At 43.0% G+C, this 115,382-nt stretch overlaps 1 protein-coding gene across 1 annotated transcript; it reads right to left on the reverse strand.

The window, feature by feature from the left end:
* Positions 1–12,330: 12,330 nt before the first annotated feature.
* On the reverse strand, positions 12,331–67,529 carry LOC124622459 (probable cytochrome P450 6a13). The gene is made up of 6 exons (XM_047148163.1): positions 67,187–67,529; positions 58,840–59,190; positions 36,714–36,939; positions 23,454–23,675; positions 20,387–20,638; positions 12,331–12,705 (listed from the first exon to the last, which is right to left on the reverse strand). The coding sequence occupies exons 1-6, from the start codon at positions 67,520–67,522 to the stop codon at positions 12,539–12,541; spliced, it is 1,554 nt and encodes a 517-aa protein (XP_047004119.1). The 5' UTR covers positions 67,523–67,529; the 3' UTR covers positions 12,331–12,538.
* Between the last annotated feature and the right edge of the window lie 47,853 nt (positions 67,530–115,382).

The raw sequence follows: 115,382 nt of genomic DNA on the forward strand, positions 1-115,382 counted from the left end.
TGTGACATGTTATGTCACGAATTCCACTCACGTACCAACTGAGGCGTGCTGCGGCTCTTGTGTGTGCCGTTGAGAGGTTGGCGTCGTGTATTCGGGATTGTGACCTCCCATTTTCTTAGTCCGTTCACTGGCGCCACTAGGTTTGCTCGCTTTGTGTGTTCGTAAGTGGCAGCAGCGGCGTTTATCGATAGCGAGTACTGTGGTACTACCTTTGGAGCGACCTCTGGTATTTCCGGGTCGTCGTGCGTCGGAGTTCAGTTGGGGGACGGACCAGCAGTGAGGTCCGCCAGCGCCAGGACTCGCAAAGGGAGCTGGCGATATATAGGCACTTGTAGCACTGTGCTTTTGGGCACACGATACTCATTAAAGCCTGTACTATGGTAAGTTGACGGGCTCCACCTTAAGAGAAAGGATTTTTGTATAGATGTTGAACGCGTGTACTTGAATGGAGGCAAATCAGACTTACACCCACTCAGTAATAACAATGATACGTCAAGCAAGTACGAAATGAAACTACACGTCAGGACAGACAAGAAACAACACAGAAGATGCTACCAAATTGTTAATAAAACGGTCGCCAGCCTAATTAGGCATTAACTGAGTTTCTTCCCTGTACAAGTTGATGTACGTTTATGCCAAACAACACGCAATAATACTGGATAATATGGTAAATGTTAGAACCAGAAACTTCGTACTGTCCATTGATCTGATTAAAATCGGGCATAGGTTACCCTAGAAATAGCACTTTCGAAACACACACACAATGTCAATTTTGAAATATGTAAAACAATGATAAATTTTGGTTCTTATATTGGCTTTAACTTGGCTGGTCTAATCAGTTTAGAACACTTCAGAATTCAAATGAATAAAAAAGAAAATGGGGAGGGGGGACCCTGAAACTGTTATGATCACTGTATTGAAAATTTTGGTTATTGAAATCAATAAGCACTCAAGATTTCCAATATATGAGTTACTACTCTTTTTAGCTTATTTCCTGCTCATTTAATTACCATTATATCTGCCTCAAAATAATTGAACTTCATTACTAAACCAATTTCAACATTATCTTCCAACTTTGCCAGACCTATATTATTCGTCTATTATTTCATTAACAACAAAGTTCTTTAAACATCCTTCTAACATAGCTATGTCTGCAGGTAATTGTTATTAACATAAATTTTAATTCTTCATCTCGGGACACTCGGATTGCACAACATGTGGAAAGGACACTGACTAGGTTAGTTGTGAGGATAATTAAATGACAGTACAGTTCTGGTAAAATTTAAGTTGTTATTGAACAGTATGGAACAAAAGTAACACTGGTCCACACGAATACAGTACTAAAAGTTTCAACCTGTTCGTATCGATGCGGCGGTCGGCAGGCGGCGAGATGGCGAGGCACAGAGCACACATACAATCACAGCAATGGCTCTTGATGTATCGGCACTTTGCTTCTTCTTAGCGTCACAATACTTTTCCGTTTAGTGCCTATGGAATATTGCCATGCTGTATAGGCGTCGGAAACAGCACATCCGAGGCTCAACGAAATCACGTTTTCCAGGAGAGCCTCCTCGATCCAGAACGTGTTTCTCAGACCGATGCCCAACTCCGACTACTACTGCTGAGCCCGTTATGCCGTGCAGCACCCGTGCGCATTTTCCCGCGCTCGCCTGCCATCCACCTTTTACCGCTCCCCTACAGACAGGGTATTCACCAGAGGTTTTGCATTCTACATATCCTAATACATTGCCTACGTGTGGACCAGACGCACAATTACAACTTTAACATCTTACAACAGTCTCGACATTTGTTACACTTCAATTCTATTACAATATTGCTTTAAATTTGACATAAACACTAATATTCACATCGAAAATTGTTTACAGTTTCTTTAACATAATGGCATGAAACAAAAAAGAAATGAAATCAGAACATCGATTACACTAATTTATCGAAAATCAGAAGAAAATATTATTATATGTACAATAGTATAGCGTTGGTGTTGTTATACACTGCCCGATGGAAGGATGCGGTCGCGAGAGTGCACAACCACGTCAAGGTCCGGATTCAGCGAGTTTAAGTTGAATGGATCGTTGTATTCGAGTAGTGCAACTTTCACCTGTGTGTGTGTGTGTGTGTCCGTCCGTCGAAGTGGTCTCGTGCCATCAAGCCCCCAGTTGGCGGTTTTATACTCCGACGTTTCCCTTGCCTGACTTGACTGGCAACGACCGATTGTTGGTCGTTCGGTCGGCCGTCTCAGTGGACGACTTCCATCTGGTCTTTCGACCGTTTCTGTGTCCTTAGCATTCATGTCTACGTGCAGTTCGTCTTCGTGCTGTATAGTGACTGTTTTAGCATTGTTTAAGTTGTTTGTGCAATTATCTTTTGGGGTTCTATGTGCATCTTGTCAGATTCTGAATAGGCAGTTTGGTCTTAACCCTGTCTGCGTACTAGGATTTAGTGGAGCCAACTTGTGTAATTAAATGCTTGTCATTTGACGATGTTAACTGTTATTCTATAGCGGCAGCCGGCTGCGTTGGTCTAGCGGTTCTAGGCGCGCAGTCCGGAACCGCGCGACTGCTACGGTCGCAGGTTCGAATCCTGCCTCGGGCATGGATGTGTGTGATGTCCTTAGGTTCGTTAGGTTTAAGTAGTTCTAAGTTCTAGGGGACTGATGACCAAAGTAGTTACGTCCCATTGTGCTCAGAGCCGTCTATAGCGGCATTGGTTATCCCATCTTAGATGGATTTTGCGAGTGTGTTGGTCGACGTTTAAGCTGTCCATAGGTTGAGTTGCCATCCCGTTAAGTGAGCATAACTCTTGGCTGCCTGTCTCACCGCCTACGCAGCTGTAGAGACTTTTCTCAGGTCGATCCTTGGAGCACTGTCTCTGGATCTCGTCCTTTTTTTTATTTGGTCTCATTGTGTCGATTGTTTAAAAATAATATTTCGTTTAAATTATTCCTATTGCTTGTGGCCTTCAGCCGACAAATAATTTGAATTCTTCTTAGTGAGGCCGTCAGCCATCAGCCGTCAGTGTAGCTTGTGTTAGTCAATTTTTTAAAAAAATTATTGTTTTAAAAAAATATTTTCGTAAATAAAGTGTATGTGTTTACTGTGCAGCCAACGGTAAACGATTAGGTTCCGGCCACACCTTTTCCTGCTTTCCCTAAGTACCACGTCTCTCCAACCTTTTCATTTCAAAATAGCAGTTGCAACCTACAACCTCAATTGTCTGCTTGATGTATTCCAATCTCTGTCTCCCTCTACAGTTTTTACTCTCTACTACCATGGAAGTTATTCTTTCATGTTTCAACAGATGTCTTATCATCCTGTCCCTTCTTCATGTCAGTGTCTTCTATATAATTATTCCTTTCTTCGCCGATTATACGGAGAATCTTCTCATTCCTTACCTTATCAGTCTATCAGATTTTCAAAATTCTCGTGTAGCACCACATCTCAAATACTTCTTTTCCGACGGCCTGAGCGGCCGAGTGGTTCTAGCCGCTTCAGTCTGGAGCCGCGCGACCGCTACGGTTGCAAGTTCGAATCTTGCCTCGGGCATGGATGTGGGATGTGTGTGATGTCCTTAGGTTAGTTAGGTTTAAGTAGTTCTAAGTTCAAGGGGACTGATGACCTCATAAGTTAAGTCCCATAGTGCTCAGAGCCATTTCAACCATTTTTGTCTTCTTTTCCGATTTTCCCAAAGTCCATTTTCCACTGCCAAACAATGCTGTGCTCCAAGTGTTCATTCTCAAAAATTTGTTCCTAAAATGAAGGCCCACGTACGACACAAGTAGACTTCTCCTGGTCAAGAAAGCCCTTTTTGCCACTGCTAGTCTGCTTTTGATACCCTCCTTGCTCCGTCCGTCATGGATTACTTTGCTGGGTAGCAGTATTTCTTAACTTCATCTACATCGTTACCATCAATTCTGATGTTAAGTTTCTCGCAGTTCTCATTTCTGCTACTTCACATTTCTTTCCTCTTCCTTCGACTTACCCTCAATCCATGTTCTGTACACACTAGACTGTTCATTCCATTCAACAGATCATGTAATTCTTCACTTTCATCGAGGATATCAATGTCATGAGCGAATATCACTGATATCCTTTCAACTTAAAATTTTCTTTTATTTCCATCATTGCTTCTATGATGTATAGACTGGAAAATAGGGGTGAAAGACTACATCACTGTCTTACACCCATTTTAATTCGAGCACTTTGTTCTTAGTCTTCCAGTCTTATTGTTCCTTCTTGTTTCTAGTACATGTTGTACATTACCCGTCTTTACCTATAGCTTATCACTATTTCTCCCAGAGTTCCGAACAATTCGCACCATCTTATTTCGTCGAACTCTTTTTCCCGGTTAACAAATTCTATGAACGTTGTTTTATTTCTCTTCGGTCTTGCCTTCATTATCAACTGCCACGTCAGAACCACCTCTCTGGTGTCTTCACCTTTCCTAAAGCCATCTAGCCAATCCTCAATTTTCTTTTCCATTCCTCTGTATATTATTCTTGTCAGAATGAAATTACAATGAAATGAACACCCCTAGCTGCTTACAGGCGGTGAGATACATCAACGGGGACAGATATATCTTGTCAGAATGTTGGATGCAAAAACTGTTAAACTCATAGTGCGATAATTCTCTCAGTTGTGGGTACTTGCAATTTTCCGAATTGTATACATGATGTTTTTACGAAAACCTGTTGGTGTATCGTCGGTCTCATACGTTGCACACAATACACTAAACAGATGTTTTGTTGTCATTGCCTCCAGTGATTTTGGAAATTCTTGTGGAATGTTAGCAACAGCTTCTGCCCTATTTGATATTAAGTCGTCCAAAGCTCTTTTGAATTCTGATTTAATACTGGATACTTTATCTCTTCCCTGTAGATTCCTGTCTCCTGTTATGTCATCAGACAAGCTCTCCCATTCACAGAAGCCATCAACATACCCTTTCCACCTATCCATTCTCTCCCCTGAATTTAACAGTGGAACTTTCCTTGCTCTCATACTGTTACTGCCCTTGCTTTTAATTTCAGAGAAGTTTGTTTCGACTTTTCTGTATCTCCGTCTGACAATCATTCCTTTTTTTCGATTCCTTCACATGTTTCATTAAACCATTTCGCCTTAACTTCCTTGTACTTTCTATTTATTTCGTTGCTAAGCGTTTTGTATTTTTGCACTCCTAAATTTCGCTGCACATTTTGTAGCTATATTTTGGGCCTATATTTGTGGTCATTTTATTTTTGTGTATTGTTAGTGTTACTCCATCTTATGCAAACTGTATGGAGATATTTATGAGAATATGTTTTAGTTTGTATTCAGAGTCTAGTCTTAAGGACTATGCAGAACCTCACGGAGACGAAGAGTGTAGTCTCGACAGCAATCTGTGATGCGCAGCTAGCCCATCGTAAAGGGGATACTGAGCGGCAGGGGCAGAACCTGATGGAAGACGGTGTAAGTCTCGGCGCGAGGGCACGGGGGATAGCGGCAGAGGCCATTCCAGCTGGTGGCAGCGCAGTCAAGATCAGACAGGCTGCAAACCCCTGGAAACTTTCGCCACAGCACTTACGTTAGTAGCGGCCCGATGGTGCTGGGCCACAATGACGATGTGCCAGCAAATGAGAGGAAGACGAATACATGTCACTTGCACAAGGCAGTCAAGGAACAGCGGTCTGTTACGATAGAGTGGCCCACTTGGACAAGAGATCCTCGAGCTCATGGGAACTATCAGGTCTACATCTACATCTATACTCCGCAAGCCACCCAACGGTGTGTGGCGGAGAGCACTTTACGTGCCACTGTCATTACCTCACTTTCCTGTTCCAGTCGCGTATGGTTCGCGGGAAGAACGACTGTCTGAAAGCCTCCGTGCGCGCTCAAATCGCTCTAATTTTACATTCGTGATCTCCTCGGGAGGTATAAGTAGGGGGAAGCAATATATTCGATACCTCATCCAGAAACGCACCCTCTCGAAACCTGGCGAGCAAGCTACACCGCGATGCAGAGCGCCTCTCTTGCAGAGTCTGCCACTTGAGTTTATTAAACATCTCCGTAATGCTATCACGGTTACCAAATAACCCTGTGACGAAACGCGGCGCTCTTCTTTGGATCTTCTCTACCTCCTCCGTCAACCCGATCTGGTACGGATCCCACACTGATGAGCAATACTCATGTATAGGTCGAACGAGTGTTTTGTAAGCCACCTCATTTGTTGATGGACTACATTTTCTAAGCACTCTCCCAATGAATCTCAACCTGGTACCCGCCTTACCAACAATTAATTTTATATGATCATTCCACTTCAAATCGTTCCGCACGCAAACTCCCAGATATTTTACAGAAGTAACTGCTACCAGTGTTTGTTCCGCTATAATATAATCATACAATAAAGGATCCTTCTTTCTATGAATTCGCAATACATTACATTTGTCAATGTTAAGGGACAGTTGCCACTCCCTGCACCAAGTGCCTATCCGCTGCAGATCTTCCTGCATTTCGCTACAATTTTCTAATGCTGCAACTTCTCTGTATACTACAGCATCATCCGCGAAAATCCGCATGGAACTTCCGACACTATCTACTAGGTCATTTATATATATTGTGAAAAGCAATGGTCCCATGACACTCCCCTGTGGCACGCCAGAGGTTACTTCAACGTCTGTAGACGTCTCTCCATTGATAACAACATGCTGTGTTCTGTTTGCTAAAAACTCTTCAATCCAGTCACACAGCTGGTCTGATATTCCGTAGGCTCTTACTTTATTTATCAGGCGACAGTGCGGAACTGTATCGAACGCCTTCCGGAAGTCAAGAAAAATAGCATCTACCTGGGAGCCTGTATCTAATATTTTCTGGGTCTCATGAACAAATAAAGCGAGTTGGGTCTCACACGATCGCTGTTTCCGGAATCCATGTTGATTCCTACATAGTAGATTCTGGGTTTCCAAAAACGACATGATACGCGAGCAAAGAACATGTTCTAAAATTCTACAACAGATCGACGTCAGAGATATAGGTCTATAGTTTTGCGCATCTGCTCGACGACCCTTCTTGAAGACTGGAACTATCTGTGCTCTTTTCCAATCATTTGGAACCTTCCGTTCCTCTAGAGACTTGCGGTACACGGCTGTTAGAAGGGGGGCAAGTTCTTTCGCGTACTCTGTGTAGAATCGAATTGGTATCCCGTCAGGTCCAGTGGACTTTCCTCTGTTGAGTGATTCCAGTTGCTTTTCTATTCCTTGGACACTTATTTCGATGTCAGCCATTTTTTCGTTTGTGCGAGGATTTAGAGAAGGAACTGCAGTGCGGTCTTCCTCTGTGAAACAGCTTTGGAAAAAGGTGTTTAGTATTTCAGCTTTACGGGTGTCATCCTCTGTTTCAATGCCATCATCATCCCGGAGTGTCTGGATATGCTGTTTCGAGCCACTTACTGATTTAACGTAAGACCAGAACTTCCTAGGATTTTCTGTCAAGTCGGTACATAGAATTTTACTTTCGAATTCACTGAACGCTTCACGCATAGCCCTCCTTACGCTAACTTTGACATTGTTTAGCTTCTGTTTGTCTGGGAGGTTTTGACTGCGTTTAAACTTGGAGTGAAGCTCTCTTTGCTTTCGCAGTAGTTTCCTAACTTTGTTGTTGTACCACGGTGGGTTTTTCCCGTCCCTCACAGTTTTACTCGGCACGTACCTGTCTAAAACGCAGGTCTGGTAAGGCTGGCGTTATGGCCACAGCAGATGAACTTTGGACTTAAGAGAATTCTTGACAGTATACCAACAATCCCGTAGCGTACTCTGACCTCTTTCTTCTACCTTAGAACAGTATCCCCGAACCATTCTGTACCACATTGTAGAACTATGCCATGGAACCACTGACATCCGCGACGAGAAGTTCCTGATGCAGTTCGGAATACTCTTTTCATTGTACTTTTTGAATAGTGTAAATTATTGACTATCCAAGCTACTCTCCAACGTATTTTTGTTCAGTTCCAGCTAGTGGTTTAGCGACACACCATCAAGGTACACTCGAGTTTACCACTTCAATCAGTACAAGTCACAGCGGCCTGAACTTTGGAGGTACGTCAGACTGCTTGTTCCTCAACACAGACTTGTGGCCAAGGAACCTCCACGATGGCAGATGACAGAATGCTCGCCACATTATCATCGAACGAAGTGATGTCACTCCCAGCGTTAGCGTCACATCCCCCTCTATGTTCCAAGGAAGATGGGAGTGAGGTCTACCTGCAGTCCAGTGTATTGACTGAATCTGCTAGAAGCGACACAGTAATTCTGCGAGGAATAGGAATGACGGATAGTTGCATCGAATTAATCTGCATGCCCACCCTCTGTATGTTATGTCTCAGTGAACCAGAAATACACCCATGTGACAGAAGTGAACCTCTGAGCCTGTGTGACGTTCCAGACGCGAGTAAAACTGAAAGATCATGTACATTTCAGTTTTGTGCATTATGTAGATCTTTATATTGATATCAATATATGGTTGAGTGTTTATTGTCATGTGCTTGTGTTTTTCTCTGTTATTTGATATTGCACATATTGTCAGTACATCATATAGATTTGACAAGCTACATACGTTTATGATTAAGGACTCCACAGTTGTATACAAGGTTTGTTTCCATGTATAACTGTCATTGTCATATTAATCCAAAACTCACACCACATTTTCAGAGACACAGTAATTTAGTAATTCCGAATACTTAGTCATTTTAAATTTAGCGTTTCATTGACCATATAATTGCTTAAGTGATTTGGAAAAAGATCGCTTGGCTTTTGAATTATTTCTACAAGAGAGTGATTGCCACACTACGCACTATGTGTTCACTAAAAATATTTAATATTTTATCTTTTTCTTTGTGTCACGTAGTTCTGCGTCGATCATACCTTACAATGACGATATTTGCAATACGTAATCGATATTCCATGTTACACTTAAAGTCTAAGAGCGCTTTTAAATAATATAAATATTGATAGGTATAAGGTATGAGTGTGCCTTCAGTCGCAACCATATAATAAGATGAGTGGATAAATGTTCAAATTTGTGTGAATTCCTAAGGGACCAAACTGCCTTCAGTCGCAACCATGTAATAAGATGAGTGGACAAATGTTCAAATTTGTGTGAATTCCTAAGGGACCAAACTGCCTTCAGTCGCAACCATGTAATAAGATGAGTGGACAAATGTTCAAATTTGTGTGAATTCCTAAGGGACCAAACTGCCTTCAGTCGCAACCATGTAATAAGATGAGTGGACATATGTTCAAATTTGTGTGGATTCCTAAGGGACCAAATTGCTGAGGTTATCGGTCCCTAGACTTACACACTACTTAAACTAACTTACGCTAAGCACAACACACACGCCCATGCCCGAGGGAGGACTCGAACCTCCGGCGGGAGAAGCCACGCAATCCGTGACATGGCCCCCTCAGACAGTGCGTCCACTCCGCGCGGTATGAGTGGACAAGAAGCCATATTAAATGTCAGGCAGAGGAAGAGATTCCAAGTGTGTAACATAATGCTCATTCTGACCTGAGAGATAAATTTCTTCTTCATATTGTTCAGCTGTTTCTGTAGTTGCCATTTGCTTTGTATAAACCATAATTCCTAAGGACTTGCCTTTTGAATCAAGTCCAGTAATGCAGTAGGTTAGGTTGTTTCCTTGGGTGTGTGTGGAATTGTATGTATGTCTCATTTAATTACCTTTTAGACATGGTAATTATCAGAGTTGCTTGGCATGATACTGATGATCGATAATAAGGCTTGGCATTAGGGACAAGGCAGATATTTATACAATTTCAGATGGTCCATGGGTAGCCAAATTTTGCTTGTCACTGCCCCTCTGACTAACTGAAGCAGGTCACCTACTGCATGAAATTTTCATACATAGGGTGATGCTATGAAATGCAACGAGTGATTTAGTATGCATTTCCCATTCAGTTCGAGACTGATTAGGTAATTAGAGGGAAATAATGACGCTGATTTCTTTGGAAATTTAAAGTATATGAAATGACAGTCACTTCATATAATGCGCCCTTTCTATGTTCATTTCTTTTCATTTAACATGGTGATGATTTTCATCTGTGTGGAAAAGCACAGTACGTTGGATTTCAGAGAATGCTACGAAAAGAAACTGTCCCTTCCCATCAGCACAGCCTGAACATCACAGAAGTTGAGTCGCCAGAAGCGAGTCAGGAGGATGCTGGCTATTGTGTTTTTATAACTCGGGTCCTGCCCAGCAGTTGAACTCCGGCCGCCACACTATCAGTTCGAGAGCGCCGCTCCCTAATGTTTCACTGAGGGCTTCCTGTATATAACCACCACCCGTTTTCTCAAAGAAACGTGGCTTTCAGGAAATAATGGCTTAGCCTTACGTGTTGCTTTCCAAATACAGACGATCTCTGATATGATGCTAATAAAAACCGCAAAAATGGGACATTTGTAAATTAGTCAGTGATGTAACAGACAGATCTGAAGTGTCTCTTTTGGGAGTGGGAAGGCGTTTTGTAGTGTGTTTGGCATTCTACTGCCACAAATTGTCTTAGGAGGGTTTTGTGTGCTGGAAGGATCGAAGCTATTGGGCTACCGCATGTGCATTTCTTGCTACTGGTGGGGATGCAGTGTTTGGTTGGAAATGATAGCAAGATGCAGGATTCAGTGAAAATTCGTGGAGTCAATGGTTACGTGCATAGGAGACTGGATCCGAAGAGATGTGGAGCTGTGCACATGTGGGGCACATCAGCTGCTAAAGTTGCGCATGGAGGTCAGCATGCATCCTAGGCCTGGATCTGTGGCAGCAACAATGCTCCGTCAGCTTGTCTACAGCAGAGCCATTCACATGACAGTGGTGTTCATCACAGGTGTCAGTGAATAATTACGGCGAGCCTAAGTAAACCACCGGCGTGTTGGGGCATTTATTGGTCCACACTTGCAGATGTGTGTTATAATCGCCTGCCTCATGTCCACCATTGCTGTACTGAATGTTTGAGCTTCTTGATTGAACAGCAAGTGCACAGTTACTGTTTTCGTTTGGGGCTAACTAACTTAGAGATTCAAGTTCAGATCGATTCATTCGTTACAAGGTCATACTTTTGTCATTCGGTGAGCTAAATGTGCGAATCAACAGAAAGCGACTAATTAGAATGTGAAACTAAGTCTATTTGCAGCTGCCACAGTTGTGTCTTTTGTTCACCAATGTATATTTCGAAGCACAACTTCATCTTCAACTACGGCAATTTTCCGTCAAGGGACGTCGACTGTAATGTCAACGAGACGGCATTTTGTTGCTTTAAGTTGTACATAACGCTGTAGTGAAATACAGGGTGATTCAAAAAGAATACCGCAACTTTAAAAATGTGTATTTAATGAAAGAAACATAATATAACCTTCTGTTATACATCATTACAAAGAGTATTTAAAAAGGTTTTTTTCACTCAAAAACAAGTTCAGAGATGTTCAATATGGCCCCCTCCAGACACTCGAGCAATATCAACCCGATACTCCAACTCGTTCCACACTCCCTGTAGCATATCAGGCGTAACAGATTGGATAGCTGCTGTTATTTCTCGTTTCAAATCATCAATGGTGCCTGGGAGAGGTGGCCGAAACACCATATCCTTAACATACCCCCATAAGAAAAAATCGCAGGGGGTAAGATCAGGGCTTCTTGGAGGCCAGTGATGAAGTGCTCTGTCACGGGCTGCCTGGCGGCCGATACATCGCCTCGGGATGTCTCTCCATACAGTCGACTCTCCATACAGTTGATTGTGGAATTTGCAGCTCTCTGCTAGCTCTGCGAGTCTATTTTCCTGAGCTGCGAACAAATGCTTGCTGGATGCGTGCTACATTTTCATCACTCGTTCTCGGCTGTCCAGAACTTTTCCCTTTGCAAAAACACCCATTCTCTGTAAACTGTTTATACCAACGTTTAATACACCACCTATCAGGAGGTTTAACACCATACTTCGTTCGAAATGCACGCTGAACAACTGTCGTCGATTCACTTCTGCCGTACTCAATAACACAAAAAGCTTTCTGTTGAGCGGTCCGCCATCTTAGCATCAACTGACGCTGACGCCTAGTCAACAGCGCCTCAAGCGAACAAATGTACAACTAAATGAAACTTTATAGCTCCCTTAATTCGCCGACGGATAGTGCTTAGCTCTGCCTTTTGTCGTTGCAGAGTTTTAAATTCCTAAAGTTGTGGTATTCTTTTTGAATCACCCTGTATATTCTCCATCCTACTAGGCCAGCCAAAGCAATGAGGTTGAAGCTGGTTTCTTAAACGTACATAGCGAATAAACCGCAACAATGAAAAAGCAATGGACAGACTTTATTATTAAATATTCCATTCCACAAGTTACTTAAAGACGATGTCGAGGTTCATGGCTCACATATGTTACTAAACAAAAATTTATGTATGATTGTTGTGGAAAGTATAGATGAAGGCTGAGTCAGATCATTCACTTCAAATCCACAAGTGTCCACTACTTCCTTAGAATGCGCTGCTCTCGATCTTGTCAGGTCCTCGTGGAGATACGCACGTTGATGCCTCCAATGGATGACGTAACAGCTGACTTGGGATCCATCTTCAGCTTGGCAGGTGTCTTGCTGGTGGCACTGAAGACGAACTTGGAGACCAGGGAAGCGATGCCCAGCTTGGCCTGCACCAGGCCGAAACGCATACCTGCAGAGAGGAAACACGTCTTGGTGAATGCCGTACGTGGTGTTTGTGTAATTCTCTTCTCAGCAACATATTACAGCATTAATGCTAGACATGTCTTTTGTTTGGATAAAAACGCAAACTTCCCTACGACAAGAAAACTCTATATACTTTCCGAATCACTAAGGCATGCGACACAGAGGGTTCTTTCTTTCGTGTCTATAATAATGGTTCTACTCGTTCCATCGGATTTTCACCTGCGTCGAGATGACTGGGTGTGTGTGTTGTCCTCATCATTTCATCACCATTCATGAAAGTGACGTGATTGGGCTGAGCAAAGATTGGGAAGTTGCATGGGCTCTGATAACCGCGCGATTGAGCGCCCCACAAACCAAAAATCATCATCATCATCATCATCGTCCCGTCGACAGGTGCAGTGCTGTAGAAACGGCTTTTTGTACGCACTTGCGTGATCTGTTTTTATCCATTTCTTTTGTGAACAGATGAGCCGGCCGAAGTGGCCGTGCGGTTAAAGGCGCTGCAGTCTGGAACCGCAAGACCGCTACGGTCGCAGGTTCGAATCCTGCCTCGGGCATGGATGTTTGTGATGTCCTTAGGTTAGTTAGGTTTAACTAGTTCTAAGTTCTAGGGGACTAATGACCTCAGCAGTTGAGTCCCATAGTGCTCAGAGCCATTTGAACCATTTTTTTATGAACAGATGATACGGGGTAGATACACTAATGAACCAAAACATTATGACCACCCGCCTAATAGCTTCTTTGTCCATCTTTGGAACGAAATACATCACTGATTCAGCCTATCAGAGATCCGGTAGTTTGTTGACAGGTTTTTGGAGATATGTGTCGGTAGATGTCAACGCAGAGGTCATGTAATTCGCGTATATAAGGGGCCGCTGTTTTGGTCACGTGGTGGTGGCACCCGATTGCGACCCAGATGGGTTTCACAGGCGAATTTGGTCGCTGAGACATCAACGTTGATTCTCTATAATACTCCTCAAACAACTTTAGCACGTTTCTGGCCCCTAGACACGGACAGTTGTACTACTGAAAGACGACATCGCCGTCGGGGATCGTACAAACATACCGCCGTTTGAGTCTCGTACAGATTCCCGAATGCAGGACATAGTGATAGACATCCCTGGGGTTGTGAAGCAGCTGAATGGGTTGAAAATAAATAAATCGCCATGTCCTGATGGGATTCCAATTCGGTTTTACAGAGAGTACTCCACTGCATTGGCTCCTTACTTAGCTTGCATTTATCACGAATCTCTTGCCCAACGTAAAGACCCGAGCGCGTGGAAAAAAGCGCAGGTGACGCCTGTATATAAGTAGGATAGAAGGACGGATCCTCAAAATTACAGACCAATGTCCTTAACATCGGTTTGTTGCAGGATTCTCGAACATATTCTCAGTTCGAATATAATGAATTTCCTTGAGACAGATAAGTTGCTGTCCATGCATCAGCATGGCTTTAGAAAGCATCACTCTTGCGAAACGCTACTAGCCCTTTTTTCACATGGTATCTTGCGAACCATGGATGAAGGGTATCAGAAGATGCCAAATTCCTTGACTTCCGGAAAGCGTTTGACTCGCTGCCCCACTGCAGACTCCTAACTAAGGTACGAGCATATGGGATTGGTTCCCAAGTATGTGAGTGGCTCGAAGACTTCTTAAGTAATAGAACCCAGTACGTTGTCCTCGATGGTGAGTGTTCATCGGAGGTGAGGGTATCATCTTGAGTGCCCCAGGGAAGTGTGGTAAGTCCGCTGTTGTTTTCTATCTACATAAACGATCTTTTGGATAGGGTGGATAGCAATGCGCGGCTGTTTCCTGATGATGCTGTGGTGTACGGGAAGGTGTCGTCGTTGAGTGACTGTAGGAGGATACAAGATTACTTGGACACGATTTGTGACTGGTGTAAAGAATGGCAGCTAACTCGAAATATAGATAAATGTAAATTAATGCAGATGAATAGGAAAATGAATTCTGTAATGTTTGAATACTGCATTAGTAGTGTAGCGCTTGACACAGTCACGTCGATTAAATATTTAGGCGTAACATTGCAGAGCGATAAGAAGTGGGACAAGCATATAATGGCAGTTGTGGGGAAGGCTGACAGTCGTCTTCGATCCGTTGGTAGAATTTTGGGAAGATGTGGTTCACCTGTAAAGGAGACCGCTTATGAAACACTAATTCGACCTATTCTTGAGTACTGTTCGAACATTTGGGATCCCTATCAGGTCTGATTGAGGCAGGACATAGAAGCAATTTAGAGGCGGGCTGCCAGATTTGTTACTGGTAGGTTTGATCATCACGCGAGTGTTGCGGAAATGCATCATGAACTCTGGTGGGAGTCCCTAGAGGAAAGGAGGCGTTCTTTTCGTGAATCGCTACTGAGGAAATTTAGAGAACCAGCATTTGTGGCTGACTGCAGTACAATTTCACTTCCGCCAACTTATATTTCACGGAAAGACCACAAGGATAAGATAAGAGAGATTAGGGCTCGTACAGAGGCATATAGGCAGTCATTTTTCCCTCGTTCTGTTTGGGAGTGGAACAGGGGAGCAGATGCTAGTTGTGGTACGAGGTAACCTCTGCCACGCACCGTATGGTGGATTGCGGAGTATGTATGTAGATGTAGATGCAGATGTAGATCAAATATGGAGGGATGCAGGTGGTTCACAGCTGTGAGCGTGTCTTCTAATACTGCCACAGTTCCAATGCAAGCGCAGGAGAATGCTTCACGCAGTATAGTGCTCCTCCCATTAGCCTGAGTCGGTGGCACACTGCACGTTTCGGGCCGCCGTTCACCTAAATGACTGCGTTTGTGGAGACGACCAGCGAACTACCGTAGCAAAAAGGTGATTCGCCCAAAGAATTGACAAATTTCCATTCATCGACTGCCAAATCCCGATGGTCCCGTGCCCACTACAATCGTAAGTGACGATGTCTCGGTTCAACATGTGAACACGTGGGGTGCTCTGCTCTGGAGCTCCATGTTCAACAATGTACGAAGAACGCTGTGCTCCAGAATACTTGCGAGTGCACCAACATTGCGCTCCTTCGGCACAAATCCCACAGATAACCATCCGTCCTACTTTATAGAGCATATAAGCCTCCGGACCCCACGTTCTGAGAAGAGTCGTGTACGTCCAACCATTCAGCGCCTACAGGTAGTTTCACTGTCCTCCTACCTCTTTCCGTAGATGCTCACGACAGTAGCACGTGAGCTTTCGACCACCTACACCGTTTCCGAGATACTCGTTCACAGGCTCTGTGTAATAATAATCTGCTCTTTGTCAAAGTCGCTTATCTCAATGGATTTCCCGTTTTGCAGCCCGTATCTTCGCTAGCGTGATCCGCCGCCCTTGTCTGCTCCGCTTACACACTTTTGTTACCGCGTCACGTGCCCGAAACGCCACCAGCGGCATCCAACGTCTCAGTGAGCAGTTGTCATGATGTTTTGCCTTATAAACGTACGTTGTGACTGAAGAATTTGAAACCCCTCCGTGGAGACTTCTCTTCATCTTTTGCTTGAATTCCCTGATAGTTATTATCGATAACATTACAGTATTACAATTACGGACTTCAGCTTACTATATTTCGCAGAGCTGGAGCGTACCCACGTGCCGTGAACTGGGGCTAGCGATGTAACAACTTCACTAGTTATCAGCCTTAGCAAAAATATGTTTTGGGTGAATTTTCGGGGGTTGGAGTTCACTGATGCATTCTCTTGGCCAGTATGTGGTATCCTTAGGGAGAGTGTGGAAAAATGGTTTGTGTTTCGAACCGTGACGTGCAAACTGAACCTTCATGCCACCTTCGCGGTGACCGGACGTGGAATATGGGAGATCGTTTGTAACTACTGCTACATTGCTCGCAAACTACTGCTTTCATTTACATATACCTTGCATTTCAGGTGCTCCGATACGTCGCGGCTTCGAGGGCTAATTCGGTGAACTAAAATACTGTGGGTTTGAGAAACTAACATACCACATTTCACGTAGACAAGAGGACCAGTCCTTTTTTTGTAGTGAGATAAATCAGTTATAACTATGCCCCACTTACTTTCCTCTATATTCACGATGTACTTCTTCTGAATTGTTTACCAATTAATTGACTTATCGTTCGTTGGTATACGCCATTTGGAAAGTCATGGGATCAAAATTACGGTTTCTTTCGCTGTAGGTACAGTAACGCGGTTCTGTAATCTTTGGCATTTTTAACTTGCATTAAGGGAGTTTGTCATTACGGGGAGCATCTTCAAATGAATGATATTGTTTTTGATGGATTTGAGTAATCAATATGTTCTCACAATATTTCAAGCAATTGAATATGTAAATTCAAACAGTGTAGAGAGGTTCTACATAACTCTCTTTGAGAGTGCATAGGTGCTCTAGTAAGTTAGGAAGAAGGTTGTGTTTTGATATTGGTACAAGGGCTTGTTTAAATATATTGTTATGCTAACACTCGTTGCTTCATGATGAAATACCAACTGGTACTAATGAGACAAAATTTCATTGAATTCCGATTTCGTTATCTGTTTTCGGAACATAGACGGGCACAGATTCAGATTGCATAAAAAATTACATAGTTTATGCATATAATTCATACAGCTGAAATTATAGTCATAATATTACAAATATTTATAATACGTGTAGTTAACGACTGTTATTGAGTTACTCCAGGCATTTTAACGCTATAGTGAAAGGCTTCTTTGTTTAGAGTGTCTCTCAGTTCAGATTTTATAACATTTTTGTTACTCTCCCATCAGTCAAAGACGCCTGTTACCATTCGACTGGCTCCTTTTTTTCATGCGGATTCCATCTCCCGACAGTCCGACTCATATGGGCCCATACGCTTTAACAGTTTTATTTTTATGTTCCATACAAAGTTTTGCAAGCAATCGCGTATGTAGAGAAACTGTACTTTCCCGTATCCCACCAGTGAATGACCATCTTTCACTTGCTTTAATTACACTCCATACATCTCGACATTATTGCTCACAACTAATTGATATAACGCAGTTTAAGTGTGGCTCATTAACTTGGAGGTCAAAGAGGACCATGCTTTTATGTGTAGAAAATTTGACATTACCAGCTGCCCGTGTGGGGAACGGTAATAACCCACACAATGAGACGTAATTGACATCGAAACATGTCATTTTCCCATGCACCAACTGGGTTCGCCATAAACTTAACAAGACGGTTACACAAAAACAACGAAATCCCTCACAATCTTGTTAGATCGGTTACTGCTGCTACAATGGCATGTTATCGAGATTTAAGTGAAACTGAACGTGGTGTTACAGTCGGCGCACGAGCGCTGGGACCAATGACGACTGAAGAGAATCGTTCAACGTGACGGAAGTGTAGTCCTTCCGTAAACTGCTGCAGATTTCAGTACTGGGCCATCAACAAGTGTGAGCGTGCGAACCATTCAACGAAACATCATCGATATGGGCTTTCGGAACCGAAGGCCCACTCGTGTATCGTTGATAACTGTATGACACAAAGCTTTACGTCTCGCCTGGGCCCTTCAACGCCGACATTAGACTGTCGATGGCTGGAAACATGTTGCCTGGTATGACAAGTCTCGTTTCAGTTTGTATAGAGCGGATGGACGTGTATGGATATGGGCACAACCTCATGAATCCATGGACCCTGCAAGTCAGCAGGAGACTGTTCAATCTGGTGGAGGCTCTGCAATGGTGTGAGACGTGTGCAGTTGGAGTGATATGGTACTCCTGAGACGTCTAGATACGACTCTGACAGGTGACACCTACGTAACCATCCTGTCTGATCACCTGCATCCGTTCATGTCCACTGTGCATTTCTACGGACTTGGGCAATTCTAGCAGGACAATGCGACACTCCACACGTTCAGAACTGGCACACAGTGGCCCCAGGAACAATCTTGTAAGTTTAAACACTTCCGCTGGCCAAAAAAACTCCGTAGACAACAACATTAGTGAGCATATCTGGGGTGCCTTGCAACGTGCCGTTCAGAAGAGCACTCCACGTCGTGTTGTGGCACCCCTGCGCGCTCGCGGGGCCCTACACGATATTAGGCAGGTTTACCAATTTCTCTGGCTCTTCCTGCACACCGCAACATCATCAGCTAACAGCCGCAGATTGCTGCCCACCCTGTGTGCAAGATCATTTATGTACATTGAAAATAACAAAGGTACTATCACAGTTGCATGGGGAGCTCATGATGTTACCCCTGTCTCCGATGAACACTCGACGTCGAGGACAACATACTGTTCTTTTATTTACGATGTCTTCCAGCCAGTCACGTATCTGGGAGCCTACTCATCTCGCACGTACCGTCGTTAACAGTCTGCAGTAGTGTACCATGTAAATGATTTTCGGGAATGTAGAAATATGAATCTACCTGTCGTCCTTCATCCTTAGTTCACAGTATATCGTGTGAGAAAAGAGCAAGCTGGGTTAGCATGAAGCCATTCAAACAACAGAAGGATGTATTGACTCTATTACAGGCGGCGGTGCGTAACACATTCTCTGAACCGCACACAACCAGATAAGATTAATAAGTATTGCACAACCGGACAAGGCAAATTATTGTTTAGGTGGGCGGTATTACTCTGTCGGTTAATTAGTTAAGACTTGTGACATCGTCATTACATCCTATGAACCACAGTGCAGATGCTTGTGTAAGTTTTTATTTAGTTATTTGTTTTTCGCGTGTGACGAGGTCTCAGTTCCATATGTAAGTGTCGATACTTTTACTATTTTGCCAAGTCTCGTGATTCTTTCTGTGCTTACTTTGTGTTTAAAGTTTTTAGAGATTGTGGCACATACTGCTTTCATTGAAAACTTCCGAGCATTTTCTGTACGTTTCTGTTTCGAAAGTGTGAGATATCACACCTCAAGTACCTAAAACTACAAGATGTTTAGCCGCACTGGTACCTCGTCACAGAATGACATTACTTTGTTTCTGTGTTACAGGTGTTGAAGAGAAATTATTTCACAAAGAAAAGAGATAGTGTACAAAAATATCTGGAGCTTGTATTCATTTTCATCTTAGAACATGAAGTCGTTCACATACACAACTTTTTAAGAAAACTGTTGCTGTTCTTCCTTTCACCCAGATGTGCTTCTATTATCTATTGTTTAAAGGGAGATACATTACGTATACCAAAAGGCGTCGATGATGAATTCTACCTCTGTGTCATTTCTCTACTTTTTTAATCGTATGTTGTTCCGTCTTTTAGTTTCATTGTAGTACCATTCCGTAACATTACAAACCCTTGAATAAAATAGTTTGCGATATCCTTTAGTTTCATTAATTTCCTTTCCACTTTGTTCATACAACAAAAAGTTTTTTTAAAGTCTTCGAATGGGATATGTCTAATTTACATTCGATACTCTTTTCAGTCATTTGCTGGAGAATCAAATGTTCAGATGTGCGTGAAATCTTATGGAACTTAACTGCTAACGTCATCAGTCCCTAAGCTTACACACTACTTAACCTAAATTATCCTAAGGACAAACACACACACCCATGCCCGAGGGAGGACTCGAACCTCCGCCGGGACCAGCCGCACAGTCCATGACATCAGCACCCTAGACCACTCGGCTAATCCCGCGCGGCTGGAGAGTCACCACATCTGTATATTTTTTTAAAAAATTTAACTCCCTAAGTATTGTGGGGTCACTTACCTATGCAGATGCGCGGTCCCTCTCCGAACGGCAGGTAAACAAAGTGGTGTCGTGACGCCTTGCCCTCTTCGGTAAACCGCTCAGGGTCGAACTTTTCCGGGTCCGGGTAGTAGTTGGGATCGTGGTGTATCGCGTATACCGGTATAAACACCTTCACGCCCTTCTCTATCCTGACCCTGGTGCCTGGTAGAGTGTAGGGCTCGGTGCACACTCGGGCCAGGTTAGCTACAGGCGGATACTTCCGAAGTGTCTCTGCAAATGAAAGAGAGAAACCAGTCAGCACTTGTAAATCCTTAATACCACCCGTACACAAAAACTGATGTAAAAACTGACAATAAAATCCGTCCACGGACTCTTATAGCGCTTTTAGTTCGTCAACGTACCTTTCTAAATCACAGTCTTATCACCAGGGCTTACGTTATTACGAAGGCAGCACCTCAGAAAAGCCAAGCTGCAAATTTGGCTGATTTCTTTTGCATGTGATAGCACCATGAAGCAACTCCCACAATTTCAGCACACACAGTTTTCAAATAATGGCGCCACATGGTTCCAATAACATGACAAATTACTGTCGCTATAAAAGACGGCAGATGGATTTTATTAATTATGATTTTCATGTATTTCATATTCTCGGTTTACCAATAGCAGCCTCAGTCGCTACCATTAAAAACAGTAACTTCAAAATTAACCATTTTATTTTACGTGTTCTGGCTTTTTCAGAGCAAGCTTCAGAGGCAAGCCTGCCACTTTGCTCTGTGTGAATTTGTTTAATTGTTCAAGTAATGGTCTAATCTGACTGTAATATACATAATTCTTAAATTCGTTCATTTATTCACATTCTATTAACTAGGTAACCCTTCAGGGATGTAGAACGAGTCAAATTATATATTAAATGGCGAAATTTCTGAATTGCATGTGAACAATCAGTTACGACTATTGCTGATGTACCAACATTATTCATTATGAGAATTATTTTATAAGCAGAAAATTAAATAGCTTCAGAAAAGACCACTGTTGTTCCTCTTACATTACTGATCTGCTGAATTTATCTAACACCTCATATCAAACATTTAAGTAATTTCCAATAAAGTACCGTCAACTGCGTATAATTTATTAGAATTGGAGGCTGCTTTATGTCGAAGTTAGTGTCAACAGTGGTACACATGGAGTGAAAATGTAGTGATACACATTTTCTAGAAGAGTGTCTAATAACGAATTCTCTTACTTTAGGTGTGACTGTTGGTGGAATTCTATTCTCCATCTCACGTCAATAGACAACCTGTAACAGACTTCTGCGCCGAAATTTAAAGCTCCTTTTGGAATACTAGCTAGGGAGTCCTAGTCTCGGCGATAAATTTATGAATGACTTCACCATCTCTTGCAGCAATAGGTTTCTTGATGTACTGGTACAATTCTACGATTTCGGCCTTAAAACGTTAGTATATTAGGTGGAATTTATGATGCAGTATCATCAAATCAACGGTGGGAAATATTACAATGTTTGGCCCTTGAACTGTCTGGCATGGAAATAAATGTCCTGATTGCAGTTTTTTCGAAAGGAATATCGTGTACGTTAGTAAAACTGTCAAATAGTACGACAATATGTCATTGGGTTAAATTCACAGTCTTTTCTACGTAAAATATGCTCAGGCGCAACGTTAAAAAAAAAAAATGGTTCAAATGGCTCTGAGCACTATGGGACTCAACTGCTGAGGTCATTAGTCCCCTAGAACTTAGAACTAGTTAAACCTAACTAACCTAAGGACATCACACACATCCATGCCTGAGGCAGGATTCGAACCTGCGACCGTAGCGGTCTCGCGGTTCCAGACTGCAGCGCCTAGAACAGCACGGCCACTTCGGCCGGCGCAACGTTCAATCAAAGGCTATAAAAGGGTGGCATGGAGTTAGATATCACAGTTATTCAGCTTGTAGAATGATGAATAAATGAAGAAAGAGGACTGAAAGTACAAGTTGGGCAAAACAAATCAGTAATAATGTTTGCAGACTACATAGCAGTATGGGGAGATTGTAATGAAGACATGGAAGTACATGTGAAGCATAAACAGGGCGATGAAGGATGTGATGAGCAGTAGTGGAAAGGACAATAGTGACTTATTTAAAATTAAAGAGCTGCGAACGATACATTAGCGGAAAAAGTCCGAGAATTTTGGCATCTAGCTGGCAAGATTCCTCAGGATGACTGAGGCAGAGAATGCATTAGAAGTTGAATATTTTCTGAATAAAGGAGCTGAAATATAGTCAGTTATTGATAAAGGAATGAGGAAGATGTTTCCGTTAACGTTCGATTCGCATACACCAGTCAAAGAAGTAAACCATGGACAGTCACAAATATAGACAAGCAGAATCTGGTAACAGTTGACATGTGGTGATATCGAAGAACTTTAAAAATTAATAATAAATGAAAAGCACCAGTTTGCTTTTGTTCTTAAAAATTATGTGGGAAAATGAAGTATGAAACAAAGAACTTCTAGAGAATAGGTGTGGAAAGAAGTCTACGGATGGCCCTTACCACAAGGTGTTACAGGTCAGTGAGACTTCTACTTCAGCGTACATGAAAAATTTCCTTGACACTGGGACTAGAATATACACAACAACTTGTAGAGAACGTTGCGTGTAGTAGTTATTGATAGGAAAATATAGAGGACAGCAGCGAACTTGTGGAGGGGCTTAATAACAATAATAATAATAATAACAAAAAAAGTAAACTGATCTCATATCTGTCAACAGCGCAGTGCTTTAAATCATTTCCTTAATCGTCGCTCGTTAGTTTCACGGCAAATATTGTGTTAACTGGTGTGAATGAAAATCTCGGTTTTCCAACAGGGTGAAATTGTTGAGATTCTGCGATGTTTTGACAAGTGTCGTATTCATCACCTTTTGTCGGAGTTCACTATCTCCACAGTGCCAGTCGGCTTACAAACCAGGTGCTTTTTATCATTGTGTTCACATGGCTCGTGTTTATAGGCGTAATTTTCTCACTTTCTACAGGTGTATTTAAACTCGGTGGTTGGAGAATTCCTTATAAGAATAGGGGCAGCCTCACCTGCGACCACCATGTCCAGATAAGTCATCTCCTGTACGGCTTCGTACGTCACCTTGCCCCCGTGTTTGCTCAGCACGCTGTCGACTTCAGCCCTGAGGCGATCCTGGATTTCCGGGTTGACTGCCAACTCATGGATGCAGAAGCTCATTGTCGTGGAAGACGTCTCGAAACCAGCCACGAAGAAAACGAAGCACTGCGCGGCGAATAGGTTGTCTGTGAACGCTGAAACAAGGTAGACCGACGTTAGTCTGGTAGAGCTCTACACGACGCTCAGTTAGTTTCTTTCACAAAATAAATTAGCAGTTCAGACATTCGTCCATCTATAGCAAAGTCTTGCTGAATCGTTGTTTGTATAAAATATTGTAATGGAGCTTAGCAGACTATCACGGTGGTGTACTCGTTTCCGTAAAGGTATGGTGAACACTGAGGACAACCGGAGAAGTGGAAGGCTATCAACTACGCCTCTCAGGTTGTTGTTAATGTTATTTTGAGAGACGTTCGGGGAAAAATATTTGAGGAAATTGAATATAAGGCCAGAACGCCTGTCGCTTCAGTTTTAAGAATCAAATTTGAAACGTTAAAAGACGAGAAAAATAGCCGCTCATTTTGCACGATAATGAAACACAGCATAATGCCCTACCAGTGAAATAGTCGACAAATGCGGGTGGGAAATACTACCCCATCCACTATATGGTCTGATATGGGGCCGTCACTCTTTGATTTGTTTCCCGAGAAAAAACTCCGTGGAAAAAGTTTTGGCAGAACGGAGGTGATCCTATTCGGAACACGAAAGTTACCATAGCGTTGGGAAGCTGTCAGATGAAAGAATGGAGATTATATTGAAGGCCTGTAGAGATATTTTGTAAAATAAATTATTTTCTTCAATTCTGACTTACAGTGGGCAGAATTTATGAAATGAGTCTCGTACACGCCGAACCTTTAATGATACCATAATTCTATTCTCACTCTGATTATAAGAAACTACGTCTAGTATATTGTTGCATGTAGTTGCATTATTTACAAGTTTTTTCAAGGTTTTTCAAGCTGAACTGTATTAAACTCTGCTGTGTGTCTTGTAAACCGCAAAGAGACAAAATAAATCTAGTTACTGTGTGCCAAGTTTCATGTGTCATTTCGGAGAAATTACGATATGTAGAACTTAGGACTTGCCTGCTTCTCCAAGTCTGAATTTTCGTATGAAAAAGCGAATTTGATAGCGATATTTCTGTAATTTATACACCTGTGTCGTGATATTCTACTTCCTTCTGTGAGGATTCCCTTACAATTAATCTCGGTGAAAACAGAATTACGTTAATTTAACGGTTCTAGAAATATTCGATGTGCACAGGTTAGCTAAGTCATCTCGTATATTCTCACCACCTCTCTAGAGATATTGGCCCAAAACCCTTATCGTACATCTACTACTATATGACTACTGTGCAGTCTGCAGTTGTTTGGCAAAGGATTCATCGAACCTACTTCAGCCTGGTTCTCTTACGTTCCACTCCCGAACAGCGCCGAGGAGAAACGAACACAAATCTTCCCTTGCGAGTTCCAGTTCTCTCATTTTTTTACGATGATAATTTCTCTCTACGTAGGGTGTTTCCGTAAGGCAAATGGTTCAAATTACTCTGAGCACTATGGGACTTAACTGCTGAGGTCATCAGTCCCCTAGAACTTAGAACTACTTAAACCTAACTAACCTAAGGACATCACACACATCCATGCCCGAGGCAGGATTCGAACCTGCGACCGTAGCAGTCTCGCGGTTCCGGACTGAAGCGCCTAGAGCCGCACGGCCACCGCGGCCGGCGTTTCCGTAAAAGCGTGCGAAAATCTAGCAGGAGATCGAGAATGCTCGGCTGAACAATTCGAGGTAGGAAACCTGGCGTCGGAGAAGCCAGCTTAATGAGATATGGAAATAAACTTTTCTACCGCTTTGTCTGGCGTTACTGTTTTCCAGCTTATTTATAACTAACATACGTACAAGTTTACCCGTTCTGTGTTGTTTATTTACGTGTACATTCTTTATTTCCTGGAAAGAAACGGGGAGGACGAGCCGGATTACCAGGAAGTTACGAGGTTGGTGCGAAGGGTTCTACCTGCGTTGCTGGCTGTTCATGAGGCCATGCGGATACAGCAAGGCGGTGCACCGACTCACTTCGGTGTGGATGTTCGCGACCATCCTAATGGTGTATCTCCAGGTCGCTGGACAGGACGAGGATATCCTATTCCATGGCATGCGTAGCTACCTGTACTGAGTCCCCTTGTTTATTTACTACGGAGATATCTAAAGTGTATGAGACTCCAATAGATATGGAGATGGAATTAGTGTCCCTTGATTATTTGCTACGGGGATATCTAAAGTGTATGAGACTCCAATAGTTATGGAGATTGAATTAGTGGCCCTTGATTATTTCCTACGGGGATATCTAAAGTATATGAGACTCCAATAGTTATGGAGATGGAATTAGTGGCCCTTGATTATTTCCTACGGGGATATCTAAAGTGTATGAGACTCCAATAGATATGGAGATGGAATCAGTTGCCATAATTGTACCTGCCTGTAATGTAATTCGAAACAAACGAGGGTTATTTGTCAGGGTGAGCCAAAATCTTGTTCGCCGATGTCATGTTTGCATTGAGGTGAATCTTGTTCGCTGATGTCATGCTTGCATTGAGGTGACGGCCGTTAGTTTCAGCACATTTTGTAAGATACAGTGCAAATCGTACGTTCATTGTGTCAACGATGGTATTTGTAGTTAACTGTAACTATTGTAAATAAAAAACACACAGTAATCTGATACTATTCCTATTATTTCCTTCTCCGACCCCAAGTTCCCTAACTCAAATTCTTCTGTGGAGCATCCTCTATGACCTGTTAAATGTTTTCACCCTGTCATGGAAACACTCTGTGTAGGTGAGGGCCTACAAATCGGAGAAGAACTTCAGTAATTGAAATTTCATTAGAAGATTTCATTAGAAACGCCTTTCTTTTAATGACTACTACCCCAATTCGAATATCATATCCATAGCATTCTCTCCCCTATATCGCGGTGATACAAAACGAGCTACCTCCGTCAATCCTATCTGAAGCGGATTCCAAACCGACCAGCAGTGCTACAAGTGAACATGGACAAGCATTCTGTAGGCTGTCTGTTTAGTAAACCTGTTTCATTTTGTAGATATTCTTCCAATAAATTGTAGTCTTTGGCTGATCTGCATGACTGCTCAAATGGTTCAAATGGCTCTGAGCACTATGGGACTAAACATCTGTGGTCATCAGTCCCCTAGAACTTAGAACTACTTAAACCTAACTAACCTAAAGACATCACACACATCCATGCCCGAGGCAGGATTCGAACCTGCGACCGTAGCAGTCGCGCGGTTCCGGACTGAGCGCCTCGAACCACTAGACCACCGCGGCCGGCTGCATGACTGTTCCCATTTAAGTTACTCGTAATCGTAATCCATAAGCACTTCGTCGAATTCACAACCTTCTGATTGGTGTGATTTGGCGGGCAACCGTAATTCTGCGGATTCGTTTTGGTAGTCATATGGATTGTAAGGAATCCACAACCACCTACAGAAATGTGGTTTTCCCTCACACAGATCAATATAGGCTAGATATTGACAGTCTGGTGCCAAGAGCGCCAGAGAGATACAGCAATTGTTAGTGAGAGAAGTGCAGACAATGTACAGTGTACAGTGGCAGAAGTCGCTAATAAAGCTCTACGCGAGCAGGATGAGTTATGTGGTGTGATGGCGGAAGGCCGTCCGTCATACGTATTGTCGCTTGATCGTGTCTTCGACGCCGCTGGTTGTCCTTCAGTAATTTACCAATCGTGACAAAAGAGTTTATTTTGGAGTGTTTTATTAAGTATCTACATCGCACCGTGACTACGCGTTTCGCGGCAACCGCGCTGGCCACCTACAACTGGACTGCAGTGAATACTGTGATGTCTTTATGCTATAATGGCCGCGCGGGGTAGCCGAAAGGTCTGAGGCGCCTTGTAGCTGTTCGCGCGCCTCCCGCCCCCCTCGCCCGTCGGAGGTTCGAGTCCTCCCTCGACCATTAATGTGTGTGTTATGCATATCGTAAGTTAGTTTAAGTTAGACTAAGTAGTGCATAAGCTTAGGGAACGATGACCTCAGCAGTTTCGTCCCATAGGATCGTGCCACAAATTTCCAAACTTACCGGATTTTATGCTAATTAATGCTATAGCCTGTAAAGATAGCAAAGAGCGACCTATGATGATGGTAACCATTATTAAATCGTTAGGCAAGAAAATGTAAATGAGCGTACGGCATAGTGGGCCGGGAGTCCTGCATTCGAGGAAGTTTGTCCGCCGAGGGCAAGCACTTATTGCATTCGACGCCACATTAGGCGACTTACACGTCGGAGATGTGGATGAAATGATGATGAGGACAACACATCACCCGATCCCTGAGCGGGGAAAATTTCCTACCCCAGTCAGGAATCGAACCCTGGCCCCTTGGCGTGGTATTCCACCGCACGGACCACTCAGCTAATGGGGACGGACGTTAGGTAAGGAAATTAACTGCCTCACATTTCTGTAAAATCAAGAATACAGCACGTAATTTACAGCAGAACACCATAGTGATTATTATTACAATACAGGCTTGTTGACAGTGTTAATGCATTATTCAGCAGCAGAAACTGCGATGCGAAACAACTCCCTCACGAGTATTAGCCGGTCAGCCCCTAATCTTTAGGACACCGAAAGTGTAGCTCATTTATTACACTGATATTCGGTGATAAATAATATCCAAACCAATTGGGAGCGTTTCAGGATGAATTCATACTTTTCATTATCTACACTAAGTGACAGCAACAGCTGCAAGAAATCGAAGGAAGCTGCTCAGATTGTGTCTTAGGGAGTTTATATGGATCAGGAACAGCAAGGAGCTTATAACATTTCCTTCTGCAACGCCAAATACAGGGTGATTCAAAAAGAATACCACAACTTTAGGAATTTAAAACTCTGCAACGACAAAAGGCAGAGCTAGGCACTATCTGTCGGCGAATTAAGGGAGCTATAAAGTTTCATTTAGTTGTACATTTGTTCGCTTAAGGCGCTGTTGACTAGGCGTCAGCGTTAGTTGATGCTAAGATGGCGACCGCTCAACAGAAAGCTTTTTGTGTTATTGAGTACGGCAGAAGTGAATCGACGACAGTTGTTCAGCGTGGGGCACTGAGAATCAGCGGGAAACAACTCAGTATGAACGTGACTCGCCTAAGGTGAACGTTTTCTGTGCCATTTCAGCCAATAAAGTTTTTGGTCCCTTTTTCTTCGAAGGTGCTACTGTAACTGGACTACAGTATCTGGAGATGTTAGAGAATTGGCTGTTCCCTCAGCTCGAACAAGAAGCACAACAATTCATATTTCAGCAGAATGGAGCGCCACCACATTGGCACTTATCTGTCCGTAACTACCTGAATGTCAACTACCCGAGGCGATGGATCGGCCGCCAGGCAGCCCGTGACAGAGCACTTCATCACTGGCCTCCAAGAAGCCCTGATCTTACCCCCTGCGATTTTTTCTTATGGGAGTATGTTAAGGATATGGTGTTTCGGCCACCTCTCCCAGCCACCATTGATGATTTGAAACGAGAAATAACAGCAGCTATCCAAACTGTTACGCCTGATATGCTACAGAGAGTGTGGAACGAGTTGGAGTATCGGGTTGATATTGCTCGAGTGTCTGGAGGGGGCCATATTGAACATCTCTGAACTTGTTTTTGAGTGAAAAAAAACCTTTTTAAATACTCTTTGTAATGATGTATAACAGAAGGCTATATTATGTTTCTTTCATTAAATACACATTTTTAAAGTTGTGGTATTCTTTTTGAATCACCCTGTATTACTTCTGTTTTAGTCTATGACTTTCCGTCATTTTTTACGACTGTGACCAGAAATCACAAAATCACGTATCCTGCCGCACAAATGAATCGACACTTCGAGCGCACCCAATTTCTTTCAAGTCGGTTGTGAGGAACGGTGTCGAAATCCTTCTGGAAATATAAATATAAGGAATCAGTCTAACAACCCTGTCGACTATAATCAGTTCGTGTGGATAATGAACTGGCTGTGTTTCACAAAAACAATATTTTCTGAAGATGTGTCGGCTGTTGGCGTTCTTTTCGAAGTAATTCACGATCTTCGACCGGTAGTGTATGTTACAAAATCGTCCTGCGTATCGACGTTAGTGATACGCACATGTAATTCACCGGATTACTCCTATTTCCTTTCTTGAGTATTGCTGTGACCTGGGCAAACTTCCATTCTTCAAGTACGGATCTTGCAACCAGCGAGCGATTGTGTCTGATTGCCACGTAGGAGCTATAGTATCGGCATACTCTGAAAGGAACTTAACTGATATATACTCTGGGCCGGAGGCCTCGCTTTTATTAACTGATTTAAGCTACTTCGCTACACCGACGATATCTGCGTCTAAATTATTTATGGTTGCAGCTGTTCTTGGTACTAATTCTATAAAATTTACTTCGACTTCTTTGGTGGAGGTATTTCGGATAGCCGTTTTTAGCAACTCTGTCTTACTGGCATTGTCATCAGTAACATTACCATTCCTATCGCCCAATAAAGCTGTTGACTAGGTCTTGCCGTTGGTTTGGTTCCAGTTTATTAGGTACAGCCAAGCACATCCCCACTTTTAACATGCACACATGCTGATCAGCCAGCCCTGCATACCCAGACCACAATTACAAACGAATCACTTCCATATACCACGGACTTGTACAGCAATATACTTGTTATATATGGCTCAAATGGCTCCGAGCACTATGGGACTTAACATCTGAGGTCACCAGTCTCCTAGAACGTAGAACTACTTAAACCTAACTAACCTAACGACATCACACACATCTATGCCCGAGGCAGGATTCGAACTTGCGACCGTAGCGGTCGCGCGGTTCCAGACTGAAGCCCCTACAACCGCTCGGCCATTTCGGGCGGCACGTGTTATATATACCTTGTGTTGGTTACCGTACCGGTCATTGTCACACATGTTTATGTGTATTGTACTGTCGCTCTTATTAGATTATCCAGACTTTCTTCACTATAATTTTTAGACTTCTTACATTCTCCGTTGGCCTGCGGTGCCTTACGGTCATTACAATTTGTGCTGACATTCATATGTAACGGATACAATTTATGCTTGTACTTCTCTTCTCCTATTTGAAACGTCTAGAATTGTTATTATACTTCATTCGAACAGCCTGTGCACGTTAATGTAATCTTTACTCATTCTGCATTGTTTTGTTACAATTTTCTCTGCAAGCTGTGATTTCATACTCTTATACCACCTCGGCTATCATCATAATACGTAATATATAGTTCTCTGTGTCATCATAATGCAGAAGAGAGAAAAGCGACAGTAATGAATCCGTGTCAGCTAGTGTGTTTCACGAGAAATCGCAGCCCACGTAATGTTTAAATGGTTATATTATAATTTATCTCTTGTACATTTACCTCTGTTTATATTGCAATTGGTACTCACTCCACTATTTCCCTGTACATTTGTGTCACATTAGTATAAGAAATACCCACAAACTTTAGTAACGCAGTTGGCTGATAATACGAGCGCTGGGCACCTAATTGGACGTTCCCTGCCTAATGTCGTGACAGTACTTTCTGTGTAGATTTTTAATACTTTTATTTTGAAAGGATATAATTTTTGAACCTTAATAACACCGGTAAAGTATTGTAATGGCACAACTTGACTTAAAGGACTGATCGGTTGACAGTTCGCATTCTGAGGCTTCAAGGGCTAATTAATTTTGAGAGCGGGGTTTAAGAATTGTAGAGGGATAACACGGTAAGCTTGTGCAACAGGCGGGCAACGGCCTTGCCGCAGTGGATACACCGGTTCCCGCGAGATCACCGACGTTAAGCGCTGTCGGGCATGGTCGGCACTTGGATGGGAGACCATCCTGGGCGCTGTGTACAGTTGTATTTTTAGGGGTGCACTCAGCCTCGTGATGCCAATTGAGAAGCTACTCGACCGAATAGCAGGGGCTTCGGTCAAGAATACCGTTATTACGACCGGGAGAGCGGTGTGTTGACCCTTCGCTCCTTTTATCTGCATCCTCCTCTGAGGATGACACGGCGGTCGGATGGACCCGATCAGCCACTTGTGGCCTGTAGACGGAGTGGTTATATACGTTCAACAGGCTGTAAGGTGCAGTAGTTACTCGGAGACGAAGAGGCTTCCGCAGGATAGAGTAGCACGGAGAGTTGTATCAAACCAGTCTCCGAAACCAAAAGCACAACAAACCAATATCGCTACCTTCTCGGATTATAGTCACGTGACACATGATTTCGCCCTAAAAAGGCGAAAGTCAATTGGAAATAAACAAATACCTGTATTTGTGGAACAAAACGTAATTTCTTTGTTTGCATTTCAATCTAGAATATGAAATTGTTCCATATAATAAAGCACACAACACTGGAGTAGCAGTTTACATTATTTATTGTTTTACAAACCGGTTTTCGGCTATTACATTATCTTCACGTACTAAGTTACAGATATATATCTTTATACCTGACGATAGCGTAACAACCACAAAACGGGTTTTAACATTATAAAAACTGTAGAATATTACACCACTGCTGTATGTTTTTATTAAAACTGGTTGTAATATTCTAGTAAGAACCAACGGAACAATCAGTTAAGGCCAAATGCTCTACGTCTAAACAACGGATGAGACCATTAACAAATCCCTGTTAGCGTTCTAATATGATAATTAAAAATTTACACTCCTTAGTGCAAGACAGTTTCAAGGGCGGGCATACTATATTTTGTAGGGAGGGGGTGACCTAGACCTCGAGGTGTGAAGTATTTTCATTATTCCCGAAAACAAACAGCAAATAAGTAGTCACAAAAATTTCCATTTCCGACATTGTTAAAACCGACGTAATACCGACTTTTTAAAATATTTTTGAAAGAAAAATATCTTTTCCTTGCCCTGAGGGGTAAGGAGGGAGGGGAGAGGGGCACGAGCCCAACTTTCCCCCGCGTATGAGAACCATTTCTCAGTATGACAGTCGACATAAAAACTGATATTGTTATTAAATAAGAACTTCCGTGTGAAGTGTTAAATCAGCGATTCGTGAAACCGTTCATCATTCGCTCACGTTGCCTCCCAGTCGTTCCCGTCATTATTCAATGCTACGTTTAAATTTTTAGTCTAGATGATTGGTGAAGGCTTTGTAGAATGATGCCCTGTTTGTTGAGGGTATTAAGGGAAAGAGGGGAGAGAATAAATTGTGTATCGGGACATGGGCTACCCCTCACGAATCATCCAAAGAGACCGTCGAACTTGAGGGCCCCATCAAAATAAAAATTTTGTCTTGTATTCTTCAACGCAATGACCGCCTTGATGGGGCTCTACACGCTAGACAACTTTGTGATTTTCTGTCAACTCTGCATAAGTTGTTGTTCTTGTGGTCTTCAGTTCGTGGCCTGCTCTGATGCCGCTCTCCATGCTACTCTGTCCTGTGCAAGCCTCTTCGTCTCCGAGTAGGTACTGCAACTAACATCCATTTGATTCTGCTTACTGTATTCATCTCTTGGCGTCCCTCTACGATTTCTACTCCCTCGCTCCCGTACCCCTCGTCCCCCCATACTACCCTCCAGCACTAAATTGGTAATCCATTAATGTCATAGAATGAGTGATGTCAGCTGATCCCTCTAGTCCTGCTGTGCCAGAAATTTCTTTTCTTCTCATTTCTACTCAGTACTTCCTCAATTAGTTACATGCCCTACCGATCAAACATTCAGCATTATTCGTTAGCAGCACATTTCAAACGCTTCTGTTCTCTTCTTGTCTGATCTGCCTATCGCCCTCGTTTTTCTCCCGTGTGAGGCCACAATCTGTACAGATAACTTCAGATAACACTTCCTAGCACTCAAATCTACATTATATTAGAAAAAAATGTCTTCTTCAGAAACGCTTTTGTGGCCATTGTCGGTCCACATTTTATATCCTCTGTACTTCGGCCACCATCAGCTACATTACCGCCCAGACTGCAAAATTCATCTACTACTATCAGAGTCTCATTTCCTAACTTAATTCTCTCCGTGTCGCATGATTTAGTTCAATTACATTCCAGTACCCTTGTTCTGCTTTTGTTGATGTCGATCTTATATCCTCCTTTCCTGACACGTCCATTCCGTTCAGCTGCTCTTCCATGTCCTTATCTGTCTCTTACAATTACTTTATTTCTTCTCTCTGAACTATAGTTCCTTCTCCAAATTTTCTTTGGTTTGCTTTACTGCTTGCTAAATGTACAGACTGAATAACGTCGGGGCTAGGCTACAATCCTGTCTCACTCCCTTCTCTACCAATACTTCCCTTTCATCACCCTCGAATTTTATAACTGCCGTTTTGTTTCTGTACAAATTGTAAATAACCATTCATTCCCTTTATTTAACGCAGCTACCGTCTGAATTTCAAAGAGTGTATTCCAGTAAATATTGTCAGAAGCTCTCTCTAAGCCTACGATTGCTATGAACGTAGGTTTGCCTTTATTTTAACTTTCTTCTGAGACATGTCGTAGGGTCAGTATTGCCTACATTTTTATGGAATTCAAACTGATTCTCCTCAGGGTCAGCTTTTACCACTTCTTCCGTTCTTCTGTAAATAATACTGCACATTACCTCCATTTGAAACTGCTTACTGTATTGCAGTCTTGATCTGATTTTTATCCTTTGCTCTTCCCACAGTTACAAAAATAACTGTCCCCTGATGCCATAGATTTATCCCACCATCCTCACAGATCTTTTTGTGAAGCTCTACCATAAATGTCCCTCCTCATCGATTCGAATCAGTGCCTCTTCACTGACTATCCGATCCACACAAATAATATCAATTTTTTTCTGTAACAATGAATTTAAAAACCTTCCATTACTTTCTTCTGTGTTCTTTTTACCACCCACTTTTCAGTCCCATACGAACAGTTTCAGGTAAAGCTTTTGAAAACAATTTGTGGTCTACATGAACAGATTTCCTTTTTTAGAACTCCGTGTCTCACTCTGTAAACACAGATCTCTTAAAGGGTCACTTTGTAGCCCATCTGCCTGTCTGTCTGTCTGTTAAGAAATCGTTTTTTCAGGATCGGGTAGACGTATCAAGGTCAGATTCATTACGTTCCATCGTCCCTTTGAGGTGTATCAATTTTAAGCTGCTATGTAGCTTCAATCAAAAAATATGGCCATTTGTGCCACGTATTTTGATATCTGAAAACTCCTTCATCAACATCCGTCGGGTGCTTCCCGTTGAATCAGAATCATGAACACACATGTCACAGTACAAATAAAGGAATTTTTAATTATACTACACTATCAGTTCGGCTGTTGAGACCCTTTTTCTACATCTACATCTACGTGATTACTCTGCTATTCACAATAAAGTGGCTGGCAGAGGGCTCAATTAACCACCGTCATGCTGTCTCTCTACCGTTCCACTCTCGAACGGTACGCGGGAAAACGAGCACTTCAATTTTTCCGTGCGAGCCCTGATTTCTCTTATTTTATAGTGATAATCATTTCTCCCTATGTAGGTGTGTGCCAACAGAATGTTTTCGCAATCGGAGGAGAAAACTGGTGATTGAAATTTCATGAGAAGATCCCGTCGCAACGAAAAACGCCTTTGTTTTAATGATTGTCACTCCAATTCACGTATCATGTCTGTGACACTATCTCCCCTATTTCGCGATAGTACAAAACGAGATGCCCTTCTTTTTACTTTTTCGATGTCATCCGTCAGTTCGACCTGATGCGGATCCCACACCGCACAGCAGTACTTCAGAATAAGGCGGACAAGCGTAGTGTAAGCAGTCTCTTTGGTAGACCTGTTGCACCTTCTAAGTGTTCTGCCAATCAACCGCAGTCTTTGGTTTGCTCTACCCGCAATATTATCTATGTGATCGTTCCAATTTAGGTTATTTGTAATTGTAATCCCTAAGTATTTAGCTGAATTTACAGCCTTTAGATTTGTTTGACTTACTGTGTAATCTAAATCTAGCTGATTTCTTTTAGTACTCATGTGAATAACTTCACACTTTTCTTTATTCAGGCTCAATTGCCAGTTTTCGCACCATACAGATATCTTATTTAAATCATTTTGTTAGTCGTTTTGCCCATATGATGACTTTACAAGACGGTAAATGACAGCATCATCTGCAAACAATCTAAGACGGCTCCTCTGATTGTCTCCTGTGTCGTTAGTATAGATCAGGAACAATAGAGGGCCTATACACTTCCTTGGGGAACGCCGGATGTTACTTCTGTTTTACTCGATGACTTTCCGTCTATTACTGCGAACTTTGACCCTTCTCACAGGAAATCAGGAATGCAGTCGCACGGTTGAGGCGATACTCCGTAGGCAGGCAGTTTGATTAGAAGACGCTTGTGAGGAACGGTGTCGAAAGCCTTCTGGAAATCTAAAAATATGGAATCAATTTGACATCCCCTGTCGATAGCACTTATTACTTCATGAGTATAAAGAGCTAGTTGTTTTTCACAAGAACAATATTTTCTGAATCCGTGCTGACTATATGTCAATAAATCGTTTTCTTCGAGGTACTTCATAACGTTCGAATACAGTATATATTCTAAAACCCTACTGCAAATCGAAGTTAGTGATATAGGCCTGTAATTCAGCGGATCACACCTACTTCCCTTTTTGGGTATTGATGTGACTTGAGTAATTTTCCAGTCTTTAGGTACGTATCTTTCTGTAAGCGAGTGGTTGTATATAAGTGCTAAATATGGAGCTATTTTCTCAGCACACTCTGAGAGGAACCTGACTGGTATACAATCTGGACCGGAGGCCTTGCCTTTATTAAGTGATTTAAGCTGCGTTGTTACACCGAGGATATATACTTCTATGTTTCTCATCTTGGCAGTTGTTCCTGATTGGAACAGTTTAGGGTATCGTGTTCAGATTTATGTTACATAGTAAAGTCTGTGGTGTAGAGTCAATAAGAATGAGTATGAGCTTGTAGCCTGTCTTACAGAATCCTCAACTACTAGTTCCCTCTCTTGTAATCGACTTTTACAACTGCAGCCTGAATTATGTGCAACTGGTAGACGGCCATAATCCTTGATAACTCAAGAATTTAAAGCAGAGTATTTCAATTAACCATTTTCGTAACAAAAAAAAAATCACCCTCCTGGAGGCAGTACGACTTGTTGATGACTTGTGCGTACTTACGGAAGTCGATGTCCGGGGAGTGAGCAGCTTTCTTGCCCTTGTCCGGACTGTCGTGGTCGAGGTCGACGTGTCCCTTCTCCTGCAGCTGCAGCAGCAGGTTGACGAAGTCGTTTCTCTTCACGCTGTTCTTCTTGCGGTAGTCCACTGTCTCGCGCACGACACCCATGAAGAAGCGCTCAGCCTCGGGACTCAGGAATTTTATGTGCAGGAGGTAACCTGTGCGCACCTGCAATACAACGTAAATTGTTATTGTGTCAGACTCTGAAGGAACGTTCACCAATTTCCCCTGTAGGGCACTCAGAGCGACCCACAGAGGTGCGTCGATAAAGAATGAGACTCCTATTACTTTATCCACGATGGATACAGAATAACGCGACTGTTTTACGAAATATCAATGAAGAAGATGTTTTGCATTGAGCCACACTATTAACACATGAGCAGTCTGGCTCGTGATTAAGTGGCATCTGTTTATGTAATATAAAGAGAACCGATTTGCCAATAGAAGCCTACAAAATTAGGGATATTACGAGTCATTAGACCTTGGCCACTTATTTATGCAAAGTGTAAAACGTTTATTACAGAAACTTACTTAGTATTTGTTGTGAATTGGCAGGAGCCAATTCACGGGGTTTTGAGGAAGCCTGGCAGGAGCCAATTCACGGGGTTTTGAGGAAGCCGAAAGGTACGCGTTTAATCTCACGCAGGCTGGCGTGAGGTCTGGAACAGGTAAAGTAATTATACTATCAAGAAAAGTACGTAGCTTCTGACATACTTAACTTTAATCCATAATTGGTGAACATCGGTCTGACGGTACATGCATCACAAGATATATAGCAAATGATAATGGCGCCTTGCTAGGTCGTAGCTAATGACGTAGCTGAAGGCTATGCTAACTATCGTCTCGGCAAATGAGACCGTAATTTGCCAGTGAACCATCTCTAGCAAAGTCGGCTGTACAACTGGGGCGAGTGCTAGGAAGTCTCTCTAGACATTCCGTGTGGCGGCGCTCGGCCTGCAATCACTGATAGTGGCGATACGCGGGTCCGACGTATACTAACGGACCGCGGCCGATTTAAAGGCTACCACCTAGCAAGTGTGGTGTCTGGCGGTGACACCACAGTATTGGTCTATAAGATGTCAAGACTGTTAAGAAAAACACTACATTCGTATTTCTACGTGACAATTCATATCAGCTAGTTAATTTGTTTAAGAAATACGACAAAACTGTGTCCTTTACCACCAAATAACGTCGCCAAGTAGCTCTATGTACATAATAAGAAAGCCACCACTGCCAAATTTCTCAGATCTGGTATACATAAAACATAAAGTGTATCCTAGTTTTTATACAGAACAGACCTCAAGGGCATTTAAGACCAGCTTGCTCAACAAAGACTGTGGGTATTCATATACAACTTTTGCAGAACATCTGAAAATCGAGAAAGAGCCTCTTCTTCCTCCATCGTTGCTTGGTTCGAAAATTTTGCCTATTGGTGTCAAGGGCTATAAAGTGAACCTTACAGGAGAATATTAAACATATAAATATTCCTACCTAAATTAAAAGGATTTGTTGAATGAACAGTTTTCACTGAAAAACAGACACTATTTTAATTGCATAGCATCTCTCATAAAATGTGAAACTTTTCCCTTTCCTTTTATACATTAGAACGACATACCTTGTTATATCTTTTTATATATGTATATTTCTGCTGATTCAACAGCTTGACATATACATAGATGTGATTCATTTACTGTAAATTATCGATCTGCCAGTCTGTGTTTACGATAATCACTTACAATACTATAATTTTGGACGTGTCATGGCACTATGCTTCTCAGAAGAAGATCTGATAAAAACATCTGATAAACCAGCACTCAATAAGCCCTTGAAATACACTTCTTATTCTTTACACAAAATAAATGGCCAAGGTCTAATGATTTATGATACGCCCAATTTGGTAGGCTTCTAAAGATGACAAAATAAACTGCTGAGACGGGTAAAGCGAAATAAAAATATATATGCGACTGACGACAGCATTTTATTTTCAAATATTTATTAAAGATGCTGAAAAAATACATCTATGAATAAAATAACAAAAATTATATATCTATGTACAAGGAATTCTCGGGACTAGAACTCAAACCAACTTATATTGTTACAAAAACAGTATGAATGATTCCTGTTTCCTTCCTCTAATGTTTCTTTTCTGTCGAAATGGTCCTGAGCAGTAACAAAACATTTACGTTAAATGCAGGTTGAATAATGATACCGGAAATCTGAGTAGTGAAGGAACGATGCGACGAAAGCCATGAACTGCTCATAATGAACAAGCGAGACTCTACTCCGATGAATTACATATCTTATGTAGAATTTGAAATTCCCACTCATCGTATTTAGCCTTCTCAACTGCTACAACTACTAACACCACAGGAAAGAAAGCGAGAAGAATAACGACACGAGTAACAGAACACAGAAACATGCGATTATCGATTTCAACCAACTTTACCATCCTAGTTGGGAACGCTCGAAAGTAACTCATGTTAAAGAGCTTCCGTTCACGAAAAAAGAAAGAAAAAAATCGAGGCTAGAAGTTGTGATGTGTGATTCGCTTAGGACCAGATCAGTTCTCGGAACACTCGATGATAAGGGAGTTTACTTTCTAAGTATCAGGCCCGAAACCTTACCGTTTCCGAGAAATCGATGAGTCAATGATTTGATACCTTTGCAAATACACCTGGGAGAAGAGCTTAGTTACCTAGAGAGTTGGGAAGGTTGAGCAAGCCGTGCGTTCGTGTCCCAGTCAACTTCCGTGTGAGTGGGTTTAGTCTGCACTTTTGTAAATACCATTTACTCTTTGTAGCTCGAGAAATAAAAATTTAAATTTTGGTTATGACACTAATTATAATGGCGTGAGACGAGGGCCTCCCGTCGGGTAGACCGCTCGCCTGGTGCAAGTCTTTCGATTTGACGCCACGTCGGCGACTTGCGCGTCGATGGGGATGACATGATGATGATTAGGACAACACAACAACCAGTCCCTGTGCGGAGAAAAATCTACGACCCAGCCGGGAATCGAACCCGGGCCCTTAGGATTCACAGTCCGTCGCGCTGATCACTTTTTTTTTTGTAATTTGTATTGAACAAACTAAAAGTACATATATATTCACTATGCAAGAGTTCTTAAAGGTACCATTTAAACATATACAAATGACTGTTAGTTAAACAAAAAAAATGTTAAAAAAACATTAAATACAACAAAATATAACATATTCTGTCTTCTTCCTTTTTTTATTTTTATTTTTATTTATTTATTTATTTATTTATTTTTTTTTTTTGGTCGATGCATGAGAACGTGGATAAGGGTGTTGCATCATGTGACGGGTAGGCACGGTACACCCCAACTTTGAGGGGGATCAAGGAAGACGCTGCGGAGATAACCGGCAAAAGTTTGCCGGTAAGACGGTTTTCGGGTGAGGGTGCTATGCGCGGTCACAACTTTGTACCAGAAGTCAACGACTGTATGCGGACCACTCTGAAAGAGGGGTATTCTAAAGCCTGTCCTCGAAACCAGATTAGGGCATGGTGCTTAGCAAGAGGGTAGTGAAATGTCTGGGGCAACAACAGGAAATCCGGGGTTACCGTCGTTGGCGGGGCACGGAGGTAAAAGCCCACGATTCGTTGGATGAGGAGCCATGCGTTTTGTTTCAGGGGGCACGTAAGACGGTGCTCGTCGGTGTCTTCGAGCTGACAGTCAGGGCAGAGTGGGGAGGTGGCCAGTCCTATGCGATAAAGTCGACTATTAGTCGGGAATTTTCCATAGACTAAAACATACCAGAGTGCAGACACAGACGACGGTAAAAAGGGTGCATGCACACACACCCCAACCGTGCGCCATTTAATATCAGGATCCTGTAGCACCATGGGGTCGCAAGGGTTGGACAGCATAAACAAACGATAATAATCTTTCGTACGGGGAGGACGGGTGACTGGAAGATCGGCCCGAACGTAGCTGAGTTCTATGAAACAATTGGCGACGTGGTACAATAATGGAGAAATAAGTGCCACATTGATCGGTGGATCGAGAGAAGCTGGTCGAAGGATATCTAAGAGACTGCGTGTTAAGGGCGGCACCGGCCCCTGCCAGTGCCGCAACAGAGTGTGGACAAAGAGTGCAGAAGATTGTGCCCGCACGTTGACGAGTCCGAGGCCACCTTTTGCAGGAGGCAGTGTTAGAGTGTTGTAGCGGACTTTGAAAAGTGCCCCTGCTGACACGAAATATCCAAAGGCTGATTGGATGCGGCGGCCAAGGAGTAACGGCATTGGGAGGATCTGGGCGACGTGTACCAGTTTAGGGGCGACATAGATGTTGACATAGGACACACGTTGGAGTTGGTTTAAGTTACGGTGCACTTGACCGCGGACATGGTGCCGAATCGACAGCAAAAGCCGCCGGTAAGCCAGGGCCACTGTGCGGTGTGTGGAGCTCGTAAATTCGATACCCAAGTAACGAAGGGTGGCACTGACTGGGAGTGGGGTCGGCACCATAGCCGGGAGGCCGCGCCCAATGTGCATCATAGTCGATTTACAGACATTAAGAATGCTACCAGAAAGACGTCCATACTGGTGGATCCATTGGATGGCGTCATTGAGTTCCGTGGAGGAGCAGGTGAGAAAGAGGAGATCGTCCGCATAAGCCCTACAGTGAAAGGTGTAGTCACGCAAAGTGAGGCCCTGCAGTCTAGAGGTAAGTCCAGTGATGAGGGGCTCAAGTGCAATGGCATATAGTAAAGTAGACATAGGGCATCCTTGACGCACAGAGCGGCGTATAGGAATCGGTCCGACAAGCCTCCCATTGACTTGTACCATCGAGACCGCGGGAAGTAGTAGCCGGCGACCTCTCAGCTACCGGGGGCGGACAGTTACGACACTGTAATCCTGTGGAAGATTGCAGTGGGCTTGAGAAGTCATATGAACAGAATGGATGGAATGGGTAGCGTCTTGAAAAGTAGTTGTAAGAAAAACATTGTCAGAAGTAGAAGAAGAGAAAAATAGGAAATGAGTATGTGTAATCTAATAAAATCAGGTAATACTGAAGGAATAAGATTAGGAAAAGAGTTGCTGAAAGTAGTAGACCAGTTTCGGTATGTGGGAAGCAAAAGAAATGCTAGGAGCTGAGATAAAGGAAACGGTAAATTGTAAACTTCCAAAGCAAGAGGAGCTTTTATGAAAAACAAAAAGATGCCTAACATTGAATATAACATAAAGTGATTCACAATCTTCAGTGAAAGTACTTGTTTGAAATGTAGAAAAATGGTCATAGGGCTAACATAGCAACTTGAAGGAGCGTTAAATGACCTGGTACGCCTTCTGGAACCGTCAAGTGTTGAAATACAAGTTTGGGGAAATGGACACTGGATAGTATCTATGTCTGGACACAATCTGGGAAATACACCCTGTGTCCAGAGATAATGCGACAGCTTTTTTGTTGCAGCCTCATACTGGTCTTGGAAAACCAGGAATTGCTTTGGCTGCAAAAGGAACGTATTCTAGAAGCGTTAGTCAGTGAAACGAAGCACAACGCGAAAAGGAACGTAAACTTAAGACAGACTGAAAATGAGTTTATCAGCTCTCACTCACACGCAGCACAGGAGGACGAAGCTGCTGGTCGCCGTGTCACGACGTCGTGTCACAACGTCCCACTCCGCTGTCACCTGGACCTCCACCTGCTGATGGGTCCCAGGGCAGAACACAGCTGCTGGCCATGACACAGTTGCTGCCCGTACTAGTAGCGTGCGGCGCATTGCTTTTTCGCTCTTGCGGTTTGCAGGTCATGCTTTCCACAGTAGCTTCATAGTATAGTGGGTACGACAGAGGATGCGAAACTTAATCCACACTACTTGTAAAAATGAATGTACGTGCATACCTGTGTCTGTACGTTCCACATGACCTCCTAGACCACTACACAGATTTCAACGAAATTTGGGATGCATCTCATTTACTGTCTGTAAATCATCGTTATGGGGGTAAGAACCACCTACCTATCAACGTGGTTGGGGAGGGTTGTGAAAAAACAGAGTAGCCTGTGGCTATAAAAATTGATTTACATTTATATGTATGTATGCATGTATGATCTCCATGTCTTTCTAAAACACTGGACGAATTTCAGCCAGACTTGGTACACATATCACTTACTGTCCGGAAAGAATCACTGTTAGGGTATAAACAACCCACCAGTCGAAGGTTCAAAAATGGTTCATATGGCTCTGAGCACTATGGGACTCAACTGCTGTGGTCATAAGTCCCCTAGAACTTAGAACTACTTAAACCTAACCAAGCTAAGGACATCACACGCATCCATGCCCGAGGCAGGATTCGAACCTGCGACCGTAGCGGTCGTGCGGTTCCAGACTGTAGCGCCTTTAACCGCTCGGCCACTCCGGCCGGCTCCTGTAGAAGGGATGGTGGTGCGAATGCCCACAATTTAGTCATCCGGTGTTTGAGTATGACAGTACTTAGAGACTTTCAACAAACTTTACACAAACAAAAAATGAAAATAGTTTATGGCTTATTACACTCCGGCAGTTCATGTAGTAAAACTGTAGCACGAAGCATGACGTTTTAATTTATTACTTCTTTATTGCTATTTGTATTCGCGACACATTTTGCAGATGGTATTTACGTATATCACTGGACGCAACTGAAAAATTGTAAAATTCTACGACACATAAAGAATGATATTCATTAAAAACTGTTACATCTTGCCAGACATTTAACTTTATTACTTCGTTGCTACTAACACTATTCGCAACACATATCGCCTACGGTCGCTGTATGTACCTACTCAGCCGGCAGCGGTGGCCGAGCGGTTCTAGCCGCTTCAGTCCGGAACGGCGCTGCTGCTAAGGTCGCAAGTTCGAATCCTGTCTCAGGCATGGATGTGTGTGATGTCCTTAAATTAGTTATGTTTAAGTTGCTCTAAGTTCTAGGGGACTGATGACCTCAGATGTTAAGTCCCACAGTGCTCAGAGCAATTTGAACCATTTTTGTACCTACTCAAATATATCACTGCGTGACACACAGCTTAAGAGATGTGAGGTTAAATACCGAGATGCATGAGAACGTGCCGCATCGTGTACAACATTTTAATTATTTCCTTCTTTACTTCTAACTCTATTACTTTTTGCAGACAGCACGACTGGGTGTACCCGAAAAATTATATCGCTGTAGAGCACATAGTTTAGGAGATACGATGTCATAAACATAGAGCTGAGCGGTAAAGAAATTCCAGGGCGAAATTCGAGTGAAATATGTTAAATACTTGCGAAATATATTTTCATGTGCGTACGTGGGCAAAGCCAAGGGTAAAAATGTCTCCTGAAACCCTGAAACGATTTCAAGCAAAGATTAGTTACAGTCTGGAAAGAAATAATGTAGGGGTAAACCATGTACCTATTATTGCGATAAGCGTGACAGCGTGAAGAGAGAAAGGATGAGGAGGAGATGGACAGATAGCGTGAGGGGAAGAGGAGATGGGCGAGGATAACAGGGAGCAGGAGATGGACAGACAGAGTAGATACTGTAGCTTGCCAAGTCAGTCAGCCGGTGCTTACACCTCTCTGTGTGTGGAGTGGCCTTAATATCTCTTACTACTGAATCAATTGTCTTCGTTACCGTAAGAAGTGTATTTCTGTAATGTTGACAGTGTTTTTGACAAGTACATTGTGATGACATTCCTGTTTTTCATCACAATCCACAAATTATTAGTTTGTAGCACGATACCGCCATGCTTGTACGAGGGGCGTTCAATAAGTAATCCAATACCTTGTTGATCTCACCAATTTCAGGTTTTTAAAAAAAGCGGGGGCGCGCCAAAGCAGAATATTCTCGCTTTAGCTATAGTTTCATGAAGTTCTGATAGGTGGCAACGCTGTAGGTAGCCTTCAAAGTTGCGACTGTAACAGAGGTGCTTTCCAAACAGAGAGCTGTCACTGAGTGTTTTCTTTTTTTTGGGGGGGGGGGGGGGGGGAATCCTAGTAGTGAACAAAAGCACTTCGAGTCGTCGGGTGAGGCGTCTGTCATCATCGCAACATAGTCGTGCAAACATATCCGGCCGCAGACAGCTGTGTTAAGAACAAACATCTTCAGCGTATTCGTCGCAAAAAAAAAAAGAAATGCAAACGAACTTGTCCTTCTCTATGACAATGCAGGGCCTCACACGAGACTGCGCACTCGAGAGGCGCTTACGAAACTTCACTGGTGTGTTCTTCGTCATTCACCTAACAACCCGGATCTTCCGGCTTCCATCTGTCTGGCCCAAAGGAGGATGCACTCCGCGGGATGCAGGGATGCACTACGTGGATGAAGAGGAGGGGATTAGTGTTTAATGTCCCGTCGACAACGAGGACACCGGCCGGAGTCGCCGAGCGGTTCTAGGCGCTATAGTCTGGAACTCCGCGACCGCTACGGTCGCAGGTTCGAATCCTGCCTCGGGCATGGATGTGCGTGATGTCCTTAGGTTACTTAGGTTTAAGTAGCTCTAAGTTCTAGGGGACTGATGACCTCAGAAGTCCCATTTGAACAACGAGGATGGAGCACCGGCTCGCATTAAGGATGGTTTGGGAAGGTAACCGGCCGTATCCTTTCAAAGGTACCATCCTGGCATGTGCCTGAAACGATTTATGGAAATCAGGAGAACCTAAATCAGGATGGCTGGTGACGGATTTGGAACCGTCGTCCTCCCGAAGGCGAGTCCAGTGTGCTAACCACTGCGCCACCTCGCTCGGTAAGTGATTAATGACGACGTTACAGATACAACACAATGTCGGCTCTGTCGGCGACCAGTAGTGCTACCATGTGGGCATATAGGCCCTCCCAGAAAAATGGCATAAGGCGTCGCACTAAACGGAGGTTACGAAGAGAAATGGTGCTGTAGCCGAAAGAGTGGGGATTTATATGGTGTATTGGTATGTGAATACAGCCAATACGCTTTCAGAAAAAAAAAATATGTTGCATTACTAATTGAACCCCCCCTCGTAATAGAGGAAGGTGGAAATGTTCTACTTCTTTTCGTACTATTCCTAATAACAATATACTTTTTATTGCTTTTACTTGATCCTGTTTTGTGGGAAAAAACATATATAACAACTGCACAAACTGCGAAATTCTTATATAAGCCGGGATTCATAAACCTTTGGTATTCACGGATCAATTCTTCGATTACTGATGATGATAAGTGTAGAGTAAGTTCTCCTTTAATATAAATTGTATAAAGAAATATCCCTAATTTAAGATGTTTAACAACAGCGGTGGGATATAAGTTCTAATGAAGAAACATGTTTGGTTGTAATTTATACAGCTCACTCAAAAGGTCTCATTCGCTTCTTATCAACAAACGTTTCACTTCTCCCAAAAATTCCATATTTTAAAAATTATTCATATTGAAAAGTCTCGTGTTCCAGAATACTCGAATATTAAATTGGTTATTTCCGAAATTCAGTGCAATAGCTTTATAGCTCTGATTTTTATGATTCCAGAAATATCTACTTCCACAGTGAGAAGTGATTCTTAAGCGGTTTTGTACGAGCAAGCTTATTTTGTTGCCTAGGTAGTAGAATCCCTTAACTTCATCTACTTCGTGACGATCAATCCTGATGTTAAGTTTCTCGTTGTTCCCATTTCTCCTACTTGTCATTACTTTCGTCTTTCTTCGGTTTACTGTTAGTGTGGTGTCGCCGCCAGACACTACACTTGCTAGGTGGTAGCCTTTAAATCGGCCGCGGTCCGTTAGTATACGTCGGACCCGCGTGTCGCCACTATCAGAGATTGCAGACCGGGCGCCGCCACACGGCAGGTCTAGAGAGACTTCCTAGCACTCGCCCCAGTTGTACAGCCGACTTTTCTAGCGATGGTTCACTGATAAAATACGCTCTCATTTGCCGAGACGATAGTTAGCATAGCCTTCAGCTACGTCATTTGCTACGACCTAGCAAGGCGCCATGTTCAGTTATTATTGATATTGTAAATAATGTACAGACAAGAGCTACGTTCAACATTAATGGATTAAAGTTAAGTATTCTCCCATCTGCGTCCGTTTTTCTAAGTTCTAATTTCCTTGTCCTGTTCCAGACCTCACGCCAGCCTGCGTGAGCTTAAACGCGTGCCTTTCGGCTTCCTCTATTCATACGGGTTGGCTCTCTTGCCAATCCACAACAGTTAGTCCATATTTTGTACTCTTTAGAATGTCCATTTCATTCAGTAGATCATGTAATACTTCTTCGATTTCACTCATGATGGCAATGTCATCAGCGAAATGTATCATTCATATCCTTTCACCTTGATTTGTAATTCCACTCCTGAACCTTTCTTTTATTTCCATCACTGCTTCTTTGATGTACATATTGAACCGTAGGGGCGGGAGACTACATCCCTGTCTCACGCCCTTTACGAACCAAGCACTTAGTTCTTGGTTGTTTACTCTTATTATTCCCTAAATGCTCTTGTACAGAGTGCGTATTACCCGTCTCTACCTATGGCTTACCCCTATTTAAGAATGGCGAAGAAAATTGAGGATGTGTTAGATAACGATCAGTTGGGCTTTAGGAAAGGTGAAGGGACCAGAGAGGCAATTCTGACGTTACGGTTGATAATGGAAGCAACACTGAAGAAAAAGCAAGACACGTCCATAGGATTTGTTGACCTGGAAAAAGCGTTCGACAGTGTAAAATGGTGCAAGGTGTTCAAACTTAACAGTGTGTTATCTGCTGTCTGGGTCACTCGCTATGTGCTCTTATGAAAGAGCTAAGTTTCTTGCAACATGCGTTGCGAGCAAGAAAATATCCCTGTCTCGTTTCCTTCCTCGTTTCCTTTCGCTCTCTGTCACAGTGTCCTTTTTGCTGAATGCATATCCTTACTCGGCAGAAAGTGTCATCAACCTGACCCACTTGCGAGATACTGACTTGCTTCCTACTTCCCCCTCTGTCTCTGGCATGACTTGAATTAGTGTGCGGCTATGTAGGTGCGACTTCGTAAAATTTTTCTGAAACATACCACCCCTTACTATTCTGTCCCGTAAAATACCGGACAAAACCGTTTCACTGAGGGAGGGGAGGTGGAATCAGTCCGTCATTCAATTTATTTATACGTCGTTAGACATTCTCTCGTCTGCCCCTGTCTCAATTCTTCCAGTGTCCATCACATCTGGAAGCGTCTAAGGATACAGATCTGGCTAGCAGTGCTGGTTCTTTTCATACCCAAGTCTCCTGCTATAATCTGATTTTGTTGCAATTATTTAAATGAAAAACACAACTCTGTATCTGTTAAGTTATAGTCTTTTCACATTCATTGACTCGAGTACTATAGCTACAATCAGATTGTATTCCCCAATGTAGTCAGTACATATATCACAGATCATCATTTACCCTACGAATGTTCAGGCATTGACAAAAACGCACATTTACTGTGCACTTATATTGCCAAGTTCTGATTAATAAACAACATGGATCTGACGTTGATTACATGGTCATTGCACATAGTAGATATTCAATTTGTGTAGCTATTTCAATACAGTAACTGTACACGCAAATGGTTGGACACGAAATTTGATACTGACTGAATGATGGTGACGACACAGATGTTATCTATCGACTCACATAAAGTAACTGCACATTTTGATAACTGTCCCAGGGCTGAATTACAAAGGCATAGAGACGGTAAGAATTTGGCTGTTTTTGAAGCTGATTGACTCAAGGGCTGCCTACATACCTGCTTGCTCGTACAAAACTGCTTAAGAAACAAAATTTGGTTTTACGTACACATACATTGTTAGCATAAGCGAGAGGAAAATCACACAACGCAAGGATTCACAGAGCTCACCGAAACTTGCTAAGCAGTATCTTTTTTTTTATCGAATTACAGGAAACTAACTCGTTCTCATTGTGGAAGTAGATATATCTGGAATCAGAAAAATCAGAGATAGAAAGATACTGCGCTCAATTTTTGAAATAACCACTATTTAAAATTCGAATATTCGGAAACACGATACTTTTCATTATGAATAAGCGAGGAGGATATCAAAGCAAACTAACAGTGGCCAAAGGGGCATTCCTGGCCAATAGAAGTGTACTAGTATCAAACGTAGGCTTTAACTTGTGGAACAAATTTCTGAGAACGTACGTTCGGAGGACAACATTGTATGGTAGCGAAACGTGGTCTATGGGACAACCGGAACAGAAGAGAATCGAAGCATTTGAGATGTGGTGCTACAGACGAATGTTGGAAACGAGGAGGACTGATAAGGTAAGGAATGAGGAGGTTCTGTGCAGAATCTGAGAGGAAAGGAATATGTGGAAAACACTGATAAGGAGAAGGGACAGGACGATAGGACACCTGTTATGACGTCATACAACGACTTCCATGGTGCAAGAGGGAGATGCAGTGGCAAAAATTGTAGAGGAACACAGAGATTGGAATAAGTGCAGCAAATAATTGAAGACGCAGGTTGCAAGTGCTACTCGGAGATAAAGTGGTTGGCACAGGAGAGGAATTCATGGCGGGCCGTATCAAACCAGTCACAAGACTGATGACTCAAAAAGAAAAAAAGAAAAAAAAAAGAAAGTCTAAATAAGGAGGGCACATTCGGTCTCTAAGAATGGAGCATAGCCTCACTTTCTCGCCCTAGCTCCATTTAAACACTGCAGCTCTCGCCATGAGTTGATGAGTGGGATCGTCGCCATTTGCAGTAATAGCACTCGATTGTATGATTCTGATACTGTTGTGGATTTACAGGGTGTTTCTAAAATGACCGGTATATTTGAAACGGCAATAAAAACTAAACGAGCAGCGATAGAAATACACCGTTTGTTGCAATATGCTTGGGACAACAGTACATTTTCAGGCAGACAAACTTTCGAAATTACAGTAGTTACAATTTTCAACAACAGGTGGCGCTGCGGTCTGGGAAACTCTATAGTACGATATATTCCACATATCCACCATTCGTAGCAATAATATGGCGTAGTCTCTGAATGAAATTACCCGAAACCTTTGACAACGTGTCTGGCGGAATGGCTTCACATGCAGATGAGATGTACTGCTTCAGCTGTTCAATTGTTTCTGGGTTCTGGCGGTACACCTGGTCTTTCAAGTGTCCCCACAGAAAGAAGTCACAGGGGTTCACGTCTGGCGAATAGGGAGGCCAATCCACGCCGCCTCCTGTATGTTTCGGATAGCCCAAAGCAATCACACGATCATCGAAATATTCATTCAGGAAATTAAAGACGTCGGCCGTGCGATGTGGCCGGGCACCATCTTGCATAACCCACGAGGTGTTCGCAGTGTCGTCTAAGGCAGTTTGTACCGCCACAAATTCACGAAGAATGTCCAGATAGCGTGATGCAGTAATCGTTTCGGATCTGAAAAATGGGCCAATGGTTCCTTTGGAAGAAATGGCGGCCCAGACCAGTACTTTTGAGGATGCAGGGACGATGGGACTGCAACATGGGGCTTTTCGGTTCCCCATATGCGCCAGTTCTGTTGATTGACGAAGCCGTCCAGGTAAAAATAAGCATCGTCAGTAAACCAAATGCTGCCCACATGCATATCGCCGTCATCAATCCTGTGCACTATATCGTTAGCGAATGTCTCTCGTGCAGCAGTGGTAGCGGCGCTGAGGGGTTGCCACGTTTGAGTTTTGTATGGATAGAGGTGTAAACTCTGGCGCATGAGACGATACGTGGACGTTGGCGTCATTTGGACCGCAGCTGCAACACAGCGAACGGAAACCCCAGGCCGCTGCTGGATCACCTGCTGCACTAGCTGCGCGTTGCCCTACATCTACATCTACATTGATACTCCGCAAGCCACCCAACGGTGTGTGGCGGAGGGCACTTTACGTGCCACTGTCATTACCTCCCTTTCCTGTTCCAGTCGCGTATGGTTCGCGGGAAGAACGACTGTCTGAAAGCCTCCGTGCGCGCTCTAATCTCTCTAATTTTACATTCGTGATCTCCTCGGGAGGTATAAGTAGGGGGAAGCAATATATTCGATACCTCATCCAGAAACGCACCCTCTCGGAACCTGGACAGCAAGCTACACCGCGATGCAGAGCGCCTCTCTTGCAGAGTCTGCCACTTGAGTTTATTAAACATCTCCGTAACGCTATCACGGTTACCAAATAACCCGGTGACGAAACGCGCCGCTCTTCTTTGGATCTTTTCTATCTCCTCCGTCAACCCGACCTGGTACGGATCCCATACTGATGAGCAATACTCAAGTATAGGTCGAACGAGTGTTTTGTAAGCCACCTCCTTTGTTGATGGACTACATTTTCTAAGCACTCTCCCAATGAATCTCAACCTGGTACCCGCCTTACCAACAATTAATTTTATATGATCATTCCACTTCAAATCGTTCCGTACGCATACTCCCAGATATTTTACAGAAGTAACTGCTAGCAGTGTTTGTTCCGCTATCATATAATCATACAATAAAGGATCCTTCTTTCTATGTATTCGCAATACATTACATTTGTCTATGTTAAGGGTCAGTTGCCACTCCCTGCACCAAGTGCCTATCCGCTGCAGATCTTCCTGTATTTCGCTACAATTTTCTAATGCAGCAACTTCTCTGTATACTACAGCATCATCCGCGAAAAGCCGCATGGAACTTCCGACACTATCTACTAAGTCATTTATATATATTGTGAAAAGCAATGGTCCCATAACACTCCCCTGTGGCACGCCAGAGGTTACTTTAACGTCTGTAGACGTCTCTCCATTGATAACAACATGCTGTGTTCTGTTTGCTAAAAACTCTTCAATCCAGCCACACAGCTGGTCTGATACTCCGTAGGCCCTGTGTGGTTGCCGTACGCGGTCGCCCTACCTTTCCAGCACGTTCATCCGTCACGTTCCCAGTCCATTGAAATTTTTCAAACAGATCCTTTATTGTATCGCTTTTCGGTCCTTTGGTTACATTAAACCTCCGTTGAAAACTTCGTCTTGTTGCAACAACACTGTGTTCTAGGCGGTGGAATTCCAACACCAGAAAAATCCTCTGTTCTAAGGAATAAACCATGTTGTCTACAGCACACTTGCACGTTGTGAACAGCACATGTTTACAGCAGAAATACGACGTACAGAATGGCGCACCCACAGACTTCGTTGTCTTCTATATCTTTCACATCACTTGCAGCGCCATCTGTTGTTGAAAATTGTATCTACTGTAATTTCGAAAGTTTGTCCGCCTGAAAATGTACTGTTGTCCCAAGCATATTGCAACAAACGGTGTATTTCTATCGCTGCTCGTTTAGTTTTTATTGCCATTTCAAATATACCGGTCATTTTTGAATCACCCTGTATATCCTAGATGCTCCAGCACAGTCTATGAAGCAGCCGAACATGATGGCCTTTACTTGATGAACTTCATGCTGCTCGCCGCCTACCGTCTACTCATCTACTGACGGAGGAACTGACTGTCTTCCGGCAACACCACATTGTAGAGTGCTTCCAGTACCAGACTTGAGCTTGGAATCCAGCAACAGGGCCTTTTGCGGCTCACATTCATGTTGAAAACTCAGGCGCCTTCGGGTGCTGAAACGAACCTTGGGTAGGGAGGACATCAACCGACCACATGACTGTCGACACCAGTTACATTGCTGATGGATCATCAACACTTATCGTAGAATTCGGAGTGGGATCATGGACACTCCAGCAGTCAGCCCGCAATGGTTGCGCTAGCTTTCCGGCTGTTGGCCGCGGCGCCAGATTCGCTGACATCTTCTCCTGGGCGCTCAACCTTTGTGCTGACTCGACGAACGTTACATTTTTATATTATACTACACTAATACTTGTTCCATAGATAATGAATACGACATTCCATAATGATGTGCAATGTGACAGTTTAACCTAAGCTTTTATTAGACATTGTTTTTTTCATCTGTTAAGTAGAAGGAGTTGTCATTCAAAAATTCTTTTAATTCGTTTTTAAATGTTGCTTGTCTCTCTGTCAGATTTTTAACTCTATTTGGCAAATGAACGAAGGGTTTTGCAGTAGCATAATTCACCCCTTTCACTGCCAAACTCAGATTTAACCCGTAACAGTGAAGAAATTTCTTTCCTCTAATGTTGTAGTTATACTCTTCGGTATTATTTTTGAGTTGGGACTGGTTATTAATAACAATTTTCATAAGTGAATATGTGTATTCCGAAGGCACTGTGAATACCCCGAGTTCCTTAAATAAGAATCTGCAAGGTGACCTCCAGCTATTATTCCGATTACGTGCTCTTGTGCAATCAATACATTTCTGTTAATGATGAATTACACCAGAATACCATGCCATATGAAAGCAGTGAATGAAAACAGGCATAGTAGATTAATTTGCTGATATTTTTAATCACTAAAATTTGCAATAACCCTAATAGCATAAATAACTGAACGTAACAGTTTCAGTAGATCATCAATGCATTTCTTCCAATTCAATTTCTCATAAGTGCACACACCTAGAAGTTTTGAATATTTTGCCGTAGCAACAGACTTCTGTTCATAGTCTATATTTATCAATGGTGTTATAACATTTACTCTACAGAATTACATGAACGGTGCTTTCTCAAAATTTGATGAGAGTCCATTTGCAGAGAACCACTCTATAATTTTCTGAAAGACATTATCTACAATTTCCTCGCCTGATTCTTGTTTGAGGGTTGTGATTACTATACTTGTATAATTAGCAAAAGGAACTAGCTTTGCATCTTCGTGAATACAGAGTGGAAAATCATTAATGCATATCAAGAGCAATAAGGGACCCAAGATTGAACCTGTGGTACGCCGTTCATGATACATCCCAAGTTAGAGGAATCTATTGATTTTTGGAGGCTACCTCTACTGTTACTTTCAACCTTATGTATCCTTCCAGTTGAATATGAATTAAATCATTATTGCACTGTCCCACTCAAACCACAATATTTCAGCTTAACTAGAAGAATTTCATGATTCACTCCATCAAAAGCCTTAGAGAGAACACAAAATATCCCAATAGGTGATGTTCCATCATTCAGAGCATTTAATATTTGATCAGTGAAATTAGATATATTACTTTCTATTGACGAGTCTTTCTATAAATGAAATTGATATTTTGTTATTACTATATTTGAAGCTTAATTTATCTGCAACTTCTGTTACCAGTCCCTTACCCATTTCTTGTTTTGTGTTTAATCTAACATAATACAATGCATTTCGAACATGTTCTGCTCATCTTCAGGCGTTTATACATACATACAGAGACATGTTACTTAAAAATAAATGTCTTAAACTAGATTAACCTAGAACTCTTTGTCTATTCTTTGTTAATGTAGTGACTGGTGTGGCATTGGTGGGTGGGGGGGGGGGGGAGAGTGAGGGGGACAGTGGATGCCCATAAATCCATGTCAGTGATGTTTCCTGCTGGTTTTTTTCCCTTGTGGTTTACTATGTATTATATATCGACCTGTACAGGATGCAGATACTTTTGCATCAGTGTTGTGTTCTGAAAACAGCGTGAAAGGCTTTTATATGACGATTTCGTCACCTTGCAGCTTCACTTGCATCAATGGTGTAATGGCGGAGTTGTTGAGTAACATTTCACAATTGCAGATAGTATTTTGTCACTGATTTGCGACGTAATTCATTGTACAAATTGCTTCTACATACATGTAAACATTAAGCCCATAACACAAAAAGGCGGACTTGTAGCATGTGTGTCAGTATCGATCATCGAGGTTTTGCATTGATATTCTGGCGGATTTGTAGTTATTATTTACACTGACACATCTTGAATCTATTGAGTTAAAAGTGACTTAAGACTGCTGAAGAATTTTGAGTTTTTGAATTCGGATATCTCATTAACAATGTTATCTCCGTGCTTTGTATTATGTCTGAAAATTTCAATTTCCTCCATGATATCCAATCCTTTACTTTTTCCTATTTTGTGTAAAATTTCGAGGTTATGTTCGATTTTCAAAGATTAGCCTGTGTTTTTTATGTGAGTTGCTACTGCTCATTTGTTAGCTTTATCAAGTCTGTAGCAGTCTAAATGTTCTTTGAATCAAGTTCTGTAATTTCTGCCTGTTTGGCCGGTATAATATGTATTACATTGGTTGCATTTAATTTTGTAAATGCCAGATGCATCAAGACTTGTATCTGGTGGTTTTATATTGTGAATAAGTTTCCTACTTCGGTTGTTGTTGGCTCTGAAGCTGATTTTTACTTTTGTGTTTTTGAATAATCTTGCTAATTTGTGGGATGTTATTCCAAGATATGGTATTTTTACATATTTAACTTCTGAGGCACTGTCAGTTGTGTGTGTTGTTTGATGTTGTTTGTCCAGTTTATTTTCTGTCTGTGTTGGCATGGTATTAATTAGAGAAGAACATATCCATTGTTATTTCGGTATATGTTATGGTTTCTATTTCCTGTTGGAGTTCTGTATTGTGAAGTGGAAATTTGTGTGCTCTGTACAGCATTGATCTATAAGCAGCTTTTTGAGGGAGAAGAGATGTGTAGAGGAATTTGGTAAAGTGGTGTCAGTGCCAGTAGGTTTTCTGTAAACATTGAAAGGTACCTTTTGGTTCTGTTTTGTTATTTTTAAGTCAAGAAAAGGTATGGTGTTGTATTCTTCCTGTTCTAGGGTGAATTGAATATATTATGTAGGCTACTGAATTTGTTAAAAAGGCTGTCTTCGTATTTCAAAGGGTGACCTGTGTTTTTTATGTGAATTGCGACAGTTGATTTGTTACGTTTTCCAAGTCTCTAGCAGTCTAAATGTTCTTTGAATCGAGTTGTGAAATTTCTGCGTGTTTGCCCGATATAATATTTATTACATTGGCTCCAGGTAATTTTTTAAATGCCAGCTGCATCAAGACTTGTATCTGGTGGTTTTACATTGTGAGTAAGCTTCCCACTTAGGCTGTTTTTGGTGCTGAAGCTGAGTTTTACTTCTGTTATTTCGAAAAGTCTTGCTAATGACGTCGGAAATCAGTGACAAAATACAATGTGCAGTAGTGTAAAAATACTCAACAGCTCCTCCATTACACCGGTGATGCAAGTGAAGCTGCAAGGTGATGAAGTCGTAAGTGATTAACTGTCATGAAAAAGCCTTTCACGCTATTTTCGCAACACACAACTGATGAAAAACTGTCTACATCCTATGGCTGTGATATAATACATAGTCAACCACAAGGGAAAAGAACCAGCAGAAGATATCACTGACATCGACTTCTGGCTATCCAATGCCTCCCTCCCCCAAATGCCACACCAGCCACTACAATAACAAAGAATGGACAAAGACTTCGATCTTAATCTAGATTAAGACGGTTTATTTTTAAGTAACATTTCTCTATATGTACGTATAAACGCCTGAAGATGAACAGAATGTGTTCGAAACGCGTTGTATTATGTTAGATTAAATATAAAACAAAAAATTAAAAAGTGACTAGTAGCAGAAACAGTAAATAAATAATTATTAAATACAGTCAGGGTTCATAAACGTAACCATTATGGCCGAAAGTAAGCTACTCTTGAAAATACAATTTTGTAAGAATTTTGTAAGAAGCTGTCAGTTGTGAGATTGGGCGCTAGTTGTTAACATCAGACGTGAGATACACTGAAGCGCCAAACACAACTAGTGGAGGCATGCGTACTCAAATACATACATATGTAAAAAGGCGCTGCGGTCGGCCACGCCTATATAAGACAAAAAGTGTCTAGATCGGCTACTGCTGCTACAAATGGAGGTTATCAAGGTGTAAGAGAGTTTAAATGTGGTGTTATAGTCGTAACAGGACGGATGGGACACAGCATCTCCAAGGTAGCATCTCCGTACGACCATTTCGCGAGTGTACCGTGAATATAATAAGTCACAGGTGCAAAATACTAACGCGAATTCTTTACAAACGAATGGAAAAACTGGTAGAAACTGACCTCTGGGAAGAGCAGTTACGATTCCGTAGAAATATTGGAACACGTGAGGCAATACTGACCCTACGACTTATCTTAGAAGCTAGATTAAGAAAAGGTAAACCTACGTTTCTAGCATTTGTAGACTTTGAGAAAGCTTTCGACAATGTCGACTGGAATACTCTCTTTCAAATTCTGAAGGTGGCAGGGGTAAAATACAGGGAGCTAAAGGCTATTTACAGTTTGTACAGAAACCAGATGGCAGTTATAAGAGTCGAGGGTCATGAAAGGGAAGCAGTGATTGGGAAGGGAGTAGGACAGGGTTGTAGCCTCTCCCTGATTTTATTCAGTCTGTACATTGAGCAGGCAGTAAACGAAACGAAAGAAAAATTCGGAGAAGGTATTAAAATCCATGGAGAAGAAATAAAAACTTTAAGGTTAGCCGATGACATTGTAATTCTGTCAGAGACAGCAAAGGACTTGGAGGAGCAGTTGAATGGAATGGACAGTGTCTTGAAAGGAGGATATAAGATGAACATCAACAAAAGCAAAACGAGGATAATGGAATGTAGTCGAATCAAGTCGAGTGATGCTGAGGGAATTAGATTAGGAAATGAGACACTTAAAGTAATAAAGGAGTTTTGCTATTTGGGGAGGAAAATAACTGATGATGGTCGAAGAAGAGAGGATATAAAATGTAGACTGGCAATGGCAAGGAAAGCGTTCCTGAAGAAGGGAAATTTGTTAACATCGAGTATGGATTTAAGTGTCAGGAAGTCGTTTCTGAAAGTATTTGTATGAAGTGTAGCCATGTAGGGAAGTGAAACATGGACGATAAATAGTTTGGACAAGAAGGAGGAGGTATTGAATAGAATTGGGGAGAAGAGAAGTTTGTGGCACAACTTGACTAGGAGAAGGGATCGATTGGTAGGACATGTTCTTAGGCATCAAGGGATCACCAATTTAGTATTGGAGGGCAGCGTGGAGGGTAAAAATCGTAGAGGGAGAACAAGAGATGAATACACTAAGCAGATTCAGAAGGATGTAGGTTGGAGTAGGTACTGGGATATGAAGAAGCTTGCATTGGATAGAGTAGCATGGAGAGCTACATCAAACCAGTCTCAGGACTGAAGACCACAACAACAACAACAACAACAGCATCAAATCTCCGACATCGCTGCCAGGCCCGTCAACACCGACTTTGGACTGTTGATCACTGGAAACATGTTGCCTGATCTGACGAGTCTCGTTACAAATTGTATCGATCGGATGGACATGTACACGGGTATGATGACAACCTCATGAGTCCATGGACACTGTATGTCAGCAGGGGACTGTTCAAGCCGGTGGACGCTCTGTAACGGTATGGGGAATGTGCAGTTGGAGTGATATGAGACCCCTGATACGTCTAGATACGACTGCGTCAGGCGACACGTACGTCAGCATCCTGTCTGATCTCCAGCATCCATTCATGTCCATTGGGCATTGCGACGGACTTGGGCAATTCCAGCAGGGCAATGCAACACCCCGTATGTCCAGAATTGCTGCAGAGTGGCTCTTCTGAGATTAAACACATCCGCTAGCGGCCAAATTCGGCTGATATGAACTTTATTGAGCGTATCTCGGACACCTTGCAACTTGCTGTTCAGAAGAGATCTCCACCATCCAGTACTGTTACGGATTTGTGGACAGCCCTGCAGGATTCATGGTGCCAATTCCCTCCAGCACTACTGCAACATTAGTCGAGCCCATGCCACGTCTTGTTGGCGCACTTCTGGGTGCTCTCGGGAGCCCTACACAGTATTAGGCAGTTGCACTAATTTCTTTGGCGTTTCGGTGTAGAATGATACTCGCAGCTAAATGTGAAACGGCCGATCCTAGTGTGGAAGAACGACCAGCTTTAAATATTATGGATAAGTAACTGGGCTCTAATTACATTCCACTAGCCTCGAAGACACTACACTAGTTTCCCAACAGTTATCCCGAGTTGACGCAGGAGTGTCTCCGCTCGGTATGGAACCATGTTGCTGCTCACAGGTGAAGCACCTGCTTGTAATTAACAACGATAGGGGCTAGCAGCGAAAGGGGTGTAGTAAGCAGACTAAGATAAGATATTTCAATGTTTAGGACTTATATTAGGAAATATAAAACAGACTCGATGGTTAGTAATGTTGATCTCATTAACGAGCATATGTACGTCACCAGTACGAAGTTGAAGAGTGTTCGTATGGGCGAGGTGAAGATGCTGCGCCCCATCTTCCGGAACTCGGACTCGGGATCGCGCAGCGAGTTGCACTGGATGCCGAAGGCGCAGGTGCCGATGACGTCGGTGGTGAACCTGGCGTTCCACTCCTTGATCTCGACCTCCTGGCGGCCCTCGGCGAGCGGCTGCAGCACGGCGACCATCTCGCGCGCGCACGCCTCCATCAGAGGGAACATGAGCCGCATCTTGCCCGACGTGAACGTCGGAGTCAGTTTGGTGCGCAGGGCGCGCCACCGCGGCCCGCTGAGGTTGAACAGGTGGGCGCTCAGCGGGTCGTGCTTCTCGTCTACCTGTTCACAACAAGCAAGCCGGCCCACCAATCAGCGCCCGAGTTCCTCCCACACTACCCGCCGAGTCCCACAACTTGCTGGACTCGACAACGGTGGTAAACTACAGCCACACTCCTCATACTCTGAACATTGATTTTAGTATCAGCTTACATTGGAATGCACAGTGGTCAGAAACTTTGAAAAGCTTCTAAAGACGCTGCAAGGGAGATTGTGCTCAGAAATAATTCCCAACAAAAAAAAAATCCATCCCTTACACATTTTCTCAGTTCTTAGCCAATCAGTTTGTCGGGACCGAAAATTCAAGCAGCCTGTCAGACAGGGTAGCCAAACGTGCTCCTCGATCGGTTTACCCAAACCAAACGAATGTAGCGTTTGCTCACCCAGCCTGAATTTATCACTTCAGAAAAAGGCACATTTTAACTAGTAACGAACATTTCAAGAACTAAAAACTCAGGGGCTAACACATGTTGGTCCATTACCACTTGTTATCGCGTGCAATTAAAACTGATTCAGTGCTAAATAGCTCGGAAACGGTGCAGTGTATCGGATTTTTTTCTTGACCCTACCGAGGGTATTCTCTCTTAAAACTTAAAAGTCTTTAAACTTTATGGTAACGTTTTCTTCGTCAGAGGTACTATAACATTATTTGTTTATCGTTCATTTACATTTTTATAATTTTTTACTTTGATATTCTCGAATATTGGTACTAGATTTACTATAGACGTAAAGTGTACTATACTGGACGTTAAACTTCTTTGCACTGTATATGAGTACTCCATCTAAAATACTATGTAAATCGATTTATTACGTTAAATAATTTTCTGATGACTTATTGTATTCAAAAATATTTGTGTATATAAACTGTGTATATTTGTGTATATGAACTGTTCTACGGATCGAAGCGTGGAATGTCAGATCCCTTAATCGGGCAGGTAGGTTAGAAAATTTAAAAAGGGAAACGGGTAGGTTAAAGTTAGATATAGTGGGAGTTAGTGAAGTTCGGTGGCAGAGGAACAAGACTTTTGGTCAGGCGAATACAGGGTTATAAATACAAAATCAAATATGGGTAATGCAGGAGTAGGTTTAATAATGAATAAAAAAATTGGAGTGCGGGTAAGCTACTACAAACAGCATAGTGAACGCATTATTGTTACCAAGATAGACACGAAGCCCACGCCCACTACAGTAGTACAAGTTTATATGCCAACTAGCTCTGCAGATGACGAAGACATTGAAGAAATGTATGATGAGATAAAAGAAATTATTCAGATAGTGAAGGGAGGGGAAAATTTAATAGTAATGGGTGACTGGAATTGGGTAGTAGGAACGTAGTGGGTGAATATGGATTGGGGGGAAAAAATGAAAGAGGAAGGCGCCTGGTAGAATTTTGCACAGAGCATAACTTAATCATAGCTAACACTTGGTTCAAGAATCATAAAAAAAGGCTGTATACATGGAAGAAGCCTGGAGATACTGACAGGTTTCAGATAGATTATATAATGGTAAGACAGAGATTTAGGAACCAGGTTTTAAATTGTAAGACATTTCCAGGGGCAGTTGTGGACTCTGGCCACAATCTATTGGTTATGAACTGTAGATTAAAACTGAAGAAACTGCAAAAAGCTGGCAATTTAAGGAGATGGGACCTGGATAAACTGACTAAACCAGAGGTTGTACAGAGTTTCAGGGAGAGCGTAAGGGATCAATTGACAGGAATGGGGGCAAGAAATATAGTAGAAGAAGAATGGATAGCTTTGAGAGATGAAGTAGTAAAGGCAGCAAAGGATATAGTAGGCAAAAAGACGAGGGCTAGTAGAAATCCTTGGGTAACAGAAGAAATATTGAATTTAATTGATGCAAGGAGAAAATATAAAAATGCAGTAAATGAAGCAGGCAAAAAGGAATACAAACGTCTCAAAAATGAGATCGATGGGAGGAGCAAAATGGCTAAGCAGGGATGGCCAGAGGACAAATTTAAGGATGTAGAGACATATCTCACCAGAGGTAAGATAGACATTGCCTACGGGAAAATTAAAGAGACCTTTTTAGAAAAGAGAACCACTTGTATGACTATAAAGAGCTCAGAGGGAAACCCAGTTATCAGCAAAGAAGGGAAAGCAGAAAGGTGGAAGGAGTATATAGAGGATCTATACAAGGGTGATGTACTTGAGGACAATATTATGGAAATGGAAGAGGATGTAGATGAAGACGAAATGGGAGATATGATACTGCGTGAAGAGTTTTACAGAGCACTGAAAGACCTGAGTCGAAAGAAGGCCCCCGGAGTAGACAACATTCCATTAGAACTACTGACAGCCTTGGGAGAGCCTGTCCAGACAAAACTCTACCATCTGGTGAGAAAAATGTATGAGACAAGCGAAATTCCCTCAGACTTCAAGAAGATTATAATAATTCCAATCCCAAAGAAAGCAGCTGTTGACATATGTGAAAATTACCAAACTATCAGTTTTATAAGTCACAGCTGCAAAATACTAACGCGAATTCTTCACAGACGAATGGAAAAACTGGTAGAAGCCGACCTCGGGGAAGATCAGTTTGGATTCCGTAGAAATATTGGAACACGTGAGGCAATACTGACCCTATGGCTTATCTTAGAAGCTAGATTAAGAAAAGGCAAACCTACGTTTCTAGCATTCGTAGACTTAGAGAAAGCTTCTGACATCGTTGACTGGCATACTCTCTTTCAAATTCTGTAGGTGGCAGGGGTAAAATACAGGGAGCGAAAGGCTATTTACAATTTGTACAGAAACCAGATAGCAGTTATCAGAGTCGAGGGACATGAAAGGGAAGCAGTGGTTGGGATGGGAGTGAGACAGGTTTCTAGCATCTCCCCCGATGTTATTCAGTCTGTATATTGATCAGGCAGTGAAGGAAACAAAAGAAAAATTTGGAGTAGGTATTAAAATCCATGGAGAAGAAATAAAAGCTATGAGGTTCGCCGATGACATTGTAATTCTGTCAGAGACAGCAAAGGACTTGGAAGAGCAGTTGAACGAAATGGATAGTGTCTTGAAAGGAGGATATAAGATGATCATCAACAAAACCAAAACGAGGATAATGGAATGTAGTCGAATTAAGTCGGGTGATACTGAGGGAATTAGATTAGGAAATGAGACACTAAAGTAGTAATGGAGTTTTGCTATTTGGGGAGCAAAATAACTGATGATGGTCGAAGCAGGGAGAATATAAAATGTAGACTGGCAATGGTAAAGAAAGCGTTTCTGAAGAAGAGAAATTTGTTAACTTCGAGTATACATTTAAGTGTCAGGAAGTCGTTTCTGAAAGTATTTGTATGGAGTGTAGCCATGTATGGAAGTGAAACGTGGACGTTAATAGTTTAGAAAAGAAGAGAATAGAAGCTTTCGAAATGTGGTGCTACAGAAGAATGCTGAAGATTAGATGGGTAGATCACATAACTAATTAGGAGGTATTGAATAGGAGAGAAGAGAAATTTGTGGCACAATTTGACTAGAAGAAGGGATCGGTTGGTAGGACATGTTATGAGGCATCAAGGGATCACCAACTTAGTATTGTAGGGCAGGGTGGAAGGTAAAAATCGTAGAGGGAGATCCAGAGATGAATACAGTAAGCAGATTCAGAAGGTTGTAGGCTGCAGTAGTTACTGGGAGATGAAGAAGCTTGCACAGGATAGAGCAGCATGGAGAGCTGCATCAAACCAGTCTGAGGACTGAAGATCCCAACAACAACAACATAAACTGTTCATGTTGATGTAAATTTGACAACTGTAAGAAATGATAACGCTTAGCGACAATGTAAGTAATAGGTTTTATGTAAAGGCTAGTGTGCTCTTGTTTGAAACGAAAGTGGCTCTGGGGAGTGGAAAGCGTGGCAATGGCGACTTGGCGCGTTTCGTAGAGCAAGTGCGGGAAGTAAGTAATACAGTCTGTAGGCAACAGTGACGAGGCAACACTCTTGTGCTGCATTATAATCTTTGCATTCAGATTTACACAAAATTGCCTCGGATGAAGATTGCAAACGGCTTACGGCATACCTGCGAGTTGCTGGGGTACTGTGCATAAAAGTGAATGACGCCAAGAAGAGAAATTGAGCCCATACAGCAAGATACTTGGAGTCTGTACTGTGGGTAGTGTAGCCATCATAACTGCTCGCCACACCCAAAAGTACAGCCACCAGGTAAGATTTATTTGTATTTTAATTTTGTGCAACGTGAACCACTAATTTAAACTGTGTTTTAATAATCATACTTGAATTTTAACGAAACTGGTTCACCCTGTTATCTCATCCTAATCATACACTTATATAGGGTTTCTTCCTTGTGTTCGATTAATCCGAGTATCCTGTTTTACAGACTTATGAAGGGCGAAGTTAATATGAAGAGGCACCATTTCAATCATTTTTGTGTAAATAAGAAAAAAGGTTCTTGAACCGAAAGTGTTAGATTAAACGTTTACTTACATAAAATTAAATCAGAATGAATCCACGTTTCTAGTATCTGTTAAATGACTATAAAGAATTAGTTCAAAGAGTAGTAGCTTTTGAAAGTAATTTCCAGTATGAAAGAGGTTTTCTTGAATTGAAATGCTCAGTATAAAAAGTGTGTGCTTTAGTATCTAAGTATTTCAGTATTTAAGTTTCTTGATTATAGAAAGTGATTTTTCAAAAGTCCCCGCTGGCCAAACTTTTTAGCTTCCTTGAAGTTATCTAGTGGACTTTTTCTCTTTTAAAAACGTAATGTATAAGGGTGCAGTCCAATATTGTTTAAGTGGAGTCATATTTGTTTCAGGAACCAAATTAAACAGTAGCAAGAAAGCATTCAAAATTCATACTTATGCTTTTCCAATACTTCACTGTTTCGTTGCGTGGGTAGGCTGGCGACCATTAGTACCTGTTATAAACCACTAAATGAACTTGGAACTGAGTTGATCTAGCTTCAATATACTATTATTCTTACTGCCTTTCTTTCTAACCTATGGGTAAGATATTAGGAAAAGCATTGAATAATCTGATTTACTTATCCATTAGACACAACACATGGTCAAATCTTATCGTTAACTCTATTGATTAGCTTTTCCTATTAACAGGACTATCCATCCATAGTGTACTTTATTTGGAAACTAAACTAAATTTAGTCGAAGGGTTTTACGTAGCAACATAGAGACAGTGTTTTCTGTTATTTAGGTAATAGAATACTAAATTACAATAGTAGTGGTAGGGCTATAGTACCATTGTAGCATGACGGCGAGACATATACCGGGTGATCAAAATGTCAGTATAAATTTGAAAACTGAATAAATCACGGAATAATGTAGATAGAGAGGTACAAATTGACACACATGCTTGGAATGACATGGGGTTTTATTAGAACCAAAAAAATACAGAAGTTCACAAAAAGGCCGACAGATGGCGCTTCATCTGATCAGAATAACAGTAATTAGCATAACAAAGTAAGACAAAGCAAAGATGATGTTCTTTACAGGAAATGCGCAATATATCCACCATCATTCCTCAACAATAGCTGTAGTCGAGGAATAATGTTGTGAACAGCACTGTAAAGCATGTCCGGAGTTATGGTGAGGCATTGACGTCGGATGTTGTCGTTCAGCATCCCTAGAGATGTCGGTCGATCACGTTAGACTTGCGACTTCAGGTAACTCCAAAGCCAATAATCGCACGGATAGCGGTCTGGGGATCTGGGAGGCCAAGCATGACGATAGTGGCGGCTGAGCACACGATCATCACCAAACGACGCGCGCAAGAGATCTTTCACGCGTCTAGCAATATGGGGTGGAGCGCCATCCTGCATAAACATCGTACCTTCAGCAGGTGTTTATCAGCCATGCTGGGGATGATTCTGTAACATATCGGCGTACCTTTCACCCGTCACGGTAGCAGTTACAAAACCAGAATCACGCATTTCCTCGAAGAAAAAAGGCCCGATAACGGTAGATGTGGTAAATCTAACCCATACCGTGACTTTCTCGTCGTGCAGTGGAATTTCCACGACAGTTCTAGGATTTTCGGTAGCCCAAATTCTGCAGTTGCGGGTGTTGACAGACCCTCGGAACGTGAAATGAGCTTCGTCAGTACACAACACGTTACTCAACCAATCGTCATCTTCCGCCATCTTTTGAAACGCCTACACCGCAAATGGCCTCCGCTTCACTAAATCGCCAGGTAACAGTTCATGATGCCGATGGATTTTGTGCGGATAGCATCGGAGGGTACGCCTCAGTGCCAACCAAACAGTAGTGTATGGAATGCCGGTGCGACGCGCCACTGCACGAGCGCTGACTTCCCCGTGCATAGACGAAGCCGCTACAGTCTCCATTTCTTCCTGAACTGTCTCAGCAGCATTACGCCTTGTGCTCCGTCGGCCACGACGGGGTCTATCGTCTAAACAACCCGTGGCTTCTGTGGTGTCACCGCCAGGCACCACACTTGCTAGGTGGTAGCTTTAAATCGGCCGCGGTCCATTAGTACATGTCGGACCCGCGTGTCGCCACTGTGTGATCGCAGACCGAGCGCCACCACAAGGCAGGTCTCGAGATACGGACTAGCACTCGCCCCAGTTGTACGGACGACTTTGCTAGCGACTACACGGACGAAGCATAGCTCATTTGCAGAGCAGATAGTTAGAATAGCCTTAAGCTAAGTCAATGGCTATGACCTAGCAAGGCGCCATTAGTAACATTGCATGTATCTAAAGAGTCTCACTTGTATCGCCACAATCTCCAGATGTACCAAAAGGATGGATTAAAGTTAAGTATTCCAGAAGCTACGTACTTTTCTTTATAGCATTCATTATGTATCCTGTTTCAGACCTCACGCCCATCTGCGTGAGCGTAGCGCGTGCCTTTCGGCTTCCTCTCATTGTGTCTAGGCTGTCTTTCTAGACACAACAGCTTCGAACTTCGAAAACATTCTCGCCACAGCTGCATTGGCCAAAGGACCTTTACCTGTTCGAATCCACTTCCTATGGCGATAGGATCGTAACGCTGAAGTAGCACATTCCCCATTCTGATAATACAGCTTCATTAAAAGCGCCTTTTCAGGTGACGTCAACATGCTGCGACTGCTGGCGCATCTCATTCTCTCTCTTTTATTTTTCTTTATTGTGATTTCATTCTCCTGCCCCATATGGGCAGGGGAGGGCTGTCAGCGGCACAATCCGCCGCTCTTCAGCCGAGTGACATGACAACTAAAACAAGAATAAATTGCTACATATATAAGACGATGAAAAAGGGGAACATAAAACAGGGTAAAGGCAGAAAATGGAGGTAAAAATAGACCGACAAGTCACCAGAAGATAAAAAAAACCGCAGTTGGCGATTCTTAAAACACAGAGAAGACACTGAATGGACAAGCACAGGTTAAAAGTCGGCCATAGTTTTAAAAACACTCCAGAACAACACACTTAACAACCACTTGAAGCACACACGACGAAGAAGAAAACTGCCAGGTGGGACCAGCCAAGGGAAAGGTCAGAGAGGATGGAAAAGGAGGGGTGAGCAAGGGGAAGCAGGGGAAGCGGCGATTCTCCCTCTCATTACAGCTCCTTTTATACACGATTGTCATACGCAGCCACTGACGTTTTGTTCTCCAGCGCCATCTGTCGGACATTTTGTGAACTTTTTTTTTCTTTTTTTTTTTTTTTTTTTTTGGTTCTAATAAAAACCCCATGTCATTCCAAGCATGCAGAGGCATCGCTTACAAATCACAGGCAAGAGGCAAATCATCCTTCACAATATACACTAATCGTGTGTGGAAAATGCACGCTGACTCAAAGAAGTGGATAAAAACAACGCTCTTGGTCTGTCTACGTCTGCTGCGTGACTTTCAAGACCCAGACCCGCATCATAGATACACTTTTATCACAAACAAAAACGTGCATTTGGCCTATTTTAGCTTTCCAAATAACACCCTCTAAGAGCGAAGAATGAATAAACAAAGGGTAGAATATCAGTTGGCGTGTAGTGCCTCGTGCCCTCCTTACCTTGAGGCCCCTGTGCTGGAAGTGTCCGAAGTCTTTGACGAGACAGCTCTTTATGAGTTCCGGGTCTCTGATGAGAAGCGCCGGCCTCACAGACATGAAGACACCGCCGAAAGGGTGAGGGTCGAGGCGCCAGTACAGCTCCTGCAAGCCTTCGCCGAAGTTCTTGCGGTTCAGAATGATGTCCTTAAAGTTGCCAAACGCAGATTCCGGTTCCAGAGACGGGACGCCGCGCCGCTTCCAGTATCCGTACATCCACTTGCAGGCGAGAACGAGCAGGGCGGCAACGAATGCCGCAGCAGCCGCCGCGTCGCCCAGGAGGGATCCGGTGAGCGACATGGTGCGAAACTCTGCGGAAACGATGCGGGCGGCGTTACTACTGCATATGTAGATCAAGGAGACTGCCACGTGAAGAATTACTTTTATTACACTACTGGCCATTAAAACTGCTACATCACGAAGATGACGTGCTACAGACGCGAAATTTAACCGACAGGAAGACGAAGCTGTGATATGCAAATGATTAGCTTTTCAGAGCATTCACACAAAGTTGGGGCCGGTTGTGACACCTACAACGTGCTCACATGAGTGAAGTTTCCAACCGATTTCTCATACACAAACAGCAGTTGACCGGCGCTGCATGGTGAAACGTTGTTGTGATGCCTCGTGTAAGGCGGAGAAATGCGTACCATCACGTTTCCGACTTTGATAAAGGTCGGATTGTTGCCTATCGCGATTGCGGTTTATCGTATCGCGACATTGCTGCTCGCCTTGGCGAGATCCAATGACTGTTAGCAGAATATGGAATCGGTGGTTTCGGAAGGGTAATACGGAGCGCCGTGCTGGATCCTAACGGCCTCGTATCACTAGCAGTCGAGATGACAGGCATCTTACCCGCATGGCTGTAACGGATCGTGCAGCCACGTCTCGATCCCTGAGTCAGCAGATGGGGACGTTTGCAAGACAATAACCACCTGCACGAACAGTTCAACGACGTTAGCAGCAGCATGGACTGTCAGCTCGGAGACCATGGCTGCGGTTACCCTTGACGCTGCATCACAGACATGAGCGCCTGCGATGCTGTACTCAACATCGAACCTGGGTGCATGAATGGCCAAACGTCAGTTTTTTGCATGAATCCAGGTTCTGTTTACAGTATCATGATGGTCGCATCCGTGTTTGGTGACATCGCGGTGAACGCACATTCGAAGGGTGTATTCGTCATCACCATACTGGCGTATCACCCGGCGTGATGGTATGGCGTGCCATTGGTTACACGTCTCGGTCACCTCTTGTTCGCATTGACGGCACTTTGAACGGTGATCGTGACATTTCAGATGTGTTATGACCCGTGGCTCTACCCTTCATTCGATCCCTGCGAAACCCTACATTTGAGCAGGATAATGCACGACCGCATGTAGCAGGTCCTGTACGGGCATTTCTGGATACAGAAAATGTTTGACTGCTGCCCTGGCCAGGACATTCCCCATATCTCTCACCAATTGAAAACGTGTGGTTAATGGTGGCCGAGCAACTGACTCGTCACAATACACCAGTCACTACTCTTGATGAACTGTGGTATTGTGTTGAAGCTGCATGGGCAGCTGTACCTGTATACGCCATCCAAGTTCTGTTTGACTCAACGCCCAGGCGTATCAAGGCCGTTATTACGGCCAGAGGTGGTTGTTCTGGGTACTGATTTCACAGGATCTATGCACCCAAATGGCGTGAAACTGTAATAACATGTTAATTCTAGTATAATATATTTGCCCAATGAATACCCGTTTATCATCTGCATTTCTTCTTGGTGTAGCAGTTTTAATGACCGGTAATGTACTATCGTTCGTAATAGAACCATCACATGCGTTGCCATAGGTATTTCATAATTAATAAACATGTTAAATATGAATTTACATTTGAGTATGTAATGTATCTGGGCAATGTGTTCCTGCTTAAAATACGCCATAAACTTCGGACGTTTCATACAAAATTGTCGTTTTTATTCATTTCGTATATCTTCATTTTCTAACTGCACAGGCTTTATTTATATTTTTCGTTCTGTTAATTCTGCTCCAAATAATTGAACACGCCCCAAATTTGTATCAAGATAAAGTTCCATTTTCAATATTTTAATAGTTATTAGTGTGAAACTTCCTAGCACATTAAAACTGTGTGCTGGACCGAGACTCGCACTTGGTACATTTGCCTTTCACGGGCATGTGCTCTGTCATCTGAGCTACCCGACCACGACTCAAGGTCCGTCCTCACAGCTTCAATTCTGCCAGTACCTCGTCTCCTACCAGCCAGGTACTGGCAGAATTGAAGCTGTGAAGACGGACCATGAGTCGTGCTTGCGTAGCTTAGATGGTAGAGAACATGCCCGTGAAAGGCAAAGATCCGGAGTTCGAGTCTCGGTTCAGCACACAGTTTTAGTCTGCCAGAATGTTTCATATCAGCGCACATAACGCCGCAGAGTGAAAATCTCATTCTGGAATTATTATTATGTTCACAATGGTTTCATATTGCACTTCATTTATTTGCCACCGTAAAGCACCCGCTAAGTTTCTTGTGGCCGATAAATGCAGTGTCGAGTGTCTTTAGTATGCCCACCTGTCAAATTAATATTATTTCAAGAAATTTAAGTACGAAATTGTTTCAGGATTTAAGCATTATGAGTTGCGGATTTTCTAATAGACCTTGGAACATTTATTACATCAGTCCCTCACTCTTGTTTTTCACAGGCTGTGTTTTATTAGTGTGCCTCCACATGTAACTATCATACAGCTCCTCTGTTTTATTATTGATTTATAAAGTAAGAGATCAGAGGATACTAGGTGGCTAACAAACTGTTTATAGAACGGAAAGCAAGTGTCAGAGTGAGGAAGTAACTTTTTACCGGTTGAGCCATCACCTGCAGCTCCTGAGGGCAGGAGAGCACGCGCGAGAGAAAGGAGGGAGCGAGGGAGACTTCAGAATTCATTTACTTCTGGTTGCACTGGAAAATCTGTCTGGTCACTGTGGTTTTAAAACAGCATACCCAACCGTCTTATTATTAGTGCGCTGACATTCAGTATTTCTTCTAAATATTTCCATTGATGAGCAGGACGACTTCTTGTATATTTTAAATATTCTACTTACCTGTGAACTTTTTTGACGACTGGTTTGATTAGAAAATTAATTATTTTCAAATAATATGTGGTCTCTTCATTTATGTACGAGTCTCTTTGAAGATACATATACTCTCTAAATTCTGCGGTGAATAACTTTACTACGTTTCCTTGTAGCCATTGGAAGTCGAAATGAAAGAAGTATTTATATTTCAGTGACTTCACATATAGCTACAGACACTCGAAAGTGAGGGACCACAGAATCTTTTAAAAGCATTTAGAGTCTACTAGAAACTGTTGTCAGTAGAACTGTACCTTGAAAGCACGCTCCTCCGCAAATGACTTACAAGCGTCTGAGTCTGTCACCATTTCTCCAAACTTTCGATTGCGAGTGTAAAATGCAATTTTGATCAATTACATTATCATCAGTTTCTAAAAAGTGCCGTTTTAGCTGCATATGCGCTTGCTGTAATCAGAGATATTATTACGATAATCATAAAATTTCGCCTCTGTAGCCTTACACGTTCTAAAGCAGTATGAGCAAGTATCATTAAAATAAGATGCCTTTTAAACAAAATTATGTATGTTTTTCGTCATAAATATTTTAAATGATTTCATAAATACCAATTGTATAAGCAGCTGCGACGAAAATAGTTTTCGAAATAAAAAATTACTCTTATTTTGTAAATAAATGTCAGCAACTAGTAACCGTTAAGTTCGTTTTTAATATTCAAAATATATTTCGGTGAGTACTGTTCACACTCAAGCAGTACATTCCTCATTGCTTCATCTGAGTTATTTCCTATAGTATCTAAATCTACTTGAGTCACACTTCCATGGCAGATGATGAAAAACACAATCACTACACCCAAATGACTCCTCTACAGTTTCTCTCGGCAGCAGAGCGTGGGGAAAGACGTAAATGCTTCCATCTGAGCTCTCGTTTTTCCTTATTTCGAGGCGATATTCACGCGTCCTTGTCAAAGTGGAAGGGAACAAAATCCTCGTTGTTTAGCACTCGTGAGTGGCAGTTGTAAACAGAAATCGAGTCGCCCTCTCTTTTTGTATACCTTTTGTCAGTCTTATCTGTTAAGGATTCCATAATGTCCAACAACATTCTGGAAGATGACGCACATCAATAATATTTCTTTAGTTCTACACGAATTCTGACGGAATAGCAATTTGATCTATCATAAAAAGAAAGTATAAAAGAGTTGGAAAAAATAACATGCTACTAAAAACTGGCCTCTGATATCACATCCATTGCAGTAGCGACTGATATAAGTAGTTCTAGCAATAATTGTGATCAAATATTTGTTGCTTCGTAATGAAAATATAGTAGCACAAAAGATCACAATTGAAGTATCATAAATATACCAATGGAAGATGAATATTTGCGAAACATATTTTGACAACTAAAAACTGTCATATCAGTGAATGGTTATGAGTGTATATTCGTGTGCAAAACGGTACAAGCATAAAGTCAGGGATCTAGCCCACCCATCAGTGTTATGTTTAAGAAATAATCTCCAGTGACGAAGGTCAACAAAAGAACAAATGTTAACAGCTGTGGGGCTGAAATAAATTAGCAACTGCGTATACACTCTGCAAGCCATTGTTCAGTGTGTAGCAGATGCAATTTTGTACCAACACTAGGCATCTTCTGGCCTACTCCATTCTCCTATTAAACAGTAGAAAGCTAACTGTGTGTGTGTGTGTGTGTGTGTGTGTGTGTGTGAGGTATTGTTTGGTAGTGGTGGTGGTGTGTTTGTGTGTGTGTGTGGGGGGGGGGGGGGGGGGGAGTTTCCTCTATTACCCTGTTTCATTCATGCCTGCGCGAACTATACGATACTGTCAGCCGAATTGTATTTGCTGCCCTCAACTCTGCAGTCATTGTTGCTTCTTCCCGCTGTCTGCATATACCGAAGAGGTTTTCGCGCCAACTACGTCGTGTCTCAGAGAAAAATTCCCATTTCAGGTCCCTGAGATTTTACGCTTTTGTACTCCTCGCACGTACGAGTTACGAACGTAGCAGATCATCCCTGAATTCATTAGACGTCTAGTGTCACGGTTTCTTGAGGAGGGCCCTAAATCCCCGAAACAATTAAAATTAGACGAGAATGGTCTTGTAGGCAATTTCCTTTACAGTTAGATCGTCTTACAAAAAATCTCAGTCTCTCAGTCTTCCATTCCCATTCTCTAATAGTGTTTTACGTGCTCCTCCTATTTACAGTAATTTCTTAATATTAGGCATTAAATAACGAAACGGGATTAGGGACCCGATGTGCTGCCCATTAATCTAGTAATCAGATTCTGTCTGATTGTTACTGTTATAGGCAATATGTCACAGTATTAATACTTGAACATCGAAAATTGACGTCTTGATTTATCATTAGTTATAATAGGAGGCCGATGAAAGTTACATAATTCAAAAGATACTTTGTCATAGATGTGCGCAAAAGCAAATCAAGTGTGTACGGAATCTTCATGAGTGGTGAAAGGATACAGGCAAACTCACTTGAGAAATGTTTTTCTCAGTCTCCCACACGCTGCCAAATTCTACCCCGCGTACTTATCGGGTGCTATGATAGAAATGACACATGAAAGTAAAAACGTTTCGGGAAATCTCATTTTAGGGCCGTTCACGTTTAAATGTTGCAGATCGTTGATTTACAGTAACACATGCATACCACTGCTACATTGCAACAACAGCTAGGGCACTGATGTTGTCAGCTGTGGAAAACAGAACATAGTATTGACGAAGCCTTCAGGAGCAACACAGGCCACACATATCTTTGTTTATTGGCGTCGTTTTTTTCGCTCTAAGAATAAGCAGGGCTAATTGTGTACTCATTTGCCGCTACAGTGTAATACATACGGTCACGACACTCTCTGGCGCGGAAGTTGTATCCGCGTGACAGCTGGAACGATACTCGGCCTCCAGTCGGTGAGAACGCAGTAACATGCTTCTTATGGATAATGTTTGTTTTTAATTATTTTCTGTTTAATTAAGGGAGCAGCTGTCCTATTCTTGAGTTCCAGCCGTTAGTAAGTTACCAAAACAGACACGAATTATCGTGAAACATGTGTAAAAAAAAGCCGAATTGCACTGATTCAATGATGTGAGCTGCAAGTCATTCATGAAGGAATACTTTCAAGTTTGTCTCTATTTGTTGCATAATCCGTTGAAAGTAAGAGAATTTAAACACACTTCGTGCGCATATATCTGTAGTTGTCTGTTGTTATTACCATATGTCCTTTCCTTAAATTTTTTTATAGAATTCAATGATACACCCTTTCTTACACTTCACTCGACTTTCCAACACATGAGCATTATCGTAAATGCAGTTACTTTTGCTTCAATAGCGAATGTGTTCAAGATTCTTGCTGTTTGGGGCTCAAATTTAGCAGCAATTGTGGAAATGGCTTCTCCTGTGCAGGAATATTGTTTTACTCCATTTGACGACTTATTATCACGTTTGCGTGGTTTTCCCTTAAGCTACAGTTGTGATGGCTTATCTGGTACATTGAATAATGTAGGTATTTCATTAGATATAGGTTTCCTACGCTCCACATTCATTAATTTAGCTGAGAGTGTGGCGAAAGAAACTCCGCTTTGTTGAATACATACACAACGTTCTTCTGTAAAATGTCAGGTCTTCGGGTATGTACTAGCAATTTATTGTTACTAAAGGAAAACGACACTATTAAGGTAATGTGTGTACGTTACAAAAAAATCATAAATAAACTGTCTCGTAATGCACCGTTTCGTATATCCCATGGTTCTTAGGAAACTAAATATTCACAAATGTGGTGTACTTTTTTAGCTATAGTCGATATTTAAAGGAACTGTGTACACTCCCAAATTTTAAAAACTGTGTTAGGAATCAACGTAAACGTTGTTATTTACACTTATCCGATATCGTATTCAGAAGTGTCGCTCGCTGGCCGAATGGAGCGCTGCTGTCGTTGTGGATAACAAAAACGATACGCAGTGTCAACACTGTTTTGTTCGACTGTGTTTACCTCCGTTACCACAAAATTTAAAGTGAGGTCCTAATTTTCAATTTCTTCGTTTTAAATAGTCACAGCTTTCCTTATTAAATGGAAAGTATATTTGTTTTAGGTTATGCCTCGAAGATGAAGAGTAACGAGTCCAACCGAAAGACAAGCAGCTAGAGAGTGACACTTTTTGCGTAGACGAAAAAATTGGAATAATGTGTACATGCGTAACGATAATGCTATTGTTGTTTTGATAGACAAACTCAAACTTGCACCGAACGACATTCCAAATAATTTTGAGAATTACAATTGCGATTTGATGAATTTTCAGTTCAGATATACCAACGTAAAATAATGTCGCATCTGCGGTTACTCCACGTTGTACAAAGTTATTCACTTTATTTTGGCACAAGGGAACAGTTGATTTACCGCCCTTAATACAACATTTATTTTTTTTCAGAGCACTGTATCGAGGACTCACTTCGAAAGATCGAACAGTTAAAGAGAAATCAAAGAATTATTTCAGTAATATTCGCAGCTATAACGCAGAATTTGCAGTTCTGATGTTAACATTTCAGACGCAGTTTTACTTTAAGTGCATCGCATTAAGATATGCAACATTTTATATGATAGAATATGCATGCGAATAGATTCTCATTAATATATTAAAGAATTCGACTTTTGTTACTTTATAAACACAGAAGGTCGAGTTTTCACTGTACGTGAGTTGCATTTAACATGCTTACAAAGAGATACTATTCATTACATGAAGTTGAATGTCCGTCCTGGTCGTTCTGCATTTTCGCACGATCTTGAAACGATGATACCTTCCGGCATACTACACTTTCTTCACCGAGCAATTTGGCAGCGTTGCTGACCCTATCTGGAAACTCGTTGATGTATATTGAGGACATTAAAGGCCCTATGAGGCTTCCAGGTGGTACATTCTTTCTGTTGAACATTGACTCTCCAATGAGACTCCTGGATATCAATATTAAAAAAATGAAGCCAATCGCTTACCTGTAAATACACTCCGTACGAACGTACCTTTATTATTAATTAGTCTACGATGTGGTATGGTATCGACCGCTATTCCGAAACCTATAAGACGTTATATGCCCGCTCACTTGTATCAACATATGACAGCTACTGTTTCTAAATAACATAAGCAGTAATTATATGAAAGTACCGTATTCGTCACGTCACATGTCACTGACCTTTAGGTGAGAAGCCTGGATGGTGCTCACCGTCTCGCCCAATGGTTGATCAGTGGCGTACTGTGCCCGCTGCCCGCTGCAAGCGCCTATTTGACGGAATTCTTCTGCTGTAATGATGACTTGCGACTTTCTCGCGGAGGAGTGGACCAAAACTGCAGGCGGTCAGGGTGGGGGCAACTACAGGAAGGACAAACCGGTTATCCTGCCTCTGTGAAGCGGAAGGCCACAGGTCCGCGTAGTCTCGCTGCTCCAAGGTCCACACTCACCGTCAGTCACAAAACCCAAGTGCTGAGTAACGATGAATCTGAGACAACATACGGCGAAAGGTGAGAAAGTCCAGCCACCTGAGACTACACACCGTGACTAAAGTCTAAAGATCATTTATTCCACATTCCTACCCATTGATGATTCAAATAACATAAATCAGTATTGCAGGAGCCGGTAGAAATGGTCATAAGTAACTATATTTTCCTTTTTTTAGCAAGGAAACTAACGAAATTTACCATAAGATTTTGATGTGCGTAGACAAAGAAGGCATAAATGAGTCAACTGTAAAAACAAAATTTTCACCGACAGATATGTCACACTTATCAGAATACCAACTGTCACCCATGGCTGCACTCACACATCAATAGTTTTTTATGATAAGTCATCATGAGTTAGCAACCTATTGTATGTGCAATAATATCAGCTGGCCTCACGTATATGCCTGTTCAGGTAAACATAGATCACGATGTACCTCCCCCCACCCTACTCCCCCAACTGCAAAACGTGTGGTGGTACCGCACGCACAGTCTCGCTGCCGAGCAGTGTGTGCAAGAATGTGTGAGCTTCTATGCGTAATACCATGTTTACGTTATCAACCAAATTTAATAAATTTTGGACATGGTTTATGTTCACTCATCATCATCATCATCATTTAAGACTGATTATGCCTTTGAGCGTTCAGTCTGGAGCATAGCCTCCCTTATAATATTCCTCCATGACCCACTATTCAGTGTTAACATTGGTGCCACTTCTGATGTTAAACCTATTACTTCAAAATCATTCTTAACCGAATCCAGGTACCTTCTCCTCGGTCTGCCCCGACTCCTCCTACCCTCTACTGCTGAACCCATGAGGCTCTTGGGTAACCTTGCTTCTCCCATGCGTATAACATGACCCCACCATCTAAGCCTGTTCGCCCTGACTGCTACATCTATAGAGTTCATTCCCAGTTTTTCTTTGATGTCCTCATTGTGGACACCCTCCTGCCATTTTTCCCATCTACTAGTACCTGCAATCATCCTAGCTACTTTCATATCCGTAACCTCAACCTTGTTGATAAGGTAACCTGAATCCACCCAGCTTTCGCTCCCATACAACAAAGTTGGTCTAAAGATTGAACGGTGCACAGATAACTTAGTCTTGGTACTGACTTCCTTCTTGCAGAAGAGAGTGGATCGTAGCTGAGCGCTCACTGCATTAGCTTTGCTACACCTCGCTTCCAGTTCTTTCACTATGTTGCCATCCTGTGAGAATATGCATCCTAAATACTTGAAACTGTCCACCTGTTCTAACTTTGTTCCTCCTATTTGGCACTCAATCCGTTTATATTTCTTTCCCACTGACATTACTTTCGTTTTGGAGATGCTAATCTTCATACCATAGTCCTCACATTTCTGATCTAGCTCTGAAATATTACTTTGCAAACTTTCAATCGAATCTTCCATCACAACTAAGTCATCCGCATATGCAAGACTGCTTATTTTGTGTTCACATATCTTAATCTCACCCAGCCAGTCTATTGTTTTCAACATATGATCCATAAATAATATGAACAACAGTGGAGACAGGTTGAAGCCTTGTCTTACCCCTGAAACTACTTTGAACCATGAACTCAATTTACCGTCAACTCTAACTGATTCCTGACTATCCATGTAAAGACCTCTAATTGCTTGCAAAAGTTTGCCTCCTGTTCCATAATCTCGTAGAACAGACAATAACTTCCTCCTAGGAACTCGGTCATATGCCTTTTCTAGATCTATAAAGCATAGATACAATTCCCTGTTCCACTCATAACACTTCTCCATTATTTGACGTAAGCTAAAGATCTGGTCCTGACAACCTCTAAGAGACCTAAACCCACACTGATTTTCATCCAATTGGTCGTCAACTAATACTCGCACTACCCTTTCAACAATACCTGAGAAGATTTTACCCACAACGCTGATTAAAGAGATACCTCTGTAGTTGTTACAATCTTTTCTGTTTCCATGTTTAAAGATTGGTGTGATTACTGCTTTTGTCCAGTCTGATGGAACCTGTCCCGACTCCCAGGTCATTTCAATTATCCTGTGTAGCCATTTAAGACCTGACATTCCACTGTATTTGATGAGTTCCGACTTAATTTCATCCACCCCAGCTGCTTTATTGCTCTGCAATCTATTGACCATTTTCTTCATTTCCTCAAATGTGATCCTATTTCCATCATCATTGCTATCCCATTCTACCTCGAAGTCTGAAACATTACTGAACGCATTTTCACCTACATTGAGCAACTCTTCAAAATATTCCCTCCATCTGCCCAAGGCATCCACAGGATTCACCAGCAGTTTTCCTGACCTGCCCAAAATACTTGTCATTTCCTTCTTACCTCCCTTTCGAAGACTGCTAATTACACTCCAGAATGGTTTTCCAGCAGCTTGACCCATAGTCTCCAACCTGTTTCCAAAGTCTTCCCAAGATTTCTTCTTGGATGCTGCAATTATCTGTTTGGCTTTGTTTCTCTCTTCAACGTAACTTTCTCTGTCTACCTAAGTTCTAGTATGTAGCCATTTTTGATATGCCTTCTTTTTCCTTTTACAGGCTGCCTTGACTGTGTCATTCCACCAAGCTGTTTGCTTCATCCTACTTTTACACACTACTGTTCCAAGACATTCTTTATCCACTTCTAGTACTGTGTCCCTGTACCTTGTCCATTCCTTTTCCAATGACTGTAATTGACTACATTCAACCAACTGGTACCTTTCTGAAATCGCTGTTATGTACTTGTGCCTGATTTCCTTATCCTGAAATTTCTCCACTCTTATCCTCCTACATATGGACCTGACCTCCTGCACTTTCGGCCTCACAATCCTAATTTCACTGCAGATTAAATAATGATCAGTGTCATCAAAAAATCCCCTGAATACACGTGTGTCCCTCACAGCCTTCCTGAATTCCTGATCTGTTATTATATAGTCAATGACAGATCTGGTTCCCCTGCCTTCCCAAGTATACCGGTGAATGTTCTTATGTTTAACAAAGGAGTTTGTGATTACTAAGCCCATACTGGCACAGAAATCCAAGAGTTGTTTCCCGTTCCTGTTGGCCTCCATATCCTCTGGTGTAAGAGAAAGATATCCCATTCCTTTCTTCACTCTCATTTGGATCGAATGTTTTCTTGTTTTTTTACTTACTAAAGTAGCCTGTGTTCTTCCTCAGGGTGCAAGATATCTCCATATCAAATTTCACCAAAATCGTATCAGCGGTGCAGTCGTGAAAACGCAACCGACAGTGACTTTTGCATTTAATAGCATTAGAAGGAAGGTATGGATTAATCATAATGAAGACTGGGTACCCTCTGCATTCTCGCTATTACGTGTGGCCGTTCTCGCATTTCAGTAAAATGAAATTAAATGGTATTTGTCTTTATTGGCTGGGAGACCCATTCGGGATGTTTAGCCTTTTGGTGCAAGTCTTACTATTTGCACCACTTCAGTGACTTGTGCATCGAAGTTGATAAAATGACGATGAGCACAAAACACACACACGCACATACACACACACACACACACACACACACACAGACACACACACCCATACACCGTCAAAGGAGCAGGGACCACACAGTTGAGGAACACTAACCACAAGGTCCTGAGCTCCTGACAGTGTAGATTTGTTATGAGGACTGACACTGATGGCACTGATCCTTAATAATTATTTTATATAATTATTAGATAGTGTTAATCTGACGAAGTAAGGAAATAAACGATTTGCAGTTCACTGCAGCAGAAATTTTATAGTATTTGTACAGGCTATATCATTGGAGATAAGAGAACGACTTGTATGAATATCAAGAGCTCAGATGGAAACCCAGTTCTAAGCAAAGAAGGGAAAGCAGAAAGGTGGAAGGAGTATATAGAGGGTCTATACAAGGGCGATGTACTTGAGGACAATATTATGGAAATGGAAGAGGATGTAGATGAAGATGAAATGGGAGATACGATACTGCGTGAAGAGTTTGACAGAGCACTGAAAGACCTGAGTCGAAACAAGGCCCCCGGAGTAGACAATATTCCATTGGAACTACTAACGGCCGTGGGAGAGCCAGTCCTGACAAAACTCTACCATCTGGTGAGCAAGATGTATGAAACAGGCGAAATACCCTCAGACTTCAAGAAGAATATAATAATTCCAATCCCAAAGAAAGCAGGCGTTGACAGATGTGAAAATTACCGAACTATCAGCTTAATAAGTCACAGCTGCAAAATACTAACACGAATTCTTTACAGACGAATGGAAAAACTAGTAGAAGCCAACCTCGGGGAAGATCAGTTTGGATTCTGTAGAAACACTGGAACACGTGAGGCAATACTGACCTTACGACTTATCTTAGAAGAAAGATTAAGGAAAGGCAAACCTACGTTTCTAGCATTTGTAGACTTAGAGAAAGCTTTTGACAATGTTGACTGGAATACTCTCTTTCAAATTCTGAAGGTGGCAGGGGTAAAATACAGGGAGCGAAAGGCTATTTACAATTTGTACAGAAACCAGATGGCAGTTATAAGAGTCGAGGGACATGAAAGGGAAGCAGTGGTTGGGAAGGGAGTAAGACAGGGTTGTAGCCTCTCCCCGATGTTGTTCAATCTGTATATTGAGCAAGCAGTAAAGGAAACAAAAGAAAAATTCAGGGTAGGTATTAAAATTCATGGAGAAGAAATAAAAACTTTGAGGTTCGCCGATGACATTGTAATTCTGTCAGAGACAGCAAAGGACTTGGAAGAGCAGTTGAATGGAATGGACAGTGTCTTGAAAGGAGGATATAAGATGAACATCAACAAAAGCAAAACAAGGATAATGGAATGTAGTCTAATTAAGTCGGGTGATGCTGAGGGAATTAGATTAGGAAATGAGGCACTTAAAGTAGTAAAGGAGTTTTGCTATTTGGGGAGCAAAATAACTGATGATGGTCGAAGTAGAGAGGATATAAAATGTAGGCTGGCAATGGCAAGGAAAGCGTTTCTGAAGAAGAGAAATTTGTTAACATCCAGTATTGATTTAAGTGTCAGGAAGTCATTTCTGAAAGTATTCGTATGGAGTGTAGCCATGTATGGAAGTGAAACATGGACGATAAATAGTTTGGACAAGAAGAGAATAGAAGCTTTCGAAATGTGGTGCTACAGAAGAATGCTGAAGATTAGATGGGTAGATCACATAACTAATGAGGAAGTATTGAATAGGATTGGGGAGAAGAGAAGTTTGTGGCACAACTTGACCAGAAGAAGGGATCGGTTGGTAGGACATGTTCTGAGGCATCAAGGGATCACCAGTTTAGTATTGGAGGGCAGCGTGGAGGGTAAAAATCGTAGAGGGAGACCAAGAGATGAATACACTAAGCAGATTCAGAAGGATGTAGGTTGCAGTAGGTACTGGGAGATGAAAAAGCTTGCACAGGATAGAGTAGCATGGAGAGCTGCATCAAACCAGTCTCAGGACTGAAGACCACAACAACAACAACATATCATCAGCTGCCCTCATGTGATGCATAGCATAACCAGTCGCAGTCTCACTAAAATACCCCACATTTCACTCTGTTATACTGCATTTAAATGATGCAATCGTTGAGAGTCTTCTAGTGTCTCAGCAGCCATAAGGAATATGTGATGCCCGATTGTTACCATGCGATAGGCTTGTGAGTAAATACTGGTATGGAATTATGTATTAAAAACATTGAGGACTGTACAAGAAATGTATTCACTACATCGAATCACAGCGCGTAGAACATGTCAAACAATAAAAGCATTTTCACAAATGTGATAAAGCTCAGATTTCAAAGAGTAAATAGAATTTTCGACGAGCAATTATTTTTCCGTATTACATGTTGTATTCTTCAAATCAACAAATGACTTAAACTACAGATTCTACAAAGTAGCGTATGTTCTTCAGCAGTGTTCAAGCTACCACCATAGAAAATTCCATCGAAACCTGTTCAGTGGTTTGGTTGTGAAAGCGTAACAGGCAGTTACTTTCATATTTATAATGTCAGTACAGAAGTATAGATATAGATTCTGGGCTATTATTCCATGGGCAGATGAATATAATGTGACGTTAGGCGATTTTCATCGGTCTTCACCATCGAGCTTAGTGAACAGTAGAGCTAGGTTCTAATTCCGGCCTCAGTACAAATTTTCATTCATCACTTCAATCTGCAAAATATTACAAACCAGTATTCCGATCACTGCCGAGGTTGATGAATGGCTGAAATCGCTATGTGGCTATAGCTACGCCGATAATTCTCCATCCAAGTATCATGAATTGTTATTATTATTTACATCTGCGTATGTCTCTTACATAGACACAGTATTGCAAACAAGGGAAACTCCAGCATTGGTCACATAAATCTGAATCTGATTTTTATTACTGCATATCGATTTCAGACAAAGAGTGATCATCATCGGTGCTAAGATTAAATTAAAAAAAAAGTCTATGCACAAATATGTGTCAATTTGTAATAGATAAATTGAGTTTTACAAGGCCGAATACATACCAAGACTAAGTTCAGTGGACTCTTATAATTAAGCTGAAAATATACCTTCAAATAAATATGTTCATAGTGAAGAAAGTTCCAACTAGCAGCTGAGCCAACTGCTTACGAAAACCTGTGCAGCTAAGCTCCATATCAGTGTCCCTTCTTTCCAAGAAGTACTGATGGAAATTTCCCATGGGTTTCCTCATCAGCCTGGTAAGGGCCGACGACAATGGAACGGCATGTGGGCCTGTGGACATGATCATCATCCTGGTACAGAATGACAACACCTACTTGTTTGCCGTGGCCTGGGCCACACTCCCTGTGCCCATTATCGTTCTGGACCTGGAGGAGACCACCATACCACCCTCTTAATGATGACCAGGTAAATCACAACCCCTGCACTGGAGAGCACTGTGGTTATTGGCTTTCTTAGGGATCACATCTTGCATGCTCATATAGGCAGTCCTAATGCGCGCTACTGATATCCTAATACTTTCCTTAACACATGCCAGTCTACGTTGGAAAGAGAGTCTGCCAGAATTGTCAATGGCACACGTTATCCCACCAATAAGTGAAGAACAGTTCTACGATGTGAACTCAGGCACCTCCTGAAAGAAGGTAGCGGAGATGTTGAAGTAAAGTCATTTGTCTACAGTTCGGGTGATAATGGTGTGATATTATGGTGGTAAGTCAAATTGCAGACTGTCTCAAAACTTTATCAACAGTGTCAAACTGGATTATTTTTCTGAAATCCAGGAAAGGCGGTCTCGTATGGCAGTCAGCTGTGTATTCTCTAGGTCGATGTATAATTGCATGTCCATGATCAAGTTATTGAGGATGCAGTTTGATCCCTCTTCCAGTGGATGTAGCCTCTAAAAAGCATGTATTAATGTCCTAAATACTGCTAATAAGGACGAATTCTGCATTGTATGGTCACGACTGGCGCGTAGTAGAAATTATAGGGTTCATCTAAGCATATGACTAAGTTTCAAACATCTAATGTCTGTGTGAATTATAACTTCACTGGCATCTAATTCCCAATCAGACACCAGGACCTGCTAAAATTCTAGAGACTAAATCCAGACTTCCCAGTATATGTATAGGCTCTTCAGGTAGACAAGAAACAAGTCAGAAGAAGACGAAGAGCACACTGTGCAGAACACGAAAGACATAAAGTATAAAGAAGGTGGTCCCTTCTATTTTTCAAAAACAGCCTGTCAATGCCGAAAACACGTAGATTTATTTCTATCCATGAAGATGAGATGCAATACTATCTCTGGATGTAAGAAGACGAAGAGCACACTGTGCAGAACACGAAAGACGAAGTATAAAGAAGGTGGACCCCTCTATTTTTCAGAAACAGCCTGTCAATGCCGAAAACACGTAGATTTATTTCTATCCATGAAGATGAGATGCAATACTATGTCTGGATGTAAGACACATCCCACTTACTTTCCGCCCAAATAAATAAAGACAGTCATAAACGGCATTTTAGCCGTAGATGTCTAAACCTTTTTGAATGGAGTTTGGACTGGTTGAATAACCCTCCAAGTACAGGGTCAGTGGAGGATTATTCAACCAGTCCTGACTCCATTCAAAAAGGTTCACCAGTACCACTCGCGTAATACAGCTACAGTATGCTGATGACAATGCTCCTCCAGCTCATTCACCTGCAAAGTTGCAGCTGACAGTTGATTCCTTCAGCAGGGCATACGAACGATTTGGTCTCTCCATCAATATTCCAAAGACAAAGGTGATGGCGCAGCCATCCATTTATGATGCACCCTTGGAACAAGTGGACCATTTCCTCTACCTAGGAAGCATACTGTCATCTAACCGCTCATCTGGAAAAGATGTGGAGAATAGATTACGTGCTGCCCATGTAGCATTTGGACGTCTTACAAAGCGTGTCTTCCTGAATAAAGACCAAACACTGTACACCAAACTGATGGTGCACAAAGCTGTAGTCATTTCCAACCTGCTATATGGTTGTGAAACCTGGACGTTATATTGCTATGATCTGAAGAAACTAGAACGCTTCAACCAACAGAAGCTAAGATATATCATGAACCTAAAATGGGATGACTTCATATCCAACACGGCTGTTCTTGAGAAAGCAAAAATGTATAGCATGGAAGCTCTTATCATTGGGCATCAACTCAGATGGGTCGGACATGTCCAGCGGACGAAAAATGACAGACTTCCATGCCAAATGCTGTACAGCGAAGTGAGCACAGGTAAAAGGCCACGAGGTGCCCCTCTCAAACGTTATAAGGATCAGTACAAGAAAAATCTGAAAAACTTGAACATCGATCCGAGTAACTGGTCCACAATAGCACAAGATTGAAGTCGATGGCACTCAGTTACCTCAAATGCTCTTCAAAACTTTGAGCTGGAACGTCGAAGAATGGAGAATAACAGACGCCGGAGACGTAAACTCCTCCAGGCTAAGCCACGTCCTCCACCTTCCATCAGCTGTAATGTCTGTGGCCGCTTGTTCCGCGCTAGGATTGGTTTGCTAAGCCATCCACGACACTTCCACGCCTGAACCGTGACAAAGGAAATCTCATGAGAGAAATGAAAACTCGGATACGAGTATCAGCCGACGACGACGTAATAAGGACAAGTATTTAGAAAAGCACTAAACCGACTGCACCAGGCAGGAATTGGTGCATGTGGACATGTCTACTGAGGCGAACACGCTCTTAAAGTGTAAGACTGCCCACCACCAGAAGCACTGCCCGTTTGCCGTTTATGCGGGTTTTGATTGCCCGCTAGCTCCTATGGTGCATTGTGAAAGATACTCCACTGCTTCCCATACTACCATCAGCGGACAGCACGAATCTTACGCAGCTGTGTATCAAGTTTAATGCTCGTGTGATTCAAGTTCTAACCGATTCCACTCATACGTTGGGTGTAATCCTGTTAGATGGTTGCAGGCTGAGCTCAATACCTTGCAGTAAGTGTTGATCGGATTCACCACAACCACATTCCCATGACCAAATCACAGGAGAATGATGCCTCACACAAACAGGCTAATTGTTGCAATATTTTTGGCGCTTTTGGATAGAAATTCGGAACCCCCCCCCACGCACAAGTCACTGTCGTCCAGTGGGAAAATTCCTCATAACAGCTCACAAAGCACGTAACTTGAAACACTAATTCCAATATCACATAGCCGTTTTCTTGCACAATTTGGGCGAGTATGATGCTCACTTCTTTGTTGAGCACTCGGGTGATTTCGGTTTGGGAGTAGATAAGTTACTGTCCTGGCTGGTGTGCTGAAAAATACATCTTATTCCCCAGACGTATCAAGTCAAAAATAGCGCTCCACTTAATGGATTCCGTAGATTTCACGCATTCACCTCTTCAGAAACTTTCTGAGATAACGTATCAGGAAAACATGAGTATCACTAGAGCTGCACATCCCGATGACGCCAAGTTTCAGCTTGTGACGAAGAATGATGTCTTTCCTTATAAATACCTGAATCTGAAGAAGACATCCGTCGGAACCTTACTTACCTGTATAACAGCGCTCACCAGTAAACATACAGGAACTGGCATAATACGTGCTGAATGCAGTTGTGTGGTGAATGTTTGGCAGGATTCGGCAGCCCTGCTTTACTAGAATATGCCCAACTATACATGGATACCAACGTACGCCTACCTGCGGATATTTCCGGGAAATTCTGGATTGTGTGAATGGACAGATACCCTCTGCAGTCTGACATTTATTACACTGCACCAGGGACCGTGTGGGATCCAGTGTTAACAAGAACATGTGTCAACATCGAACTGCTGACTGATGTTGTCATGATGGGCTTTTCAGATGCAGGATTTTCAGGTAACTTCGTAAGTGCGTGCATAGATACATCAAGGCGAACAAATAGAGTTAGACCGAGAAGAGTACAAACCATCTGATGATTTGAGATAAACCCTATACTTGAATGTAAACAATTTTTACTGGCACACCATGCAACACTTTCTGGTAGTTTCCTGGTTCCAATGCCTGTCTCAAAAGCATATCGCCAGAATGGGTAAGTACAAAGACGTTGCAGCGGATTCTGATGACATATGCGTCATGGAGGCAGACCTGTCATATCTTGCCCTTTCGCACGACGCGCGCGGTGATTTGCCGCTGTGTCCACGGTGACTAGTCCAAAGCAGTAGCTCCTTGACCAAACTGATGATGACAATGGGGAACAACAGAAATACATCATGCACTATAGAAACACTTAGTACTGCCTCAATTTGGGTATGGACCTCATTAAAGTCATCCACGCCATCTCCGTCAGTCATGCTGGTTGGGGGAGTACGTGGATGACAACGATTTTTTAAAAATAATGAAAAAATCCATTTTCCGGAAAACTATGAAAGATATGGGAAAATTTAGCGAAATACATTTAGTTTTCCGGTGGGATGGGCTCTATGGCTCAAGAGATTACATTGATGGCTCAAGTTTTGATCTTCCATCAAGGATTATTCGCTCTGGAGATGGCTACAGTGTTGGTGGGGTTCACGAAACCAGTTTATGTCGGGACGAGAGCACCGAACCTTTTCAGGCTGCGCATGTGTCACTTCCACTAAGAGTTTTCGAAACCAAACTTTGAGGATGCAAAGTTACTTTATATGGGCGCAAACAATTCCATCAACTGGGTGGAAGGCTGCGATCCTTATGAAGTAATAAGGTACTGTCCCGACACATTCTAAACGTCTGTATATGTGGCTAATAATCGTTAGGGCACAACACCTCTAAACGAAAAGATTATCGACTTGATGAAAGATGAGGCGCATGGTTCAGATTGTGGAGTTTGTGGGGCTCAGATCGTAAATGTACGCATGCCTTGCATGTGCAGGCACTATCACCATATCACTACCATTGTAATTTATTATGTTTTTACCAAAATAACAGAAAACACTGTCTCTATGTTGCCACCTACAACCCTCCTACTACATTTAGTTTCCAAATAACGTACACTATGGGAGGATAGACCTGTTAATAGGAAAATACTTACCCTTTTTACAGGATTTGACCGTGTGTTTTGTCTAATGGTTAAGTAAGACTACTCAATTCTTCTCCTAAAATCTTACCCAGCATTTACACAGAAACGCGGTATGAACAGTATTATATTGAAGCTAGAACCACTCAGTTCCAAGTTCATTTAGTGGTTTAAAGTATGTACTAACGGTCATCATCCTATCCAGGTAATGAAACAGTGAAGTATTAGAAAAGCAGAAGTGTAAATTTGGCCTACTTTCTTCTACTGTTTGATTTTGTTCTTCATATAAATTTTACTCCACTTAAACAATGTTGGCCTACAACCTTATACATCACGTTTTAGAAGAGAAAAAGCCCAGTAGACAACTTCAAGGAATTTAAAAAAAATTGACTAGGGGGACCTTTAGAAAAGCACTTTCCATAATCAACAAACTTAAATACTACAATACTTAGATACTAAAGCAAACACTATTTAAACTGAAAATTTCACTTCAAGAAAACCTCTTTCTTACTGGAATTTACTAATAAAAGCTATTACTCTTTGTATTAACTCTGTACATCCATTTAACAGATTCTAGCAACTTGGCTTCACTCTGATTGAATTGTGTGTAAGCAAACTTTTACTGCAGCACTTTCACTTCAAGAAAACTTTTTTCATTATTTACACAAAAACGATTTAAATGGTGCCTCTTTATATTAACTTGGCACTTCATAAGTCTGTAAAACAGGATACTCAGATTATTCAAACACCAGGAAGGAACCCTATATAGGTGTATGATTAGGATGAAATAACAGGGTGAACCAGTTTCTTTAAAGTTCAAGTATGATCATTCACTATTTAAGTTACTGGTTCACGCTGTACAGAAGTAGAATACAAAAAAAATCTTATATGGTGGCTGTAGGCTTGAGAGTGGCGAACAATTATAGCTGCTATACTACCTACACTACGGCCTGCAAGTATCTTTCTGTATGGATTCAATTTCTCATCTTGGCGTCGTTCAATTTTCCATACCGGAGCCCAACAATACGCAGGTATGCCGCAAGCCGTTTGCAGTCTTCAACCGAGGGGGTTTTGTGCAAATTTTCAGGCGGAGCTTGTCGTGCTCCACAAAAGTGTTGCCTCAATCACTGCTGCCTACAGACTGTTTGAGTTACTTCCCGAACTTGCTCTAGGTAGCGCGTCAATTCCCCTTTGCCACTTTTTTCACTCCCCAGAGCCACTTTCGTTTCGAAATAAAGTACACTGGCTTTTACATAACACCTATTTCTTACATTGTTCCTAAGCGTGACCAATTCTAACTATTGTCAACTTTACATCAACATGAACAGTTTGGACACCCAAATACTTTAAATGCAAAATACCATTAGAAAATTATTTAAGGTAATAATCAATTTTACTTACATTACTCAAATATAATGCAAAGAACTTCAACCTCCAGTATAGCACACTTTACGAGATGCATTCAACTTCTAAGGCCTCCGATTTTTTTTCTCTGGATTGGAAAGAGATAGAAACATGCGCATTGTTTTAAAACTGAGGCCGTGTTCATTGTCAATACGTCCCAGAGATAGCAGCACCATACGGCAGATGGAATTTTACCGCCAGCGGCGAGAATGAGAACTGTTTTAAATACTTAAAATGGTGACGTTTTCCTTACTTGAACAGCATGCAATCATTCGTTTTCTGAATTTGCGTGGTGTGAAACCAACTGAAATTCATCGACAGTTGAAGGAGACATGTGGTGATGGAGTTATGGATCTGTCGAAAGTGCGTTCGTGGGTGCAACAGTTTAATGAAGGCAGAACATCGTGTGACAACAAACAGAAACAACCTCGGGCTCGCACAAGCCGGTCTGACGACATGATCGAGAAAGTGGAGAGAGTAGTTTTGGGGGATCGCCGAATGACTGTTGAACAGATCGCCTCCAGAGTTGGCATTTCTGTGGGTTCTGTGCACACAATCCTGCATGACGACCTGAAAATGCGAAAAGTGTCATCCAGGTGGGTGCCACGAATGCTGACGGACGACCACATGGCTGCCTGTGTGGCACGTTGCCAAGCAATGTCGACGTGCAACGACAGCACGAATGGGACTTTCTTTTCGTCGGTTGTGACAATGGATGAGACGTGGATGCCATTTTTCAATCCAGAAACAAAGCGCCAGTCAGCTCAATGGAAGCACACAGATTCACCACCACCAAAAAAATTTCGGGTAACTGCCAGTGCTGAAAAAATGATGGTGTCCATGTTCTGGGGCAGCGAGGGCGTAATCCTTACCCATTGCGTTCCAAAGGGCACTACGGTAACAGGTGCATCCTACGAAAATGTTTTGAAGAACAAATTCTTTCCTGCACTGCAACAAAAACGTCCGGGAAGGGCTGCGCATGTGCTGTTTCACCAAGACAACACACCCGCACATCGAGCTAACGTTACGCAACAGTTTCTCCGTGATAAAACTTTGAAGTGATTTCTCATGCTCCCTACTCACCTGACCTGGCTCCTAGTGACTTTTGGCTTTTTCCAACAATGAAAGACACTCTCCGTGGCCGCACATTCACCAGCCGTGCTGCTATTGCCTCAATGGTCAAATCAGACCCCTAAAGAAGCCTTCGCCGCTGCCATGGAATCATGGCGTCACCATTGTGAAAAATGTGTACGTCTGCGGGGCAACTACGTCGAGAAGTAACGCCAGTTTCATCGATTTCGGGTGAGTAGTTAATTAGAAAAAAAATCGGAGGCCTTAGAACTTGGTTGGTTGGTTTGGGGAAGGAGACCAGACAGCGTGGTCATCGGTCTCATCGGATTAGGGAAGGATGGGGAAGGAAGTCGGCCGTGCCCTTTCAGAGGACCCATCCCGGCATTTGCGTGGGAAACCTAAATCAGGAAAATCAGGAAAACATAAATCAGGATGGCCGGACGTGGGATTGAACCGTCGTCCTTAGAACTTGAATGCACCTCGTACGTGTACAGAAAATATAGCATCGATATGAGAAAATTTTAATGCGAAAAATTATAAAAGTTTAGATGAACCACAAAAAATAGTGTTATAGCACCACTCAAAAATGGACTAAGCTTGTGGATCGTGCTCAGAGCCTATAACTATCCTAGATTACAAGGAGTGCCTACTCGAGGACGTTGGTCGTCCTCCATCTCGACTTCCGCACTTGGTGCAACAAGTAGTCTGTGGAACGTGAAGCCATGAGGTAAAGACTGCAACACAGCTGAACGTTGGTATCTCACGCCGTTACAATAAAAGCTTCATCTGCAAAGACTGGATCGGCACTCTCCCGCTCTGACACTATCCACTAGGATGATGGCGAGAGAGCGGATGGATTGATACTATGTATGTGCGTGGGACAGTAGTCTGCACCTTTTCGCGTAGGTGTGTGTATGCGTATGCATATAAAGGGCGATACAGCTGCCCCCACCGCTGCCGTCCATATTCTCTCACCACGCGCAAACTATTAGTCCTACAGAAGAAAATGATCAGGATCTTTCTGGAGGTAATTTAATGCAGTTAAATTTTGTAGTGGAATACGTTTTCTCTTTATACCGTAGTTTTCGTCAAGAATAACGTACAAACGCACCCCAGTTCCCACACTCAGCACCTTCTGGTCAGTATGTCGTTCATGACACTCCCTCTGACCACTGTACAAGTATTTGCTACTCAATGAATTATTTCCTACATTCGATCGGTTTTGGTGTTCATTGACTGGGTTTTTTATGCCACAGGCTTAGTCAAGCACTTACAAATTCTATATCTGAGGCTTGTGTAAATTTCATTAAACAGTTTTTTGCATTTTAACAGCTTAAAAAAATTGCATCGTTTTACTGGTCGGATATCGTCACTACGAAACTACTGTGCGTGCAACGGTTAAGTTTGGATCGAACCGTCAACGTAATTAGCTTTAGCGTAAAGCACTCCGTCTTCAGGCCACAAGTGGCCCATCGGGATCATCCGACCGCCGTGTCATCCTCACTGAGGATGACACGGCGGTCGGATAGGAGGGGCGTGTGTTCAGCACACCGCTCTCCCGGTCGTTATGATGGTTTTCTTTGACCGGAGCCGCTACTATTCGATCCAGTAGCTCCTCAATTGGCATCACGAGGCTGAGTGCACCCCGAAAAATGGCAATAGCGCATGGCGGCTGGATGGTCACCCATCCAAGTGCCGGCCACGCCGGACGGCGCTTAACTTCGGTGTCTCACGGGAACCGGTTTATCCACTGTGGCAAGGCCGTTGCCAAGCTTTAGCGTAACGTTTACAGAATAAATTTTTCTTTCATAACGATCACGGGGACGATGAAATTAATAATGTTAATGAAGTAGCCGACTATGCTGGTCGCGTAACAGACCAATGAACAGAGAACAAAGTAGGGCGAATATAGCGAACAGTTCGAGTAGTCGGCAATTTTTGTTCAGTTGGAAGTTGAAGTACCACGATCGCCATAGGCACTAGAAATCTTGACAGTTGAGGGATGAGTGTGGGAGTGGGATTCAAATGGTTCAAATGGCTCTAAGCACTTTGGGACTTAACATCAGAGGTCAACAGTCCGTCAAACTTAGAACGACTTAAACCTAACTAACCTAAGGACATCACACACATCAATACCAGAGGCAGGATTCGACCCTGCGACCATAGGAGCGGCACGGTTCCAGACTGAATCGCCTAGAACCGCTCGGCCACGAAGTCTGGCGGAGTGGGATTTGAAGCTCATTTTTGAGCGTCTTCCTTGAATAACTGGAAAACTACGGCCTCTAGCGGAAACGTATCCCAGTACAATATTTACTCACATTAAATTTACTACAAAAATTTGTTGTTAATTTTTTTCTGCAGAACCAATAGTTTTCGCGTGGCAAGCGAAAGGATTAGAAATTTTCGAACATGGTTTTGAAGGCCACCTGTAATATTGCGGGTTGTACAAAATGACAGCGGTAGGGGTAGCCGAATCACCATTTATCTCGCGTACTATGTGCACGTCTGTATGACTGTGGTTTTATTCTTCCCCTGCTGCTGATCCTACCAGTTAATCTCGTTTTCTCTCCTGTATTGTATCTACACTTCTGGCCATTAAAATTGCTATACCACGAAGATAACGTGCTGCAGACGCGAAATTTAACCGACTGGAAGAAGATGCAGTGATATGCAAATGATTAGCTTTTCAGAGCATACACATAAGTTTGGCGCCAGTGGTGACACCTACAACGTGCTGACATGAGGAAAGTTTCCAATCTATTACTCATACACAAACAGCAGTTGACCGGCGTTGCCTCGTGAAACGTTGTTGTGATACCTCGTGTAAGGAGGAGAAATGCGTACCATCACGTTTCCGACTTTGATAAAGGTCGGATTGTATCCTATCGCGATTGTGTTTTATCGTATCGCGACATTGCTCCTCGCGTTGGTCGAGATCCAATGACTGTTAGCAGAATTTGGAATCGGTGGGTTCAGGAGGGTAATACGGAACGCCGTGCTGGATCCCAACGGCCTCGTATCACTAGCAGTCGAGATGACAGGCATCTTATCCGCATGGCTGCAACGGATCGTGCAGCCACGTCCCGATACCTTAGTCAATAGCTGGGGAAGTTCGCAAGACAACAACCATCTACACGAACAGTTCGACGACGTTAGCAGCAGCATGAACTACAAGCTCGGAGACCATGGCTGCGGTTACCCTTGACGCTGCATCACAGACAGCAGTGCCTGCGATGGTGTACTCAACGACGAACCTGGGTGCACGAATAGGAAAACGTCATATTTTGTGATGAATCCAGGTTCTGTTTACAGTATCATGATGGTCGCATCCGGGTTTGGTGATATCACGGTCAACGCACATTGGAAGCGTGTATTCGTCATCGCCATACTGGCGTATCACACTGCCTCGGGTGCCTTTGATTACATGTCTCAGTCACCTCTTGTTCGCATTGACGGCACTTTGAACAGTGGACGTTACATTTCAGATGTGCTACGACCTGTGGCTCTACCCTTCATTCGATCCCCGTGAAACCCTACATTTCAGCAGGATAATGCACGACCGCATGTTGCCGGTCCTGTACGGTCCTTTCTGGATACAGAAAATGTTCGACTGCTGCCCTGGCCAGCACATACTGCAGATCTCTCACCAATTGAAAACGTCTGGTCAATGGTGGCCGAGCAACTGGCTCGTCACAATAGGCCCGTCACTACTCTTGATGAACTGTGGTATCGTGTTGAAGCTGCGTGGGCAGCTGTACCTGTACACGCCATCCAAGCTCTGTTTGACTCAATGCCTAGGTATATCAAGGCCGTTATTACGGCCAGAGGTGGTTGTTGTGGGTACTGATTTCTCAGAATCTATGCACCCAGATTGCGTGAAAATGTAATCACATGTCAGTTCTAGTACAATATATTTGTCCAATGAATACACGTTTATCATCTGCATTTCTTCTTGGTGTAGCAATTTTAATGGCCAGTAGTGTATATTGTATACAAGTATGTATATAATCAACATCTACACAGGTACTGCGTAAACCGCCTTACGGTGCGTGGTGGAGGGTACCATGTACCAGTACCAGTCATTCCCTCCCCTGTTCCACTCGCAAATAGAACGAGGGAAAAACGACTATCTTTATGCCTCCGTATGAGTCGTAGTTTCTAGTATCTTCGCAGTCCTTACGCGCAATGTATGTTAGCGGCAGTAGGATCGTTCGGAAGTCAGTTTCATATGCCGGTTCTCTTGATGTCGTCAATAGTGTTCCTCGAAAAGAACGTTTCCTTCCATCCAGGGATTCCCATTTGAGTTCCCGAAGGATCTCCGTAACGTTAGGTGTTGTTAGAATCTACCGGTAACAAATATAGTTGCCCGCCTCAGAATTGGTTTGATGTATTCATTCTATCATACCTAGTACGGGTCCCAAACACTCGAGCAGTACTCAGGAACAGATCGCACCAGCGTCCTACATGCGCTCTCCATTACATGTGAACCACACTTTTCTAAAATTCTGCTAATAAACCGAATTCGACCATAATCCTTCCCTACCACAGTTCTCACGTGCTCGTTACACTTCATATCGTTTCGCAACATTGCGCCCAGATATCTAAAGGACTTCACTGTGTCAAGGGGGACTCTACTAATATTTTATCCCAACATTATTCCTACGCATCCGCATTAACTTGAATTTTTCCACGTTTACAACCAGCTGCCATTGACCACACCAATTACAAATTTTGTCTACGTCGTCTTGTATCTTCTCACAGTCACTCAACATTGACACCTTACCATACACCACAGCATCATCAGCAAATAAACGCAGATTTCTGCCCACCGTGTCCACCAAATCATTTGCATATATGGAGAACAGCAGCGGTCCTATCACAGTGCCCTGAGGCACTCCTGACGATGCCCTTGTTTCTGATGGACACTCGCCGTCGAGGAAAACATACTGGGTTCTATTGTTTAAGAAGTCTTAGAGCCACTCTCACGTCTGTGAACTTATTCCATATGCCCATACCGTCGTTAACAGCCTGGAATGGGATACTGTGTCATATGTACACTCCTGGAAATGGAAAAAAGAACACATTGACACCGGTGTGTCAGACCCACCATACTTGCTCCGGACACTGCGAAAGGGCTGTACAAGCAATGATCACACGCACGGCACAGCGGACACACCAGGAACCGCGGTGTTGGCCGTCGAATGGCGCTAGCTGCGCAGCATTTGTGCACCGCCGCCGTCAGTGTCAGCCAGTTTGCCGTGGCATACGGAGCTCCATCGCAGTCTTTAACACTGGTAGCATGCCGCCACAGCGTGGACGTGAACCGTATGTGCAGTTGACGGACTTTGAGCGAGGGCGTATAGTGGGCATGCGGGAGGCCGGGTGGACGTACCGCCGAATTGCTCAACACGTGGGGCGTGAGGTCTCCACAGTACATCGATGTTGTCGCCAGTGGTCGGCGGAAGGTGCACGTGCCCGTCGACCTGGGACCGGACCGCAGCGACGCACGGATGCACGCCAAGACCGTAGGATCCTACGCAGTGCCGTAGGGGACCGTACCGCCACTTCCCAGCAAATTAGGGACACTGTTGCTCCTGGGGTATCGGCGAGGACCATTCGCAACCGTCTCCATGCAGCTGGGCTACGGTCCCGCACACCGTTACGCCGTCTTCCGCTCACACCCCAACATCGTGCAGCCCGCCTCCAGTGGTGTCGCGACAGGCGTGAATGGAGGGACGAATGGAGACGTGTCGTCTTCAGCGATGAGAGTCGCTTCTGCCTTGGTGCCAATGATGGTCGTATGCGTGTTTGGCGCCGTGCAGGTGAGCGCCACAATCAGGACTGCATACGACCGAGGCACACAGGGCCAACACCCGGCATCATGGTGTGGGGAGCGATCTCCTACACTGGCCGTACACCACTGGTGATCGTCGAGGGGACACTGAATAGTGCACGGTACATCCAAACCGTCATCGAACCCATCGTTCTACCATTCCTAGACCGGCAAGGGAACTTGCTATTCCAATAGGACAATGCACGTCCGCATGTATCCCGTGCCACCCAACGTGCTCTAGAAGGTGTACGTCAACTACCCTGGCCAGCAAGATCTCCGGATCTGTCCCCCATTGAGCATGTTTGGGACTGGATGAAGCGTCGTCTCACGCGGTCTGCACGTCCAACACGAACGCTGGCCCAACTGAGGCGCCAGGTGGAAATGGCATGGCAAGCCGTTCCACAGGACTACATCCAGCATCTCTACGATCGTCTTCATGGGAGAATAGCAGCCTGCATTGCTGCGAAAGGTGGATATACACTGTACTAGTGCCGACATTGTGCATGCTCTGTTGCCTGTGTCTATGTGCCTGTGGGTCTGTCAGTGTGATCATGTGATGTATCTGACCCCAGGAATGTGTCAATAAAGTTTCCCCTTCCTGGGTCAATGAATTCACGGTGTTCTTATTTCAATTTCCAGGAGTGTATTCCTGAAATCTAGAAATCTGGAATCAGCCTATTGCCCTTTATCCATAGTTCGCAGCATATCATATGAGAAAAGGGGAAGCTTTCGCACGAGCGATGCTTTCTAAAACCTGCTGGTAGTGTCATAGGCCCTCTGCTGTTCCTCATTTGCATAAATGAACTAGGTGATAATCTGAGCAGCCCCCTTAGATTGTTTGCAGATGACGCTGTAATTTACCATCTAGTGTAATCACCAGACGATCAATTGCAATTACAAAATGATCTAGAGGCAAATTCTGTATGGTGCGAAAAGTGGCTAATCGAACAAAAGTGCGAGGTCATAGGGTACTAAAAGAAATCCGATAAATTTTGGGTATACGATAAATTGCACAAATGTAAGGGCTGCCAATTCGACTAAATACCTAGGAATTACAATTAGAGCAACTTAAACTCGAAAGACCACATAGATAATATTGTGGGGAAGGCGAAACAAAAAAGACTGCGCTTTGTTGGCAGAACACGTAGAAGATGCGACAAACCCACTAAAGAGACAGCCTACGTTACACTTGTCCGTCCTCTGCTGGAATATTGCTGCGCGGTATGGGATCCTTACGTGGTAGGATTGACGGAGGACATCCAACAAGTGCAACGAAGGACAGCTCATTTCGGGTTATCGCGCAATAGGGGTGAGCCGAGCACGGCTCGCGTTTATCCCATTTATTGTTTGTCATCTTCTGTTACGATAGTGCCGCCTCGTTTTCTTATTCCATTTACTGGCGTCATTAACTTCCTACCTCACTTGCCCGTGAGCGGCAGCAGCAGCGCGTATCGATACGTACACTGTCGTACCATCTCTGGAGCGACCGATAGTACTTCCGGGTCGGTGTGTGTCTGGCAGTCACTTCGGGACGGACCAGCAGTTAAGGCACCGAAAGCCAGCGCTTGCCGACCGCTGGCGACAAACACGAAATGTCCGACTGAGAGAGATTGGAGTGAGACGACCATTGGTTGGTCGTTTGGTTGGTCGTTTCGTTGGTCGCTCGGTTGGTCGCTCGGTTGGCCATTCAGTTGGTCGTTCGGTTGGTCACTCGGTTGGCCGCTCGGTTGGTCACTCGGTTGGTCACTCGGTTGGTCGTTTGGTTGGTCGTTTGGTTGGTCGTTTGGTTGGTCGTTTGGTTGGTCGTTTGGTTAGTCGTTTGGTTGGTCGTTTGGTTGGTCGTTTGGTTGGTCGTTTAGTTGGTCGTTTGGTTGGTCATTTGGTTTGTCGTTTGGTTGGTATGTTGGTTGGTCGTTGGTTGGTCATTGGTTGGTCATTGGTTGGTCATTTGGTTGGTCGCTCGGTTGGTCGTTTGGTTGGTCGCTCAGTTGGTCGCTCAGTTGGTCACTCAGCTGGTCACTCAGTTGGTCGTTTGGTTGGTCGCTTGGTTGGTTGCTTGGTTGGTCGCTTGGTTGGTCACTTGGTTGGTCACTTGGTTGGTCGCTCGGTTGGTCACTCGGTTGGTCAGTTGGTTGGCCACTTGGTTGGCCACTCGGTTGGTCAGTCGGTTGGCCACTCGGTTGGTCACTCGGTTGGTCACTCGGTTGGTTGTTTGGTTGGTCGTTCGGTTGGTTGTTCGGTTGGTCGTCTCATCGGGCGACGTATAATTTGTCCTTTCACCGTTTCCTGGCCTGGGCAATTGGTCGGTTGGCATGGAGCAGCCAGGAAATCTCCATGGCGCGTAGTTTTGCTGAGGCTGCTGGCGGCGTCCACACGCGGTTGGAGTGTGTGGGGCTCTTCCCAGTTCTATGAGGTCCGTGGCTCATCGATCTTGGACACGAAAGTTGAGCTTTAACTTAATCTACCATCAAGTCATGACTGTTCTCACTGTGCGTTTGGCTTTCCTTGTCGGCTGTTGGGACATCCTCGCGAGCAATGACGTGTGTTTTCACTTTGGTAAATTTTAGCCACCTTCTGGTGGAGTTTAGCTGTACTTGGTTAGTTTGAACTGTAAGTGCACTAGGGGAATCTTCTGCCTTGTGGCCGTTAACATTGCAGTTACTTGCGCTGCCTGTTGACGTAAATTGAGGCAGTGTACTTTCCTCATCGTGTTGTCGCTGCCCAGCACGGTGTGTAGTTTGACTGGTTGTGTGCGCCAATACTTTCTACGTTCTTCCATTGAACTCCCTGTTGTGTGCTGGTCGGGTGGAGCGGAAGTTATCTTGTCGGTGGGTCCGTTGACTGTCTGTCGGTTGGGTTGTCGTCGGATCTAGAATGGTTGGACTGTTTGCCTGTCTCACCTAATCGAGCGTTAGTGTTTGAATTCCAGGCCGACCCTCCGAAACTTTTGACCGCCATTGGGTGTACTGCCTTTTCTTATTTGTTGTTGTTGTTTGTAATTGTATGGTTTCTAGCCGATTTTTAAATTAAGGTTGTTTTGCCCTTACGGCGTAAGATAGTTTGTGCCTTCAGCCTCTTCTAAAGAACTGTTTTAAGGTAAGGCCGTTAGCCTTTTAATATTTATTTTGGTTTGAGTCTTTAAGTGATGGGCCTTCAGCCTATTTCTAAATTAAAGTTGTTTTGCTCTTAAGGTGTCAGATTGTTTGGGCCTTAAACCTATTTAAAAGACCTGATCTAAGATAAGGCCTTCTGCATTTTAAATTCCTTCAGTTATTGGCTTTCAGCTGATTTTAAATTAAAATGGTCTTGCCCTTAAGGCATGAAATTGTATGGCGCATTAAGCCAGTAATTAAGTTCCAAAAAATAATGCTGTGGTTTTTTTTTAATTTTCTTGGCTCTTGTAATGTTTGGTCAAATAAACAAAGTTGTATGTTCAAGTGTAGTTGACAGCCGCTTATTTTGTCCGCTTTCCACAATTTAAACTACCTGTCTTGTTGCGGGTTTAGCAGCGCGTTTCAAGGGGGCGAGAGTGTCGCTGATACGAAACGCGAGTTGCGGTGGCAATCACTGAAACAAAGGCGGTTTTCTTTGCGGTGAGATCTATTTACTAAATTTCAATGACCAACTTTCTCTTCCGGATGCGAAAATCATTTGTTGACTCCCATCTACACAGGGAGAAATGATCATCATAATAAAATAAGAGAAATCAGAGCTCGAACGGAAAGATGTAGGAGTTCCTTTTTCCCACGCGCAATTCGAGAGTGGAATCGTAGAGAAATAGTATGAAAATGGTTCGATGAACCCTCTGCCAGGTACTTAAGTGTGAATTGCAGAGCAACCATGTAGATGTAGATGTAAATTATGCAGCTGGGCTAATCGGAATGCCTACTTCGTGAATTTAAATTTTAGCGCTCAAAGCTGCTGGTTTGGGATTATTTGTAGCAATACTTTTCAGTATTTATAATGTTAACATGTAATTTCTTTTCCCAAGATCTGAAGGGTTTTTGTTTCATTTCAGTAATGTACCATTCAGTGAATTTAGAGCTTTCCTGATCAACTATTCTTTTATTAACAAACATGCACTCCATATGTCTGTTTTTTTTCTTTTTCTTTCCCTACGAGAATGTTTAGTCTCCCCCCCCCCCAATACTTGGAATCTTTTACAGTAGTTTTAGTAGTTAAGCATAATAGTACCTTTTTGTATTTTACAATATTATGTAGGGTACTATCTAGTGTCTTTTACTGAGTGCAGACGCTTAGGTGTATTTTAAATGCACGTTACGAACCAAGCTAAAACCTACATCTACTATATTAAGTAGGGAACTCTTTACAATATTTTACTTTCTTTACTGATCTGGAGGGCAAGAATTAGTGGCGTGCCCTTAATTTCGCAGATTTGCTTAGTATTCATTATTTGCAAAGCAAGAATCACAGACCTAACATGTTCTTTCGCATTGATTGTAATATGTTCGTTGGTCGTCCGTTTCAGCCCGTAGCTTAAGAGCGCGTATTTGAGTGTTTCGTATTCTTGCTGAGCATCAGTGTCCGATTGCACTTAGCTATTTCTTCTGACTAATGAGGCAGGCAGTTTAGTTTGAGTTTCCCGTTTTTATGAGCCATATTACGGAAAAGAGACCTGAAGGTCAGAGCTTTGGTTTTAGTTTCCGAGTTACTATAAGTTGCCTTCCATTTATTCGGAGTGACCTTTAAATTTGCTAAATAGCTGCTAGTGGGATTCAGTTTTATGGCTGCAGTCGCTCACAGCTCTCGTGTCTCATTACATAAGCGTGGTTGACTCACAGACTGCAAGAACACACACGGCAGGTGCTCACGGCTGTTCAGAGTCCACCGGCAGCTCCGCCGAATGGTTGGTTAGTCAGTGGTCAAAGGTCTCCGGTACTCGCGTCCGCTGCTGCAAAGTACACTCCTGGAAATTGAAATAAGAACACCGTGAATTCATTGTCCCAGGAAGGGGAAACTTTATTGACACATTCCTGGGGTCAGATACATCACATGATCACACTGACAGAACCACAGGCACATAGACACAGGCAACAGAGCATGCACAATGTCGGCACTAGTACAGTGTATATCCACCTTTCGCAGCAATGCAGGCTGCTATTCTCCCATGGAGACGATCGTAGAGATGCTGGATGTAGTCCTGTGGAACGGCTTGCCATACCATTTCCACCTGGCGCCTCAGTTGGACCAGCGTTCGTGCTGGACGTGCAGACCGCGTGAGACGACGCTTCATCCAGTCCCAAACATGCTCAATGGGGGACAGATCCGGAGATCTTGCTGGCCAGGGTAGTTGACTTACACCTTCTAGAGCACGTTGGGTGGCACGGGATACATGCGGACGTGCATTGTCCTGTTGGAACAGCAAGTTCCCTTGCCGGTCTAGGAATGGTAGAACGATGGGTTCGATGACGGTTTGGATGTACCGTGCACTATTCAGTGTCCCCTCGACGATCACCAGTGGTGTACGGCCAGTGTAGGAGAGCCTCGGTCGTATGCAGTCCTGATTGTGGCGCTCACCTGCACGGCGCCAAACACGCATACGACCATCATTGGCACCAAGGCAGAAGCGACTCTCATCGCTGAAGACGACACGTCTCCATTCGTCCCTCCATTCACGCCTGTCGCGACACCACTGGAGGCGGGCTGCACGATGTTGGGGTGTGAGCGGAAGACGGCCTAACGGTGTGCGGGACCGTAGCCCAGCTTCATGGAGACGGTTGCGAATGGTCCTCGCCGATACCCCAGGAGCAACAGTGTCCCTAATTTGCTGGGAAGTGGCGGTGCGGTCCCCTATGGCACTGCGTAGGATCCTACGGTCTTGGCGTGCATCCGTGCGTCGCTGCGGTCCGGTCCCAGGTCGACGGGCACGTGCACCTTCCGCCGACCACTGGCGACAACATCGATGTACTGTGGAGACCTCACGCCCCACGTGTTGAGCAATTCGGCAGTACGTCCACCCGGCCTCCCGCATGCCCACTATACGCCCTCGCTCAAAGTCCGTCAACTGCACATACGGTTCACGTCCACGCTGTCGCGGCATGCTACCAGTGTTAAAGACTGCGATGGAGCTCCGTATGCCACGGCAAACTGGCTGACACTGACGGCGGCGGTGCACAAATGCTGCGCAGCTAGCGCCATTCGACGGCCAACACCGCGGTTCCTGGTGTGTCCGCTGTGCCGTGCGTGTGATCATTGCTTGGACAGCCCTCTCGCTGTGTCCGGAGCAAGTATGGTGGGTCTGACACACCGGTGTCAATGTGTTCTTTTTTCCATTTCCAGGAGTGTAGTATCTCCTCCAACAGTGCCATCGCGATGTGGAGGCCAACTCTTCAAAACTATTGGAAAACTTGTGATACACTCCCTAATTTTCTAATTCATCCCGGGTGGCTGATTTTTGGTGGATCTCCCAAAGTATCTGATTATTTGTTCAGCATCGTAAAGAAACGTTGGTTGTTCGTTCACCAGCAACACTCGCCTCTCGGTAGGTTATTACCCATAAGCTGCGAGTCTCGTTTTAACAATTTGTCAATGTTTTAAAAATTTTGAGTAAAAGGCTTTATTGTTTAATTTAATAGATGCCTGCAGTATTACTTTACTTGTACATGCATCAGCTTAAAAGTTCTTGTATATGTTACATAAATGTGAACTTACAGTTTCTGAGTGAATGTCTTCTCACACTCGACATATTATCAAAAAATAGCGCTTGCCGTCTAATGTGTCAGAGTTCTCGTACAACCCAAGTGTGCCACTTGGTGACTAAATGTATCGGGCAATCGGTGCGCTTGCAGTGGCTACTGGGAATCAGTGTACATTGAGAATAGTGTTTTCAATTAGAGGATTAGTCTCGTCTGAATTACTTGTGGATGTTTAATGCATTTCATCGTGATGTAGCACATGTTAATGAGAAAAACTCTTAATTTAATCGCGAATTTACTGTTTTTCTGAAGCATACCAACGAGTAAACCAGAAGTATTATCTGGCTTTCCCCAAGGGAGTGTTATAGGCCCTCTATTGTTCCTGATCTATATTAACGACATAGGAGACAATTTGGGTAGCCGTATTAGATTGTTTGCATATGATGCTGTCATTTACCGTCTTGAAAAGCCATCAGATGACCAAAACGAATTTCAAAATGTATTAGATAAGGTATCTGCATGGTACGAAAAGTGGAAATTGACCCTGAATAAAGAAAAGTGTGAAGTTATACTCACGAGTATTAAAAGAAATCCGCTGAACACCGATTATGCTACACTCCTGGAAATTGAAATAAGAACACCGTGAATTCATTGTCCCAGGAAGGGGAAACTTTATTGACACATTCCTGGGGTCAGATACATCACATAATCATACTGACAGAACCACAGGCACATAGACACAGGCAACAGAGCATGCACAATGTCGGCACTAGTACAGTGTATATCCACCTTTCGCAGCAATGCAGGCTGCTATTCTCCCATGGAGACGATCGTAGAGATGCTGGATGTAGTCCTGTGGAACGGCTTGCCATGCCATTTCCACCTGGCGCCTCAGTTGGACCAGCGTTCGTGCTGGACGTGCAGACCGCGTGAGACGACGCTTCATCCAGTCCCAAACATGCTCAATGGGGGACAGATCCGGAGATCTTGCTGGCCATGGTAGTTGACTTACACCTTCTAGAGCACGTTGGGTGGGACGGGATACATGCGGACATTCATTGTCCTGTTGGAACAGCAAGTTCCCTTGCCGGTCTAGGAATGGTAGAACGATGGGTTCGATGACGGTTTGGATGTACCGTGCACTATTCAGTGTCCCCTCGACGATCACCAGTGGTGTACGGCCAGTGTAGGGTATCGCTCCCCACACCATGATGCCGGGTGTTGGCCCTGTGTGCCTCGGTCGTATGCAGTCCTGATTGTGGCGCTCACCTGCACGGCGCCAAACACGCATGCGACCATCATTGGCACCAAGGCAGAAGCGACTCTCATCGCTGAAGACGACACGTCTCCATTCGTCCCTCCATTCACGCCTGTCGCGACACCACTGGAGGCGGGCTGCACGATGTTGGGGCGTGAGCGGAAGACGGCCTAACGGTGTGCGGGACCGTAGCCCAGCTTCATGGAGACGGTTGCGAATGGTCCTCGCCGATACCCCAGGAGCAACAGTGCCCCTAATTTGCTGGGAAGTGGCGGTGCGGTCCCCTACGGCACTGCGTAGGATCTTACGGTCTTGGCGTGCATCCGTGCGTCGCTGCGGTCCGGTCCCAGGTCGACGGGCACGTGCACCTTCCACCGACCACTGGCGACAACATCGATGTACTGTGGAGACCTCACGCCCCACGTGTTGAGCAATTCGGCGGTACGTCCACCCGGCCTCCCGCATGCCCACTATACGCCCTCGCTCAAAGTCCGTCAACTGCACATACGGTTCACGTCCACGCTGTCGCGGCATGCTACCAGTGTTAAAGACTGCGATGGAGCTCCGTATGCCACGGCAAACTGGCTGACACTGACGGCGGCGGTGCACAAATGCTGCGCAGCTAGCGCCATTCGACGGCCAACACCGCGGTTCCTGGTGTGTCCGCTGTGCCGTGCGTGTGATCATTGCTTGTACAGCCCTCTCGCAGTGTCCGGAGCAAGTATGGTGGGTCTGACACACCGGTGTCAATGTGTTCTTTTTTCCATTTCCAGGAGTGTATAAGTCCCACAAATCTGATTGCTGTTAACTAAATTCTTAGGGATTCCAATTACAAATTGTTGTGGGTTGGCAGGAGAGCCAACACCGTATTATTAGAGGAAGCGGAAAGTCACGCGTTTTAGCTCACGCAGGCTGGCGTGAGGTCTGGAACAGGACAAGGAAATTAGACTTTAGAAAAACGGATGTAGCTGGTGGAATACTTAACTTTAATCCGTAAATGGTGAACGTCGCTCTTGACTGTACATGACTCAGTATCAATAGTAACTGGTAATGGCGCCTTGCTAGGTCGTAGCAAATGACGTAGCTGAAGGCTATGCTAACTATCGTCTCGGCAAATGAGAGCGTATTTTGTCAGTGAACCATCGCTAGCAAAGTCGGTTGTACAACTGGGGCGAGTGCTAGGAAGTCTCTCTAGACCTGCCGTGTGGCGGCGCTCGGTCTGCAATCACTGATAGTGGCGACACGCGGGTCCGACGTATACTAACGGACCGCGGCCGATTTAAAGGCTACCACCTAGCAAGTGTGGTGTCTGGCGGTGACACCACACAAATAACCTAAGTTGGAACGATCACATAGATAATTTTGTAGGTAGAGCAAACCAAAGACTGCGATTCATTGGCAGAACACTTAGAAGGTGCAACAGGTCTATTAAAGAGACCTCTTAACCACACTTATCCGTCCTATTCTGGGGTATTGCTGTGCGGTGTGGGATCCGTATCAGGTGGGACTGATGGATGACATCGAAAAAGTTCAAAGAAGGCCAGCTCGTTTTGTATTATCGTGAGATAGGGGAGATGGTGTCACAGACATGATACGTGGAGTGAAAATCATTAAAACAAAGGCGTTTCTCGTTGCGACGGAACCTCATGAAATTTCAGTCACTAGTTTTCTACCCAGATTGCGACAACATTTCGTTAGCACCCGCATACATAATTTGAAATGATTATCAAGATAAAATAAATGAAATCAGGCACGTACAGAAAAATTCAAGTGCTCGTTTTTCCCGGACGCCGTTAGAGAGATACTGTTTGAAGGTAGTTCATTGAACCCTCTGCCAGGCACTTCATTGAGAATAGCAGAGTAATGAAGCAGCTGTAGCTGTATTTGTCTATCAGACTAGTGCACGGCTTTCCTTTTTAGATCCTCTTCTATAGAGACATGTCAAAACTGTCTCCAGTTGTTGTAGAACGCTTCATTGTGGCGGAAAGGTGTTTGTTGCGTTCAGGTTAAAGTGTCACATCTTTCAGTGGGCAATAAATTGGTCTGAGTTATCAGGGAACGCTCACTGAGAATGGTGCTGCCTTTCTTTATTTTCCATTAATGTTTCCTGTTGTTTTTCAAATAAATCCAACTGAGCGCTGAAACATTTTTTTTTCCAAGCAAATTACTATTAGTCTTTCAGTTAGTTTTTTCCATGCTTTGTTGATCATATTCGCAGTAAACATTAACATGTAGAATGTGTCAGTTGAACAAAAGATGTTTCAGATCCTTTCCCCTACCTTGCCAGGGGAGAGAAATCTCAGTCTTCTGTAACAGTAGATTATTTATATTAATACGATGATCAAATAATATGCAGGAGACATATGCGAAATTTTCAGCTGATATGCTGGAATATCACATTCTTTACAGTGTTGAATGTAGTATTTCTTTTTCCATTCGCCAAAATTGATTCCTGTACTCTTCGTTAACTGCTTCAAAATCGGATGAAAAACGAACTGTTGTCAGTGGTTTCTTAGTGAAAATATTTTCAACGATTATAACGCTTGATCAGCTTAGTTCTAAATCAGAGACTCCCACATACACAGAATTTCGAATCTTACATCTCTGACAGCAGGAACGTCTATGGAGTGTGCGTAACGTAGGCTGCTGCGCATAACAGCAACATCAAATCGAAAGACTCATATTACGCTGTATGATGATGTTGTCTACATTTTGCTCTAACCAGGAAAGTACTTGCGCTCGAACAAACACAAATACACCAAAATCGTGTGAGTAATAATGTAAAGGTCTCTTATTGCACTAGTGATACTCCCGCATCTGCAAAACTCTGCAGTCGTCCGTTAGAGGCCTCTGCGTATGCCATGCCGCATTGCACACTGACCTGCCGGTACGCCAGTCGGGACCAGTAGGGACGGTGCAGTTTGCCTCTGAAGTTGCGTTTTGTGACATTATTTGTGTATTGAAGCGTCAGATGGCTCGGCGATTGGAAATTAATCCTCCTAATGTAATGCGATTGGTTGAGATGAAGTTTCGAAGAACCCTTCTTCGTGAAGATGGTATTGGTGTAGAAGACGAATCATTCGCATGTATTCTGGTATCTATTATAGTGCAGAAATATGAGCATAAGTTAGAAACAGACACTGTTGTAACACTAACACATAATGATGATGATAGGGATGATAATGACGAACAACTCATTGCAAACGGTAGTCCTACGGCAAGTGCGGGAAGAGGCGATGGAAGCAGCGACAGTGAATACCAACCGTCTCCCAAGAAGAAGATTAAAGTTGCAAGTATCATCACGGATTTTGATGGCAACACACTGGAGAACATGTACGATGATTATTACGTAAGAGGTTTCGACACATACGACAAGCTTCTGAAAAGATACCCAAACTGAAGTCTAAAAGCAGTGTTAAAAACATACTGGATTACGTGGCAAAGAAAAGAGAAGGAAATACCGTTTTCAAAGGAAATCGTACACTGCTGTTGAAGACCATCAAGGAGCGTGTAATGGAGAAATTCGGTGAAGCGCGAGAATGCGGTTCGGCTGTTCATTATTGGCATTTACAACATTGGGCATTGGACGTAGCTAGAAATCTCAGGTGTACAAACTTTACAGCTTTACTAGGATTTATTACTAATTTGAAAAAGGAGTTTAGGATAACATCACGCCGTATCACTATGCTCCAAGCACGAAAAGATAAGGATGACGAATAAGAGCTCAAACGTTTGTTGCTGACGTCAATGAGCATATCACGAGAGAAAACATCGATGTTAGTTCTGTATGGAACTGTGATCAGAGTCAGTTCAACTATGAACTTTCCTGTGACAGAACACTATCCATGAAAGGGGAGAGAAACACTGTCGCGATGTTGCAATCAGTTAACTGTGCAACACATAGTCACACGATCGATGGTGCTATATCAATGGACGGATGATTGGCAGACAAACTCTATGTTTGCTTCCAAGAATCCAGCGGAAAGTTCGGACCCCGCGTGTCGAGGGAAATAGAAACGCGGTGCCCTCCAAATGTCGTCGTCGATGCAAGTGTGAGTGGGAAGATGACGAAACAACATCTGAAGACGTTTTTTCTCTCAGTTTTGAATCCACATTTGTCGAGAAAGTCATTAGCACTTTGTGACTCCTGGTCTGGACATAAGGATGAACGAGTACTACTGGTAGCATCTGGCGGAAAACATGTAGATTTAAAAATCATTCCGCCTAAAACTACAAAATATGCACAACCTCTGGAGGTGTATTTCTTCAGGCAATATAAAATATATGCCAAGAGAATAACAGACTTCATTAAACTACGTTCCAGTAATGTGCAGCCGAAATTTCACGACAGATTCTTTATTATGAATATGCATTCTGTCATTTACAATCAGTTATATGCGGGAGTATACAGACCAATGCTTCGTTACGCGTGGCAGAACGCTGGCTACTATATTGGTGAACCAGTTAACAACTTCAAAAGTGTCACCGACGTAGCGTTCAAACTGATATTATAGAATGTGCAAATACGCCATGCGATCAACTTGCATTTCTTCACTGTGCATTTTACAGTCATTCGTATTGCTCGTAGCATTTTATTAACATTCCGCATTTACATTTATAGTTAAGATTGCTGCATTGCGTATGGCGTCTACAATTACATCTACAGTGATATCTAGAACATGACTGCAGAGTTTTGCAGAAAAACGTCACCCACTAGCACATTCAGAAGTACCTTATGGTCCTGTAACCAAACGTTCATACAGATCTGTTTATTCGAGCCCAAGTACTTTCCTGGTAAGATACAAATTTTAATATTAGCGATATTTATTATATTTTCACACATTTATGTATTAGTAGGAGCAGCAATAGTGTTCACATGTTGCCGCTACCGATGCAATTTTAAATTCGTCAAATAAGAAAAAATAGGTAAGTAGCAGAACAGTGTAATTGTAATTATCATACCAGTAAGAGTCGCTTTGTGTGTTGATTAATATCGAGAAACAATATAATGAATATTATATTAAAACCGTACTTTACAAAAAGTACCAGATGCTGTCTGGGATACGATCACACTAGTCGAGATATATTCCCAACTGTCGAACCTGGACACAGGCCGGTGAAACTGACATTACCGGGAAATATCAACGCGGTGAGTCATGGAGATACAAATGCGGCGAACCTAATGTTTTGAGCTATATAAGATTGCGGACGTCGGCTTCACGTTTCCGATATAGTGACAAATTCTTTTTTTAACCTCAATTATTCTGCGTATCTGAATGCTTATTCCATAGATATGCCTACTCTGTGCTGGAGACCAAAGATCCTTGTATTTCGCTTCTTGTTTAACCACGAAATGGCGGCCACAAAATGTTAGCACAATGGTAAAGAAAGTAGTTTCTTACTCTGCACTCATATGAGCCTATTACTATGTACCAGATTTCTGGACACGAGTAAAATGAATATTTTCAAAACAAGTAAAAATTGTGACGGCTGCACTTTACTAGGTCCGCCTGATTTGAGAAATGAATCTATCTTATTTTTACTGATTTTCACTCAGTCATTCCACTGCATTGCAGAACAATCCATTCAGAGGCAGTATAAAACGATAAATTAGATATTATATTAGCCATACCTTTAAGTATGTGTACTTTATAAAACCACGTGTCCTAAACAATTTAGACTCCTCATCACCACAGTTAACATCGTAAGACCTTGCCACTACAGAAGATAGAAATTATCAGGGAATTATTTAGGTACTCAATAAATAAAAACTGATATTAAAAAATGCGAATACATTTCGGTGTCCCTCAATCGACGGATTACCTACCACAATTCATGTTATCTTATAGAGTGATAGAGAAATGCGTTACAAATAAGATAACGTATTTCCCTCAACATGGCATTAAATGTTAGGTTTTCGGGAAGTCATACCTACACGGTGTCTGTATTAACAGTAGAGATACACATATGAAGTAACAGACAACTGATTTCGGGAATACTGTTACAAATATTTGTCAGTTTCCTGCAGGACATAAACGGCGAGGACATAAAGCACACCGCGTAGCAGCAGCCCACAAAATTTTGTGTTGGCATTTTCAAAAACAAAACCTCAAGGTATACTGTAAGATTCGTATACTGTGTGAAGTAAGGAGCTATTCTGGTCGTGTGTGCATCTTTTGATGAATTATGGGACTCTTGAGCTGATGTGAAAGTCGTGCTTCACGTGTTTTCCCTGACTACTACACAGAGGACAATTCGGACGATTGTAATCTCCAGGCAAACACAGATTCTAGCCTCAACACCAGGGCTCTCTGTGCAGGTAGCATTAATGTCGCTGGTCTGACAAAAGGCAGTCGCTGGCGTAGCAAAGTGACGCCTGAAAGTGACCCCGAAATTATCTGAAAGATTTCTGTTCATTTAATCAAAGCGTGGATCCTTCTGATGTCACCCTCGCATAGAAATCAAAGAAAATGTTTATATAGCTTAATAATGGCCCTTTACAGGTATACGATTGGCTGTTTACTCTCATTCGTGGCTTTTTCTATGGGGGTTGTTAGGGAGCAACAACTTAATGTACTGTGGGAAGTACTTCTGCTGCCTAGCATACATTTTATTTATACAGAAAGGTCGTCAACACTGTGTAACAGGTATACGATTGGCTATTTACTTTCATTCGTGGCTTTCTCTGTGGGAGTTGTTAGGGAGCAACAACTGTAATGTGTGTTGGGAAGTACTTCTGCTGTCTAGCATATATTTTATTTATACAGAAAGATTGCCAAAAAGTGTTCCTAGTTCTCTGTTACACAACACTGTGTGTGAAAGCTGTATTCACTAGACGGAAGTGCAGGTCGTATTTCCTACTGTTATTCTGTTCTATTCTGAATATTTAGGAAGGGGTCTCCAGTTCCAAGATTCCTAGAAAACCTCCAGAAAACCAACAAATTTCTGTACAGTGAACATCATTTAACACACTCATAATTGTAATGACTTTCCTTTGTGCAATGACTACTGTTCGTCCACGAACTATCTCCGAATAGCGTCCGGTAACAGCCAGAACATTTCATGTGAGATGCAAAGAACACAAGAGAGCCTGTAAGTATGGGACAAACCGCCCCACATCTGCAGAAAACCTAAGAGAACACAGTCACAAACAAACCATTAGAGAATAAAGCAAGAAAACATTTAGAATCAACAATAAGAAAACACCTCCTAACACTGCAAGAAACTTATCAAATACAGAAAACTAAAGCAGGAAGGAAACTCCTGTTGAATGATCAAGTAAAATATAGCAAAGAATCCATTGTTTATACTAATACATAAAATAATAGAGTAACACTATAACAGAGGATTATTGTGTTAATAATACGACCTAGCCCCCTTTCCACTCACTTGTCCATGAACTGCCCCACAAGACGTTTAAACTGAAACCAAAATAAAAGATTCATGCATGTGTACTCTCTCCCTCCTCCCCCCCCCCCCCCCCGCCACTCTCTCTCTCTCTCTCTCTCTCTCTCTCTCTCTCTCTCTCTCTCATACATACATACATACATACACGCACACATACGCACAAGTAAACGCAGATGCCGACTAAAAACCGCAAGAACTGTAAGTAATCACTTATTTCCATAAAAAGCGAGAAGTGAACTGTTCTATATTCTACGAATAATACATATGAAAACAAAACCGTATCACTACAGTTTCCACTGATGATGCCCTAAAGTGAAAAAAGGCGAAATGCTCTGGGAAGATAAAACACAGTGCAGCAAGGGTAGGCGTTTTTATTTACAAAACAAATAATTACAGCTATTTTCTTTGATTGTCTGCATAATAGCCTTTGTATCATCTGCAAAAAGCCCTAATTTGGCCACCGAAAATAGATATAATGGTAGGTGAAGACTATACAGCAGTAACAGTAATGGGCCGGAACAGATCCATGAGGAACGCCCATTGTGACTTCTCTTTATGCTAATTTTGTGCCAGCACTCTTTACATAAATGAAGCTTCCTAGTGTAGCTTCCTACATCCTGCTTCTTAAACGAAGCATGCAGTGCTGCGATGGAACAGTAGTCGCGAAAGATGCCAACTCGTCATATATAAACATTTTAAAATGTAATCATGTGCTCAATGGACAAGTGGAAAATTCTATTGATTCAATCACCTTTGCTGCTGTTCGATCTCTGGTCATCTCAGCAACAGTCCTTTCACTTGCTTTTTTCGAATGCTTAACCAGAGCCACGTTTCACTATGTGCACACATCAAAACAAGTTTTGCATCCCATCGGTTCAGAGAGTTCCGGCCAAGTACAGAAAATTGAAATAGAGATCAACACAAACAATAAACATCATTTCCGCCCTTTTTATAGCTCATGGAAACCACACTTTGTATATTGTACCACCTTGCAGCGAGACCCTCAGAGGTGGTGGTCCAGATTGCTACACATACCGGTACCTCTAACCCACAGCAGCACGTCCCCTTGCACTGATGAATGCCAGTATTCGTTGTGGCATACCATCCACAAGTTCATCAAGGCACTGTTGGTCAAGACTGTCCCACTCCTCAACGGCGATTCGGCGTAGATCCCTCAGAGTGATTGGTGGGTCACGTCGTCCGTAAACAGCTCTTTTCAACCTATACCGGGAGTGTCGATAGGGTTCATGTCTGGAGAACATGCTGACCACTCTAGCCAAGCGACGTCGTTTTTCTGGAGGAAGTCATTCACAAGATTTGCACCAATCTGGCGCAAATTGTCATCCATTAAGACGAATGCCTCGCCAATATGCTGCCAATACGGTTACACTATCGGTCGGAGGATGGCATTCACGTATTTTACAGCCATCACGGCGCCTTCCATGACCACCAGCGGCGTACGTCGGTCCCACATAATGCCACCTCAAAACATCAGAAAACCTCCACCTCGTTGCACTCGCTGGACTGTGTGTCAGCCTGACCAGGTTGTCTCCAAACAAGTCTCCGACCATTGTCTGGTTGAAGGCAGAGAACGTGCTGCCAATCCTGGGCGGTCCATTCAGCATGTTGGGACCACCTGTACCGCGCTGTGTCGGGGTTGCAAATATGGACCTCTCCATGGACGTCAGGAGTGAAGTTGCGCATCATACAGTCTGTTGCGCACAGTTTGAGTCGCAACACGACGTCCTGTGTCTACACGAAAAGCATTATTCAACATGGTGGCGTTGCAGTCAGGGTTCCTCCGAGCCATAATCCCTAGGTAGCGGTCATCCACTGCAGAAGTAGCACTTCGGCGGCCTGAGCGAGGCATGTCGGTGACAGTTCCTATCTCTCTGTATCTCCTTCACGTCCGAACTACATCGCTTTGGTTCACTCTGAGATGCCCAGACACTTCCCTGGTTGAGAGCCCTCCCTGGCACAAAGTAACAATGCGAACGCGATCGAACCGCATTATTGAACGTCTAGGCATGGTTGAATGACTGGAACTGATCGGCTGTCGGACACCCTCCGTCTAGTAGGCGCTGCTCATGCATGGTTGTTTACATCTGAGTCTGTGGTACAATATCCACAGTCATCGTCTATCCTGGGGTGATGCAAAACTTTTTTTGATGTGTGTATTTGATGTCAGTATTCTGGTAAGGCGAGTGCTGTTTCCTCACTTGCGGCGAGCCCGTTCTAAAACCTCGGTGATGTAAAAGCAAAGAACGATAAAAACAGATTATGTTCAAGACGTCAATTCAAACATCGTTCGGCCGTCTAATTTTCGAACCGTTTTTTGTTTGGCTACGAGTTTCGGGGAGGTAATACCCTGTCTTCAGACCCCCTGAGTGGTTTGTAGGAAGATTCCAACCTCGGTTCCGCTCAACAAAGGGCCGGCATTCAAATACTGGTATCTCCAGACTCCTGTTTGATACAAAGGTCACTTCAACCATCATCTTTTTACGCGTCGGTCAGGGGGCCTTTAGATGGCGTAGTAAATCGCTGAAAGTGATAGCCAAATAAGATAACAGTTTGTGAATCAGACTGCTGAAAGGTTTTTGATTTGACGTCCGGCATCCATCTCTGAAATGAAGGACATACGGAGTTATTATGTTTGTCTTAAGAACGAAGTCATTTTATATGAATAGCAAAGTTGAGTCCTGGTTATGTTCATTATCTGCGAACTTGAATACAATTCACTTTAACCGGTGCCGAGCCCAATATTAATGGCAGTTATTCCTGTGGTTGACCATACTGTCATCTGGATGCCACAACGTGACTTCGCCTGCCCACCGAGCAGGCAGCTTTGCCGAAGGAACTCGATGGCAGTGCTACAGCCACAGCCGCAGCTAGAGGCGAGGGTTAGGAAGTCCTTGACCGGGGACGCGTATCAACAGTGACGTCACCCCGCCAGCGCGGCCGAGTGTGAGCCGAGCTTGCGTAACACAGAGCCAGTGAGGCACCTGTATTTGGCGAGTTGCCCACAGGGAGCCCCCTCGTAACCGCTGGCCTAGACGTTTCGCGTTTGATGCAATCACCGGTTATTCGGCATTTCCGCAAAAAACTGTGACCACATCGCCAGTTTGTTTTGTAAATGATTGTTTGGCCGCCGTTCCAAATGTCTTTCGTCAGTGTGCTATGTTTACGACTGGACCAGTGTCGCTTCCGCATCTCATAATATTTGACTTCACCGCAGGAGCGGATTAATTAACTTTTGTGTGGGGGGGGGGGGGGGGGGGGGGGCAGTTGCCCCTAGAAGAAGAGAAAGAAAGACCCAAGCCCCAAGCGCCCCCCCCCCCCCCCCCCCCGTCGGAGGTTCGGAGTGAGTTTAAGTTAGATTTAAGTTAGATTAATTAGTGTATAAGCCTTGGGACTATAACCTCAGTAGTTCAGCCCCAAGGGTCTTCTCCTTGACAGTTAACGAAAAATACCTTCAAAAACTGCTGTCTTAAGCTTTTTTACACTTGAAAATATCAGTCAATTAAGAAAAAGGTGTTTTATTATATACAAAAACTATTCAATTTCTTGAATGCGTATCATTCACAACCATTTTCTGAGTATCTTCTTTTGTATCATTCTTAACATTAAGCAACAAACTGATAAGTCTGTTGTTAACACAGAGTTGGAACCAAATTAAAAACAAATAAACTGAAATTAGAGTAAAATACTTTTCAAACTGAAGTTCTTAAGTTGTTGACAGTTACATTTTTGTCAGTTTACTATATATAACACAACAGAGGTGAACCTATATTAAAGGAAGAGTTTGAACTGGCTCCGAAAAAATTCAAAAACAACAAATCGCCTGGTATAGACAACATCCCAGCCGAACTTCTGAAATCTGGAGGAGCAAAACTGAGTCATGAGTTGTATAATCTTGTTTTCAAATTGTGCGAGCAGGGTAAAATTCCTACAGACTTTGAGAAAAACATTATGATCCCCATTCCAAAGAAGGCAAATGCTACAAGATGTGAAAATTATAGGACGCTCAGCCTAGTTACTCACGCCTCTAAAACAGTAACCTCAATTATCCTAAAACGCCTAGAACAAAAAGTCGAAGCTACACTCTCCGAAGACCAGATTGGATTCCGGAAAGATAGAGGAACCAGAGAAGCAATATTTGCTCTAAAACTAATAATAGAGAGACGACTAGATAAGAACCTGACAACAGACATAGCTTTCGTAGATGTAGAGAAAGCCTTTGATAATGTTAAATGGGATAAGATGTTTGAGGTACTCAAAAAAGAAGGAATAGACTATGAAGATAGAAAAATGGAACCTGTACAAAAAAGTGACAGCAGTTTTCCGTGGACGGACAAAACAAGAAGAGGTGCAGATACGGAAAGGTGTCCGACAAGGTTGCGCACTATCCCCTGTTATCTTTAACCTATACATTGAAGAGGCGCTGAAAAAAGTAAGGGAAAATTCACAGACAG

Source organism: Schistocerca americana, chromosome 7 (genome assembly GCF_021461395.2).
Source record: "Schistocerca americana isolate TAMUIC-IGC-003095 chromosome 7, iqSchAmer2.1, whole genome shotgun sequence".
Lineage (NCBI taxonomy): Eukaryota > Metazoa > Arthropoda > Insecta > Orthoptera > Acrididae > Schistocerca > Schistocerca americana.

Bases quoted from the DNA above. Each gene is read 5' to 3' on its own strand.
- LOC124622459 (XM_047148163.1), bottom strand. From the start codon at position 67,522: ATGTCGCTCACCGGATCCCTCCTGGGCGACGCGGCGGCTGCTGCGGCA. The intron at 59,191-67,186 runs GTAAGGAGGGCA...TGTTGTGAACAG, and splicing joins TCCAGCACAGGGGCCTCAAG to GTAGACGAGAAGCACGACCC. The intron at 12,706-20,386 runs GTAAGTGACCCC...TCCTCTCTGCAG, and splicing joins GGGACCGCGCATCTGCATAG to GTATGCGTTTCGGCCTGGTG.